Source organism: Onychomys torridus, chromosome 22 (assembly GCF_903995425.1).
Source record: "Onychomys torridus chromosome 22, mOncTor1.1, whole genome shotgun sequence".
NCBI lineage: Eukaryota > Metazoa > Chordata > Mammalia > Rodentia > Cricetidae > Onychomys > Onychomys torridus.
Genome location: NC_050464.1, coordinates 36899180 through 37021075, shown reverse-complemented (window position 1 = coordinate 37021075; position 121896 = coordinate 36899180). Strand labels below are relative to the sequence as shown.

The 121896-nt window shown below is 46.2% G+C and overlaps 2 protein-coding genes and 1 pseudogene across 10 annotated transcripts; 2 read left to right on the top strand and 1 right to left on the bottom strand.

Moving 5' to 3' along the window:
• Nucleotides 1–658: 658 nt before the first annotated feature.
• Nucleotides 659–16348, top strand: Rab35 (RAB35, member RAS oncogene family). Of its 3 annotated transcripts, XM_036172630.1 has the most exons (6): nucleotides 673–912; nucleotides 6609–6659; nucleotides 9616–9739; nucleotides 12640–12764; nucleotides 12846–12970; nucleotides 14835–16348. In XM_036172630.1, the coding sequence occupies exons 1-6, from the start codon at nucleotides 861–863 to the stop codon at nucleotides 14961–14963; spliced, it is 606 nt and encodes a 201-aa protein (XP_036028523.1). In that variant the 5' UTR covers nucleotides 673–860; the 3' UTR covers nucleotides 14964–16348. The 3 variants fall into 3 exon arrangements, with proteins under 3 accessions (XP_036028525.1, XP_036028524.1, XP_036028523.1); XM_036172632.1 differs by lacking the exon at nucleotides 12846–12970 and having other exon boundaries at nucleotides 659–912; nucleotides 14835–14941; XM_036172631.1 differs by lacking the exon at nucleotides 6609–6659 and having other exon boundaries at nucleotides 672–912.
• Nucleotides 16349–17352: 1004 nt separating this feature from the next.
• Nucleotides 17353–117423, bottom strand: Bicdl1 (BICD family like cargo adaptor 1). Of its 7 annotated transcripts, XR_004943517.1 has the most exons (12): nucleotides 116821–117423; nucleotides 109336–109551; nucleotides 42162–42278; nucleotides 41236–41247; nucleotides 39262–39408; nucleotides 34095–34274; nucleotides 33209–33427; nucleotides 31883–32026; nucleotides 25535–25665; nucleotides 21220–21340; nucleotides 20398–20506; nucleotides 17353–18699 (listed from the first exon to the last, which is right to left on the bottom strand). XR_004943517.1 is itself a non-coding variant. In XM_036172624.1 (11 exons), the coding sequence occupies exons 1-11, from the start codon at nucleotides 117286–117288 to the stop codon at nucleotides 18538–18540; spliced, it is 1917 nt and encodes a 638-aa protein (XP_036028517.1). In that variant the 5' UTR covers nucleotides 117289–117423; the 3' UTR covers nucleotides 17353–18537. The 7 variants fall into 7 exon arrangements, 5 of the variants coding, with proteins under 5 accessions (XP_036028517.1, XP_036028518.1, XP_036028520.1 ...); XR_004943518.1 differs by lacking the exon at nucleotides 31883–32026; XM_036172624.1 differs by lacking the exon at nucleotides 20398–20506.
• LOC118572565 lies at nucleotides 91274–91827 on the top strand (annotated as a pseudogene).
• Nucleotides 117424–121896: the final 4473 nt, after the last annotated feature.

Sequence of the window (121896 nt, the reverse complement as noted above, 5' to 3'; positions counted from 1 at the left end):
AACTGGACTCGGGAGGTACAGGGAGGAGGGTCAGAAGTTCAAGGATATCCTCGGCTACTCGGGGCGAGTCCGGGGCCACCCTGGGCTACTGGAGAAGCTGCTGGGGAAAGCCAAAGACACTGGGACGGCGCAATCCCCGCGAGTCTGCAGTAAGGAGGGCGGTGGCAGCGAGCGCACCGGGAAGGGCGGGTGGGCATCCACCCAAACTGGAAAAACCTGAGGCTGCTTCTGAATTGCGCACGGCTGAGTTCCGGCGCCCCGGGGCTCCTTCGGCCACGGGGAAACCGAGGCCGAAGGAGCGGCCGCGCGCAACCGCGCAGGCGACCAGGGTGCGTCCCACGGCTCCGAATCCGGAACCGCTACCCGTCCGGCCAGGAGCGTCGGGCTCCCGGGGTCACGGGGCTCGGAGGCGACTTCCGCCCAGCGCTGACCTCTAGGACGCGGCTCCGCAGCCGGCTACCACCGCCGCCGCCGCCGCCCGCCTCCTCCTCCCTTCCGTCGGGCCAGCGGCGCGTCCGCGCCCGCCCGGGACTCCGTCGGGGCGCAGGCGCACTGCGCGTGCGTGAAGAGAGGGCGCGGCCGGCCGGGGCTGCGGCTGCGCAGAGGCGGGGCCAGCCGCCGCGCCTGCGCAGTGGTGGGGCGGGGCGGGAAGGAGGGAGGCGGCGGCACCGGCGGCGGCTGCTGAGGAGGAGGAGGAGAAGGAGGGTGGGGGGAGCGAGCGGAGGGAGGTGTTTCTGTCAGTTCCGGCTGTTTGTTCGGGAAGTGGATCCGCCGCTGCCGGAGCAGCCGGGAGGGAGCTGCGGATCGCGAGGCCAGGACCGACCCCGCCCGCCCGCCCGCCCGCGCCGCCCCCGCCCGCCATGGCCCGGGACTACGACCACCTCTTCAAGCTGCTCATCATCGGCGACAGCGGTGAGGGCCGCAGGGGCCGGAGGCGCCCAGGGCCCTGCCGGGCGCGGCCCGCGGGGGCCAGGGGACGGACGGGCGGGCGGGCGGGCGGGCGGGGAGGCGCGGCCCGCGCGGGGCGGGAGGCGCGGAGCGCGGCGGCCGCAGGCCCCGGGGGTGCAGTCAGGGGCCCCGCCGGGCTGTTCCTCTGCGGGTCGGGGTGCCGAGCGCGCGGGATGCACGCCCCGGCGCTTGCTCCTGCCTCACGTGTGACCTTGGTCAAGTCGCGCGATCGCTGGAGTTGGAGAGACCCGGGTTCGAGTCCCGGGGAGACGAGCTTTTCCACTCTGTGACCTTGGGCAAGTTGGCTTCACCTTTCTGAGCCTCAGTTCCTGCATCTGGGAAGTGGGGACTTGTTAAACTGGGCGTTGTGGAGTATTCGGTGAGCTAAGAGTCAGGAAAGTGCTTCGCGCCGGGCCCGAGGTAAAGTAACCCCAACGAAGTCACTGTTGGGGTTGTCAGAATGAGTCTCCCCGTGAGGACTGAGCCCTCCGTGAAGTGGGGGTGTTTCCAGGACCTGCCTCTCCGGGTTGCTGTGCGTTTGGATGAGGGTTCCTGCAGAATCGCTGCAGAGGCTTTGGTTGGTTCGGTTCCCTCATCTTTGGAATGGAGTAGGGGCAGATCTGCCTGTCGCGGCTGATGTTAGTTAGCGCTCACAGGGATGCGAACAGTGTCTGGCACACAGTGGGTGGACAGCGTTTGCTGTTGTCACCATACTGAGGGAGACCCGGGGGTGCTTCAGCCAGTACTCTAAGGGCTTCGTCCACATACACAATCCTTTCAATACCGCTCTATTGCCGGTTCACAGAGCAACTTCTGGTACCCCAGTGCTTAAAATGCATGTGTTCAGTGAATGAACACAGAGCAGCCTTAGGAAAGTCAGACTGGTTTCTGGCCAAGGATGAAGCATTTTTAGAGATGTCTGGAGTATGGCAGGTGACCAGGTCTGTGGAGTGACGTTAAGTTCAGGGAGGCAGGTCCCAGGATGCTTATGGGAGTGTAACTGAGGTGCTAGGACTATAGGATGTTTCGGAAGGAGGCTGGGGAGCAGCCAAGTCTATAGATTAGACTTCAGTTGAGTGTGGGATAGAGGGTCATGTGACTTGAGACAGCCAAGTTGGTGGTAGAGCCTGTGGATCATTAAGGAAATGGAGCAGCAAGTCCCTCGAGACTCCGGATGTAGGCTTGGGTGGCAGTGTCATAGATGGGTCATTCAAGTGAGTGGTTTTTGGTCTCACCCGTGAAGCTGGGTTGGGATGTGGTTGGTGGTTTGGATCCGGTGGGAAGATGGCTGTAGTTTCAGTGGTTGCTGGTGGAGGGAAGATCTCGGGAAAAGTTAGGGCCTAACCAGTGAGGTGGGAGAGTAGCGGTGGGCGGGATGGAGTTAGAAAGGTGGAGGACTGGTGGGTTGTAGTTTGAATGAGACAGAACCAAGCAAGCTGTGTAAACCTGAACTTGGACACAGCCTATGAGATTCCTCGGGACGCTGAGGATTTGCTTTTTCCTCTGGCCTTGGTTCTGAGTGCCTGGCGGTATGTGATCTCCTTCCTTTTGTAGTTTAAGGCAGCCTGCTGTGGTCAGAGGTCTTTACCCTTCCTGAAGATGTCTTGTGCTAGACTCAGCAAGATGTAGCTTGTTGGCTTTTCTGTGAAACCCAGGAGATGGTTTTGGCTTGCTTTCTTACAGCGTATTTTACATGGTGTATTGATTTTTTTTTTTTTTTTTTTTTCTCAGAAGTCAGGTGTGGGAGAAGACTCCTTGGTCAGGTCTGGCTCCCAGTTCAGTATGAGTGTGTAGGCCTGGGTTGTGGAGAGGAGGGAGACACTTTGCTGTTGGATGTCTCCTGACACTGAGCCGAAACGCCAAAGCTGAACACTTAGGAAATCAGGAGTTGGTAGCCAGGGGAATTCAAGATAAGCTTTGCAGCTGAGCAGGGAGTCTGGCATCCTCACCTGCCTGCCCTGGGCTCCTTGAATGTGTGCTTCTTAAGGTCTGTCAAGTGATTCGCAGACACTTTCTCATCTGATTCTCACCCATGGCCTCTGTGGTTTGTCAAATAAGGAACCTAAGGCCTAGAGGCGCTGCCTGCCTGCCCCAAATCACACAGCTTTCAGCAGTGAAGCTGGGGGCCAGTGTTCGTCTCCGCTAACTCCCCCAAATCACACAGCTTTCAGCAGCAAAGCTGGGGGCCAGTGTTCGTCTCCGCTAACTCCCCTAAATCACACAGCTTTCAGCAGCAAAGCTGGGGGCCAGTGTTCGTCTCTGCTAACTCCCCCAAATCACACAGCTTTCAGCGGCGAAGCTGGAGGCCAGTGTTCGTCTCCGCTAACTCCGCAAGGGCGGGCAGGTGGTGGAGGGCTGGCAAGCAGTAGGCCCTCAGTGCTCGCTGCTTTATAACTCGAGGCCTCCTTCACCCTGGACCACACCGTACACACTTCTGGGATGCATTCCCTGGCTTGGGTATCTTTTCTTTGTAGCTGAGGCTCTACTTTCTTCTTGGCTGTTGTGGCATTGACTTTGGTTTATAATGGTGCCCTCCGACGCCAGTCACTCTCGTTCTTAGAGACTGGAGGCTGATGTGCCATCAGAGACCTAGTGAAAGCCCTTAACAGATGAGTAGATTGGAGCTGGGAGGCGGGCATGGCTTGGCTGAGGTTACACGAGAAGGTGGTCACTGAGGCAGGATTAAAGTTGATAGTGCTTCACTTGAGTTTACAGCAGGCCGGTGCTGAAGCAGAGAAAATTGATGAGGCAGCGGGACAAAGCCGGGGTGAAGGCCCAAAGGCAGACAGAGGGGGTAACGGCCAAGGGTGAAATCTCTTGCCTGCCAAGAGGCAACAAGTGTGCTGAGGTGTGCCTGTGCTGTGACTAGTGGTTGTTCTGCAGCCAGGGACTTCAGGTCCTGCTGTCACTGCGGATGGCACCTTCTTCTTGTCTATTACGGTCTGAGACTCAGATACATTTAATAAGAATGACGGTAATATTAATAATAATAAAAGGCCAGCTGTAGTATTGCACATCTTTAATCCCAGCACTTGGGTACACAGGCAGGTGGCTGGCTGTGAGTCTGAGGCCAGCTTGGTCTACACTGGGAAGTTCCAGGACAGCCAGACTCTAAGGGAAAAAAGAAAAAGGGTTCTGTCTCCTGCCCTAAGGTTTGAAAGCTGCTTCCCAGCACCTGGTAATGCTGCTGTAATAGTGTGACGTCCCCGGCGTTCACCAAGACTGATATTGGTACGGCCATCAGTTTGTGCAGGTGTTTAGGTGGTGGGTATTAAGTGCTGGGTTCAGCTTAGCACCGAGTGGATGCATAGGGTGAAGGCGGCAAGGTCTAGGTCCTCAGTGCTTAGGGAACTCACTGCTTAATGGCCAGACGTGAGCTTTCAGCTGAGTAAGCTGGACCTAGAAGGCTTCAGGAGGAAGCAGAGGAGGCCACAGAGCCAATGGGGTGTGAGTATCAGGCAGAACACCATGAGGACCAGCCCAGAACTTGGGCTCTCCTTGGGTTTAGCAGGATGCCTCGTGGCAGAACAATGAGGAAGTGGTGCTGAACACTGGGCGCTGGAGGGCTGAGCAACAGGTGCCTTGGATGCTCAGCTGTGTGCTCAGGAGCCCGCCACCCTCAGACCCTCTTTGGGAAGGTAGGACCCAGGTGGACTCAGAGAAGCAAGTTCTGCCGACTTGCTCACTGGAGATGGCCTGGAGAGGACATCTGGGGTTAGGTTAGAAAAACAAGTGTGCAGCTCAGTCTACAGCAGTGGTTTGCAAACCTGGTTATTTGAGGGGGGTGGAGCAATGCTATCTTTGAGAATTGGAGTCAAAATCTGGGTTTCATGATAGGCAAATACACTTAGAATTTGCTTTCAGTATGGGGTCCTAGGTTAGGATGTGGTACATTTGACGGCATTTGTTAGAACAGAAAGGATGGCTATACCAGCTCTGGGATCAATTGATGTTCCTGAAAAAGATGCGAGAGGATGATGGGCTGACATCCACTGGCTTCTGGCTGCTTCTGTTTTAAGTCATGCTTCCTCACTGGGTGACAATGTGTTTGTTCTTGTGTGGCAGTTCCACAGAAGTGAGGATACTCGGTCACTGGGTCTGGGGTATTTAAATTTTTCTTGGTATTGTCAAATTGCTTTTCAAAGAAACTGAAGTCATTTGCATTCCTACTAAATGGGCTGAAAGTGCCCCCATCAAGGGCTAAGAATATAGCTCAGGTGGTAGAGTGTTAGCCTCATATGCACAAAGTCCTGGGTTCAATCCCCAGCACACCGATAACCCCAGCATTTGGGAGGTAGAGGCAGAAGAATCGGATTCAAGGCCAACCTCTGCTATACAGTGAGTTCAAGTATGGCCTGCGCTACATAATACTCTGTCCCCACCCCACTCCCACCCCCAAAAAATAGAGGGAGAAGGGAAGGGTAAAAAGGGAAGGAACAAGCCAACAAGTCCTTAGGATGCCAGCAGAGGTGATTGACAGGCCTGGATTTGGATCTGCGCCTGACCTTTGGAGGTATCTTAGGTCAGCTGCCCATTCTTCAAGTCCTGCTTTCCTCATCTGAGGAGACACCATGGGAATTCTGGGAGCATCACGAGCTGCCACGCAGACTTGAGTGTGTGTTAATCTTTCATTCTGAGGTTGCTTGACCTAGCCATTTTTGGGTAATGGAGAAAGGAGACAGGAGGCAGGTAGGTGCACTGGCCAATCAGAGCAGTACGTATGTGGCAGTCAAGAGGAAGGTGGGGTGAGGCACAGCCAGGGGCTGCTGTGCCAAGTGCAGTGGTCCAGACACTCAGGGGTGGTAGCCAAGTAGGTATCCAGCAGCCTCCCTGTGTAGATGATTTTTCTTTGGGCCCCCAGCTCACAAATAATGACATGGAGACTTATTATGAAAGCTTGGCCTTAGCTTAGGGTTTGTTCCCAACTAGTTCTTACAGTCCACATTAACCTGTACTTTTAAATCTGTGTTCCATCGTGTAGCCCGGTACCTCATCTCTCCATACTGCCCATCCTGCTTCTTCTGCACTGGCTGGCTGCTCTCCCTCGTGCCTAGATTCTTCTTCCTACTTCCTCTCTCTGCCCAGAAGTCCCGCCTATACCTCCTGTCTAGCTATTGGCTGTTGAGCTCTTTATTAACCCAGTCACAGCAGTGTATCTTTATACAGTGTATAGTATCTCACAGCACCCCTGCCTCACTCATTCAGCCATACTGACCCAGCTAGGGGTTGATGACTGAAAGCTGGCCCTAGTCATTGGGCCTCAGTTTCTTCACATGTATAGTGCCCTGATAAAACCGAGGACTCTCTCCAGCTTTCCAGTCCTTGCAAACTGAAGTGGTGTGAGATTCGCTGAGGCCCTTGCTGAATCTGGAAGCAGGTGGGCCAGTCTCGTTTGGTTGACCTTCCTCTTGTTGTCTGGGGCAGTCCACAGGGCCTGGGTGTGAGTGGCTGTCATGTCCCCCAGAGGATTTGAGAGCAGCTTGTCTTACATGAGGACGAAGGCAGAGGTCAGTGATTGACTGGAAGAGATGTTTGTTCTTGGTTTGTGCAGAGATAGGTTGGCCCTGAAGAGTTCTGGCCGTGCTGGGCTGCTTACGGAGGACAAAGGATGGTCTCAAGGGAGCCCCCACCTGCTCATCTCCACGCCTTCTCTCTTGCAGGTGTGGGCAAGAGCAGCCTGCTGTTACGGTTTGCAGACAACACCTTCTCAGGTGAGTCCTCCCTGGGTGCTGTTGGGTGCCTGGGCTTTGAATTTCCTACCCTGTTCCAGAACCCACTTGCTTCTGTCTGAGGCAGGAGACTTTATCATTGTGGGGTGAGGGCACATAGGTGAGAATTCTGTGCCTACTGTCCTCACTTCCCTAGCAAGGGTCTGTTTGTGCCTCACACTTAGGAATTGCTAGTCTTACTAGATAGTCCATGTCTAATAGGAAGACGTCTATAGCGTAAGAATGACAGTTACCCCTCTGCTGCCCTGGAGCCTCTGTTCAGGGTGTGGGTGTCCTTTCCTGACCCCACCTGCTCTTCAGAAACATGCTCCAGCCTTGCTGTGCACAGACCCCCACCCTGGTTCTGATTGTTTTTAGACAGTGTCTCCCTATGGATCTCTGGTTTGGCCTGGAACTTGCTATGTAGACTGGGTTGGCTTTGAACTCACAGAGACCCACTTACTGAGTAGTGAGATTAAAGGCATACATGCTACATGCCCAGCCTTCCTTTCGTTCTGTAGGGCTGGGAAGGGTTGCTCATGTCTGGATGCACTGGCCTTCACTAACACCACTCAGGGCATGTGGCTTCTGGTTACATCTGTTTTAATCAGTGCTGCATTTCTGGGATACATTGTTTCTTCTTGTACACAAAGAACTGAGGTTACTAGGTCACAGGGTCTAAGAGTGTTTAAACTTTGCTCGGTACTGCCAAATTTATTTTTTAAAAACCTGTTATTTATGCCAGGAGGTGGTAGCGCACACCTTTAATCCTAGCACTTGGGAGGCAGACACAGACAGATCTCTGTGAGTTCGAGGCCAGCCAGGGCTGTTACACAGAGAAACAAAAAACCCTTATCTGACTGAAGCTGAGGGCAAAGGGGACATGTCACGTGTCTTAATTACTGTTCTACTGTGAAGAGACACCATGATCACCGCACTGAAAGGAAGGATTTAATTGGGGGCTTAGCTTACAGTTTCAGAGGGTCAGTCCATCATCATCACGGCAGGGAGCATGGCGGCTGCATGGTGCTGGAACAGTAACTGAAAGCTGTATCTTTATTTTATTTTATTTTTGGTTTTTCGAGACAGGGTTTCTCTGTGCAGCTTTGGAGCCTGTCCCAGAACTCACTCTGTAGCCCAGGCTGGCCTCGAACTCAGAGATCCATCTGCCTCTGCCTCCCAAGTGCTGGGATTAAAGGTGTGCACCACCACCGCCTGGCTATTTTATTTTATTAAGATTTATTTATTTATTATGTATATAGTATTCTGTCTGCATGTGTTCCTGCAGGCCAGAAGAGGGCAGCAGATCTCACTACAGGTGGTTGTGAGCCACCATGTGGGTGCTGGGAATTGAACTCAGGACCTCTGGAAGAGCAGCCAGTGCTCTTAACCATTGAGCCATCTCTCCAGCCCCTAAAAGCTGTATCTTGATCCATAAGCAGGGGGAGGGCAAGCGAGTGAACCTAGACCTGGCATGGGCTTTTGACACTCCCAGTGACACACTTCTTCCAACAAGGCCACACCTCCTAATCCTTGAAATCCTCTCAGATAGTTCCACTCCCTGGTGACTAAGCATTCAAATATGAGTCTGTGGGGGCCAGTCTTAGTCAGACCACCACACCATGGTGTGTGTATGTGTAGGTCAGAGGACACTGGGGAGTTGGTTCCCTCCTTCCGTCATGTGGGATTGAACTCAGGTCATCATGCTTGGCAGCAAGCACCATTGCCTATTTGAGATACCTCACCAAGTTCCCAAATTGCTTTTCAAGGAAGCTGTGGTCATCTGCGCCTGTCAGTCCATTTTCTCTTTAACCGTATCTGGGTGTTTTATCTGCATGTGTGTCTATGGTTGTGAGTTTCCCGCGGCTGCTGGGAATTGAACCCAAGCCCTCTGTTGGTGTGGAGCAGTGTCTGGGCTGTGATAACCAAAGTTGTCTGCAGATTACTTCATGTGTCCTCAGGAGAACAAAGGCACCCTGGTTGAGAACCACTGGTCTTCAGAACCTGTTCCCAGCTTTCTTCTGCTCTGTGTTGATTCTGGTTTGTTTTGCTTTGCGTGCTCACGTGTGAGGAGCTGCTTGCCCTGGAGATACCAGACGCTGGCCTGGTTTCTGGGTGCTCGCCCTGGTGTGAGCTGTGTCTCCACCATGTTTGCTAAAGCTTTCCTGCTAACTTCCTGCTTCCATTTCTGCCTCACCTTGAACTTTGGCCTTTCCCATGCTCTTGCCACCCTTCACGTGGTCATCTGTGTCTGTCTTTTGAAAGAGTTCCTGCTGTGTTGTGGATGGAATGATAGCCATGCTTTTAGCATACTGGACTATGAAAGTCGGCAGCTGCTCTTAGATGCGTCTTCCACACGGATATCCGAAGCGCCATTTCAGTAGCATCTTGTCTGCTGGTGAAACCTCCTGGCCCACTGCCACACACACACACACACACACACACACACACACACACACACACACACACACGGAAGGAACTGTGCATAATCTCATAATCTCAGCCATAGCACAAAGGCCTGGAGCACCCCCCACCCCAGCCTTAGCCTCACAGACCCCAGGCCCACCATGGATATTTTGCTGCCATCTCCCCAGGAAGGTGCAGTGTTGGGTCCTCAGTCAATTTTGAAGGTCACCCTCCCCCCCAAAAAAAAATAGAAAAGAGAAACCCGGGATGAATAGGTCTGCTATATTCTCGGGTCACAGCCGACATGTCCCTACCCTGCCTTTTGCTTCCCATTTTCATTTCTTTGGTAGCGTGTATTTCTGAACCTGTCTCTTCCTTTGGGTCACTGTGTCCTGACTTACTTGCGTCTTGGGCCTATTAGAGCAGGTGTGCTTTCTTTGTTCAGGGCTCTGTCCTTAGGGCCTTGACTGCGGGGGGCTCATACAGTGGGATGGGGTGGGGTTCTGGGGATCAGAGGGCTCCCTACCCTGAGTAATGGGCTGCATTCGTACAGGCAGCTACATCACCACAATTGGAGTGGATTTCAAGATCCGGACTGTGGAGACCAATGGGGAGAAGGTGAAACTGCAGATCTGGGACACAGCAGGGCAAGAGCGCTTCCGCACCATCACCTCCACGTGAGTCCCTTGGGCCCTCGTCCTGGGTGTCTGCATGACGTTGAGTGACAGTGTTGAACAGAAACAGTAGAAACGTCCCTGCGGGTGAGGAAGGAGGCCGAGGTGGTAGCTGGGCCTTCCCTTCCTGCAGACACCAGAGAAGGCCGTGGTGTGCTGAGGGAGCCACCAGGGCTCGGGCCATGCGGTGTCTGAGCACCTGGCCCTGGTACCTGCCATGAGACAGACTGTGCCGTCCTCGTGGGTACACGGTTTTCCCTGCCGGCAGCTCCTTTTCCTTCAAGTGGCAATAGCAGCAGTATTTGCCTCCCTGGGTAGTAGTGACAAGTCCTTCCCTGGTGCCCAGTGAGCCGCTGACTCCTTAGAGATGGCTCCCTCTCTGGGAGCCTGGGAGGCCACAAGTATGTGGGCCCCTCTTCTACCCCCATCTGTTGTCTAGCGGGTCACCTGCCTTTGCGGTGCTTGTGGGACTCAGCTGCCCACTGGAAACCACTCCATGTTGAGTCCTGTAGATGGGGTTCTTAGGTGTCTGTGAAACAGCGTGGATTTCTAATTCCTGCTCTGTGTCCTTGGACAAGCTGTCTAATGTTTGTGCCTCTGTCCAGAGAACTCTAGTTAGGATTTGCCCGAGTGAGTGCTAAGGCTTAAGTTCAGGGCTCCTGCTCTGGCCTCTTCATGGGTCACTTTTAGCTTTCTGTGTGCCGAGCATACTGTTTCCCCATTTTACAGCCAAAGGCGTGTCTGTCTGTGTGTGCATTTGAGACAGGGCCTCACTGTGTACCCATGGCTGCCCTCAAGCTCACAGATATCTCCTGTTTCTGCTGGGATTAAAGGCACGCACCATCTCTCCCAGCTAAAGGTGCTTCTGAGACGTGCACTCATGTGGAAGTGCACGCAGGGTGGATGGGTTTCTGGGACACTCCAGGCCTTCCTGCGTAACAGTTCTGGATTTTAGTGGGATGTCTCCAGGTGACCATTCCAGGCCCTAGGTGTCCTCTGAGGGTGTGTGTGTGTGTCAGAGGAGCACAGGGCTACTCAGCTGAGGCTCAGCCTGGTGGGTGTGTTGTCCTGTCTACTCTGTGGTGGACACGAGTGCCATGGCCCAGGACTCTCTAGGCACAGGGTACCGTCCTGTCTGCCTACGTGTCTGGGGAAACCAAGGTTAGCCCTGCCAACCTTGGGGTCTCAGGCTTGGCCCATTCTGAGGCACAAGGCACTTCAGGGCCTGCCTGCCAAGGGGGCCATGGAGAGACCGATCCCCCGTGACGGTGGCCGGTGAAAGGAGGATCCTGAGATAGTTGAACGTTTTGGAGGTGTGGCGGGCAGTCTGTAGGAGTGGAAATGGCTGTACCCTGTGTATCTGCTAAAAGGAGCCCTGTTGCTATCCCCAGTCTTAACCATTCCTGAGGAGGTTTCTGGCCCTCGGGGTGGCTGGGGTAGGGGAGAGGGAGAAGGGAGAAGGGGGAAGCCTTGCACTGGCCTAGGAAGCAGGCCTGGTGCTGAGGCTGCGGCTGCCCACTGGACTAAGTGGCCGCCATCAGGGGAGTACGGCAGTGGATGGGAGACACTTGGGTCAGAAGACTGGGAGCCCTGGTGTCTTCCACCCCTGGCCAGCCTAGGCCCTTCCTTCCCTGGCCAAAGCTCTCCTGGAGTGCTGGAGTGGCAGGAACTAGGGCAGTGATGTGCCATTTCTTGGTGTCTTGTGCAAAGGTAAGATGACAGGCATTCTGCTGCAGGAATGGCTTCTGTCCACATGGTTCCCATACCTGCCCCAGAGGCGGCCAAGCTATGCCGTGTGCTGAGCCGGTGCTCAGGGCAGTGGTTGGCTAGGGACCAAGGCAGGGTGGTTCAGGGGTTCCGAGCTGAGATAGTGGGAACTGTCGGGCTCCCTCAGAGCCTTGGACCAAGTCAGTAGACAGGGTATGTATGGTGTCCTGGGAGGGCTCCCCTGTGTCTGAGGATGGACAGATGCCCGGGCCACAGTACAGCAGGGCCCTGGTGTCCTGCCCTTGTTCTAGATAGGTCTTGACTACAGAGGGGTGACTAGATGGCTGGGTGCCCTTCCCAGTCTGCTGTGGATCCTGGTGTAGCCATCCTGGAACCCAGGCTGGGAAGTGCTGTCCAGTAGAGCTGCATGGAGGAGCCTGCCCTGGGGTTTGGAGTCTCATTGTTCTAAGACCGTAGTGATGAAGGACGGGTCGCTTTAGAGACAAGGCTCAGAAAACAGCTTGGGCGGTTAGATAGACTGGGCCAGGAGTGTTGCTTGGCCGCTGGCCCTGTGCTTCAGGGATGGTGCTGCTGTCTGGCTTTCTGGGGACAGATGTTCAGAGAGGAGCTGTGGCACCCTCCTCCTTCTAGAGCTTTGCTGAGTCCTTCCTGCGACTGCTGGAGGCCTGTGTAGCCTCTACATTCTGTCACTGGGGCAGTGAGCCAAGAGCAGGAAAAGAAGTGTCACCTGTCCATGGGGGGGGGGGAGGACGACACGACACCTTGCCATGGCTTCTTGTAAGGTGCAGCCTCTAGGAATGACATTTGCCTACCAAGATTTGAAAGTGTGAGTGTTTAAACCAGGATGGGGTAACATGATGCCAGATTATAAAATAAAAGGAGGAAGACTTCAAAGGAGTTCCGCTGGTGGTGCTCAGTCAGCTGTGGTGACTCTTCCTGCCTGGTCCATCTCAGGCTGTCCCCATCCTTCACCACCGCTGGTCAGGCCTGACAAGCCAGTGCTGTCCAGCTGGCCAAGCTTGGCTGGGGCTGGTGGTCAAGGCTGGGTGAGGGCCTTGGTCGTGGCCCAGGGCACCCTCACCTTCCCCACCACTGTCCTGCTGTGGCAAGCGGGCCCCAGGGAAGCAGCTTCTCTGTCCTGGACCAAAGCCCTGATGCACATCTTGGCCCTGCAGGTACTATCGGGGGACCCACGGGGTCATTGTGGTTTACGACGTCACTAGTGCCGAGTCCTTTGTCAATGTCAAGCGATGGCTTCATGAAATCAACCAGAACTGTGACGATGTGTGCCGAATATTAGGTGAGGCTGGACCCCAAGGTGGGGTGGTGGGCAAGTGGCGGCTCTGCCCTTGCAGGTGGGTGACTGTGCTTTGTCTTCAAGTGGGTAATAAGAATGACGACCCTGAGCGGAAGGTGGTAGAGACAGAAGACGCCTACAAGTTTGCTGGGCAGATGGGGATCCAGCTCTTTGAGACCAGTGCCAAGGAGAATGTCAACGTGGAAGAGGTAAGCTCTGTCTGACCCCGTCAGAGGGCAGTGAGGACCCATGCGCTTCAGCAGACCTCACTTCTCTACCACAGCGTTCCCCCACTCCAGGCCTGCCCAGCTGTGAGTGACCAACAGTTACTTACTGCCCACTGCTGGCTGCCGCTCTGCAGGCCCGAGACTGTCTTAGCTCAGCTGTCCTCTGAGGTAGGAGCCCACATCTCGGGGAGGAAACCTCAAGTTCCTCTCACTGAACAGCCTTAAGAATCAGCCAGGGAGAGCTGGCGGCAAGCCCAGATCTTTGCCACCCCAAAGCCCTGCAGGTTCTAGCCCAGCTGCCTCCTGTCAGCCCTCTCAAGCCCATCTCCACCACCTCCTCCCTGTCCCTCTTGGTTGCTTGCTTTCCGGTTCCTAGGGATTGTGGATGGAGCCTCCACCTGGGAGGCCTCTTCTTCACTTTAGCTCCCCCTGTTGAAGGGCAGCTGTGATTCTGAGGGAGAAAAGCTAGAGCTTTTTCCACAAGCCCCACTTGGCCCACTCACTGGCCCCAGAGGAGTCTAGAAGTACCAGGAAGTTGGCTTCCCACTGCGTTGGAAACACAGGCTCCTTAGAGCCAGGCTAGGACCCACATCTGGGACTGAGCTCCGGGTGATTCGCTTGTTCATCTGTACACAGGAGTGAGGTGGTTCCCCAGGTTGTGAGGACCAAGCGAGCCAAGTTGTGCTTGCTCAGTAGATGGAGATTGTGAGCTCAGCTGTTTGTAAGAAAGATTTGTGTGAGAGTGTGTGCAGTTTGCACGTACAGGATCCAGAAGAGGGCGTCAGAGCCCGTGGAGCTGGAGTGAGAGGTGCTTGTGGGGCCCAGCTTGTAATGGGGGTGCTGTGATCCGACCCCTGGTCCACATGACACTGAGTCATCTCACCCGTTTTGAGGACACCAGCGTTTGTATGCCCGTGGCTTGGTGGCTGCCTCCGCATGGCTGAGCCCTGGCAGCAGGACTTAGGTAGTCAGGGGAAGGTTTAGACACATTGTCTGGCCCCAGGGACGGTGAGGTGGACAGCCGGCGCTTCCTCCCATCTACATGCAGAGCAGCGTACTTCTGTCAGAGGTTCTGGTGGGTTTTTCCTGTTTTGAAAAGGACTGGAAAGATGGCTCAGTGATTGAGATTGTATGCTTTTATAGAGGACCCGAGTTCAGTTCCAGTACCCATGCCAGGCAGCTCACAACCGCCTGTAACTCCAGCTCTGTAGGTACTGCACTCAATGCACATACCCACATACAGGAAAAAAGATTGGAAATTATCCAAGTGATTGACTTCTGACACCCAAGACAGCTGTGGTCTTTTAGCATTCCCTTTAACCTTTGACCCCACTCCCTCCTCCTAAAGCAGCCCTTCTCCACCTGGGGGTCATGACCCCTTTGGGGGTTGAACAACCCTTCACAGGGGCTGCATATTAGATATCCTGCATATCAGATATCCTGCGTATCAGATATTTAATTATGATTCATAAAAGTAGCTAAATTAGTTATGAAGTAGCAGTGAAATAATGTTACGGTTGGGGGTCAGCACACCATGAGGAACCGTGTTAAAGGGTGGCAGTGTTAGGAAGGTTGGGAACCGCTGGCCTAGAGTGTGTTTGAGGGCATATAACACACACCAGTAACCCTAGCACCAGGGAGACAGAGGGAGGAGGATGGTGAGGTTCAGGCCAGGTGACACCCCGACACACACACACACACACACACACACACACACACACACACACACACTTTGGACATACACAGAGTTCACAGAGGAATAGAAAATTGCCTGGGTAGGTGGCTGTGCTGGCCAGCAGGGCTCCGCACTAGGTCTCAGGTCAGCCTTACCCTGTCGTCTCTCCAGATGTTCAACTGTATCACAGAGCTGGTTCTGCGAGCAAAGAAAGACAACTTGGCAAAGCAGCAGCAGCAGCAACAGAACGATGTGGTGAAGCTCACGAAAAACAGTAAACGGAAGAAACGCTGCTGCTAATGCCCCAGTCCACTGCAGAGACTGCACTGCTCCCTCCCAGCCCGAGACCTCGAGCTCCTCGGGGACAGTCTCAGTTTAGTGCCGTTATTTAAAGAATTCTCTCCACGTTTTTTGTATCGGGAGGCGCCATCGGCACTTCCTCCCCCTTCCCCCTTGAGTGCCAAGAAGGTGTTGGACGAGCCTGCCCTTCCCCACTGGTGCCCATCCCCCTGCTGAGGCGCCTGGACCTGTCGAGGACGCTGCCAGCTGAGCGGACTGATTAACCAGTTTGTACATAGTGTATATTGCATTAACCAGCTGCACACCCTCAGCCTGCTCTGGCTTTTGCCTCCTTCCTGCCAACCTGCTGCAACAGACCCTCCCAAGCCCTCCTGTCCCATCTCGACGGCAGCTTCCTGAGGAGCCAGCCTCATGTCCTAGCTGAGTCTTTGGCCAACCTGGGCCCGTGGAGTGAACTCTACATGGCTCCTGCCCTACAGCGGCTCTGGGAGCTGGGGAACCTGGCCTCCACACAGGCCCTGCCCTCGGCTGGCCCTAGGCCTTCAGTTCACAGAGGAAGTCAGTCTTGCCCATCTGGCCAACAGGTTTCTCATTCTGCCTTCTAGATGCCTCTGCTACAAACCCAGGGGAGCTGTGGCTTCTCACTTACCCACGTTGTTTCAGTTCCAGCAGAAGGTAGGGGTACCTGTGTTCAGAGATGGAGCTTACAAGGGGGAGCATTATTTTAACAGATAGAGCCAAATGGAGCCAAATCAAACGAATTCAGTTCCTCAGTTATTTCCGTGAGACGACTTGATTGGCTCACTAGCGAAAGTTGTGACTGTCCCACTTTGGGTTCAGTACTTTTAGAAAAGGTGTATGGTTTCTGTTCACTGTGGGGTTAGGCTCTTTCCCTTCATGGGGAAAGAGGAGCTCTGCACCCTTGCTCCGGTGTGTGCAAGGGCCTCCCAGTGGAGCCAGTTTGTAATGTAGTACCAGACACCTCTGACACATGCAGGGGTGCTGGGTATGGGAGGACACCTCCAAGCTGGGCCAGGCAGCTTTGCAGTACTGACAGACCTGCTTTAGTATGAAGGCAGTAGGAAGATTTCTTGGCCACTGGGAAGAAGTGACAGTGTGGTGGGGGAAGCCAGTATTGGCCCCCCCAGCCCCCCCGAACCCCCTGGAGTAAAAATCAGGGTGATCTACGTTTAATTACTTCCCCCTTCCCCTAAAGGATCACGTAACTGGGAAGAACTGATTTGGACACCATGATGTGTTTTAGATTTCCTTTCCTAGGCGATTTCCAGGCAGTCCTGACCGGACAATCATCACAGATGACTGCAGATTTTCCGTGTTAACACTGTGGACGGGTTTCTAATCAATAAAACTGGGGCTTTCTTCCACCTGTCTCTCCACTTGTCCAGACTGTCAAAAGCTGGGGTTCTGTGCGACAGGCCTGTGTTTCTGAGCTGCAGGCTGGGTTTGGGGCTGTGGGCCTAGAAGGTAGGTGCTGTGGAGGACACTTCAGGGCCAAGCAGTAGGCGGCTCCATGTGATCCAGGTGAGCCGGGAGCTGAGGCAGATTCTGTTTTCGGGACTGTCTTGGCTGACGGGCAGAAGTGGTCCCACATGCTTCTGAGCCCATGGGACAGTGTGGAGGTGTTTGCCAGCTCAAGCAATGAGAGGGTGAGCTTGGAGCATCCAGACCAAGTTAGGTGGCTCTGCGGCTGCTGGCACCTGCCTATGAAGGCCCAGGTGATGGGTGACTTGGTGACAACAGTGTGCCTGTCCCACAGAGTGTCACATGCATGAGTGGGGTGGGGTAAGGGGGGGGGTGGGGGCTCAGGGCTAAACTGGTGTCCTAGTGGACCTGATGTGAAACTCCTGTCAACCAACAAACTTTTAAATGGTTTGCTAGGATTATTTCTGTATTGAAAGTTTCTAATTATGCTTTTTAAAAAAAAATACTAAAAATAAAGGTTCAAGCTGCCAAATTTCCTTCTAGGGTGTGTTTGCTCTCCTCCAGCTGTGCTCTGGGCACCTGGCCGTTTCCACTGTTGGGTCCAGCTCTTGTTGAGAACTCGAGTCTGGTTTCTCCATGAACGGACGGGTCAGGACGGTGGTTCCCTTGGGCCCAGAGCACTCGTGGGAGGGATGTCAGGGAAGCTCCATGTTTATTCTTCACATGCCGGAAGGATGCAATGGAAGCATCTGCTTGGAGCGAGCTCTTTGAGCTGCAAGTTCCGCCATGCTGGACAAGAGGGTGTGGGGCAAGACACTGCCACCATCACAAATGGCCTTCCGGGCTCAGTACTAACCCGCTGTGGCGGCGGCAGCCAGTGGTGGCTTTTGACACACAAAGCATGTTTGTGACAACCCTCCACACACCCAGGAACTGAGGCAGCAGGTCTGTAGAAATTAATTTTATTCTTATTTAGACTATTTTCAAAAGAAGCAGTGGTGCGCTGTTTTTCTAAAAATATGCCTTTATAGATTTATATATGTGTGTTATAAAATCCATACGTGTATTTACACAATTGCTACATACAAAATTACAGCACTGTGGTATGTACACATCTTTAAGTACATTCTTTCTGCTCAGCCCTGCTGTGCTTTTCCCCGTTGAGGGCAGGAGGCTTTGTGAGTGGTAAGCAGCTGCAGGCTGGGCCCACAGAGCCTCTGAGTGGGGCCTCAGCAGAGATGGGGACGGCTGCTGCGGAAGGAGAAGCAGCAGGCTGCAGGCCTTGTCCCCTGTAGGCCTGGTGGGCAGGATCTGGAGGCTCCCAGCAGCCTCAGCCCATCCACCCTTGGCCCCCACGCTGCCTTCCGTGTGTGGGTGGTTAGACTGGTCCCCTTGGAGGCCAGCCTGTGGCCTGCACTTGACTTGGCCAGGTTGATTTGAGGTGGGCAGGAGCTGTGGAGGAAGAACAGTGCTCTCCCAGCCCTACCCCACGAGGGAAAGTCTGGGCCTCACTAGGGGTAAGGACTGTCTGCCCTGGAGGAAGCTGAGTGGAGGCAGCCAGAAGACAGGATTGTCCCTGGGGGTACGGAATGGCCTCGGTGGAGATGGGTAACCCGGTTCTTAGGCCCTAAGCCATAGGCTGGGGCTCCTGCCATACAGGACTCCGGCACAGGGGCATGCACATGGGTGAGGGGCCGTGCCTCCCCTACTCCAGGCAAGCGGCTGGTGCAGGAACGGAGGCTCAGGCCTCCTGAGGCATGCACAGGAGGACCTCAGTCTGTCCCCATGTTCAAATCCAAGGAGGCAGCAGAGCTTTTGGGGTGGGCTGTGAGGAGCTGGGTCTGAGTGGCAGAGCCCATCAATGGACTGCATGAGAAGAGGCTGGAGCCCTGCTCACTAGCAGGGTCCTGGGGAAGCCCAGGCTGAGGCTTGGCTTGGGCAGTGGGGACAGGATTCATTCCTGTCCCTTGGCAGGGAGCAGCCTTCAGAGGACAAGGCAGGCCCCACTTCTCCATCACACTAACAAAAGGGAATGAACCCACTGGAACCCACTGGCTCCAGCTGAAGGTGACGGAAGACCCTTTTCAACTGCCTCTAGTTCTCCATCTTCCACGGCCTGACTCCTCCCCACCTAAATTTTCCTGAAGAAGGAGAAGAGCCGTTTGCCGTCCATGGTGCTGGGTTCCTGCCCCCGCCCTACGCCGTGGCCCCTAGAGAAGGCGGCAGCAGGCCGGCTCTGTTCCTTCAGGTGCGTGTCCATCAGCTGCCTGTCAATGACCCTGTGCATGTCATCCTGCAGAGAAGGAAAGGGTGTGGATAAGCAGCGGCTCTTACCTGGCCCTGGGGTTGGACAGGGAGGTGACAGATGTCAGGGCAGGGGAAGGTGAGGGATGGGATGAATAAGCACTGGAGCTGGGGCTGGTGGACCAAGAAAGCGGTGAATGTTGGTGCCGTGCCAGGGCAGTCTCAGCCAGTGTCTTGAGGCCTAGATAACAGAACAGCCCCGTGCTGTACTAGCCCGTGGGGCTGTCTGGATGCCTGTGGTCTGGCTGGCCACCTCACCCTCAGTCAGCCCAGAGTGACCTTAGCTTGTCAGCTCTCTGGCTCAACGACCTGGTCCCAAGAGGCTACCGGTGTCCCAATTCCCCCTTCAGATCCCTTCCAGGCTGTCACTAACGCCCACACACCAGCAACGGTGGCTATGTGTGGACTGCCCCCCCCCACCCCCCCGCTGAAGCTGTGGGCAGTGTCACCTTGAGACACTGTCTCCTCCCTCCTCAGTCCCACCGTTAGCTTCTTCATGGGGTAAGGATCTCACCCTCTGATTGGCTGGTTACTTCGATCAAGAAGCCCTGCCCTGCCTCACAGGACAGCGGCGCTGAACAGCTCATTTCTGGTCACCAGATTCTGACTCCTGTAGAAGGAAGCCACCTGGCAATGGGCTCTGCTGCTAACAGTTTGTGAGGAGCTCTGTGTGGTCATCACCAGACAGCAGACACACCACCACCCACCTTCCTGCCTCCTTCAGCTTTTAACCCGGCTGTGAGCTCTGTGCCATCCTGACAAGAAGACCCTAAAACAAACCCATAGGTGAGGCCAGGTTGGGGTGGGCTCCATGCAGCAGGGAAAACTGGGCTCTGGGCAACCACTCATGAGGGGACAAACCTGGAGGGCCTGGCCCCACTTTCCAACCAGCTTGTCTGTCCCCTCTCACTCCAGTTCTGATCTGAGGGTGTAACCTGAGTATCTTTTCAGGTTTCAGAAGGAAACCACAGGACCTTTCTGACCTATCGGTCACAAGGCAGTGTGGGTGAGGGGCAGACCTCACTGTCACTGGCTGACAGCCTGCACACCTCTCCTTCCGATCTCACCCTCCATCACATTCAGCTTCCTCCCTGCCTTTTCCCTGTCTCCTCCCTCATCCTCTCCCTGCCAGCCCGATTTTCCATTTGCCTCTCAGATTAACCCTGTGTCATTTTTGCCAGCACTTGGCACATGGCTCCCACTTCCGAAGCCTCAATGTGGAATCTTAGCGTTACTCTACACTGGGGCCAGACTCAATGAAATATGTTGTTCAGCACTAGAGAGAAAAGTCAAAGACCTCCAGAAAGAAGCCTTTCGATACTGCCATGTTTCTCCTGGCACGGTCACTTCAAGTTGCATTTTATACTTTAGCCAAATTTATCAAGCAAATTCCGGAACGTATCTCCTTGGAACTACACACACGCACGCAGGAGCTGGTCATGATCCCACGCCTGCTGCTATTCCTGTGGTAAAAATCCATCTATGGTAAGGTGGCATCAGCCTGCCAGAGCTGCCAAACTCGCGGCACTGATGGGGAAAGAAGGCTGGGGCTCGATGGCACATCATACTGCACAGAGATGAGGTGGGTCCGGGACACAGAACACGGTGAGTGGTCCATGGGGAGGTGGCAGATGCAGGACAGAGATGCAGGAAGGAAGAGATGAATGGATGCGAGGCTCAGTCTCACCTCAAAGGCAGGAGGGGTGTACAACTAAAGCTGTTGGTACAGGAGCTGAGAAAGGCCACTAGATCAGAAACCAAAGGAGCCAGATAGTAAAAAGCCCTGAGGAAGCAAACTGTAGTTGGGAGAGAAGAGAGAACAGCTGTGGTAAGTAAGCCAGGGTTCTGGCTAGCTGGCTGTTGGTGGAGTCAGGACTGGTTGCCAGCCCCACAGAGCCACAGTGTAATGGTTACTACTAGTCTGCCTGCCATGTGGGGCTCACCTCAGTAAGTCACAGGTGACTTTCCATCTGAAGAGAGACCTTAACCACTGGACCCACATTCCGACATCAGCCTACCCCAACCTCACCCATGAGTCACAGCCCCTGCCGGGGCAGTAGGGTGTCAGGAGACCCTGACACCAGTGGTCCTAGCTGACTCCTGACTCACTTTCTCCAGGCCCTGTGCGAACAGTGCCCATGGGAAAAGGAAGCTGCAGACCGTTGAGAGAGAGGACAGCAGCAGCCTGAGGACTGCTCACTGGACCCAGCTGTGAGCTTTCACTCAGTCACACGGGGCTTTCCGGTCCCAACCTTAGTTTAAACAAACCAGAATGAGCAGCTGAGGAAGGCCCACTCCATGTCTGGTGGTAGCATGTCCCTAACAGGCTGTTTGGCTTTTCTGTCTGGAGGCCACGCTAAGGCCTTCTTCCCCGGGGACTCCACAGGTGAGAACGGAAGCTTCTGGTCACCTGGGCTCATAGGCCTTCTCTGCCAAAACTCTCATTACAGATGTCGGTTCAGAGATGCTTCGTGGCACTTCCCCATCTAGGCCTCAGGCTGCTATTTACCTGCCAAGCCTCAAGCTGCTGTGAGAGGTTCAGTTTCTGCTGAATGGCATCCAACAGCTGGCTGTTCAGAGACATCATGTCCATCTTGCACTTGGCAAGTTCCAGCTCTACAGCGTTCTTTCTGCAAAGAAATGAACCACAATGAGGATGGGCACCTTGTGCCAGAGGCACCTGGTTCTTCACTGGGAGACCTGGTAAGGAAAGGGGGCTGACCCCACACCACAGGGTCACTGTGACTAAGCTCTTTGAAGGACTGCTCCCTAACCAGGCTGTGGTAAGTGATGATCTCTCATCTCTAAACGGGACACGGAGTGGTTAAAAGAGGACAGCATTTCCACGAGGACCAGAGCGGGTCAAGGGCCTCTCACAAAGGGGCTGCTGGCTGACCCTTCCCACAAGGTTGTGCATCCGAGGGTGGGAACCTTCTCCTGCTGTGGGGAGGTACTCCTTTGGACTAGCCACTCCCCCAAAGGAGCTGCCCCTAAGATTAAGATGTTCAAAGGAAGCCACAGAATGGTGACCACAGTTTAGCAAGTCCAGTGTCCAATAATTGAGGAACTGTTTCTTTATTTTTTATTTATTTTTAATTTTTAATTTGTTTTTCAAGACAGGGTTTCTCTGTATAGTTTTGGAGCCTGTCCTGGAACTTGCTTTGTAGACCAGGCTGGTCTTGAACTCACAGAGATCGCCTGCCTCTGCCTCCTGAGTGCTGGGATTAAAGGAACTGTTTCAAAATAAAAAAGACAATATAACATGGGCACCAGTAAAATATAGGGTATTTACTGACAGTTTACTACCATGATGGAACCAGGAGGAGGTCGAGTTTTGTGAAATAAAACCCACACAACACACAGAAATACAGCGCATTACGCCTGGTGAGGTCGCTGACGCTAACTTTGCTCACAGGCTTTCGTATTTTCAAATTTGCATGTTTTGGGTACTGTTTTGCTCAGTGCAAGACAACAGTAACAAGACAAAACCCGGACCCGTTGGGGTGGGTCTGAAAGGAGGGTGCAGTTAACTGTGCTGCGGCCTCTGCAAACGCAGCAGCACTCGCTGCCTGGAAGCATACAGTAGAGACCCATGGGGAGCTGCAGGGCGGACCAGCACAAGCCACCACTCTGGCCTCATACTAACACACTACCCAAGCAAAGCCGGAAGGAGTAGGTGCGACTCATTTGTAAAGAGCTCAGACCATACTTCCTCCCTGCCTTGCCCTCTACCCAGCAATTAGTCACCTGCTCCACGCCCCACGCACCCCGCCCTGGCCCAGAGTGGCGCATCCACCAGCCAGGCCACTTCGCCCTATAGGCCGCTCCAGACAACTCCGGGCTCCTCCCGGCCCCGCCCACTGCGGCTGCAGGCCAGCAGGGATAGGACCAAGCCTGTCCAATGGGCAAAGGTTCGGACGCCGCAGGTTGCTTCCGTCATGCCCGCCGCCATTGGCTGCTAGAGAACAGCAGAAATCCTCCTGGCAGCGGTTGCCATGGACGCGATTTGCCTGACAGTTCCCAGGCACCCCGCAGCGGCTCTAGCTTCAGGAGGTACCATCTGTCTGCCAGCAGATGGCGCCGTGAGCAGCCCGGACTAGGGGAATGTGCTGACTAACGCCTGGGCCAGGGGCCTGCCTGGGCAGAGCTGCAGCGCAGGGAAAGAGGGTCTTCAAAAGGAACCCCAGACCTGAGTGCTGCTCAGGTGAGTGTGAGGTGATAAAATTGCTAGCCGCTTTCCTGGACCTCACCTATTGCGTGAGAAAAGGAACCCCGTAAGGTTGCTGCAGCCCAGGTTAGCAAGGCGAGTCTCTCTCCCTTGAATGCGTCTTAACAACCAGGTCAGGAAGCAGCCCCACCCCAGCCATTCAGACTGAACTCTTTTGGGGAGGCCTCCGTGTGATTATGTCCAGGCACGGAGAACCGGAGACGTACTGGGAATCCCGTGGCACACACGGACAGGTGTAAGAGCCTTACTGAGATAGATCATACTCGATCCCCAAAAATGCACTAGAAGTGATAGAGGTCTGATGGAAGAAAACCGGGCAGAACCGTAAATGGGATGAAGACAAAGGCAGATGGTGGGAAGCTGACTCTTGTTTACAGACACACAGAATCACTCCGGCCAGCTCTCCAGCTTTCAGGACAAGCAGCAAGCAGAAAGGATGTCAGGTCCGGAGGATCGGCAGGCCTGAAGGCGATGCTAGTGAGCACAGTGGAAAACCTTACTTCCCTCCTGGCCTTTCATCTGGGGAGGCAGAGGCAGGCAGGGCTCTGAGTTCAAAGCCAGCTTGATATACAAACCTAGTTCTAGGACAGCCAGGGCTACACAAAGAAACCCTGACTCAGAAAACCCAAACCAAAACAAAGAACCTTTACTTCCTCTGTAGACAGTGAGACAGGCATCTGAGAACACACACATTTTTTTTTCCCCCTCGAGACAGGGTTTCTCTGTGTAGCTTTGCGCCTTTCCTGGAACTTGCTTTGTAGCCCAGGCTGGCCTCGAACTCACAGAGATCTGCTTGCCTCTGCCTTCCGAGAGCTGGGATTAAAGGCGTGTGCCGCCACCACTGCCCGGCCACTTTTTTTTTTTTTTTCCAACTTTTATCTCCTCAGTGAAGGGAGCACATGACTGGGAATCAGCTGAGTGTCATGGTGCATACTTACCATCCTGGTCCTTGAGGTTCAGACCAGGGAATGATTTCAAGTTAGAGGCTAGCCTGAGCTGCATGCATAACCGACCAGGCAATTTCTAGTAAAATGAGGACCATGTAAAAATATCCCTTTGCCTGTTGAGCTGTTGAATGCAAAGAAATGCACTTATAAGCCGGGCAGTGGTGGCGCACGCCTTTAATCCCAGCACTCGGGAGGCAGAGGCAGGAGGATCTCTGTGAGTTCAAGGCCAGCCTGGGCTACAGAGTGAGTTCCAGGACAGGCTCCAAAGCTACACAGAGAAACCCTGTCTCGAAAAACCAAAAACAAAACAAGAAATGCATTTTCACACTTCTCTTTTGAAGACAGTATTTGAGAAAATGACCTGGCTTCCTAGAAATAATGGAACAGTAGAAATTATGAAACGCTGTAAAATCTAACCTAACTGCAAAAGAGTGTAAGACAAAGACCCTGGTCCTCACCAGACACATGTGCTCAAGATGACAAGGGAAGGGGAATGTTCCAGGCTTTCAGAACATGTCAGTCAGGTGAATACATAGTCTTTGGAGCCAGATTTTTTTGTTTGGTTGGTTTTTTGAGACAGGGTTTCTCTGTGTAGTCCTGGCTGTCCTGGAACTAGCTCTGTAGACCCACAAAGGTGGATCTCTGTGAGTTCCAGACCAGCCTGGTCTACAGAGTGAGTTCTAGGACAGTCACAGGTGTTACATAGAGAAATCCTGTCTTGAAAAGCAAAACAAAACAAAAAAGTGCTTATAATAAATTTAAAAAAAAACCTAAAAATAAAAAAAAGGTGGTAGATGCACATAAGGACACTGGAAAGCTAAGCTGTAAGTGGGAAATATACTAAGCCATGCATCATAGCATCTGATGTTTAAAAAAGAAAACAAACAAAAACCCAACTAACTACACAACAAATATATTACAAATACATCATCACACCCACAGGAAAAGTGTCAAATCACTTAACCAACCTTCACTAGCACCGTCTACCTGGGGACCAAGTGAAGTGTGTAGCAGCAGGGCCACCAGCCCTGTCTTTGTGTTCTTCTGCATGAGTGTGCACGTGCATGAGAGGGAGAGAGGGAGAGGGAGGAGAGGGAGAGAGCTATCTTATTATGTAACCTAGGCTGGTCTCAAACTCACTCTGTGGTGCAGGCTGGCTTACACTGGAGATCCTGAGTTCTGAGGTACAAATGTATGACACTATGGTGGGCTTATGACAGAATTCCCCACTTATTATTTTTTATTTATTTACACAGGGTTTCCTGTGTAACAGACAGCTTTGGCTGTCCTGAAACTACTCTGTAGGCCTCAAACTCACAGAGATCCGCCTGCCTCTGCCTCCCAAGGGCTGGGATTCAAGGCGTGGGCTATCTGCCTGGCACCAGAGTTTTAAAAACAAGCATATACTTCGATTTTATGAAATGACAGCAGAGGCCGGGGACGGTTCAGAGGAGATCACTGCTGCACAGGCATGAGGACATGGTCTGGGGCCCAGGGCTCATGGAAACTGTGGGTGTGGCCTGTGTGCCCCATCTTTAGTGCTGCAGGGTGACAGCAGGGCCTCAGAGCTATGCAGTCATCACAGACACAGGACACAGCAAACAAGCAGCCCACAATCACGTAAGAGTGAACGGCCCGTCTCCACTCACTTAGCGATGGCCTCATCCCGGTCCCTGATGGCCTTCTGCAGCTGCTCCTTGGGCTCCTTGTCCTCAGATGTCACTCTGAGTCGGTCCCTTTCCTCCTTCAGCGCGCTCATCTCCACGCTCAGCAGCGTCACCTAGCAACAGATGAGAGGAACCGGGAGGGTAGCACCTCTGCTGCATCCCAGACGCTTTCTCCACAAGGGAAAAGACACCCAGAGGCCAGCAAGACGGCTCAGCAGGTCAAGGTGATTTTTGCTATGTGAGCCCGCCCACTTGAATTTGGTTCCTAGAACCCAAATAAAGATGGAAGGAGAAAACTGACTCCACCAAGTTGACCTCTGACTTCTACCACAATTTTGAGGGGCTGGAGAAGCAGCTCAGCAGAAGACCTGTGTTTTGTTTTTTTCCCCGAGTATCCTCAGTTCACAGGGGCTGTTAACTCCATCTTGAAGGTTTCAGACATCCTCATATGATACACATATAATTAAGAATAAAATAAATCTGGAAAATAATCTTAAAAAAAAAAAAAGACATCCACAGGTCCTGGGGCGTGTACAGGGAGCAGGTTGGTAGTGTCCTGTTGTTGCTTGGCTCCAATACAGACAGCCCTTCTCCCCCAGCAAGGATGCTTTGTGCCTGGTTCCAGCTTAGGGGTTAGGATCTGGGCGGGGAGGCTGAACCTGAAATGTAGCCTTGGAGTCAGAGTCCCTGTGTCCTCAGCACATCACACCACTGCTTTGACTGAGAGGTAGATGGTAAAAGAGATCACACATGCATCAGGCCTCTGGAACACATTTTTTGGAGGCAGGGTCTCAAATTCTGGCACAGCTTGATCTTCCCATTCAGCTCCACAGATCAAAGCCACATGGCATTTCAACACCTACCATCTGTCACTTTCATCTTACTACCTCTTCTGTGGTCCATTCCACACTGAATGGCACCTGCTCAGTCCTCATGACCAACCTGGGAGTTACCCCTGGGCAATGAAGGGTTCCTCTAGTGCTGTTTCAGCAACACATTCCATCCTACACCCCCCACCCCCGTAGAGTGACCTCACTCAAGTACACCATATCATTGGATGCATGTCCTATCCATCTGTACATCCCAGAGCTTGGCTGCAAATAGTACTTAATCCTAAAACACTTGTGCATCGAACAGCTGACATTTTGAGGTAGTCATCAATCCAAACCTTTACTATTTGGGGGACATTCCTGGTTATATGTCCTGCTGGGAGACGGAGATGACCTCCCACTAGGAAAGCCAGGTGAGAAATGCATCTATTTTCCTTTGCTGTCTGGAACCCCCCACCCCACCCCCAATCCTGCAGATCTGGGAGAAGTAAAGCAGAGCTGCACAGGCAGCAGACTGGTTTTGCTGTTGGCTCCCCAGGACTCCTCCTTCCTGTTTGGGACCTGAGTTATCCAGTTGTTCTTGCTGTTGATCCTATAAGCTATCAGATTTAATTCCAAGGCATTCATTTTCTATTTCAGTTACACAGAGCAAATGTCTGTTGTGTGCAACCAGTCTGGCAGAAATTGCAATCAACGTGTTAAGTAATGAAGACTGCTAGGATCAGACATGAACAGGGATGCCCAACCCCACTCTCTTGGTGAGTGTTACACACCCACTGACATTTTTCCACGGGAGGATCCATCCACACAGGTCGGATCCCTTCCACTAAGGGACAGCTGCCACTCCAGGACTAGACTGAAGATCAAGATCGCAGACAGCCAGCAGCTACTCTGCACAAATGCGAAAGGCATGCTATGATGAGAAAACAGAGAGTTTGCTGCATTTTTAAAAAATAAGATTTCTGTGTGTGTGGTGTGTGTGTTTTTGCCTGCTCACATGTCTGTGAGCCAGGCACATACCTGATGCCCACAACAGAAGAGACTGTTGGACCCCTGGAATGGAGTTAGAGTGAGTTACAAGTTGCCATGTGGATGCTGGTAATCAAACCCGGTCCCCTGGAAGAGCAGCCAGCATTCTTAACTGCTGAGCCACCTCTCCTGGCCTCAAATTTTGCATTCCTAAGAGCCTGATAAGGAATGTAAGGACCTGGGCCTCCCGTTCTGCACTGACTGTGCAAGCTACAACTTTCCTGGTGCGAACAGGTGGTACACAAGGATTCTAAGCCTTGGAATGTGCAGTCTGGAACTTTTGCAAAGGCTCTGGTTTGTATATGCATCTCACTCCAAGGTAGAGATGACTGTGGCGAGGCTTAGCATTACCCTAGGTACCAGCAGGTCCGGCAGCCTGACTGCCTGACCCTGGACCTAGACAGAATGTGCAAAGACCGATTTCTTCAGATCAAAGGACCGGGGTGTGGCTTCAGGACAGCTGAGTAAGGGGCAGAAAAGGAAAACCACATGCTGGGCATGGTACCAGGCAGGACCAACCAACACCCAACATATGCCAAGTAAAACTCCAGAAAAGCTTTCCACTGTGCTCTAGAAAACCCGAAGAAGCTAGAACCCAACAGCCAGCTTCTTAGGAAGGAATACAGAAATCAGAAAAACACGAACAAACAAACAACTTCCTGCCCACCCCAATGAGTTGATGTGAGGCTCAAATGTCATGGAGGGCCTCATCACACTGCGGATGTGGGCTCCACTCTTCCCATTCTTCACTAATGGTAGGTCTGATGGCTGACAAGAAAGTGGATCGATCGGCTTGTCTCCACATGCACTTAGGCTACACCCCACCACTCACCTAGTAAAATGGAAGGCCTCACAATTAAATAGCACTAAAAAGCCTATCCTGGAGCCCGGAAACGCGATCTTTCTTCCCACAACCGTTTGAACTTAGTCTAGTGGCCTGTGCTAGGAACTCCAGGAGAAAAAAGGCTGAGTGGTAACTTGTACTGGTCATTATGGGGTCTGCGATCTGCTTTACTGGAAAACAAGATGGGAATGTAGTTATACAAAGAGGTGGAGCCAGGGGTCTTCCAGGAAGATCTAGAGAGTTCCAGGCGGAAGTGAAACCGTGAAACGTGCTCAGCAAAGGAAGGGTGAGCAGGGTGGAGGCCAGAGCAGGCAGGCGGGAGGGTCTTCCAGACAGCAGGGGAAGCAGGAGAGGACATTGCTCACAGTTACTCTGTTGCCAGTGCAGAGGGAAGGAAGAGCTGAGGTGGAGGAAGGTGGCAGAGTGCAGCAGCACATGGTGGCCAGGGACTTGGTGACTTCCATGTCTTGATATGGAAGCTGCCTATGGTTCACAGGAGGTACCTGCTTTCAAGTCCCACTACAGGAAAACTGCCCCCGTGAGAAGGTGGCTGGGCTCAGGAGCATGGACGATTGGGCAAGCTGTGACATGTGTAATATGCAAGGCTGGCGTGACAGGAGGTCGGTCTGAGGTGGCCAGCAGGAGGAAGACAGTGTACCACGTGGTGGACTGGTTAGTTTCTGTCAAGTATCTGGGAAGAGGGAACCTCAATGAGAAAAATGCCTTCATCAGATTGGCCTGCAGGCAAGTCTGTGGGGCAGTTTTCTTGATTAGTGACTATTAATCGAGGGCCCAGTCCACTGTGAAGGGGACCACTTGTGCAAGTGGTCCTGGATTGTGTATGAAAGCAGGCTGTGTAAGCCGTGGGGAGCAAGTCAGGAAGCAGCACCTCCTGCCGTGGCCTCTGCTTCAGCTCCTGCCTTGGTTTCCCTCAATGACAGATTGTGACTGGATTGTAAGCCAAATGAGCATTCTATTACAATAGGAAGCCAACTGGAACACCAAGGATTCCGAGAAGCCCTGAGCACTTGCCTTGAATATCTTGCAAAAAAAAAAAAGACTCATAGAAAAGGCTGTCCAGTTGCTCCTAATGCCTAGGCCAAAAAGTGAACAGGAGCAGGGGGACCTCATGGATCTCTGCTTTTCTTTACAGTTTTTTTTTTTTTTTAAGATTTATATTGTTTATGTGAATGAGTGTTTTGCCTGCATGTATAGTATGTACACCATGTGTGTGCCAGGTGCCTACGATCAGGACAGAGTGCTGGATCCCCTAGAACTGGAGTTACAGGTGACTGTGAACCACCGTGTAGGCTGGAAATTGAATCTGAGTCCTTTGCAAAAGCAACAAGTGCTCTTCACCGCTGAGCCCTCTCTCTAGCTCCCGGGTGCTTGTCTTTTATATTCTACAATTAATCCTGAAGACCACTCCATCTGCTGGTGGCTGCTCTGTACTCAACAATGTCAAGGAGGATGATGGGGACAGAGGAGAGAGGGGTGGCGCATCTTCATGGATTTTGCCTCCAACTGATAATGAGCAGTTACTACAGTCTTTTACTTAAAAGTCTGGTTAGTTTCTGAGGTTGCAGCATGAAGCACAGCCACCCTGACTTCTGCCCAGTTTCCAGGTGAGTAGAGAACATTCTCAAGAGAGAGAGCAATGGGATTTGAGAGTGGATGTTCCTGGAATCTCAGTCCTGGCTAACCTTGTAGGCACCCTACCACCAAAGAGCACAGAGATAACAGGTGTTCCACACAGCTGTCACATGTGCTTCTTCGGGTCTAGCCTCAGTGCCAGGCATACAGTGGTCAGATGGCAGATGGTGAACCAACTCTGCATGATGAATATCAACCCCATGCTGGCTGCTCTCTTTAGGCCTGAGTCCGAACTCTAACTCCTTACCCCGGGTGTTAGTGTGACTCCCATGGGTGTCACATCAGTGGGTGCAGGTATAGCTAAGGGGTTTCTTCTTCTGAGTACTCTGGAAGAGAAGTTCAATTCCACAGTCCACATGGGGCATGAGCAGAGTCTAGGGAAGTCTCGGAAAGGGAACTCACAGGAACTGGCCTAAACCAGTTATCAACTGAACTTTTTTTTGTTTGTTTTTCAAGACATGGTTTCTCTGTGTAACAACTCTGGTTGTCGTGGAACTCACTCTGTAGACCAGGTTGGCCTGCCTCTGCATCCCGAGTACTGATTAAAGGCGTAGAACACCACACCTGACTTCAACTGAACTAAGGAAACTTAATAGACATGGCTTCCTAAAGCTACAAACTAAACTCTAGGCAACCTATATGTAAGCTGTATTTCTGAGTCAAATACTGTCCTCCAGGACATCTTTAGTTTTTAACTCTGATAAGAAAAATTTTTTTTATCAAACCCTAATAAGCAAGCACTTATTTAAAATCAGTGAGTCAGGAGCACTGATATATACTTGGGAGAGGCTGAGGGAACTATTGAGCCCAAGAGTTCAATACTAGCAAATGCAGCACAGCGAGACCCCATCTCCAAACCAACCAACCAACCAACCAACCAACCAACCAATACAACATTAACCCTCTCGGTTTATTTGAGACATGGTGTCAAGGCTGGCCACGAACTCACTATGGAGCTGAGGACGGCCTTGAATTCCTAACTCCCTGCTGTTACTTCCAAAGCACTATGACTACATGCATGTGCCACCACACTGTGCGCCACCAACTCCAAAGAACTTCTAAACAATCTGGAGATCAAACCTAGGGCTCTGCACTTGCTAGTCAAGCACTCTGCCACTGAACTATACCCCTTCAGAGAACCTCTGGATCCAGGTCTCTCTTGTACTTTATTCATTTAGTTTGGAAGGTCTGTCCTAAGTCTGAATCACCCTCTGAGCATCTTAGAGTTCAGGCAGGTACATGCCTTGGGCTGCCTGGCCCACTCCCGTATCTGGCTAGGAGCCAGCCGCAGCTGTGACCTTCCACCCTTGCCCTCTGGCCCCTCACAGGAAGAGCAGTGATGGCTGGAGGCGTATTTTCTAAGATAGCAGTAAAAGCGGCAGGAGTTTATAATGAAGGAGTCTGCAGAGTAAGACACTTCTACCAAGGCCAGGATAGGCAGGTAAGTGGGGCTGTGTACAGGTGCTCCCCTAAGTTGTCACTCCCGCACGCAAGTCTGGTCCAGAGACAGAGTGTCCATGTCCTTTCTCAAGAGAGATGGAGTCACGGTCCAACAAGAAAGGAACAGTAAGGGCAAGAGTACGTGCCCAAGAGCTGAAAACCAGGCTCTCAAAGGTGAGGAAGCTGACACCTCTAAAGACCAATTGTTCCTTGACTTGACAGCTCCTGGCCTGGGCCGCTGGGAAAAACATCAGAAAGTGGCCTGGGAGCTGTGGCTTTCAGTGGTCAGCACCCACACGTTAGCCCAACTTGTAGCTCTGTGGACAAACCACTTCAGGAAACACAGCCAGCACAGCCCCTGTCCATCTCACTCGGGCTGAATGGGGACTGGTTTTGTCTCCTGAAGACACCCAGTTCCTCAACTCTGGGTCACAGTCCCCTGAGAATGTCATGGAGGAGAGCTGCACCTCACAAAAGAGGGAGTGGACAGGGGACCCATGTACATTCTCTTCAGTGTGAAATGAGGGTGCTCACCTGACTGTGGAGTTGCTGCAGCTCTTCTAGGCTCTGCCTCAGTTTACCCCTCTCTCCCTCCATGAGCTCTCTCAGGGCTCTGGAGTCCTCACTGGTTTGCCTTATCTGCTCTTCTAATGACTCATCGTCCAGTCTCCGGGCACCCTGACAGAAAGAGGGAAGCCGGGAGTAGGGAGGAAGGGCGAGCAACCATTAGCGGGGAGTGGTGGAGGCAGATGCAAGAGTAGAAAGACAGGAGTGGAGGGAAGTGAGAGAGGGTGAAACGGGAGGGGAGGAGAGATTTTTCAGTGTTTAATTTTACCCTAGAAAAGCTCATTTTGATTTCAAGCTTTGGGAGAAGCAGGTGTGTATGTTAGGAATGGCACATGCCACGGACAGCTTCCTTATCCCACAATGACTTGGCCTCCTGCTCCCATCTAGCTACAAGTCGACCCAGGCTGCTCAGACAGGGACTCCTGCCCTTTGCCTTACCACCTCTAATGTAACAGAGACACAACTACTCTGAGGGTCAAACAGGAGGAGTCAGGGAGAGTCCCGTCACGAAGCTGTAGAAACGTCAGTCCAACCTGCATGCCGAGGAATATCCCTCTTCCCCCGAGAGGCCCTGTTCATCTCTTCAACCTCCTGTGCTGAGATTTTTTTTCTCTGACAGGGTTTCTCTGTGTAGCCTTGGCTGTTCTGGGACTCACTGTGTAGACCAGGCTGGCCTCGAACTCATCACAGAGAGCTGCCTGTGTCTGCCTCTAGAGGGCTGGGATTACAACTGTGAGCCACCATGGCCGACAAAGCTTGTCCACTAATAATTACCCTCTTATCAGGACCAACTGCAGACGAGAACGTGGGAGTTTGACCCAGATACAAATTTCTCTCTTCAATGTTTCTAAGCAAAACTCTCCAACTCTAGGCCACCAATGCCTTGTGCATATGTCTATGAAAAAAAGGACTACTCCATGGTACAGTGGTTCTCAACCTGTGGGTCTTGACCCCTTTGGTGAACATCTATCTCCAAAAATATTTACATTAGGATTCATAACAGTAGCAAAATTACAGTTATCAAGTATCAATGAAAGTCACTTTATGGCTGGGGTCACACACCATGAAGAACTGTGTTAAAGGACTGCAGCATTAGGAAGGCTGAGAACCACTCCCACGGTATTTACAGGAAGGGGACCATGGACCCTACTTCTGGTTACTGATACTCTGTACTATCAAACCAACGACTCGGGATTCTGGCGACAAGTTATGAGAGGCTCCAGCTCAGGCTTGCTGTACCACCTACAGAGAGCTTCCACTGCGCACTGCCTAGCTCCTGCAGCTGACCCTTACCGTGGGCTCCACGCCATCTACGATGCTCTGTATCAGCCTCTTGAGATCGCTGAGGGCAGTGCGCAGGCTGCCAGCAGGCACATCCTTGGCGGACGAGGTCTCTGAGGACTCGTCCATGGAGGAGTCTGTGGACACGGCGGAGTCGGCGCTGTCGCTCCCTCGAAGGTGGGAGCAGAGGTAGCGGACCTGGCAGTAGGCTTCCCAGAGCTGCAGTCTCAGCTGCATCACAAAGGGTTACACGTTACCAACGAGAGAGAGAGAGAGAGAGAGAGAGAGAGAGAGAGAGAGAGAGAGAGAGAGAGAGGACCGAGAGCCCAAATCCAGACACCCGAAACCCTGTTTTTAGGAGCAAAGATTTTGTCTTGGCTTTTACAATAGTCTATCTTAAGAAATCACACTTACTTTGGACCTAGTACATCTTAGACTTCCAATTCTTTGTGAGATCCCTGTGTAGCCTTGGCTGGCCTGGAACTTGCTGTAACTGCTCTGCCTCAGTCTTCCTCATACCCATGACCAGACACACCAGTTCTTATTCTCCCCTAATCAACTAATCGGCCATGTAGAGCGTTTCTGTTATGCACTTAGCTACAGTGAGTGGAGTCAGGGCCTGGCTGGGGAAGGGGTGACTACGGAAGACACAGAGAGACAAACGGCATAGGGGGGTGGACTGCAAATGTGGGAGGACTCTGCATTCCCTCCGAGGTGACACGGGGAGGGACTGAGCAGAGGACACTGGGCTCTGGCTGTGCTGCTCAAGGTTTCAGTGCCCACTCAGTAGTGCTCCTGCGGGCCCTCGGCTCTTCTGCCAAGTGGCAGCACAGTGTTGAAGGGAGGATGACGAGAACCCGGGGCCCACTTCTCCAGACAGGGAACAGGACGTCAGCACCTGCTCTCTCTCCTGCTCCAGCTCCTCGGCCTCCATGCTCTGCTCGATCTCCGACAGCAGGGATGTGCTGGGGGCAGCGGAGCCCTGCAGGCTCCTCTCCTCCCTGAGCTCCTCCACGGTCACCTGAAGCTGCCGGCAGGACAGCCGCACCTCCTGGAGCTCCAGCTGGCTCTGGTGCAGCTGTGGGCAAGAGAGCAAACGCTGGGCAGCGAGTCCAAACCACAGCAAGCAGTGCCCAGGACCCGACCCCACTGCTCGACCTGCCGCCAACTTACAGGACAACCGAGCTGGGAGGAACCTAGCGGGGTGTGTGTGGGACACAGTCAGCAAGACCCGGCCCTGGAAATTCTACAGAACAGACAACTCACTCCTTCAGTAATTTCAGGGAAAAGGTTACTACAAGAACCTAGTGATTGCAAAGACTCAAGGGGTGGGCATGGTGGTGCATGCCCTTAATCCCTGTGAGTTCGAGGCCAGCCTGGTATACACAGTGAGTTCCAAGACAGCCAGGGATGTACAGAAAAACCTTGTCTCCAAACAAAAAAAAAAAAAAAAAAAAATTATTAAAAAAAGAGGCAGAGGGTGGGGTCTGCCTCAGCAGATGAAAGTTTGTGCCGTACAAGTCTGAGGGACTTGGACTTGATACCCAGAACCCACAGTGAGGGTAGAGAACCAACTTCTGGAAATTGTCCTCTAACCTCTATGTGTTCTATGGCACATGGGCTCTCACACTCACAAATATAAGGTGGAGAATGAGTGAGGAGGACTCCCAATACCAATCTCAGGCGTCCACATGTATACACATGCATATATATGTGCTTGTAAACACACACACACACACACACACACACACACATACACACACATACACACATCCCCAGGTCAGTGTGGTCAAAGAATTTCCTGGGATTTAAATTTTTTTTTTTTTGAGCTGAGGACCGAACCCAGGGCCTTGTGCTTGCTAGGCAAGCGCTCTACCACCGAGCTAAATCCCCTTAAAAATTATTTTTTTTTTTTAATAAAATGGTCCTTCTGGAGCCATGGCTGTTTCATTAAAAAAGCAAACAGCTGGGTTCGGTGGCAGTGTGCACACATATTTCCTGCATTCAGACCCCCACTGGGTGAACAGCGAGGGTTGGGCTGGGAAGGAGCTCAGTGCTGGGTGCTGCTGGTCCTGAATGCCCAAGGCCACTGTGCCTCCTGCAGATGCAGAGGCTATGGCGTGGATGGCAGCCACTCAGAGCTCGGGCTCTCGTTAGGGAGCCAGTGCTTCACGCAGACTTTACTCCTCCAGGGGCCTGGAGCCTCACCTTGAAGCCATCACTGCCAGGAAGTGGCTGGCTAGTGGCCCGGAAGAGCCCTAGCCAGGAAGGGACAAGAACTGGCAAGCTGCCCTGCCTAGTCCCTGGATCAGCAACACCTGCTGGGACAGTGGGAACTCCTCCAGCCCCAGTTTTAGGAAAACTTGGAAGGAAAGAAAAAATAAACACCACAAACCAGGGTTTTAGGAAATAGGCGACATCCCGAGGAAGTGTTCAGCACAGTTACAAGCAGCACGTTAAGTGGCAAAATGCTTTCCAATTATTCTCTAGGCAACTCCACATACATCTCAGCAGGAGAAGTTCCCACAGTTCAGTACAAGTTCTCATGAACTGGATACAATCAGTTCAATTACTCACACCCACTCTGGAGTGTTTAATTAATTGTAACAGCAAGAGAACAAAAGGCCAGGAGGTGCCTCATTCTCTGGTCAGTGACTGATTCACCACCTGGACAGATGTGCAGAAAAACCCAGTCAGACCATGGAAGAACCTGGTAACCATAGGAATCCTGTAAAATAAGCAATAGTATCTAGGGTTGGGGATTTAGCTCAGTGGTAGAGCACTTGCCTAGCAAGCGCAAGGCCCTGGGTTTGGTCCTCAGCTAAAAAAAAAAAAGAAAGAAAGAAATAGTATCTAGATGAGCGTGGCTGCACACGCCTTTAATCACAGCACTCAGGAGGCAAGAGGTAGATCTCTGAATCTGAGGCTACCCTGGTCTACAGAGAAACTGTCTCAAAAAACCAGAAAAAAAGAAAACACTTTTGTATAAGAAAGATGAGAGAGAGCCTGGCTGCGGTGGTGCACACCTCGAGGGGCGGAGGCAGGCGGATCTGTGAGTCTGTGGCCAGCCTGGGCTACAGAGCGAGTTCCAGGACAGGCTAGGACTGTTTCAGAGAGACACCCTGTCTTGAAAAAGGAAGGAAGGAAGGCAGACGACAGTGCATTTCTATGTCTGAAGAGGAGTGGTATGAGGTGCTTTGATAGTGCAGTGGTTAAGTTCAAGTTCACAGTACTAAAGGGACACTCTCCTCTCGACACTGAGGGGCTAGGATGGTGTGTGATGGCATGATTCGCTTAATCGCACACGCAGAGCCAAAGCCAAGTGTAGACCGCAGGGCATCTGCTTCACAGGTTGTCCCACGGTGACGGTGGTCTGCACTCTGCTGATGGAGCCTACCCACTTGCCAGGGTCAGACCCTCTGCATTTCTGTAAGGGGCTAAGAGCCCCCCAGAAGGACAACTGACTTCTTTACTGAGTATTAAAGCAAAGTCTTTCCCTCAGTTTAGTAAAGCAGACTGGCACATCTACCTGCAATTCCAGCACTTGAGAGGGAGACAGGAAGACTGACGCAAGTCCAAGGCCAGCCCTGGTCTACCAGGTCTACCTATCAAGTTCTGAGTCAGCCAGGACTAAAGTGAAACCGTGTCTCAAACAAAATCAAAACAACACAGTTTAACAAAATGCTTGTTATGAAGTGAGTACACAGTGTGAGTTTTAACCCTATTCTAAGGTCTTAAAACAAAAACAAACAAACAAACAAACAACCCATAGCTGAATTTATCTGTGGCTTAAAAATCTGTTTTGGGATGGGAGAAACTGCCCAGTAGACAAAGCCTCTTGCCACTAAGCCTGGTGACCTGTGTTTGACCCTGGAGATCCATGTGCTAGAAAGTGAGAAGTGATTCAGAAAAATCCTTCTCTGACCTCCACATGTACACTTGTGGTGTGTGCACCTACACCACACACACACACACACACACACACACGCACACATTTCTGACAGCAGGACCTCAGTCACACACTGACGCAGATCAAAAGGCTCCCCCACTGATGGAGACTTTGCCCTTACTGCTCAGCCTCCTACCCAACCTTAGCTGAGGATTTCAAATCACGGGATTAAACACATTCCAAGGCCACTGACTCAACATCTTACAAATCCGTGTTAGGACGGTTCAAGTGCTACCTGGGTCAGCTGGATTTTTCCCTGTCAGTGGAGGCCACTTTGGTGACAGGGTTCCTGACCCAGCAGTACACACAGGCCACCCACACCAGGGAGCACTTGGAGGGCCACACTGGTCCTGGCTCTTTCCCTCTGTTTCCAGGCTCAGGGAGAGGAACTAACTGTCATCTGCATTTCATGCTGGCTCAGTTCCTTTCGGCTATTCCCGGTCTTGGGCTTCTTCCCTTTTCCTGTGTCCGCTCAGTTAGCAGTGGAGTGCTTCCCGAGGGCCCAAGGGACTGGCGAGGGTAAATGAGCAACAGGAGAACCGGCTGTACCGGGGTCGGTTGGTCGGGGGAAGGTTTCTAGTTTCCACTCTATCAAGGGCTTGGAACAGGACTCTGGATAAATGATTTGTTTTCTGTAGGCTTTAGGGAAGTCTATGAAAGCTCTCCAATCACTAGAAAGTGACCTCCAACACTGCTGTTTGTCACCGTTAACCTTGAAAATGGGCAAATTCCTCTCCATTTCAAAACCTGCTGTGAGGCTTTAGAACCGGGCCCCATGTTCTCCTCCCCCTCCCCCACTCTTCCATTTCTGTGGCGCTGGAGGTAGAAACCAGGGTCTAGGCTTGCTGGCCAAGGCCCACCCACTACAGAGCTGCACCCCAGCCCCATTTCCTATTCAGCATTTGTCGAGGCCCTACTACACGGAAAGTTATCGTTGAAAGGACAAAAATCAGAGGGGAAAACAACTATTAAATGTCCCTCAGAGGGGTCAACTGCTTAGGTACAGTTGGGTTACAGAGGCAGGGACAAGTGTTCTTACAGACACCAGACTCAGAAGGTGCTTCCTGTTATCATTTGAGACAGTTTCTATACAGCCTAGGCTGGCCTGCAACTCGCTAAGTGGAGGCACACAGGCACGTAGCACCATGTTCGGCTTCAGTTAAAATGTCACCTCACATCAGAACTTCTAAACAGCCTCCCTGGAACCCAGTGGGGCCTCTGGGGCCTGGTCTTTGGGTAGGGACTTACCTGGCATTCAAGTATTACCTGCCCAGCCACGTCCCCACAAGTGACACAAAACAACTCACTGCACCCTCCCCACCATGCAGAGAGGGGAATAATGATCTCCTACTCTGCAGGCCCAGCCCAGCAAAGCACCCTGGGAACAGATGCTACCCTCTATTTCTGGGTAGACTGGGAGATTGTTTTTCTGTTTTGGAGGTTATTTCTTGTCAAGTCTGAGCTTGGATTTTCATCTGAGGCCTGGTGGCAGTTCCCAAACAAGGACAAACATGATTGAGAAGCAGTTTCCTTCAGGGAGGTTAAAAAAGACCAATTAGGTTCACAAAGGGGTTGGCCTGCGCCTTTTCTGGCAATAGGCAGAAGCTGAGAATGTCTTGCTGGGTTCTGTGGAAAGGTTCCTGGTTTCTGCTCTGTGCCAGCCAACTAAATCCCTCCGCTGGGCAGCAGCAGCAGCAGCAGCAGCAGCAGCAGCAGCAGCAGCAGCACTGGGGGCTGAGAACAGAGGTCCACAGGCTCCCTGTGAAATCTTGTAGCAGATTTCACAAATGCTAGGGAGGTCAGAAGGAGACTGAGTGCCCCGGCCACCGACAGCCTAGAAAGGACTAGGTGACGCTGCTCTAGGGACCAGGGGCTCAGAACACTTGGAAGGGATGACCTGAGGACCACAATGTACTTGCCCAGCTACAGGCATGGTAGAACCCCCTAGGGAATTACAAGACCCCTGTGGAGATCTCAGCATCACCTACTCTGAGGGAAACCAGCCTTGGTGCTGGTACCCCCCCACCTTTCCTTTTTTGGCTAAGCAACTGCACCCAACCCACCCCACCACGCCCCGTCTGGCCCTGGCTCTACAGACAGCATCTCTGCCCAGTACCTGCAGGTCTTTGTCGTGGCCCTGCCTTTCCAGGATCAGCACCCGGTCCTGCAGCTCCTCCACGGCCCCTTGAAGCAGACCATTCTCCTCTAAGGTGGCGCTGAGCCTGTGCTCTAGCTCCCGTTTCCGATCCGACAGCATCTTGATCTGAAAAGATGGAGAGCCACAGGATGGTGTGGATGAGCTCTATCTGCGTGAGCGTAGGAGGAGGGACTAGCCCCAAATATGAAGGTATGTGTCTCTGGGTATTGTGCCCATAGACATGACTTGGAGAACAGAGCTGTGTAATCCTGGGCTGAAGGGAAAGGCCCTCCCCTTCAGAAAGGTGCCTGGGAAAGGGTAGGAGTTAGCCTGGGGGAAGCCAGCATGTGGGCTGCCAGGCAGAGGAAGGATAGCTAGTACTCTGTAAATTCCAGAGATAAGTCAGAGAAGGCCCCACCCTGCCTGCCCTCAGCCCTACTTTGGCAGAGCAGGACCTGATCTGCCTACCTCTCAAGTCATAAGCACCAGGAAATTCCCTAAGAGTTGCTGTGTTTTGCAAGCAGGTCCACTGCCTCCTCTCCCTACTGCTGATTCCCCTGGTGCCAACGTCTTAGCGCAGAGCCAGAGCCTTGGCTAGTAAGAAGCTAGCAGGGTATAGAAGGTAGAGTGTCTGTATCAGCCCAGGCCCTGGGAAGGAATGAGACAATGGCCTCATGGGTAATTTGAACAAGTCATCTGTGAAGAGAAGGAAGATCTCCCTTCTGGAAAAGGCCGATTTTTTTTTTTTTTTTTTCACATTGAAGTCAATGTCAAGACATATGCATTTCTCTGTAAGGTCTGTCTGCTTTCTTCAGTGTCAGGGAGAAAGCCGAGGAAAGAGATGCCCAGTCTTCTATGGTTTCCATTGTTTGCAAGGAGGAAGCTCAATCATTGCTCCTCAAGGCCAGAAATGCCTTACCCAGGACCCTACCAGGTCCAGGGGCTCCAGAAAGCTTTTCCAAGTAGAACTGGCTGTGGGGGAAGGGAAGGACTCTGGAAGTCCTAAGATCCTTCCTGACCCTGCTCCTCCCATCTATGAATTCCCTGTCACACTTATATCTCATCCACCTGCATGCTTGTAAATACTTTCCTGGTATGGTCAAGATGTCCCCCTTCTCTGTGGTCTCGTCTGGAGAATGCCTTAAGGCTCCTCCTTGAGCAAGCTCTGGGGACCAAACTCAGCATTTTTCTAGGGGAGAATTAAGTAAGTGTTTAACTGTTCTAGGTCCCTGGGCTCTACCTTTCCCTCTGCCTCTTGGCTGCCCCCACTCTGCATTGGAGTTTTGCTCAGGGCACAAATCCTTCCTGGCCATCAATCAATCAGATAGGATGCTGTCCTGGGGAAGCAGGGTATATGGCCTTTGTCCAGAGAGATCGGGTGTCTGTCCAAACAAAGAAATATTGTCTCTCAAGTGTGCACCTGGGTAAGAGACCAAAAGGGGCAAGCCTTTGGTGAATGGCCCACTATTCCTCTCACTGAAGCAGACTTACCCATGCAAAGGGAATTTTCACTCTAGTTCATTTTTATTTAAGTGCCCTCTGACCTTTCAATTCTCCTTCCCATGGATCATCTTTGTTTCCCAGGTTTCCAGTAAAGTAATGAGGTAATATGATTCTGATACGTAACTGGCCCTTAAGAAACACTTCACAGTTTCATGAAGTTACTTATTTAAAATGAAAGATTTCACAGCTTAGCCTTTCAAACAGCGGTGCCACTAGATGAAGCCAGAGTTTGGTATTAGGCATACCCTAAAACTTGTGACCAAATCTGGTGGTAAACATTCCTGGGAAACTTGTTCCTGGGGGGCTAGAGGAAGTGAAGAGGTGGAGCAAAGAGGAAGGCAGGCAACTTGAAGGAGTGGGTGCCTGGCAGGGGCAGTTGAATGGCAAGTCATGCACACAGATGGTCACAGACAGGCATGCCAAAACCCCACTGGAACGATCTCTACTTACTTCAAGAACCTGCTGCTCAACAGCGGTGGGAGTTCCAAGGGAAAGGAGGAAAGAAGGGGATTGGAGGCAGAAAAGAGAAGACATTGACAGACTTTAGGAGAAACATCCTTAGGTCACTTACGATGCAGGGAAGCGTTCTCTGGATCGATCACAATGGCTGATCCCTTAACCACAGAAGTTTGGAGGGGGTGTCCTTCTGTCAGGCTCTACATCGTTTCTCAAAGTCTCATTAGCCAAAGGGGATGAAGGTCCCGAGAGTGGGTTGGATGGGAATCTGCCCTGGGAAGAGCCCCTTCTGCAGGATGACTCCCGCTGTCTGCAGCACCCATGCTGCCTGCAGGACAGTCCTCAAGCGCTACGTTCCTCCTCCTCTGCTCTAGCCAGGGGCACAGACCCTTGCTGCCACATTCTGGCCCACATTCTGGCCTCGCATATGCTACACCACCACCACCACCACCACCACCACATCATACTAAGTACCCTCATTAACTCCTCAACAGCACCTGCTGTTATCCTCGGCCATAAAATGCACGTTTCTATTCTATTCTGTGAGTCAATGAGACTACTTGTTTGATGCTGAAACATGGTGCTGTACTGAGTTAGAATAAGAGGAAAGCAGACGGGACAATGTCCTCCCCAGTTTTTGTGTGGGGCTAGCAAGGCTGTTTCTTGTCAAGATTATTCAGTAAAAGTAGGCCATCCATGATTTCAACTCCCTCGGCTGTAACTTTCAACCTCTTTATTTTTCTAGATGACAGGCTACCCACAGGAGCAAGGACAAGTGTCCTCCATTTAAGTTCTCACAGAAATGTCTCTTAGATGCTTCAGTACTTTTTATAGAGAGCAGGGGTTTATTTCCAAGCTCAGAGACTCTTTCTCCAAAGACTCAGTGCACAGCTTTAAGTGTGGCCACACTGGAGCCTCACCTCGGCCTGAAGGCTTTCCAGCCGGATGATGTGCTGGTTGGTGGATGAATTTTTCTCCCGAAAGTCTTCTCTGAGTGCGTGGACCTGCAGGGAGAGCTGTCTCTCAACTTCGGATGCCTGTAAGAGAGGAGATGTTTTCAGAGTGGATCAAAGGGAGGATGCAAAGCAAGTGTGTTGGGATTCCCCCATCGTCACTGAATATCTTGTGCCACAGGACTTTTGGGTGAGTTTTGGTTTCCACTTTCATCATAAAGGACTGCCTGGGTTTGAGGATACTTTACTGACCAGAGAAAACAGGTCCAGGAAAAAGTAGGTCCTCAAATGCAGGTTAACATCAGTGTCATTCTGCACACCGAAGACCAGCAAATACCTACTAAATTAACAAAGTCTCGGCCAGGTGTGGGTGGTGGTGGTGGTGCACGCTTTTGATCCCAGCACTCAGGAGGCAGAGCCGGGTGCATCTCTATGAGTTCGAGGCCAGCCTGGTCTACAGAGCAAGATCCAAGACAGGCATCAAAAGTACACAGAGGAACCATGTCTTGTACCCCTACCCCGAAAAAACAAACAAACAAACAAACAAACAAATAAATAATCTCAATATTTTACAATAATAAAATGGCTATACTACCTTCTGCAGTAGGACCCCCCCCCTCCCCCAAGCTGAGGACCGAACCCAGGGCCTTGTGCTTGCTAGGTAAGCACTCTACCACTTAGCTAAATCCCCAACCCGCCCCCCTCCCCCTATGTAAGCCAGGCTGGGTTAAATTTGCCTCAGCTCCCAAGTGCTAGGATTACAGGTATGGGCTACCACACCCAGACACTTTAGGAATTCCTTTATTTCTCTCCTCCATTCCTCACCTATGGTTAAAGACATTATTTACCTTTGTCTATTTTTATATCACTCCTCTTTAACATGTATGTTATATATGTTATGGTTTTAGATATTCTTACCATTCATAATTCTCTGGGTACTGCTTGAGGCTGAAGTTCACTGTCCTACCCCATTTGTTTATTTTCTAGTATTACAAAAGGTTGTCAGAAACAAAGTCTGCTTGGCTGTGCATGAACTCCAGTCCTCTAGTGAGGCCTGATGCTACCATGGAGGGCCCAACATGCTGCCCTGTAGAGAGGAGAGCTGTAAGGCAAAGCAGGACCACCTCTATAATCTTTCTGGAGCTGAGAGGACTTACGGTTTCTTGGGAGAGATCACTATACCCTGAAATGGTTAGGAATTCTTTTCAGAGAACATGTTATGGTGGTACCATTGAGATGTCTGGCTAGCTGTTCTGTGAGGCACCCTCCATAATGGGTCTGTCATCAACAGTTCTCTTCATCTTCAAGAAGTGTCTAGTCAGTTGTTTATCTTTGTTATTGTTTTTAGTTCCAAAAATTCAATATATATTGCCTCACTATAGAGAGGTACATGATAATCTTCACCTATTTCTTTTTAATGAGTTTATTACTGTTTTACATAACAACTGTGTTTTCCCCTCCCTCTTCTCCTCCCAGCCCTGCCCCTCCCCACTCCACCCACTCCTGTTTCTATTGAGAAGGGCAGGCCTCCCATGGATACCCACCAAACACAGCATATCAAGTTCCAGAGAGACTAGGCCCCTCCCCTCATGTTAAGGCTAGACAAGGGAGCCCAGTATAAGGAATAGGGTCCCAAAAGACAGCCCCTTCTCTCATTGTTAGGAGTTCCACAAGAAGACCAAGCTATGCAACTGTAATATATACACAGAGGGCCTAGGTGAGTCCCATGCAGGCTGCTTGGTTGCCAGTTCAGTCTCTGTGAGCCCAGGTTAGTTGATTCTGGGGTTTCCTTGATCTCTCTGGCTCCTACAATTCTTCTTCCCCATTTCCTGCAGGATTCCCTGAGCTCAGCTATGGGTCTCTTCATCTGTTTCCATCAGCTGCTGGATGAAGCCGCTCTGATAGCAATTGTGATAGCAGACACCCATCTATGAATACAGCAGAATACAGCTGGGCATCACTGAATTTTTTTCCTTTTTTTCCTGCCAGCTGCGTTTGCTTCTGTCCTAGGTCTCTGGGCTGTGCAGCCTCTGGGTCCAGACAGTTGTCAGGGGTGGTTTCCTCTTGTGGCATGGGACTCAGGCTGGACCAGTCACTGGCTGGTCACTTCCACAATATCTTTACCCACTTCCACCCCCTTTACCCCAGCACATCTTCTAGGCAGGACAAATTGTAGGTCCAAGGTTCTATGACTGGGTTGGAGTCCCGGTCCCTCCACTGGAAGTCTTGCCTGGTTACAGGAGATGGCCAGTTCAGGCTCCATATCCCTTATTGCTAGGAGTCTTAGCTAGGGTCACCCTTGCAGATTCCTGTGAGCTTTCGCTGTCTTTCTATCTCACCCCCAAATGCCCTTTCCTGTTGTCTCTTCCAGGAATCTCCCCTCCACCGCCCCACCCAATCCCTCCTGTACCTATCATCCTCCCACCCCTCGACTCACCAAATTTATTCTATTTTCCCTTCTCAGGGAGAGCCAAGTGTCGCCCCTTGAGCCCTCCATGTTACTTAGTCTGTGGTCTGTAGCATGATTGTCCTTTACAGCTAATATCCAGTTATAAGTGAGTACATACAATGTCTGTCTTTCTGGATCTGGGTTATCTCACTTAGGATGATTTTTTTTCTAGTTCCACCCATTTACCTACAAATTTCTAGATCTGTTTTTAACAGCTGAGGAATACTCCACTGTTAAATGTAGCACATTTTTTTTTTTTTTTTTTTATCCATTTTTCGGTTGAGGGACATCTGGGTTGTTTCCAGTTTCTGGCTATTGCAAATAAAGCTGCTGTGAACATGGTCAAGCAGGAACCCTTGTGGTAGGATGGAGCATCCTTTGGGTATGTGCCCAAGAGTGGTTGGTATAGCTGGGTCTTGAGGTAGATCAACTCACAATTTTCTGAGGAACCACCATATTGATTCCCAGAGCGGCTGTACAAGCTTGCACTCCCACCACAGGAGAGGAGTGTTCCCCTTGCTCCACATCCTGACCAGCATGAGCCTCCACTGTGTTTTCGAGCCATCCTGCCAGGAGTAAGAGGGAATCTCTGAGTTGTTTTGATTTGCACTTCCCCGATAGCTAAGGATGTAGAACATTTCTTTAAGTGTTTCTTGGCCATTTGTGATTCCTCTGCTAAAAAATTGTCTGTTTAGATCTGTACCACATTTTTAATTGGATTATTTGGTTTTTGTGATACCTAATTTCTTGAGTTCTTTATAGATTCTGGAAATTAGCTCTCTGTCGGATGTAGGTTTGGTAGATCTCTTCCCATTCAGCGTACTGCTGTTTTTGTCTTACTGATGGCGTCCTCTGCTTTACAGTAGCTTCTCAGCGTCATGGGGTCCCATTCATTGTTTATCTCAGTGTCTGTGCTATTGGGGTTCTGCTCAGGAAATTATCTCCTGCGCCGATGTGTTCAAGGCGATTTCCCCACCATTTCTTCTATTGAGATCAGTGTATCTGGTTTTATGTTGGGGTCTTTGGTCCACTTGGTATGCATGTGGAGGTCAGAGGACCACCTGTGGGAGTCAGTGCTCTCCTCACTGTGTCGGTTGCAGGGAAGAAACTTAGGTTGTAAGGCTTAGTGGCAAGTTCCTTAACCCGCTCAACAACCTAGCTTTCCTATGTTCATCTCTTCAGAGGCAGACTCTAGCTCAACCCTTGGACATGGCTAAAACAATGAACATCAGCAATCTCTGCACACACAGGACAGTCTGCTAGGTGTGCACACACACAAATACTCCTCTCTGCTGTTCCAAATGTTCTGATAAAGTATCCAGAAGTAGCACAAAAGCCTTGGCTGCAGTGGGCTGTAACATCCCTGAGCCAGGTAACAGCAGGTTCTCTAAAGAGAACCACTTTGGCTCCAAGACAACAGAAGGTACCATGGAAAAAGCAGAAGGTGAACAGCCAGGATCCACTTTTCTTTCTTTTCGTATGATGTCCATAAATTATATGAGTCATTTAACCTGTGTTTCTTTTCTAAATTATAAACATATTCAACTGGGCATAGTGATGCATGCCTGTGATCCCAGCACTCAAGGGCCTGAAACAGAATTATCTTCAGTTTAAAGCCAGACTGGACTACATGGTGAGTGAGACCTTGTCTCAAAAAAAAAAAAAAAGAATAAGTGAAACCCAAATTATAAATATATATTTCTTTTCTGAAGGGATATCTATTCCCTATCTCTAATTCAGGACACCAAGCTGTAGAAATAGACCCTTCCAAAGATCAGCTGTCTTTTTATTTATTTATTTAGTTTTGTTTTATATTTTTTGGACAGGGCTTGTTATGTGTTCCTAGCTGGTATGAAACTAACTGTGTAGACCAGACTGGCCTCAAACTAGGAGAAATCCACCCACCTCTGCCTTCTGAGTACTGAGACTAAAGATGTTTGCCATCACAACCTGCCCACTACCTTTTAAACAAAACAAAACAAACAAAAAACCCCAGGTACTCAGAACACCATGTATGTTATAGGACCTTGTCATACATTGTGGTGCTTTAAATGAAAATAGCCTTCACAGGTTCATAGATTTGAATGTTCAGTCCCCAGTTGTTGGAACTGTTTGGGAAGGATTAGGAGGTGTGTCACCAGGGAAGGGGGTTCAAGAGTCCTTACCAGGCCCAAATCCTCTCTCTCTGCCTTGTGCACGTGGATCAGATGGAAGCTCTCAGCTACTTCTTCAGTGCCCTGTCTACCTGCCTGCCTGCCTGCCACCATGCTCCCTGCCATGAACTCTAACACTCTGGAATTGTGAGCCCCAAATTAAATGCTTTCTTTTATGAGTTGTCTTGTGCTCTTTAAGATCAGAACTTTCACCACTCTTAAAGTATTAGATATACTAGCCAAAGTAACAAGATGAGAAAAACAATCAAGTAGGAAAAGAGGTCAATTTATTAATGTTTTATATACAGATTTTTTTGTTGTTGTTGTTTTGTTTTGTTTTTCGAGACAGTGTTTCTCTGTGTAGCTTTGCGCCTTTTCTGGAGCTCACATGGTAGCCCAGGTTGGCCTCGAACTCACGGAGATCCGCCTGGCTCTACCTCCCGAGTGCTGGGATTAAAGGCGTGCACCACCACCACCACCACCACCACCGCCCGGCTATATACAGATTTTTTAAAAATAATTTATTTTTGTTGTATGTGCATTGGTGTTTTGCCTGTATGTATGTCTGTGTGAGGGTCCCCTGGAACTGGAGTTACAGACAGTTGTAAGCTGCCATGTGGGTGCTGGGAATTGAACCCAGGTCCTCTGGAAGAGCAGTTAGTGCTCTTGACTGCTGAGCCATCTCTCCAGGCCCTATACACAGAAAAATCTAGACTTCACCAAAATACTGTTGGAACTGTTAAATTCAGTAAGCTTGTAGGATACAAAATCAATATGCAAAGATTAACAGTTTTTAATATAACACTAATGAAATTGCTGAGAAAGAAATTAAGAAAACAACTCCACTCACAACAGAATGAAATAAAATACCAAGAATAAACTTAAGCAACCAAGTAAATGATCTCCAAAATGAAAATTACAAAATACTGATAAAAGAAACTAAAGAGGATACACATGTATGTACACACACACACACACACACACACACACACACACACACACACATGAAAAGACATGCCATGTTCATGGATGTGTTGGAAGAATACTGTTAAGATGTCTATAGACATCACTCAAAAGTGATCTACAGATTCAATGTAATGCCAATAATACAATAAAATACCATGGCATTTTTCACACAGAAAGAAAAAAACAAAACCATGAGGCTGGAGAGATGGCTCAGCAGTTAAGAGCACTGGGTGATCTTCCAGAGACCTATGTTCAATTCCCAGCACCCACATAGCAACTTCAATTCCAGGGGATCTGGCACCTTCACAAAAATATATACAGACAAAACACTAATGCACATAAAATAAAAATAAATACATCTTTAAAAAAAAGAAAAAACACTCCTAAAATTTGTATTGCACCACAAAAGAGTTACAGAAATAGCAATCCTAGGGAGGCAGATTACAAAGCTGGAGACAATATACACAATGGAGTACTACTCAGCAGAGAAAAACAAGGACATCATGAAATTTGCAGGCAAATGGATGGAACTAGAAATATCATCCTGAGTGAGGTAACCCAGACTCAGAAGGACAAACATGAGCCTTTCTCCAGTAACTGATGGAAGCAGAAGCAGAGATCCACAGCCAAACATCAGGCTGAGCTCCAGGAGTGCAGTCGAAGAGAGAGAGGAGGGATTCTATGAGCAAGGGGCACCAAGATCATGATGGGGAAACCTACAGAGATGACAATCAAACCAAACTAGTGGGAACTCATGATCTGTGGACCAACAGCTGTGGAGCCTCCATGGGACTGGACTAGGCCCTCTGCATAAGTGAGGCAGTTATGTAGCTTGATCTGCTTAAGGGGCTCCCTGGCAGTATGATTAGGATCCATCCTGGTGCATGAACATGCTTTTTGGAGCCCACTACCTATGGTGGGACACCTTACACAGCCTTGTGGCAGGGGGAGGGTCTTGGACCTACCTCTACTGAATGTACCCATGGGAGGTCTTACCTTCTTGTAGGAGGGAGTAGGGGGTGGGTGGGTTGGGGGGGGAAGGCTGGAGGGGCAGGAGGAGGGAAGAGGGGTATCTTTTTTTGGTATGTAAAATGAATAAAAATTTTTTCTTAATAAAAAAAAAAGACCTTTAAAGGTTAAAAAAAAAAAAAACAAAAAACAGAAGGCATGGTACTTGCTTAAAAGTCACATGGGCCAAAAAGAAAAGAATCCAGAACCTAGGATTTTAGCAAAGACAAAAACAATGTACACTGGAGAAAAGAGCTAGAAAACTGGACAGCTGTATATAGAACACAGAAACTAGATCCTTATTTCCCATACATAAAAAGCCAACTCAAGCCGGGCAATGGTGGCGCACGCCTTTAATCCCAGCACTCGGGAGGCAGAGCCAGGCAGATCTCTGTGAGTTCGAGGCCAGCCTGGGCTACAGAGTGAGTTCCAGGAAAGGCGCAAAGCTACACAGAGAAACCCTGTCTCAAAAAACAAACAAACAAACAAAAAAACCAAAACAAAACAAACACAAACAAACAAACAAAAAGCCAACTCAAACAGACCAGAGGTTTAAATGTAAAATTCCAGAGCTGAAATAACTTCAAGTTCTTAGTCTGCGAAGATTTTTTAAAATATGATCTTCAAAGCACAGGCAATTAAAGCAAAAAATAAAAGATGGGATCATATCAAGCAAACCAAAGCTTTCATACAACAAAGACAACAATCAAGAGTAGAGAGACAATCTACAGACTTGGAAGAAATTTCTGCAAACTATTCATCTGAGAAGAGATTAAATGTCTAGAACAGCTAAGGAACTCCAACAAGGTAGCATAAACAGTCTGATTTTAAAAATGGCAAATAATAAAATTCTCAACAGAAGGCACAGAAATGTCAAATAAGCATATGAAAAAAATGGTCAGCATCACTAGTTTAGGTACATGAGAGTCAAAATCATGAGGTAATCACACCACTTTGGTTGTTATCAAAAAGATAAAAAATAGTATCCCACATAGACCCTACCATCTCCATGCACACAGGCCCAGTTCCTGACCTGAACTGGCTTTGCCTGGGAAGCCCCTCTTCCCCACACCCATCCACTGCTGCTATGTCCACCCCCAAAGGCCTCTAGCTCCAGCCCACGGCTTGCCTGGCTCTGGTCTCGTCAAGCAGCTCACACAGCAGCTTTACCTGGCCTAGTTCCAGTCACACAGCTCCTGCACTGGCCTAATCCAACGCAGTCTAGTATCAGAGACACACCAAAGGAAGAAGTCCACATGGCCAGGCCACATCACAAACCAAAACAATGCCAAAGGCCAAGACAGCATGCCTCCCAGCACACTCACTTGTCCTGTAAAAAATGTTCTCAAATGAGATAAACCCAGGATATAGAAATGAAAATAATCATAAACTTATGGAAGAATTCAAGGAGTTTAAAGAGACAGGAACACCTCACTGGACCTCAAGAAGATAACAATAAATACCTGAGTGATGTCCAAGAAAATACAAATATACAGCTGAGTGAAATGATGAAGATAATTCAGGATTTGAAACCTGAGTTCAGTAAAGAGAGAGAAATACTGAGAACTCAAACTGAAATGAAATACTAACTCCACTATATAACTCAGGGGGAAGCAGAATGGATCAAGCAGAAGACAGAATACCAGGATTTGAAGACAGAATAGAGGAACTAGCCCAAACAAGCACAGAATAGGAAAAAATTTAAAGGAACACGAAAGAACTGTGGGATACCATGAAAAGACCAAATCTTCTTAGGCACATATGAAGGAGAAGAATCCAAGGTTAATGGCACAGGCCAGATCTTCAACAAGATCATGGAAGAAAATGTCTACAAACTAAGGAGAAACACACCCATACAGATGATACAAGAAGCACACAAAGACCCAATAGACAAGGCTAGAAAAGGAACCCCACACATCAGAGTCAAAACACCCACACACAGACAAAGAGGACTGAAACCACCAGTCACACACAAAGGGAAACCCGTCAGAATACTGCCTGATTTCTAAGTGGGAGCTCCACAAGAGCCTGCAGCTCCAGATTCTAAAAGACTGCCCCGCCAACCTAGACTAGCTCCCAGCACTATGTACCACAGTCAGAGGAGAAGGAAAAACTTTCCATGATCCAAACAGGCTAAAAGAACTCAAAGCCAACAGACCAACACTAATAGAATCCTGGAAGCAGTAATTCAAACTGGAGAGAGGAAGCACTGCCAAAAGACTGCAGAAAGAAAAAAAAAAAAAGAAGCTATAATTATTGAAACATAGAAAGCACAACTAAGAACACACACACACACCCCAACCCAAAACAAATGACTGCCGTCAATGCCTTTCAATAACAACTTTAAATATTAACAGCATCAATCCGCTAGTCCAAAGGCACAGAATGGTTGAGTGGACTGATCCATCTTTTTGCTGTCTACACGAAGCTGAGCTTTAAAGACGGGCACTACCACAAAGTGAGAAGGATGAAAAAGTACTCCAATCAAATGGGATAAGGAAGCAAGCAGGCATCGCGAGCCTACTGTCTGACAAAACAGGCCTCAGCTCTTCCTGCCTCCATACCTCCCTCCACTCTGCTATCATGGATTCTAAGTCTCTGGAGCCATAAGCCCAATCACACACTTGCTTTTATAAGTTATCTTGACCGTGGGTTTTTATCACACCAATACAAAGCAACTAATACAACATTACAATCAAATGTGGTGTGCCCAATTTCATAAAAAGTAAGCTACTGGAATTAAAGACACAGATTAATATCAATCCATTAATAGTAGGTGATATTAATATCCACTTCTCCAAAAGATAGGTCATCTGGACAAAAAAATAAACAGAGAAACATCAGAATTAAATGACATTAAGTATCCACAGAATATTCCACCCAATCACCAAAGAACGTAACTCGACTCAGCATCCCTAGGAAGCTTCTCTGAAGTAATACAAATCTTCAAGCTGGGTGGTTGGGTGGTTGGGTGTGGTGGTGCACAGCTTTACTCCAAGCACTTGGGAGGCAGAGGCAGGTGGAACTCTGTGAGCTTGAGTACAGCCTGGTCTACAAACTGAGTTCCAGGACAGCCTGGGCTCTGTAGTGGGACTCTGTCTCAAAAATATCTGACCACAATGCAATAAAATATAAAATAGACAGGAAAAAACCCTCTAATAAGTGCACAAACTTGTGGAGATTAAACAACTCATTACTGAAGAAATCAACAAAGAAAATATCCTTGAACTAAATGAAAATGAAAACAAACTACAACCAAACCTCCAGGATACATTAAAGGCAGTCCTGCGAGAGACAGCGGGAGCTCTAAGTGCCTATATTAAGAAATGAGAAAGAGCCAAATAAACGACTTAATGATACAACTCAAGCATTCAGAAAAACAAAGCAAACCAAAATGGATTGCAAAAAAATAATAAAAATCAGAGCAGAAATAAATGAAATAGAATCTGAAAACAATACAAAGAATCAACGAGTCTGAGAAGATGAACAAGACTGATTGACCATTGGCTCAACTAACCAAGGCAAAGAAAGGGATGACCCAAAACAAAAGGACACAAATATTAAGACAGACATCAAGAAACTCACATTTTAAGGAAGTATTTTTAAAGCATGTATTCCAAAGCTGGGCATAGTAGCACACACCTTTAATCCCAGCACTAGGGAGGCAGGTTGATCTCTGAGTCTGAGTTCAGCCTGATCTCCAGAGACTTCCAGACCAGTCAGGGATACATAATGAGACTCTGTCTCCAATACAAAAACAAAACATGTATTCCATTAAGTTGGAAAAATCTAAAAGAAATGGAATAATCTCTAGAATCATCCAAACCACTAAAGTTAAACCAGGAAGAGAACAGCAATCTAAATAGATCTATAATCGGAAAATCAAACAAGCCCAGGTCGAGATGCACCCACAGCAGACTTCCACCAGACTTTTCGAGATCTACAGCCAATCCTCACAGTACACAAACAGAAGGAGCACCCCAGACTCCTTCTATGAAGCCAGCAGTGAACTAATACCAAAGTGAGGGAAAAGACAAGCGGGGAAAGAGATACAGACCAATATCCCTGGTGAACATACGTTAGAAAATGTAACACACACACAGAAAGGACTTCAAGCTAAAAACCACACTATCAATAGAGGCACCCTCACAAAGACATATATGCAAGAAAAACACCAGTGCACATAAATTATACATAATTAAAAAATACAAAAACTACAACAAGATGTTTGGCACAGATTAAGCATGTAGTATAAGACAGCTATTATTATTAAGTAAGAACCTGAGATAAAATACTGGTATTTCCTATATGGAACAGATGTAATTTGAAAACGTTGAAACCTTGGAGAGGATCTGGTTTAAGCCACTAATCTACAAGTGTGGATCTGCGGCATGGTGAAAAAAGATGAACCTATTAGGAGATGATGGGAGCGTATGAAGGCCAGGCCAGTCGCGTTTCAGGGTCTTTCTTTTCTTTTTTCTTTCCTTCCCTTTTTTTTTTTTTTTTGTCAAAACAAACAGCCATAGTCTAGAAGATTTTCAGGACTGCTATGAATTCCTGCTCTAGAATAAAGTCCAATGCCACGAGCCTGTGAATTCACATGAGTTCACAGAGAAGGCCTGATGTAGTTGATGCGTATTGTGGTCCTGTTTAGGAGCAGTGTGTGTAAAAACCACTCTGACATTTAGAAAGTGAACACCACCCTCTAGAGAGAGGAGACTGGTCTAATTTTGTTTGATTTGAGCTAACTTTAGAATTAGAGCACAGTAGCAGTTCTGTTATGACCGCCCTTTGAATCTCCATCACTAACAACCTATCAGCGCCGGAGACCAGCAATGGCAGCAGTACAAGCATTCACTGGGGAAGAAGAAAGGATAAATGCTGACTCGCTTTCATTCCTGAAAGACCGTCATTCAGTGTCAGACCTCCACTGCCAGTTTATAAAAACAGAAACAACAGAAAAATGGAATCTAGAGAGAAGGGGCTGGAGAGCTGGCTCAGTGGTTCAGAGCACTTGTGGCTCAAGCAGAGGACTGATGTTCAGGGCCCAGCACCACATGGTGGCTTACGACCATCTGTATCTCCATTTCCAGGGGATCTGATGCCTTTTTCTGACCTCCGGTAGGCACCAGGCATGTATGTGGTGCACTACATACACATAAGATAAGTAAATCTTTTTTTTTTTAAGTTAGAAAAGCATAATGACACAATCCTGTTAATCTGATGGTCTGGCCTTCACTTAATTCCAACATGGATGGAACACCTACTATGCTTTTGCAGCAGATAGAGATAAATTACAGCTGAGTTTTCATGGAGATAGCATATTCCAAACTCTATCTTAAAAGAATGACTTTTCAGGGTTGGGGATTTAGCTCAGTGGTAGAGCGCTTGCCTTGCAAGTGCAAGGCCCTGGGTTCGATCCTCAGCTCTGGAAAAAAAAAAAAAGACAAAAAGAATGACCTTTCTTCTTTAAGTTACTGTACTATGTAACCTCAGAAAATCTGCCAACCCTGTGCCTGATCAGAGGCTGAAAGAGAACCTCATTAAGGTTGTGCAAATCAAGTGCATTACTGCTAGATGCTGCAGCTGCTATTCTTGTTTTAATCTTCACCTCTGTAAGAGGCAGACAAGTCTAACAGCTTACATGGAAACAAGGGCAGATCTTACAGAGCCCGAAGAAGAGCCTAAGGCAATGTGGCAAAGGGACTTCCGCAGAAAGAGCTCCAGCCCTAACTGCGGTAGTGCTGCAGGAATCGAGGCTGGCTCTTCATCTACCAGCCCTGGTACATTCAGAATAGAAGAACCCCAAAACGTCAAGGGGGTAATAGAAGGCGCAGTCCCCAGAATACAGCCTCGGGCCTCAGGGGTGAAAATATCCTGGACTTTGTGGATCAGGAACTGTTTACGCTTTCGAAAGAAAACTGGGTGGGGGCGCCCGTGACACCTCGCAAACAGGAAGGCTGGGGAGGGTGAACAACAAATGACACGTACGGAGCATTTTCAATTAGGGCAGTGACAGGAACAGGCTGGGGCGCACAAACAGGATGCCACAGGGACATAGGCTGTGCCAAGAAAATGGTGGTCATGTCTAATGTTAAAGAGGAAAATACGAGTATTTAAATTTTCTCCTGCAGTCACATGGCTTACCAGAGGACCTAACTAGACCTAAACAATTGGCTAAGAAGTAAAAATATTCCTGATATTTTTTAACCAACAGTATAGACGCAGGAGCTGTCTCTAATCTTTGCTTCTCTAGTAAAAACAGGTTGCTTGTGTGAGATAAAATTTCAACACTTTAAACCAGTCAGTCCAGCTATGACTGTAGCAAATAGAAACAGGATTAATCTAAGCCCCAGAATGCCCCTGTAGCAAGGTCCTAGCAGTATTCCCGGCGTATTAATGGGCTAATTCCCTCTGACTCAAATGGCCTGGCACTGGCACAGGGTACTATTTCTCCTTCTAGGTCAGCACCGTGGCTCAACCAGACCTCCCTCAGACTTTGATGTAAACGACCCATGACTAATCCATGGATCTTCGGTGTTTCTCCCTGCACCCTCATACTGCTTCTACATGTGGAAACTTTTAATACTCAGAACCCACAACTTCTTTCCCTGTCCCTCTAAGGAAACCTCCAAATGAAATCCTTTCTTTTACAAGGTCATTATCACTTGATAGAAGACGGAAGTTCAATTTCAGGGAGGGGAAGAAGACTCTGGGAAAAGAACAGGACTCCTCCCCATTTTGCACCAGGATCTTGCTATTTTGTTTAAGCTTGCCTCAATATCCTGTAGCTCAGTTGTCCTCCTGCCTCAGCCTCCTGAGCAGCTTGGACAACCTGCACTAGCCACCGTCCAGCCTGAAATCTTTTTTGGAGCCTGTAGGGTGTGCAAGTAGGCTTCGTTCATACTGAAGTATAGCTCATGTTCTGTTAGTCTCAGCTGAATGCAAAGAACTGAACCTGAGGAAATGGAAGGAACAAATTTTGTGAGGTATTTTCCATGTCTAAACAGTGCTCTATTTAACATTTGTTATTTCGTTTTATCTAAGAACGCTATGGAAGAAGTAGAGTTCATCCTGTTTTATAGAGACTAAAGCCCAAGCTAATGCTACATAGGACCCTGACCTAGGCGAAGGACTGTCTTCATACCGACCTCTGGTCAGACTGATGATAAGAACAAACATCAGATAGATATGTCTTCCTGTATGATTTGAGATCTATCCAGACTGCCTACTTAACACAGCTGCTTGACCATGGTCAGCATGTTTAAAACCTAAACTCCCGAGTCTGGGGCTTGCCCCAGGTATGCTGCTCCCCCAGCTTCCTTCCTGGCACAAGGTTACTTCATTCTTTCAAGTTTTAGACTGGTCCCACACAGCAATTATTCTTGGTTCCCCCCTTCTCATATCCAAATCATTTACCAATCCTGTGAATTTAACCTCTGACGTTCACCTCTGAGGAATGTTGATGTTAAAGAATGACAAGCTGGTTTTCTAATGTTGTTACAACAGTGCCTGGCATGTAAGGCCCCTGTGAGTATTTACTGAGTAAAATAAGAATGTGACACCCTACACTTCTTCCCTGTCTAGCCAGCATTGTCTGGACTGCTGGCTACAGCACCTGCCTGGTCTCCCTGCTTGTGTCCTCGCCTTCAGACTGCTTATTCTCCTTGGTCATAGAGCACCTTTCAATATTCAAGTCAGGTCACGTCATCGTTCGAGACACCTAGAAGCTTTGGTTTCAGGATAAATACAACACACTCCTTATACTATTTCATTTTTATTTATGTGTGTGCCCTCAGGGCCTAGAAGGCAGCACTGGAACCCAGGAGCTGGAGTTATAGGTAGTTGTGAGCTGGCTGATGTTGGTGCTGGGAACCGAACTCTGATCCTCTGGAAGAGCAATAAGCACTCTTGATCTGTGAGCCCTCTTTCTAGGCCTTTATAATATTGTATGACTACTTCCCCACTCCAAAAACATGTTTTTTAAAAAATTGTTACATTTTAATTTATTTCTCTGTGTGCACATATGCTTCTGTGCACATATGGATGTCAGAGAACGGTATGTAGGGAGTCAGTTTTCTCCTTTCACCATGTGGGTGGGTCCTGGGGATGAGTTCAGGTCATCAAGCTTAGTAGCAATCATCCTCACCTGCTGAGCTATCTCAATGCCTTCCCACCCCCCACTAATCTATGATCTATTTTAACATGATACATTCTCTCTGTTGCTATCCTAAGCTTTCTGGTCTATCTACCAAGAACCCTACATCCGCCACCATCCTGCTTGGAATACTCTTCCTCTAATATTGGCAAGACACATTCCTCACTTAGGACTCTCCTGAAATTCTGTCTTACCAGCAAGGCTTCCTGTGTTTGCTATCATGGTTTGAATATGTCCCCTTCTCCCAATTCATATATTGGAAAATTAATCCCCAAATTCAGGTTGGTGAAATTTACAAGAAGGGTCTTTGAAAAGTAAATAGGATTAGCTGAGATCATGAGGGTGGGGCTCCTAAAATGGGATTAGTGGCTTTAAAAAAGAAAGAGACCTCTTTTTCAGTGTGTGTTTCTGGCTTCTTTAGGTGTCCATAAGTGTAAGGGTTTATGTCTGAGTCTTCAATTCAATTCCATTGATCAATGTGTCCGTTGTTTTTGTGATAATACCATGAGGTTTTCACTACTATGGCTCTGTAGTACAACTTGAAATCAGGGATGGTGATACCTCCAGCAGTTCTTGTATTGTTCAGGATTGTTTTAGCCATCCTGGCCTTTTTGATTTTCCATATGAAGTTGAGTATTGCCCTTTCAAGGTCTGTGAAGAATTGTGTTGGAATTTTGGTGGGGATTGCATTGAATCTGTAGATTACTTTAGGTAGGATGGTGGTAACATTTTTACTATGTTAGTCCTACCAATCCATGAGCATGGGAGATCTTTCCATCTTCTGCCATCTTCAGTTTCTTTCTTCAAAGACTTAAAGTTTTTAATCATACAAGTCTTTCACTTGCTTGGTTAGAGTTATCCCAGGGTATTTTATGTTATTTGAGGCTACTGTGAAAGGTGTTGTTTCCCTAATTTCTTTCTCAGTCCATTTTTCATTTGTATATAGGAAGGCACCTGATTTTTTTTTTATAGTTAATCTTGTATCCAGCCACTTCACTGAAAGTGTTTCTCAGCTGTAGGAGTTCCCTGGTGGAATCTTTAGGGTCACTTATGTATACTACTGTATCACCTGCAAATAGCGATACTTTGACTTCTTCTTTTCTAATTTGTATCCCTTTGATTCCTTCCTCCCTTCCTTCCTTCCTTCTTTCTTTTTCTTCAAGACAGGGTTTCTCTGTGTTGTTCTGCTGGCTGTCCTGGATCTCACTCTGTAGCCCAGGCTGGCCTCAAACTCAGAGATCCGCCTGCCTCTGCCTCCTGAGTGCCAGGATTAAAGGCGTGCGCCGCCACTGCCCGGCTCCTTCCCTCTGCTTTCTTTCAGTTGTCTTATTCTAGCTAAAACTTCAAGTACTATGTTGAATAAATATGGAGAGAGTAGACAACCTTGTCTTGTTCCTGATTTTAGTGACTACTTTGAGGTTTTTTTCATTTATATTAATGTTGACTATAGACTATAAATTGCCTTTATTACGTTTAGGTATGAACCTTGTATCTCCAATCTCTCTAGGACTTTTATCAAGAGGTGTTGGACTTTGTCAAAGGTCTTTTCTGCATCTAATGAGATGATCGTGTGGGTTTTAGTTTTTCTTTCAGTGTGTTTATATGGTGGATTACATTGACTGATTTTTGTAGGTTGAACCATCCCTGCATTTCTGGGATGAAGCTTACTTGATCATGGTGGGTGATCTTTTTGATGTGTTCTTGGATTTAGTTTCCCAGAATTTTATTGAGTATTTTTGCATCATGATCATGAGGGAAATTGGTCTGTAATTCTTTTTTGTTTGTTTTTGTTTTAAGACAGGGTTTCTCTGTATAGCCCTGCCTGGCTGTCCTGGAACTCACTCTGTATACTAGGCTGGCCTCAAACTCATAGGGATCTGCCTGTCTGACTCCCGAGTGCTGGGCTCAAAGGCATGTGTGATGGTCTGTGATTCTTTCTTTGTTTTTATGTGGCTTTGGCTATCAGGGTTAACTGTGTCCTCAAAATGAATTGGGCAATGTTCCTTCAGTGAGGAACTTAACTCTTCTTTCAACAAAGGGTGATGGTCTAATTGGATGTCCACATGTAGAATGCAAACAGATCCATATTTATCACCCTGCACAAACCTCAAGTCTAAATGGATCAAAGACCTCAACATAAAACCAGAAACACTGAACTTGATAGAAGAAAAAGTGGGCAGCAGTCATGAACACACTGGCACAGGAGATGGTTTTCTAAGAGAACAATAGTGAGGTACTAAGATCAACAATAAATGGGACCTCATTAAACTGAAAAGCTTCTAGAAGGTAAAGGACACTATCAATAGGACAAAATGGCAGCCTACAGAATGGGGAAAGATTTTCCCACATCTGACAGAGGGCAAATATCCAAAATATATAGAGAACTCAAGAAACTAGGTATCAAAAAACAAATAATCTAATTAAAAATGGGGTACAGGCCTAAACAGAGGAATTGCAAATAGCTTAGAAGCATTTAAAGAATTGTTCGCTGGGTGGTGGCAGTGGTGCACGCCTTTAATCTCAGCAGAGCCAGGCGGATCTCAGTGGGCTCAAGGCCAGCCTGGTCTACAGAGGGAGATTCAGGACAGGCTCCAAAACTACACGGAGAAATCCTGCCTCGGGGGAAAAAAAAGTTCAACATCTTTAGCCATCAGGGACGTGCAAATCAAAATGACTCAGATTCCATCTTACACCTGTCAGAATGTCTAAGATAAAAAACACAAGTGACAGCTCATGCTGTTGAGGATGTGGAGCAATGGGAACACTCCTCCACTGCTGGTGGGAGTGCAAACTTGTACAGCCACCATGGAAATCAATGTGGCGGTTTCTCAGAAAGTTGGGAATTGATCTATCTCAAGACCCAGCTAAACGACTCTTGGGCACATACCCAGTGGATGTTCCATCCTACCACAAGGACACTTGCTCAACTATGTTCATTATGGCTTTACTTATAACAGCCAGAAACTGGGAACAACCTAGATGTCCCTCAAATGAAGAAAGGATAAAGAAAATGTGGTACATTTACATAATGGAGTATTATTCAGCTGTTAAAAAATAACATTATGAAATTTTTAGGCAAATAGATGCAACTAGAAAAATATCCTGAGTGAGGTAACCAAGACCAGAAAGACAAATATGGTATGTATGCGTTTCTAAGTAGGTATTAGCTGTTAAATAAATGATCATCAAGATACAACCCATAGACTCTGAGAGGTTAGGTAAAGAGGAGAGCTGGGGGGGATACACGGTTCTCCTTGGGAAGGAGAAATAGAACTTGCAGGTGGACTGGGGGTAGGTTGGGACGGAAGCAGGAGTGATCAGGAGGAGAAAAATGAAGGGAGAGATGGCTGGAATGGGGGGGGCATGTGAGAGTGATGTGGGAACTTCCTAGAATGTATGAAGCTGATCCTAGTAATGGAGGACATGCAGTCAGAACTGGCCATTTCCTGTAGCCAGGCATGGCTTCCAGTGCCAGGACTGGGTTGTATTCAGTTGAGTTGTTGGCCGAGGGGGTCCTATGGAGATCCCCAAACAACCCAGGCTGGTGACAGGACAGAGGGTCGCCCCCCCCCACTGGCAAACTGATGGGCAGACTGATGGGGGGCACTGCCAAGGGCAATATCCACATATTGACTCATTGACTGTAAAGAGGTTGAGTTGGTGCATGGAACCTTCACCTGTATGTTCAAGTCTCTTTGGTGTGGGAAGGTACTCTGCAGGCTACTCAAAGAGAAAGCTGGACATCAATCCAGCCATGAAACTTTTGACCTACAATCTTACCCTACCTATAAGATGTGCTGAGGCAATGGTGGTGCAGAGCTTGGGGGAAGAGCCAACCAATATCTGTTTTAACTTGGGGCCCACTCCATGAGAGGGAGCCCATGCCTGATACTGCCTGGAAGCCAGGACCAGAGACTGGATAGCTTAGAGACCTAGGGTTAGAATCAAACATGACTGACGAAAAGAGAAAATATATATATACCAATGAAATGATTTCTAATGATATACTCATAGATTGGTGCCTTGCCCAGTCATCATGAAAGAGAGAGAGTGTTCACACAATGGCCCTGAGATACCCTCTGCCATGTTATAAAGCTGCCAAGACCCTTGCAGATGCTGAGTGGATGCTGGCACTGTGTTCTTGGACTTTGCAGCCTCCAGGACTATGGTGGGAGCCCACAAAAGATTTCAACTTGTGGTTTGACTCAAGGTCGGAGAGTCAGAGTTTATGTTGCTCTCCAAGGCTGCATAATAGGATGCAACGGCACGGTTACCAGGGGTCTTATACTTAAGGCCTAATCACAAGATGTTTTGCTGTGGGGTGTGGTTACCAGGTGTTTTGAAGGGTCTACACTTGGTTGTATGTTGTGCTCTGACCTTGAAAGGGGGAAGTCTTTTGCCACTCCCCCTGCTAATGTATAAAAAGCCAATTAGAGGGCTGGAGAAGTGGCTCAGAGGTTAAGAGCACTGCTTGCTCTTCCAAGGTCCTGAGTTCAATTCCCAGCAACCACATGATGCCTCACAACCATCTGTGGTGAGATCTGGTGCCCTCTTCTGGCCTGCAGAGATACATGCAGACAGAACACTGTATACATAATAAATAAATAAATCTTAAAAAAAAAGCCAATTAGAAATAAACTTGAGGCTGATGGGTATTTGAAGCAGGGCCTTCCTGAAACTATCCTGTGTTTCTCTCTTTTTCTATGCCTTTATTTCTATCACTTCTCAATTCCTCACTCCCCCTTCAAGGGACCCTTTGATAAGTCAGGACTGGACCCCAACACTGCTGGGCCCCAAAAGACTATGAGCCAAATAAACTTCTGTCCCTTATTAATTAATTGGTCTAAGGTGCTTTGCAACGAAATGAACTAAATTCATGCTATCTTCCTCTGTTTAATTTTCCTCCGTACCACTTAACACACCTGACATACAATTCTTAATGATGTCTCTGCCTGCCCTTGACTGAGTTCCAAAAGGTCAGGGACTTTGCTTTGCTTGCTTGCCACAATCCCAGGCTTTAGAACTGTGACAGGCCCAGAGAAGACACATTCATTGTACAGAGAGGAAACAACTGTATTATGATCTTATTTTCAACTGAAGATGGTCTACAATAATGAAAAAATGAAATATAAAATCTCCATGCTGCATAGTGGATTTCATTCTTAGCAAGAGGAATATATCTTAATTATTAAACTTTTTGTCACTGAATCCTTCCCATTACTTGAGTAAAATCCTCCCCCATATTTTTAGCCTCTGCCCTTAGTTATCTACCATCACAAAACACTATACAAATTATCTGAAGCTTTGTCATTATTTGTTATATCCATTTTGTATAAAATAATAAGAATTCAAACAATGTTATTTTCTTACAGGAGGAAAAGAACCCACAGAGAGGCTTTAAAAAGAAAAAAAGAAGTATTTTCTACTAAAATGTTCAAACATGCAATGTGGAAAAAGGCTTAAATTTTGGGTACAGCAGCCAAGCAGCCTGCTAACATCCCAGTGGGGCATTCTACCAGTAACACTGGGTATTCATCAATGAAAATACTTTTCACATCTTGCTTCACACAGATTATGGGCCATCTGATGGTTGCCATGGCAACAGTAGCGCTGTAGCAAGGATTAACCCCATAGGCTTTACCACTGGCTACAGAACTATTTTCTGAGAAGTCACTGGGGAGGCAACACAGATAGCATGCAGAAATAAAAAATCTGGTGAGGTTGCCTAAACACCCAGTGGGAGGGTGGAGAGCTGAAACACTCCTTGTTCTAAATCAGATTCTAGCCACCTGTGTGCAACCTACAGTTCGTCAACTTAAAACTCAAGCTGCTTCTTCTGTCTGCTTTTTTCATGAGACAAGTCATATGTAACCCTGGCTGTTCTGAAACTCACATGTTGGCTGGCCTCCAACTCACAGAAATCTGCCTGCCTCTGCCTCCTGAGAGCTAGGACTAAAGGTGTACACAATCACACCCAGTTAAACATCTTTCACGAAGCCTTAGCAGCAAATCTTGGTTCAAGCTCTCAATTCTCTTTTTTTTTTCTTCCTGGAGCTGAGGATCGAACCCAGGGCCTTGCACTTGGCACTTGCTAGGCAACCACTCTACCACTGAGCTACATCCCCAAACCCTCAATTCACATTTTAAAAAGTGTTCTTCAGTGCAGGGGAGATAGTGCAATCAGCAAAGTGCTTGCCTGGCAAGTAGGAGGACCTGAGTTAGAGCCTCAGAATCCACATTTAAAAAAGAGTTGGGGTGGGCTGGAGAGATGGCTCAGTGGTTAAGAGCACTTTTTGCTCTTGCAAAGGACTCAGGTATGGTCAGCACCCATACTATGGCTCATGGCTGTTTTCAACTCCAGGGGATCCCACATCTTTTTCAACCTCCAAGAGCACGGTATACACATGGTGTACAGTCACACATGCATCACACACAAAACACTCACATACACAAAATAAATCTAAAAGACATGCTGGGCATAGCAGCATATCTCTAATTCTAGTGCTGGAGAGGTGGAGACGGGTGTATACCTGGAGGCTTGACAGCCAGCCAACCTAGCCTACCTGGCAAACTTCAGGTCAGTGAGAGGTCCTGTTTCAAAAACAACAACAAAACACAGTGGCTGGTTTCCACATGCACAGATGTGTATGCACACTTTTCTACCCCCAGGTCTGCATATAATTAAGTTCCTATGTATAGCTCTCTACATCCAAGTTAAATTATTACTTATCAAGTACACTAGGTGTCATAATGTTTATCATTAAATTCCAAAATACTTGATAAATTAACCTTCTATTTAGATGACCTTGAAAGAGGTCAAGTAATTTTCCTAATATAGTAAACTGTTTCTTCCAAACAGCATTAATTTATATGCTTTGCAAAGAAAAGGGTATCTCCAGTTATCCCATGACCCTCCAGTAATCAGAAAGCTCACAAGTCAGGTGATTAAAAAAAATGAGTTTAAGAAAATCAATAATGAAAAAGAAACATTGATAAGCAGGCAGGAAAAGCAGATTACTGAAATAAAAAATACTGGTCATGGTCAACTCTGAGATACTTTACAAGTCATTTGTAATTACTGATAAAGAAAGTAACTCTTACCTAAAAACGAATTAGTGGGAAGGGTAAAATCAAAATGGCCACTACTGCTTTCTTTCTCTACCTGGGGAGAAAAGGTGTAGTCATGGCTCTCTCGCACTCTCAGCACAAAGAGCATAGTGAGCAAGTGCTGATGGGAAGTAAGCACCGGCTGGGGTCACCTATCACTGGATCTACTCCTAACTGTTGCTGATTCTGTGGGTGAACAAGAGAGACACATAAATGAGCTCAATCTGGCCACTGTTGTCTCCAGCCTTCAAAACCAGGGCCAAATGACCCACCCACTGCAGACCACCCTTCTGGAGCAAGGGAACGCTCTGTGTTACACCAGCTCCTGTCTGTTTTCCTGTTTCCTCCAAGGATGGAAACTTCCTATTGGGTTTGCTTTGTGGAAATGAAACCAATAGCTTTGATGCTCATTCAGCCGTTTCCTGAGAAAAATGAAAGGTCTAAGGATGAGTCTACTAAAATACACACAGTTTCCAAGCGTGGTGTCACACGCCTTTGCTCAGCACTTGAGAGGCAGACAAATCTCTGTGAGTTCAAGACCAGCCTGGTCTACAGAGCAAGTTCCAGGACAGCCAGGGCTACACAGAGAAATTCTGTCTCGAAAAACCAAACAACAACAACAACAACAACAACAAAAAACCCAAACCAAAAAACCTACACAGTTAAGAAGTAGACATTTTTTTAAAGTAAAAATATATTGTGTAAAGCAGGCTACAAAGAATATCTCATGATTTTAAATAAAGTCATTTCCACATGAACTTCAACCTCTCAGGAATAATTAAGAGATTAAATGCAAATCTCCTCTCTCAGCTATTAAATACAAAATGAAAACCCATTTCCTACTTTCCCAGTCACAGTTAATGTCTTCAAATGCTTTCAGCTATAAAGTTCTATAAAGTGCTGTCTCACCGCTAAGAACTCTTCTGTTAAATCTTACCTCTGCTTCCTTTCTGCCAGTCAACATCTGTGTCTATCTGGGAGGCTATGACAGAGAATAATAATAATATTAACGAACCACAGCTTTCAAGCCTGAATGTTCTCAAGGAATCTTAAAAAGACAAAAATTAAATTTTGGAGCTTCCAGATCAGGGCTCATTTAAATGCTAGAGGAAATACTACAAACCCTCAAGAATCACTTCCAAATAAACTGCCATTTCCTATGTTAGAAGACATTCTATAAACCAAAGCAAGCATTCACCAGGAAGTCTAACATACTAGCGCAGAGTAAAAACACACAAGCAAAGGCAACCATCCAAGAACAAATGCAGCACCAACAGCGTCCAACACGGAGTGCTGAACTACCACAGCAAAACAATGGTGGGCCAGGGCCTGAGTAGGACGCAGCCTTCATTCCGAGCAGAATGAGACGCACACAAGTCAGACCCTGGGGATCACATCTGATAAAGAAAACAGCAACAACACAGCAACACGTAAGATAGAGCATTCAACGGATAGAAACTTCCGCTCAAACGGAGGAAATCAAGTCCTCAAGCAATGATTGACACATGGAATTTTATATGACAGTTCTATGTAATGAGACTCTCCAACAGCTCTGTCCAGGCAGGCAGTCATCATTACTATATATACCTCAAAGAATGGGTTTTAAGCAACATGAAATACATTTCCAGAAAAATAGAGCCAATGTTTCCTAGTGCAAAGACCCAGCATACTGATCTACAGCTTACACTGCAGCAGAATTTAACCAAGTGTGGAGCATACCTATGATCCCAGTATTCAGGGGGTTAAGCAGGAGGAACAACAGCTAAGATCAGCTTTGGCTACAAGGTGAGTTCCAGACTAGCCTGGGCTACAGGAGACCTTGTTTTAAAGCTGAGTAAAGACTCCCTTGTTAATGAAGTTCAAAGATATCCTGAAATCACCTTATATGGTTACATTTTTTGGATCCACTAATTTTACTGCTAGGAATTGATCCTCAGGAAATAATTAGAGAAGCAGCCAATTGTTTATACCTCTAAGGTCCACCCTACAACATGTGTGCAACTGCACAGGAGTAAATGTCCAAGACTTGTTTACAGCACAGTGTATTATTTTACAGTCAAAGCACACCACAACAAACCAGCAGACCAGAGAAAATGTTGAAGTGCATTCAGTGGAATGTAATAAACTAAAGCAAAAAGTAAATTCTACGCATTAATGTGAGGTGAATTAAGGCAAACTGTAAAGACAAGATGGTAAGTCACAGAAACCACAAAATAATTTGTACTGTGTGATTTGCTTATGTAAAACCCCATTCTAGGCGAACAAAACGACATTCTTATGGATACATACTTGGCAGGTGAGACTCACTAGAAAGCAGGGAGAGGGATGGATGGGTTACTCTAGGGCAGAGAGGTCCCTTGGAAAGAAAGACAGCTGTGTTGGTAGAGAGACCTCACCAGGCTGATGTCAGTCAATTTCCTGCGTGGTTACATGGGTGTCTTAACTATACTGTTTTGTTAAAATGTTTGTCTGTGTTTTATGTCTCTTCTCTGTATTACAGATTTTAAAATTTCTTATTTAATTTTGCCTGCATGTCTGTCTGCATAACAGTGTCAGAACCTCTAGAACTGGAGTTACAGATAGTTGTAATCATCCATGTGGGTGCTGGGAATCGGACCTCTTAACTACTGAGCCATCTCTCCAGCCCCTGTATTACTGTTCCCCTTCCCACCCCTGCCCCCTTCCCCTGAGACAGGGTTTCTCAGTGTAGTTTTGGTGCCTGTCCTGGATCTCGCTCTGTAGCCCAGGCTGGCCTCGAACTCAGAGATCTGCCTGGCTCTGCCTCCTGAGTGCTGGGATTAAAGATGTGCACCACCACCATCCGGCTATTATACGTTTTTTTGTTTGTTTGTTTGTTTTTGCTTTTTTCTTCTTTTATTTTTTTTTCAAGTGTATGGGTGTTTTGCCTGCATGTGTGTGTTGTACTATGTATATGCCTGGTGCTCAAGGAAACCAGGGTGTCAGGTGTTCCGGAGCTGGAGTTACAGACAGGTGTGAGCTGCCATGTGGGTGCTGGGAACTGAACTCGAGTTCTCGGGGAGAGCAGCCAGTGCTCTTAACCACCAAGCCATCTCTCCAGCCCTATTACATGGTTTTTAACAAGGTTTCATTAAAAAGATTTTAGTGCAAAGGTATTCCTCAAGAGTTTCATTTACAGTAAGTCATTTAGACAAGATTAAGGGGAAGATTTCAGGGTCAGTCATCTTTGATGTGAAAGCTTACTTAGCTCAGAGACTGTATGGTGACCTTGAGTAATACATTTAGCATCTCTGAGACTCATCCGTTCCACTGTGAAGAAATCGGCATCTTCATACCACACAGGGCTGATATGAGGATCAAAAGAGAGACAGCATGTAGCACAATACAGGATCCAGGGTGGGCATGTGACCCTTTCTCTGCCCTTCCCTAATCCTGCAGGCAACCATGTGACACCAGAGGCAACCCAGCTGAGAGCAGATTTCCTGTGCACAGCACAGCACAGCCATGGTAAGACCTCTCGGATCCACACAGTGCCGATGCAGTTGGGGAGACTCCAAATCAACACTGCTGGATGAAACAGAGGTGCTGGAAATGGCACAGAAGCCTGCTCTTGCTGGCCTTGAAGAAGCCAGCAGCTGTGCTGTGAACTGCCTGTGCCTCAGAAGCAGCCTCTGGGAGGACGGGTGTGAGCTCTGCAGAGGTGGGAAAAGAACTGGCGAAGACCGTGAGCTCTGGATGAGAGCCTTGACTCTCGTGTTGTGGAACCTCAAGCAGGGGCTCAGTTAAGCCATGCTGATCCCTGATCTTTTGCAAAGGTGAGCTAAAGAATAATAAATAATAAAAAGTTTGCTGACCCTACATCTCTTTGAGAGGAATTGGGAAGTGAAGTCAAATTCTAATCAGGGAGCTTCAGAGCATCTGGAAGATCTTACCTGCCAAACAGGGTCAGGAAGTCACATGTCCTGCCCTTGTCAGGGATCAGCTACCCAGGTGTCTCTGTTCAAGTCAGTGCTCCACTTAGGAAAGGAGACCTAGTGCCAGACAGACTCACAAACCCCTTTGTGTTCAGTTAATTTTAGAATCATAATTTGAGTTAAAAATATGTCCAGTCATGCCTTCCTGAGCTACTCTCAAATAACCTTGATTGCATTTGCAGGCTCCCAGATCTGTTTCCGTTACAGATCATTTTTAGTTTGTCCTTTCTACTGATGGCAGATCTCACCTACTATTGCTGTGATCTCCCAATTTCATTCTTACAGATCATCATTCCTAGTAGCCTACAACAGATATGGGTTCATTCTCTAACACTGGAGCACAAGATCTACAGACTCAAACTGTGTGGAACAGTTAACATGCAAAAATGGGGCTGGTGATAGGCTATTTTTAGGAGAACCTTTCAAAAGCTAATGCCTATCTTGTCCAACGGGGAAAAATAAAACCTAATGGAGGGTGTCTTATCATAGTTCAGGGGCTAATCCAAGTACCCCTAAGGTAGAATGCCAGCTACTTTTCATCTGACACATTGTGCATTACAAGTACACATCTGTTAGCCAGAAACGTTTAACCCATAAACTTTTATATACAATCTCTAGCTAATAGGAAGAACCAGGAAATACAAGAATGAGCTCAATGTCACTATGAGGCAACAGCCAGGCAAATGCAAAAGCTGGACCTGTCTACAGGAAAACTGGCCTTGGTTTTTCAACTTGCCATTAGAAGAGGAAAAGAATAAACTCAAATAACACCTGAGGGAACCACACATAACGTAGAGTGAAGGATAGGAAGCTGATTTGTAAGCCAATTAGTAAAGTCATCTTTCTTCCAAATGACCTCAAAAGATGCATGAGATTCGAACTTCTATATAAAAATTACTAAACTGGAAAGGTGTAAATATTTACTTTTAAAATATATTACTACATAGTTTATGCAAACTATTATATGATTTTAAGGCCAGGCTTCGTGATACAACCCCAGCACGCAGGAGCCCGAGATAGGGAGATCTTGAGTCTGAGGCTTCAGGTCTGACTGAGTTCCAGGCTAGCTTGGAATATACAGCAAGTCTCTTACTCAAAGATTCTAATATTTTATCTGGTTTTGGTCTTTAAAAAAAAAAAGTACAGACATATTTACATGTGCTGAGAGGGTCCCTAAATATTGACACTACATTTTTTTGGTGGTGATCTTCATCTAGAAGTCAGAAACATGAGGTTATTTTTAAATTATTTGAGTTGTATTTCTTTTATAGTTTTTCTCAATGCGTATATATCATTTTTGTAATAATAAAAGGTTAGTTAAAAAAGAAAAACAAAATTTCTCAAGACATTATATTATTGTAAGTAAGTAGATAATGAGCTCAGAAAGTGAAACAATCACACCATGTGCTAGACTGGCCAGGGAAGCCTTCAGGTAGGAGCTGAACTGAAGTGACCTTGGAAAACAGGCAAGACTGGTCAGGCAGAAACTGCTGATTCATCACCTCATCCGTCAGTCTGAAAGTGACAGGCTATGGTGACAACAGCATGGCATACCTGAGCCCAAACTCAAAAACTTCCTTTAATTCCCCTCAACCCCATTTAGCCTAGCCTGGTCTATCACATCTATAATCACACACTCAGGAGGCTGAGCAGGGGGATTAAGGCCAACCAGGGCTACAACAACAACAAAACCCAACCAACCAACCAACCAAACAAAAAACAAAAACAAAAAAACCCCACATTTCCCTTAAGGTCACAGCCAGCTGCTCCTTTTTTTTTTTTTTTTTTTTTTTGTCATCATATAATTAATCCAAATCCATCATCACTGCAAAGAAGAGACAGCTGACGTTGGCCTCCTTTGCTAAGACTTTGTTTTCCTGGCTTCTCAGAATGGAACGCTTCTCCTCTGATACTGGAATGTTCTACCACAGGTATGTGTGGGGTCCTATGTACATGTAATGACCAGAGTGAAGCTAAGCTAAGACAGAGGAATTTTCTTTAGAGACTGTCAAGACAGCAAGCATGAAATGGTCTTTTCAAACACTGACTTTTACCACTTTCCTAAGTGCCCAGGTCCCCGTCTCCTCTATCATATCCTATACGCATTTCATAAGCATCTATTACGTGGCTGGACCGCCAAGTGAAACATATAAACAAAAGGGAACTATAAACAAATGCTGAACCCTAATGAAATACACCCTGATATTTAGATGCCTGACCCTAGTCAAAAAGCTTATCCCCAAGTATTTAGTAGTGAAGTCATCGACTTACATTGAAATGCATAAAAAATAAGATGGAGTTGAGGATGACTGTCTTAATGAACAGACAGTATGATAAAAATGACAGGCTAGCTATAAAATACAAGAGGTGGGCATATGGTGTTCACTGAAGAATTCTTTTAAATTTAATGTATGCTTGATTTTTTTTTTTTTTTTTTGCTTGTTGAGACGGTTTTTAGCTCAGGTCTCAAACTCTTGATTCTCCTGCCTTAGCCTTCCAAGTACTGAGATTGAGTGTTCAACACCACAGCAGGTTTATTTGAACATTTAGAGAATAAAATATTAGGGAAAAGTATGTAAATCCTTTCTAGTTGGGTTTACGTATCAGCTTCCCGCCCTCATCCCGCAGCACATCTGGTTTTTTAGGTAGATTGAGTTCAATCCTTTTCTGTGCCAGTGACATCTTGAAAACACCTGGGCCAGTTTTCCTGAAGGCAGTTCCAATTTCTAAATTTGCCAGGTTGCTTCCTCATGATGTCTTACTTGTAGCTGGTAGCCTGTCCTTAACAGAAATCTGTTTAATCTGTCAAAACCCAAACCAAAAGGGTTAAGCACAGAAGGTTCTAAATTCAGGTCTGGAAATGTGTTTTAAAAGAGAAATTTGAAATATAGTTAAGCCCAAAGACTGTGGACCTTTCAGACTGAAAGGAGCCTAGAGCTGTTACATGTAGATGCTGTTGTCCACTTGCCCTGGGACATAGTAAAGACAGAAAAGGACTTGGGAGGAATAAAACGTGCCTCTTAGGAGGAAGAGAGTAAGAGAAGAGCCTACTTCCAAAAAATAAGCCTGCCCCCAACAGAAATGTAAGCTGGGCATGAGTCCTGGATCTGGGGGCTGAAGCCAAGTCCCAGATACACCAGCTTCACAACATATGATTCATGCCATCAGATTTGGGCAAGATGTTCCTCTTTTGTAAAAAGAGAGCAATATTTCTTTTTCTACCTCAGAGTCCTGCTCACAGAAACAAAAGTTCTGTAAAATCATAGAGCAAAAACCTTCATGAGGAATCTTCCTCTGTTGGTAATGAGTGATGGAAGCCTGTTCCACATTCCAAATTCCACCTATCCTTTCAGCAAACATCAGTCCCTTTCTTGGGTTTATCTCATCCCTTTAAGAATGGTCTGAATAGGTTGGGGATTTAGCTCAGTGGTAGAGCGCTTGCCTAGCAAGTACAAGGCCCTGGGTTCGATCCTCAGCTAAAAAAAAAAAAAAAAAGAATGGTCTGAGCTGCCGGGTGGTGGTGGCGCACGCCTGTAATCCCAGCACTCGGGAGGCAGAGCCAGGTGGATCTCTGTGAGTTCGAGGCCAGCCTGGTCTACTGAGCAAGATCCAGGACAGGCACCAAAACTACATGGATAAACCCTGTCTGGAACCTCGCTCCCCTCCAAAAAAGGTCTGCGCTTTCCTCTTGTGACTAACATTAGTAACAACCTATACTCCCCATATTGCTTTGCGTTCAGTCCACTTGGCATTTAGCTAGTATTCTAGGAGTTAATTAATTTGATGGCGATAATCATTTTATGATGTACACATATTAACTTAATTTTCAGTTTTCAATTATTTTTTCCATACAGCTTGGGACAAAAACTAGCTCAGATTAGTGGATATTGGCAACAAAAAAATAATTCTAGGATAATAAAGAAAACACTGGCTTATGAAAGCTCTTTGTAAACTAATGATATGTATTCCAAATCTCCAAGAAAAAGGCAAAACATTAAACGTTTCCTGGACTCACTCAACCACAGAACCTTTTTTACTTTGAGACAACTTCTTTGGACTGATGCTAATAAAGGGCACTCTTTGAAAAAAGGTGCATTCAACATTCAAACATTCTAAAAAGATCTTTTTATGTATAATTCATTGACAGGAACCAAGTTAGAAATGAAAAAGAACACTTAGTTTTAATAATCAGTCACAGTCAGTGCTCTACAGACTAAAACCAAAGGAGCTTTGTCCGACCTACTGAGGTTACAATACAGTGCTACCCGCCAGGCAGACTGAAGCTAGGCAATTCACAGCACACAGGAGCACAATGCCCTGGGGCTTTGATGGTACACTCCACGTGTACCCATGGTGATCTTTTCTCGCTTTTGTTTTGTTTTGAGACAGGGTCTCGTGACCCAGGTTGGTCTCCAACTTGCTACTTAGCCATGGATGACTTCGGTCTTAGATACTTTTCTATGGCTGTGACAGAACGCCACAGCCAAGGCAGCTTACAAAGACAGCATTTCATTTGGCTTCTGGTTTCAGAGGGTCAGAGCTCATGATGGTGGAGTGAAGGGTAGCTGAAGACTCACATCTGGATCCACAACTAATGGGTTTTTGTTTTTTTTGTGGGGGGGTTTTCGAGACAGGGTTTCTCTGTGTAGCTTTGCACTTTTCCTGAATCTCGCTCTGCAGACCAGGCTGACCTGGAACTCACAGAGATCCGCCTGCCTCTGCCTCCCAAGTGCTGGGATTAAAGGCGTGAGCCACCACTGCTTAGCTTGGATCCAAAACTAAGAGACAGAGACAGAGGCACACTGAATGGGATGAGTCTTTTGAAATGTCACAGCCAGCCTCAGATACACAATTCCTACATCAAGGCCACACTTCCCAATCCTTCCCAAGCAGTTACACCAACTGCAGAGGAAGTATTCAAATACTGAGCCTATGGGGGCTCATTCTTATTCAAAACACCACAACCTTGAACTCCTCATCCTCCTGGCTCCAACACCTAATTAAGCTCAGGGATAATAGGTACACACCACTTGTGGTGGGGATCTCTGTGTAGCTTTGCACCTTTCCTGGAACTCACCGGGTAGCCCAGGCTGGCCTCAAACTCACAGAGATCAGCCCGGCTCTGCCTACCAAGTGCTGGGATTAAAGGTGTGCACCACCACCGCCCGGCTACATTTTGGTTCTTAAACCATGGTCCCACATGCTCAGCTCAGGGACTGCCTCTGCTCATTACATCTTCCTCCTTATCAGAGCTGTGTGGTGGTTTGAAAGGAAATGGCCCCCAAATGGAGTGGCAATATTAAGAGGTGTGGCCTTGCTGGAGGATCTATGTCAGTGTGGGGGTGGGCTTTGAGGTCTCCTGTGCTCAAGCTATACCCAGTGTCACAGTTCACTTTCTGTTGCCTGAGGATCAAGATGTAGGACTCGGAGTTGGGGATTTAGCTCAGTGGTAGAGCACTTGCCTAGCAAGCACAAGGCCCTGGGTTCTATCCTCAGCTCCAGAGAGAGAGAGAGAGAGAGAGAGAGAGAGAGAGAGAGAGAGAGAGAGGGGAGGGAGGGAGGGAGGGAGGAAGGAAGGAAGGAAGGAAGGAAGGAAGGAAGGAAGGAAGGAAGGAAGGAAGGAGTAACAGACTAATTCTTGGATAAGTGGTAGAGTCTTTCGTGGTTTTATTTGAGGAGGTAGGGTAGGGTTTGGTTTTCTGAAGCATGGCCTTGCTTTGTAGCCTAGCCTGGCCTTAAGCTTTCAACCTTCTGTCTTTCCTAGCCTCCCAAATTCTGAGATTATATAGGCCAACACTACCCACTACACCTAATCCATTTAAAAATGGCAACAAAATGGAGAAATATGAGGAGTGAACAAAATATAGCATTGGAGATACTTTCTTTCAGTGAAAATGAAATCTGGAGTGACTGCATCAAGTTGGTATTTACTTATGTGTATATGGATGTCTTGCCTGAATGTATCTCTGTGCATCACATGTGTATCTGGTGCCCAAGAAGGCCAGAAGCAGTTGTTAGATTCCCTGGAACTGAAGTAACAGACAGTTGTGAGCTACCATGTGTGTACTGAGATCAAATCCAGGTCCTTTGGAAAAGCAGCCAGTGTTCTTAACTGCTGAGCCATCTCTTTAGTCCCCATGCTGGTACTTCTAATGAAGTCTGAGGTCCCAAATAATTATGTCACAGTCCAATTTGGACCTTTGACTAAACTAGCAGTCATGACCCTCAAAGATTAGGTTTTATGAGAAAAGCTAAGCCACTGAACACCTAGCCTCCAAAACAGACCACTTGCTGATGAATCCTGAGCCATTACAGCATGGTAAGGCAGAGTGAGATTAATACCTACTCCTACACCTCACTTAAAACTTAATCTACACCGGGCAGTGGTGGTACATGCCTTTAATCCCAGCACTTGAGAGGCAGAGGCAGGTGGATCTCCGTGAGTTTGAGGCCAGTCTAGGCTACAGAGTGAGTACCAGGAAAGGAGCCAAAGCTACACAGAGAAACCCTGTCTCGAGGAAAAAAAACAAAAACAAACAAACAAACAAACAAAAAACAAAAACACACACACAAAAAGAACTTAATCTAAAAACCACTCATTTAAACATAACATTTAGTATCTCTGTATGTGGATCTTCTATCTATCTGACACTGTAATTACAAAGTAAACAGGTCTGTTGATTAAGGATGGTCGTGGTAAGAGATGTTAGCCTTTGTCTTGGATAAGATAGATAAAATATAAATATACATATAAATGAAGCAAAAAATAACTCCAGTTATAATTCTTACTAAGTACTGTCAAGGCAGAGTGCTCCTGCCAAGGTGAGCAGGGTGAAATTCAGCGTTATTTCCAAGTGATCTGAAAGACCTCATTATTTGATTTGAGTATGAAATGTTCCTCCTACAGATTATGATGTTTTCAACACTTGGTTTTGAGAGGCTGTGGAACCTTTAGGAGGCAGGGCCTTGCAAGGTATGTCCTCTGGTACAATGAGGACACAAATGCCAGGGAGCGGGCACTTTCTGATTAGATTTAAGGGTCACTCACAAGATGGGATGCATACATGGCACCATCATCAGATCCCAGGCAGGTCACAGGCCCCACAGGAGAACAACTATGACCGTTGAGACAGTGTTAAACTGACTCCTAACGACTCTTCTCTCTGTCCTTCGCCCAGTTCACTCTAGATCTCTGGGGCCCTGCACTTACAGTTCCAAGTTAACTTAGGGTGCTCTGGGTGCTCCTTCAGTTCTTTTCTTTTCCTTCCTTCTTCCTTTTAATGTGGACAGACGTTATACCTGCATGTAGTCTGTGCATCACATGTACACCTAGTGCCAGAGGAGGCCCAGAGAGGGTGCAGGGTCCCCTTGAACTGGACTTACAATGTGGATGCTCTGGAAACTCAGCCAGCACTCTTAAACTACTGAGCCATCTTTCCAGCCCTCCTCCTTCAGTTCTTACTCCTGGTACCTGAGCTCAGAAGGTCAAGGCAATTTTTGACAACTGTGGGCCTCACCTCATTTAATATCTCAGGGATCTTCATACATAACCCCATGCTCAGTGTCTTAAAATACTGTCTCTAATAATAGTTTTTGTTGTTGGAAGGTAAATATGATCTTTGCTATTCCAGATTGGCTAGAAGCAGAAATCTCCAATTTATCTCTGAAAGCTAATTTATTCAAACTAATACCCACACCTTTCATTATCTCTAGTGTCTCTTAAGCCTCTTTGAATCTTGAACCAAGTCCTTCCCCTCCTCTCTGTCTCTATGATTTGGAACAGACACATCTGGATTTGTTCTATTTCCTGTTAAGTCAAGGAAGTTGTTCGTCTGACCCTGGGGACTGATGTTCAGAGGCACAACAAGTGGTACTACATGTGCCCTGAGGGCATGCTAGCCAAGCTTCAATCCCCAAGACTGCAAAACAAGATAACTTTCTGGGAAGACATAGACCATAGATGATTTAGGCTTCATGGGTCACATATTAATTCTGTAACATATTCTTAGACATTGGTCTATTGTGTTTTTGTCTTTTATTAACTGTTCTTCTAAACTAAAAGAACAGTTTTTTTCTTTAAGTTCAAGGATCAAAGTTAAACATTAGACTGGATTTGGTCTGTAGTTTCCTATGTAACTCCTGTATATTCTGTAAGCTGGAAGTCAACCATGAAAGATTCAGGTTAAACATGTTTTATAAATGTCACAAGGAATGCCGCTTATTTCATACCACATTATGGAAAACGTACTGTCTGGTTGTCCCACCACTGCTGACAAGACAGACCATACGTCCTGATAATCCCTTTATTGGAAAGCTGTATTTTTCCTTATTCTGCAAAATAAAATGACTCATCTACCATTTCTCAAATAGTTTCATCATCTGTTGAAACTTTTTGTCTAAGGCAGACTGTTTTTCAGGGGAAATGGCTATTTGCTATTAGTTTTACAAATATTCACTGGCATTCTTAAGAAAAGCAGCATATATTCTCATCACTTAAGAAATAACTAGAACTCTGTTCCTCTACCAGAGGCCATGTCAGTACCCAGAACACCAGGTAAGACCTTGCCTGAAGACCGCCAAAACTTCCTCAGAGCCTACCTACAGTAGCCCCCACCCCTATCACCATATCCCAGACTACAACTCCAGTATAAGCCCCTGCTTTACCAGAGGCCACACTGGTACTCAGAACCTCAGCTAAGACCCCAACTTTTCAACCTAGACTCTAAAAGCCAGAAGGGCCTGCAAATATGTTCTTCAGACTATAAGAGATCACAGATGCCAGCTCAGACTACTATACCCAGAAAAACTTTAATCACCATAGTGAAAACAAGATATTCTATGATAAAGTCCAATTTAAATAATAGCTAATCCAGTATGACAGAAAATACTAAAAGGAAAATTCCAACCCAAGGAGGTTAACTATACCTATGAAAACTCAGAAAATAATCTCATACCAGCAAAACCAAAAGAAAAACACACACACACCATCACCACCAACAACAAAATAACAGGAATTAGCAATCACTGGTCACTGATATGTCTCAATATCAATGGACTCAATTCCTAAATAAAAAGACACAGGCTAACAGAATGGATGGGAAAACAGGATCCATCCTTCTGCTGCATACAAGAAATACACCTCAACATCAAAGATAGACATTACTTCAGAGTAAAGGATTAAAAAAAGATTTTCCAAGTAAATGAACCTAAGAAGCAAGCTGGTGTAGCCAATCTAATATCTAACAAAATAGACTTCAAACAAAAATTAATCAAAAGAGACAGGGAAGAACACCAAGATGATTTTGTGTATGTGTGTGTGTGTGTGTGTGTGTGTGTGTGTGTGTGTGTGTTTCTTTTCTTTCTTTCCTTCCTTCTCTCCTTCCTTTCTTTTTTTAGGTTTCTTTTTGTGAGACACAATTTCTCTGAATAACAGCCTATTCAGGAACTCGCTCTGTAGACCAAGTGGCCTTGAACTCAGAGATCCACCTGCCTGTGCCTCCTCAGTGCTGGAATTAAAGGTGTGCACCACCACCACCTGCCAATCTTTCAATTCTCAACATCTATGCCCCAAATGCAAGGGCACCCACGTTTGTAGAGGAAACACTACTAAAGCTTAAACTATACATCAACCCTCAGAAATTAACAGTGGAAGACTTCAGTACCCCACTTTCACCAATGAATAGCATCCATACAAAAACTAAGTGGAGAAATACTGGGGCTAACAAACATTATCAACCAAATGGATCTAACAGATATCTACAGAACATTTCAACCCAAAACAGAAGACAACACGTTCTCAGCACCTTACAGAACCTTCCTTCTCCAAAATTGACCACATAGTCACAAAGCAAGTCTCAACAGATTTAATAGGCTTTTTGGAACCTAGGGCCTATGCAGGGACACTTTGCTCAGCTTTGGTGTAGGGAGGAGGGGACTGGACCTGCCTCAACTGAATCTACCAGGCTGAGCTGAATCCTCAGGAGAGACCTTGCCTTGGAGGAGGTGGGAATGGGGGGTGGATTGGGGAGGGGAACCTGGGGGATGGAGGAGGGAGGACAGGTGAATCCGGGGCTGATATGTAAAATTAAATTAATTAATTAATTAAAATAAAATTAAAAAACTGAAATAACCCTCTATGTCCTATGAGACCAAAACAGATTAAAACTGGATGTCAACCACAGCAGAAAGCCTACAAACTCATGGAAACTGAACAACTCTCTACTGAATGACTGGTAAATCAAAGGAAAAATAAAGAAATTAAAGACTTCCTAGGATTCCATGACAATGAATGCACAACACACCCAAATTATAGGTTACAATGAAAGTGATGCTATAAGAGGAAAGGTTGTTTTTTTTTTTAATAGCACTAAATGCCTAAATAGAGAAATTGGAGAGATTTCATACTAAGAATTTAACAGCACACCTAAAAGCTCTAGAAAAGAAACAAGCTTACCCAAGAGAAACAGACAGCAGGAAATAATCAACTGAGTGCTGAAATCAGCAAACAGAAACAGAACAATGCAACAATTCATTGAAACAAAGGGTTGGTTCTTTGAGAAAAATCAGTAAGACAGACAAACCCTTATCTAAATTAACCAAAAGGTGGATAGAGAATATATATGCAAATTAACAAAATCAGAAACAAAAAGGAGAAAATAACAAAAGAGACCAAGAAAATCCAAAAAATCATTACGTTATACTTAAAAACCTGTACTTTGAAAACTTGGAAAACCTAAAGAAATAGAAAATTTTCTTCACAGATACCACTTACCAAAGTTAAATCAAGATCAGACAGACAAGTTAAATAGACCTATAACCCCTTAAGGAAATAGAAGCAGTCATTAAAAGTCTCCCAGCCAAAAAAAGCCTGGGGCCACATAGTTTTTGCATAGAATTCTACCAGATTTTCAAAGAAGAGTTAATGCCAACCCTCCTCAAATTATTTCACAAACATAAACAAAAGGAACATTACCAAATTTATTTTATGAGACCGCAGTCACCCTGATATCCAAACCACATAAAGACTCAACAAATAAAGGAAATTACAGACCAATTTTCCTCATGAACATGATGCAAAAATACTCAATAAAATTCTGGGAAACCAAGTCCAAGAACACATCAAAAAGATCACCCACCATGATCAAGTAGGCTTCATCCCAGAAATGCAGGGATGGTTCAACCTACTACAAAAATCGGGTTGGGGATTTAGCTCAGTGGTAGAGTGCTTGCCTAGCAAGCGCAAGGCCCTGGGTTTGATCCTCAGCTTCAAAAAAAAAAAAAGATAAGCGTCAACCTACAAAAATCAGTCAATGTAATCCACCATATAAACACACTGAAAGAAAAAATAAAACCCACACGATCATTTCATTAGATGCAGAAAGGACCTTTGACAAAGTCCAACACCACATGATAAAAGTCCTAGAGAGATTGGAGATACAAGGTTCATACCTAAACGTAATAAAGGCAATTCATAGTCTATAGTCAACATTAATATAAATGGAGAGAAAACTAAAAGCAGTCACTAAAATCAGGAACAAGACAAGGTTGTCTACTCTCTCCATTTCTATTCAATATAGTACTTGAAGTTTTAGCTAGAATAAGACAACTGAAAGAAAGCAGAGGAATACAAACTGGAAAGGAAGAAGTCAAAGTATCGCTATTTGCAGGTGATACAGTAGTATACATAAGTGACCCTAAAGATTCCACCAGGGAACTCCTACAGCTGAGAAACACTTTCAGCGAAGTGGCTGGATACAAGATTAACTATAAAAAAAAAATCAGGTGCCCTCCTAGATACAAATGAAAAATGGACTGAGAAAGAAATTAGGGAAACAACACCTTTCACAGTAGCCTCAAATAACATAAAATACCCTGGGCTAACTCTAACCAAGCAAGTGAAAGACTTGTATGATTAAAAACTTTAAGTCTTTGAAGAAAGAAACTGAAGATGGCAGAAGATGGAAAGGTCTCCCAGGCTCATGGATTGGTAGGACTAACACAGTAAAAATGTTACCACCATCCTACCTAAAGCAATCTACAGATTCAACGCAATCCCCACCAAAATCCCAACACAATTCTTCACAGACCTTGAAAGGGCAATACTCAACTTCATATGGAAAATCAAAAAGGCCAGGATGGCTAAAACAATCCTGAACAATACAAGAACTGCTGGAGGTATCACCATCCCTGATTTCAAGTTGTACTACAGAGCCACAGTAGTGAAAACCTCATGGTATTATCACAAAAACAACGGACACATTGATCAATGGAACTGAATTGAAGACTCAGACATAAACCCTTACACTTATGGACACCTAAGGAAGCCAGAAACACACACTGAAAAAGAGGTCTCTTTCTCTTTATAAAGCCACTAATCCCATTTTAGGAGCCCCACCCTCATGATCTCAGCTAATCCTATTTACTTTTCAAACTCCTTTGCTGTGAATGATTGATTGATAAATAAAAGGCTGACTGGCCAGTAGCCAGGCAGGAAGTATAGGCGGGACAAAGAGAGAGGAGAATTCTGGGAAAGTGGAAGGCTGAGGAGAGGAGACGCCGCCAGCCGCCACCACGAGGAGCAGGACGTAAAGTACTGGTAAGCCACGAGCCACATGGCAAGGTATAGATTTACAGAAATGGGTTAATTTAAGACAGAAGAACTGGATAACAAGAAGCCTGCCACGGCCATACAGTTTATAAGTAATATAAGTCTCTGTGTGTTTCCTTGGCTACGGGACTAGTGGGTGAGAGAGATTTATCCTGACCATGGGCTAGGCAGGACCAAGAAAACTTCAGCTACAACCCTTCTTGTAAATTTCATCAACATGAATTTGGGGATTAATTTTCCAACATATGAATTGGGAGAGGGGACATATTCAAACCATGATAGCAAACACAGGAAGCCTTGCTGGTAAGACAGCATTTCAGAGAGCCCTAAGTATTTTTGATAAAGAAGCTATAAATACACAATGGAATAAAGAAAGCATCTTCAACTAATGGTGCTGGTCTAACTGGATGTCAGCATTTAGAAGAATGAAAATTGATCCTTATCTATCATCCTGCATAAAACCCATGTCTAAGTGGATCAAAGACCTCAATATAAAACCAGATACATTGAACCTAATAGAAGAGAAAGTGGACAATGGCCTTGAATTTACTGGCACAGGAGACAAATTCCTAAATAGAACACCAATAGTGCAGGTACTTAAGAACAACAATCAATAAATGAGACCTCATGAAACTGAAAAGCTTCTGTAAGGCAAGAGACATTGTCCATCAATAGGACAAAATGGCAGCCTAAAGAATGGAAAAAGAGGGTTGGGGATTTAGCTCAGTGGTAGAGTGCTTGCCCAGCAAGCACAAGGCCCTGGGTTCTATCCTCAGCTCAAAAAAAAAGAAATGATAAAGGGTTATTGGGCATGGTGGTCCACACTAACCTCAGCACCCAGGAAGCAGATGCAAGATCTCTGTGTTCAAGACTAGCCTGATCTGCACAATCAATCCAAAACCATCCAAGGCTACATAGTGGGATCCTATCTCAAAAACATACAAAAACCAGAAAGTATTTGGCTACTTTTAAAAAGGTGATTCTGGAAAAAAAAATGATTATTTATTTTTGTCAATATTTAGAATCAGGAGTTGATGTTTGAGGTTGTTTCCATGCTGAACAAGTGCTCTAGAACTGTGTGAAATTCCTGCTGATAAGCAAATTTTATTGTTGTTTTGTTTTGAGACATGGTCTCCAGACTAGCCCAGAATTCCCAATCCTTCTGCCTCAGCTTTCAAGTGCTGGGATTACAGGAGTGCACATCAATTTGGGCCATGAGTACTTTCTTTTCTTTCTTTCTTCCTTTTTTTTTTTAAAGATTTATTTATTTATTATGTATACAGTGCTCTGCCTGTGCATGTACCTTCACACCAGATCTCATTACAGATGGTTGTGAGCCACCATGTGGTTGCTGGGAATTGAACTCAGGACCTCTGGAAGAGCAGTCAGTGCTCTTAACCTCTGAGCCATCTCTCCAGCCCACATGAGTACTTTCTAACACTGACATGATGGTAGGGCTTTCTTTTTTCTGAGTACTATTATGAATGCTTGCTTTTTCAATATTTGTTTAAATCAACGTAGCCAATTGCTTCAACTACCTAGCTATTGGCTAGTCACTTTAAACTCTAACACAATTCCACTGTTTGTTTAAAATTGTGTTATAATTACTCCATGCTCTACAGAAAACATTCGTACTTCTAGTACACAAGAGCTAAGGCTGCCTCATCAGATTCCTGTTTCAGACCTGAAACCAGGTGTTTCTCTAAGGATCCTTGGTTCCTTTCAGTGGAGACTGTATTTAGAAATTAAATCCTGGAGCTAGTGAATGCCCCAGTGGGTAAAGGGCCTACTCCCAAGCTGCCAAATGGAGTTTGATCCAAGGCTCCACATGGTAGAAACATTATTGTAACTTAGACTCACATGGTAATTCCCTTGAGTTGTTCTCTGAACTACCACCTGTGTGCCATGGCATATGTGTGCACACAACAAATTTAAGTTTTAAAAAAACTGAAGCTAGGCATAGTGAAATTACATACCCATAATGTCAGCATTTGGGAGGTAAAGACAGGCTGATCAGGAGTTCACGATCATCAATGTCCACAAAGCAATTTAAAGGTTCAGGCCAGCCTGAGCTACATGAGACCCTCTTTCAAAAGAGTGTGAGACAGAGTGGAGAAAGAAAAAGAGTGAAGAAGAAAGATTAAAACCTGCTTGATACTTTATTTGTAAAATGTGATTTTATTTGTATATTAATAAAGTTGCCTTGGGGTCAGCAAGCCATAGCAGAAGCTGGGTGGTGGTGGTGCATGCCTTTAATCCCAGCACTTGGGAGGCAGAGCTAGGCAGATCTCTGTGAGTTCAAGGACACAGCCAGCATGGCGACACACGCCTAATCTCAATACCAACCATAGAAGACCTGGAGGTCTGTACAGACAGGCAGTGACGAGGAGGTCATGTGGCTGGGTTTACAACCAATGAGAAGGCAGAACAGAAAGTCTATATAAAAGACAGGACACAGGAAGTAGGTCTCTTGCAGAGAGGAAAGACAGAGCAGCAGTGAAGGGTAAGGTTCTCAGCTCTCAGCTACTGCTCTGACCTCTTGGCTTTTAACTCTGCAATTGGCTCTGTGTTTCTTATTTAACAAGACGGTTACATCTACATGTGGGGGTCTCACTAGTGGTAGTATTTCATTGCCTGTAGGTCATGAATCAAGGAGAAAAATATATGAGCTGCACTTACACATTCTGAATGATGGTGGCTAATTTATCCTTCTTTGACCTGTTACTACAGTAGTTATTCTTCCCAGCTGTCCTTCAAACCTGTCCCTTGCTTACAGTGTATCTGCCCTAACTATAAACATCTTTTGCCAAATACTAAGGTGCTACTATGCCTGCCTCTCAGTTTTATGACATTGCATGACTTTGACTATAAATCTCATTCAACAAAAACGAAAAGCTATGCCATTAAAATGATGCATAGTATCATCTAATTGCTGAGCACTGTTATAAAGCCACATGGTAGTTGCTTACCTAGGACGCCAGCCACATTGAAATTGTTTTTCTGCTTTCTCAATCATCACATTTTATAACTCCTGAGTCTATGACACTATAACTGGCACTGCAGATATACAAATGAGTCTACAATACAGTGTTTAACTCCAGAACTGACGCTTTCCCACAGCACGTTAGAGTAGCATAGCTACATTCAGTCTTCAGTTACAGGGTTTAAGGACAGTGTGTAGTTCTAACCCTCTGACAGTCATACAAATACCTGACTGCTGTGGATCAAAAACATTCATTTACACCTGACTTTCGTTTTATGACCCCCTATTTCTTCAGATGAGGAAAGTATGCAATCCAAACTCCCAAAATCTCAACAGTTAGTAATCAACAGGCCAAAATAAACCAGGGTTCATCTAGTGTCCAACCTGCACCATTTCCTGTTGCCAGAATGCTTCCTAGAGAGTGATGGATGGAGTGTGCCCTGACTTCAACAAGGTTCAAGGGTTTTCCTTTCATTCCATGTGGCCTCCTTCCCAGACAATGACTGAAATTTCGGCTTCTCTGAGAGGGTCCAGTGATGTGGTAGCAGTTAACCAGGAACTGGGGACGTCTACTTTGTTCAGTACTGATGAAGAAACAAAGATATTTTAGCATCAGCTGCTGATACTAAATTAGGCAAGAACAGCTGTCTCCAATTCTGGGTTCATATTAGAATAGTAACACTCATCCTTGGATACATTTATTAATCAACTGGTTTGAAAAAATCCTGGTGCCTGGGTCTTCTCTGAGACCTCTTGCCTCTCCTGGTAAGACCCGGGCATCACCATTTGTCTCAACAGCTGCTCAGGTGATACTTCTGAACAACCAGGGATGAGAGTATCAACTTCAGAACACAGGTCACAGTAACCAAATGACTTTGAAAGACAGGGATTTGGAGGACAAGTTTCCTATCTTGCCCCCTTCCCCAAAATGAAACAAAAAAAGAGCAGATACAAAACAACAATCTTGTCTGTAAGAATTAAGCATGGACACAGATGTCTGCAATTATCCACAGATGTCTGCACTACAACAAAGACTAACCCAGTCTGACTCAGGTGAGTTGGAACGCACACCTCCACGGCGTCTCAGCCCATGCACTTCCTATTATACCGCTACTTACAGCAGCTGCTGCTAATTGAGCAGCTATCACAGGGCCAACATTTGGCATATTTCTTCACACAACTTTATGAGGTAGGTCTCTGTCTTATAAACAGACAAATTGGGGTGGGAATTTTCTCAGTGACGCAATGCTTGCACCCACACAAGGCCTGGGCTCCATCTCTAAGCTCATGTTCTTACTGCTTTTGGCTCTCTAGTTTTATGTTGAGACAGATTGTCATTATGCAGTCCTAGCTGGCCAGGAACTTGTAGTGATCCCCTTCCTCTGCCTCTCAAGTCTGGAATCACAGTCATGCTCCACTAAATCCAGATAACTTGCTTGTATTTCCAGTTGTGTTCAATTTATAAACCATAGATCTTTTGGGATACAGTTGCTCTGAGTACTCACAATGTACTGGGAACCAATGATCTAGTCACTGGTAAAGGAATTTAGCAGGAATGAGTATGTACAAAAGGAAGCCAAAATCTTAATTCTGTGATATGTAAACCTTTTAGTAGAAGGTCACATGTGCTACATACTTGAACCACACAATATATGCTTAACTTCAACTGTAGTTCTATACACACTAAACTTTCAGAAAATATATTCATCCCTTTATAGGAAGTGCTCTGAGACCACATCCTGACCACAGAGAATCAAGCAGTGAATTAACCACACTAGATAGAATGTACAAACAAAAGAAAGGTACTAGAGTACTCTTGGTGGCCACTAGAAGGAAAAATTAAAACTGGAGTAAGAAATACAGTGTCCATGTAATCCTAGGACATGAGGGCTGAGGCACTAGGACTGCTGAGTTCAAGGCCAACCTGGTCTACATAGTGAGTACCAGGATAGCCTAGACTATCAAAGACCCCGTGTCTCAAGAATAAAACAAAAACAAAAAACAGAACAAAAAAAACAAAAACAAAATCAAAGGCTTCAAGAAAGAAGTGGGGCTGGAGAGATGGCTCAGAGGTTAAGAGCACTGACTGCTCTTCCAGAGGTCCTGAGTTCAATTCCCAGCAACCACATGGTGGCTCACAACCATCTGTATTGAGGGGGCAAGATAGGATAATTTTGTGTACTTGGTAAATAAATTCCCCACTCTTTAAGAAAATAACATCCCATGAAAAGAGTGTGTTTTCAATGAAAGTCTTGCCAGTTTGGGGACAGGAAGTTAGCTGGCTCCAATTTTATGTTATGGTTAAGTTCAGTTTGGTTTTGAGGAATAGGTCAAATTTAAAAGAGATGGTAAACTCTGAGGTGACAACTCTTCATGCTCTCCAAAGAATGCCTGTTCAACAATGTGGTCCCTCTTCAGTGACATAAGCCTGTCTGTCAGACTGCAAAATAAACCACCACTGGCTTAGCACCCAGAATCATTTTAACTGCAGTGATGGTTAGCCATGGCTTTTCACAAATTCAGGTTTTCTGCCACAGCTCCCCAGGCTCTCTGACCTTAGATGAGTCACATCCTTTGACACCTTAGTTGTTTCTTTTAACTGTGAGCTCAAAGAATAAGACAAGGTATTATGTGTTAACCTTGTCTTTTATCAACTGTAATTCCTAGGGGTTCTATCTTGATATAAAGTCTTCCCCCTCAAACTTTAAAAAACTTTTTTTGGGGGAAGGCGCTCATGCCACAGCACAAGTGTGGAATTCAGAAGACAATAAGCAAAAGTTAGTTCTCTCCTTTTAACCACGAGGTCCTTGAGATCCTTGGGTCAAAAGGCTTGGTGGCATGCACCTTTACCTACTGATCCATCCTGCCAGCTCCATCATCTTGAAATCTTAAGTAAGTCAAAATAGCAATTCTTTCAGTCGTCAGAGTAAGTCGTATGCCTTTTGCTGAACTCCTGCCTACTAGGTTTGTGTGTGGCACTGACCACCACTGGGAATAAAAACTGTTCAAAGAAATGACAGCTCACACCTGTTGCACTAGCTCTTGGTGGCAAAGGCAGGTGGATCTCTGAGTTGGAGCCCAGCTTGATCTATACAGTGAGTTTCAGACCAGCCAGAGCTACACACTGAGATCCCCTCTCTCACAGTGTGGGATGCGACACTCACCATACGCTCAAACAAAAATCTCCAAATCAAACAAAACCCCTCCAGTTAAAAGACATAGTTTCTGCCTTCAGGGGCCCAAAACCTTGCTTGAAAACAAACACAACCACATGTTACTGAATGACGAATAAGATTCTGAACACAGCTGGGCAGTGGTGATGCACGCCTGTAATCCCAGCACTCGGGAGGCAGAGGCAGGTGGATCTCTGTGAGTTTGAGGCCAGCCTGGTCTACAAAGTGAGTTCCAGCACAGCTTCCAAAGGTACAGAGAAACCCTGTCTCGAAAAAGAAAAAAAAAAAAAAAAGATTCTGAATAGTCTTTACTGTTTCGATCAAGAATCTGATAAAGAAGGGGCTGGAAAGATGGCTCAGATGTTAAGAGCACTTACTACTCTTGCAGGGGACCTGGGTTCAGTTTCAGACACCACCAAGACAGTTCACAACTGCCTACAACTCCAGTTCTAGGGATTCTGACATACTCTTTTGGCCTCTGGGTTATGCACACACACACACACATAGTACACATAAACTCACATAAGCAAACACATATACACATAAAAAAGCATAACTTTATAGAAAGCATCTCCAAATGCCCCTACCTCCCAAGTAATGTCAAGGATAATTTTGTGTTCAGCCCTAGAACAGAAGGTGGGAAGCTGGTTTGTGTGGATCCTGAGTTGGAGGTTTCATTCCTATTACCATGTTAGTTTTGTTTCTGAAGAATACAACTCAGGTCTTAAGTGGGAGATTATGTCAAGCATTCAGCTAATATATCGTATCTTAAATTCATATACTATTATAACACAGAACCCATATCTGCTGATGTTAATGTTGTAAAGGGAAGAGCTTATGCTACAACATCTCTGACATCACAATTACATGTGTTGCACTCTGAGCCTTATCAGAACAGTGTCATGAAAGAGGAATAACTGGTATCCATAGCAGTATCAGCAGACTGGGACAATGTAAAAAGCTGTAACCTAGCAACTGATGACGAGAGGTATGTGGGGGAATTCTTCTAGTTCTGAAAGTTCTGAAAATGCAGCCAAGAATGCAGCTAATCATACAAGGGCAATGTGGAAAATCTGACTTATGTCGACCTCATACAACCCTCGTTCTATGATGTCTAATTTTAAATAGGAAAAGCACGAAAACACCTCACTCCTGACATCATTAATGGTATGCATGGAAAGTACCTATATGTTGTGATCAGAATGGAAAGTAAATTTTGTTCATGCTACCTACCAATCATTTCAAGCTCTATTTCTCAATACATAGAGGCAATAAATTTGGGTGAGAAAACAGCCACCTCTGTTCTAGAGGAATATTTTCTACACGCAAAAAGGAAACATTACAGAGCCCCCAGATTCACAATGTACCACATCCTGTGAGAGTGTTCTCCAAGAAGTTTCTTTCTCATCAAGATCACACATGTAGACCAGAGGTTCAGAAGCAAAGGAGTCATCCAGCTCAATTTCATTTTACTACCACAGAACCTGATACACAGTAAGGATTCACTCAGAACCAGAAAGAAAGGGGCACACAGGCTAGAAACCCAGTTCTTCTGTTTCCCAATCTAATACTTTCCTTTATATATATATATATAGATAGATAGATAGTTACTTTCCCCTTAGTTAAACAGAACACTTTATCAAAACGAGAAATAAATTTTCATTATGAGAAGCCACTGAAATCAAAATGTATTATCTGTTCTAACAGTCACCCTACTTAACATATCCATGAATGTATTTACCTTATAAGGCAATCTGGAAAATATCCTTTGGGGGGTATGGACCAATTTCAAAAGAACTTATCTACGTATCATTATTAGAAATATTGTCTGAGTATAAAAACACCAAGTCTCCCTCTTTAGGATAAAATGGTGTATGTAACAACAAATCCCCAAATCTTGTTACAACCATTGCTGCCTCAGAACCCCAGGAGCTAGAACTAGGAAAGTCACAGCCATCAGCCACGCTAGCCCGGAAAAAGCGAAGTCCAGGACCCTCTCTGCTGACTGATGGCTGCCTGCCTCTCCACCTCTTCTCCTGGCCCAAAGGTGGCCTTGTACATCCCAGCTCCCGCATGAACTACAGGTGCCCTGTTCCTGAGCTCTGAACAACCAAGCACTGGAAGCAGGTGCTAATTAATTTCCATGTATGGGCCAGAGAAACAGTCCAGGCACCCCACTGCTATGGATCTGAGAACAACCCATGGAAAACATGGTCACAAGATGGGAGCAGGTGGCTAGACCACTGCACTGTTACCTGAATTGTATACTGCTGCCCATCAGGAACGCCGGATCAAGCTCCTAAGACTCGGGATTTATGTGTTGCAGCAACACTGGCATTAGTCGAAAAAGGCATAACCAGAGTTACTCTTCTACAAGTAATGAATGTAACCCCTGTCTTTTTCTTATTCAGTCTTATTTATTCCCAAAGAGGTGGTTTGTTCTAATTGTGGAGTCAACAGGAGTCCCACTGAAGGGTGAAGGGCTGGAACCACTGACTTCTGCAAGTCATTTAACTTCTCAGTTTCCTTAACTAGTGACAGGTTACTACTGACCCACAAATCATGTTTTTCTGTACCAGTCAGCTGAAAACTACATCTTTCTTCCACATAAGCTATTACACAGAACTTTTGTATTTAAGACATAAAAATGCTCAGGGTGAAAGTGAATGGGGATAACAGTGTCAGGTCCTCCAGGTATTCCTCACAACCCTTCCTGAACATTCCTGGAAATCAGTGGCTCCCGAGAACCACCAATTTTAAGCAATGGTTTTCTAAATTATGTGGGAAAATATAGGAAACCTGGTAAGATGCTTCAACAACAGAACAGGTAAAGCAATCTTTATACAAAATAATTCACAGTTGAAACACATTTAAATTTATAACTACAATAAAAATAGTAAGATCTTTTCACAATAATCTGAAATCAAAGGGTAAGAACAGCAGCAATCTTAGTGGTGATACTCGGAGACTTAATTTTGATTCTGAATACTTGGTGCAGTTTTAAAAATGAAGTAGTGACAGATGCAACCGGCTTTTCCACAGCCCCCTACAGAACCTTCTCTCCTCAACAAAGACGGTGAGACAGGCCACAGACGAGTGTCCCTGCACAGACAAGGTCAGCTGGCCACACAGCTGAGCTCTACATGGTCTCACATGTTAAACGGATGTGTGGCATCAAGCTCAGAGGACATGATGTCTGTTTTTGTCATGTTTTTCAGAATATTTAGAAACTTTTATATAAAAAGTCACCAGTCCAGATAGGTTAGACATTCTCTTAGCTCTAAACCGTGTAACATAGCTCTGGATTGTTGTCCCAGACTCCAATGAAGAGAGATGGCAAAGATGGGATCAGTATGTCAGAAAATTACCCGGTTTTCTAATGACAATATTTAATCATCCAAAGCATTTTGTTTTCAGTGTGGCAAATACTTTATGACTGGAGCCAGGGGCCTGGTGGCACCGATAACAAAATGGTATAGTTTGCTGATAACGCCACCTACTTCTCTCTGCCGATAAACCTTCCCACCATCTACAACCCAACTGACAGGTGCAAAAAGTTGCAGGCTCCACCTCACACCAGCCCAGGCAGCATTTAACTATTTTCATCTTTCCAATGTACTACACTATATTTTCTATAGGAGCCGAGGAAAACCAACTTTCAACCTCAAAAACATAAAACGCTAGTTTATTGGGTAAAATCTAGCAACACCGTGCTCTACCCATACAAAAATCATCTGACTCTTGAACCACACGACCTCCAAATTTTAGGCTTAATATGCTAAAACCAAGACTCTCTTTTTCTTAAAAAACAAAGTTAGCTGTGTACAATTATATCCAATAAAACCAACTTGGAATACTCAGCTCAGGCTTGACTTTCCCAATGTAAATAATTAAGAACAGACCCCACAGTCAAGACAACACTTACCAATAGAAACACCCATATGCTGGAAGAATACGCAATTACCACCCCATGCTTGACTTACTAATTAGCAATAGCACCTGTCTAGAAATGCTGGCGCTGACTTCAGAGATGAATACTGCTCTATGCAAACCTGTTCTCGCTTAGATGAAGTGACTCTCTCAACAGTTTCTAATTATTTTAGAACATATTTAATATAATAGACAGAAATGTTTAAAATGAAACCTAACACTTTTGGGTTTATTGACCCAGTGTCTCTGAAGCTTAGGCAATACGAAACAGTATCCACCAAGTATCCCTGAAAATGTCAATGAAATCAGTGAAGGTAGAAATACACATGAAGAGTTGTTTTCTTTCTTATTGACTGCCCATCCCTGAAGATACACACAAAAGCCAATTTTCAAACTAGATGTTAACCAGTAAGCAATGTGAAGCCTTATGTAAGGATCAGAAACTTGTGACCCTCGGGTTCCTCTAGAAAATGATGTGCACTCCTTCCATCACAGGTGGTAATGAGAGCAGAGGCAATTGTGGATGGGTCTGTCCCTTTAGAAATTTCAATTACCAGCTCTTCCTGTAGACAGCCTGAGGTGACCTGTGAAGATGGTTCGTGACTCTCCTGACCCAGAAAACCCTACAAAATCATGCAAATCAAGAGGTTCAAATCTTCAGGTTCACTTTAAGAACACCTGTGAAACTGCCCAGGCCATCAAAGGTATGCATATCCAAAAAGCCACCAAATATCTGAAAGATGTGACTTTAAAGAAGCAATGTGTGCCTTTCTGGCGGTATAATGGTGGAGAAAGTAGGTGTGCCCAGGCCAAACAGTGAGGCTGGACACAGGGTGGGTGGCCAAAACAGTGCTGAATTTTTGCTGCACATGCTTAAAAATGCAGAGTAATGATGAACTGAAGGGTTTAGATGTAGATTCTCTAGTCATTGAACACGTCAGGGGAACAAAGCACCTAAGGTGTGCCAATGAACTTACAGAGCTCATGGCTGCATTAACCTGTACTTGAGCTCCCCCGCCACATCAAGATGATCCTCACTGAAAAGGAATGCATGTTCCAAAGCCAGAAGAGGAAGGTGCACAGAAGAAAAGGACATCCCAGAAGAAACCGAAGGAACAAAAACTTACGGCATCGGAATTAATTTAGCATAAAATAAATGCAGATAAAAGTAAAGGTCTTCTGGTCATCTGTCTAAGCATTGTCCCAGACTGCCTGTCAATCAACCTGATGGGAGGGGTGTGTTTATCATGCTGAAAAGGTTTAGTGAAATGCTGAAGCAGTGAGACAGACAGTTGGAAACAACTAAGCCATGGAAAAACGACCATGTCTAGTTTTATTGGATTAGCATTTACTGGGGAACTGTTGTGTAGAAGACTCTAGGATCTTGGTTATATAATAAATCTGCCTTTGGGGGGAAGCAAGGAAGGAAGGAAGGAAGGAAGGAAGGAAGGAAGGAAGGAAGGAAGGAATTTAACTTACTGTTATTTGGGCAGGTTAATTAATTTATTAATGTATGTGTTGCATAGGGATAGAACCTAGGGCTCCAGGCATGCAGGCAGATACTCTATCTCTTTGCTACACCCCAACCCTAGTAAATTTGTCTTTCTAACTTCTTACAAGGGAAGGGTGACCGAAAGCTGGGTGAAAACTCCATGTCTTTTTCACACACACACACACACACACACACACACACACACACACACACACACAAACCCCCCCCAAGATCTCATTATGTAGCCCTGGCTGGCGTGGAACTCCCTAGCTAGACCAAGCTGGCCTTGAACTCAGAGATCCACCTGTCTTCTAAGTGCTGATATTAGAGGCGTGTGTCACTAGGCCTGGCTGCAGCGGACTTCTAAGAAGAAGCAAATAGCACAGCCCCCTTCCAGAAGAACTGAAGTCATTCAGCCATCGACAACACTTCTGATGAGCAGCTCTTTTCACTATAAAATGTTCCAGGAACAAGGCCACTGATGCATCATCCAACACAGAATGACTTCTATATGGCTGTAGTAGAATAGTTTTTTAAGGTGTGTTATTTTTATGTTGCATGTGTTTAAATCTGTGAAGCTGCCTGTCTGAAACACCTGATGGTCTACTAGAGAAGTGAACGGCAGGAGGAAGGATAGGCAGGGTTGGCAGGCAGAGAACATACACAGAATGAGAAATCTGGAAGATTGAGAAAGAAAAAAAGTAACCAGAGAAGGGCTGGGAATTTAGCTCAGTGGTAGAGTGCTTGCTTAGCAAGCACAAGGCCCTGGGTTCGATCCTCAGCTCAAAATAAAAAAGCAACCAGAGAAGGAGGGGGACTCTAGGGGCCAGCCACCCAGCTACACAGCCAGCCACGGACAGAGTAAGAGTGAGATGTACAGAAGTAAGGGAATGGGGAGGCTCAGAGGTGAAGTCAGACGGGTTAGAAAAATCTGACAAGAACAAACCAAGCTAAGGCCGGGCATTCCTAAGTTAGAATAAACCTCCAGGCGTAATTTATTTGGGAGCCGGGTGGCAGGCCCCACAAAAGAGCCAAAAAACAAACAACACATAGCCACTATATTAAAGACCATAACCCTGAAAAGGGGACCTGGTGAAGAGTTGCTTCAGGGAATGTACCAGATGCAAAGCTGCTAACCTCCAATCAACTGTTTATTTTTCGGAGAAAAAGTCTTTTCAGCAAAGATCAGCTTTGGCAGGCATGCCAACTGCATTTGTTCTGTGGAGGGAGGTGGCAGAGGCTGACCAAAGAGCGCTGCTTCCAGCAGGCAGGAAACAGACAAAGCATCTGATTGCATCCACTTCTTCCCGACACTCACATCTCACAGGCAGAAACCCACAAGAGTAGTCATGCTGCACATGGGCAGGGTGAGGTGGGGAGGTGTTAGGGCAATAATTCAGGAAGAGCAGGCAAAGCAGTGGTCACTCTGAATACAGTTTAAGCGCTCTGAGAAATGTGTGGGCGCACTCCACCGGTCTCAGTCTGCTTTCTGATGCTGTGATGAAACACTGTCACCAAAAGCAGCGTGGGGAGGAGAGGGTTGATTTCAGCTTACAGTTGTAGTCCATCGAGCAGGGAAGTCAGGGCAGCAACTCAAGTCAGGAACTGAAGCTGAGACCGGCAGAAACTCTGCTTCCTGGCTTGCTGCCCACGGCTTGCTTGGTTTGGTTTGTACAACTCAGGAGCACCTGCCGAGGGACAGCACCACCCACAGTGGGCTGGGCCTTCACATATCAATCTTAATCAAGAAAACGCCTCACAGACTTGCCTACAGGTCAGTCTTATGGGGGCAGTGTCTTAATTGAAGTTTCTTCTTTCAAGGTAACTCTAGCTTGTGTCAAGGTAACAAAAACTACCTATCACACTAATGTAAAGTATTAAAGGAGTTGCTGGCGCACGCCTTTAATCCCAGCACTCGGGAGGCAGAGGCAGGCAGATCTCTGTGAGTTCGAGGCCAGCCTGGTCTCCAAAGCCAGTTCCAGGAAAGGCACAAAGCTACACGGAAAAACCCTGTCTCGAAAAAACAAAACAACAAAAAGCATTAAAGGAGTGTCGGTTCACGAGGGTTCAGGTGCTATGGAAACTGGCTCAATATTTTATATAAAGTAAATTTATTCTTCAACTTACATGAAACTAACGTGGATGTTGTAAAGAGCAGTACATAAAGCCCGAAAGCTACCCTTAAGTTAATGATGTCCCCGCTCCTTCATACTTTGAGGAAAACCAAAGAAGTGAAAGTTCTGATCTTTAACCACCCCCCAAATCCCATACATATTATAATGTCATCAGCAAACTATACCTATTTAGTCCTTCTCACCTCTATGACAAGCTTCCTCCCACTTGCAAAGTAGCTTGCTTCCCCAAGCACCTCCATGTTTCTACCTGTGGCCCTAGGACCCTCCCACAACAGTTAGAGCAATCCTCTAACAAAAGCATCAATAGATCCATGTTCCCCTAACCAAGTCACATCACTGCCTTTCCAGCACCCAAAATAAAATCCTAACCTAGAGCATGGCTGGCAGTGCTCTACACCTTCCGGCCACTAACACGCCCTCTGGTTTTCTCCCCTGCCCTCTTCACTCCAGCCGCACACTGTTCTGGGCACCTTTTTATCTCGTGCCCTAAACCGCATTTCCAAAGGTTCTTCCTGACAACCCCCACAGCTACCACTTTCTGTTCTTACTTGGCTTCTGTTCAGGGCACCTGATCTGTGCTGTTTACATTCTAACCTCATAATGCTTTGTTGTCTGACACAGGGTCTTGCTCTGTAGCCCAGGCTGGTCTCTGTGCACCCTGCTGCATTACTTTAGAATTGTGAATTTACTTTGTTCTCTGTAGTACCTATGTCACCTAGGACAGTGCCTTCGTAAACAGAATGGATTCATTGTATTTGTTCAGCAGATGACTGATTTTTTTCACTGTGAAATCTAACACACAATTTCATAAAACATGCATTTAGTGTCTAGCAATTATAACATCGACAGTCAGGTAAGTACTACCAAGGTCAGAAAGTAGATACTCCTAGACTTCCAGAACTCTGTCCCACTTTGACCTGGACACACATGTTCTCTGGGTAGCTACTCTGTAGAATTTTGTGATAACAACTACTTTTTGTGTTGAATAGTTATATAACTTATATGGGCATCATGGTAGGTTTTGTTTGGGTCTTGAAGTTTAGCCCTACGTTCTTGGAGGGCAGTGTAACAGCTATTGAAACTTTCACTATCAATGCCCTTTGACCAAGGCCATCCCACTTCTAGGGTGCAAAAAAGAAGGCCTGAGGAGATGCTTAGTCAGTGAAGTGCCGAGCACGTAAGCGTGAGGACCTAACCCAGTACCCACACGAAAGGCCGAGAGTGGTGCCACACACCTTCCTAGCACTGGGAAGAAGAAACAGGAGTAGTCTTGGTCACTGGCTAGACAGTCTAGCTGAAATCACAGAGTTCCAGTCCAGTCAAAGACCTTGTCTCAAAAAATATGGTGGAAAGTAACATGGGAGACATCTGACAGCATCATGTTTTCTCCACACAAGTGGCTCTCACATCTGTGCACAAGTGTGCATGAACTATACATACATGCACATATACATATACATGTGTGTACATGTATATATACCTGAACTCATACACCAAAAGAAGAGACAAAGAGCAAAAGATAAGCCCCGCATGGCAGAACGTGTCTATGACCCCAGTGGTCAGGAAACCAAGACAGGAGGGCCTTAAGTTGGAGGACAAGCTAAGCTATACAGTTCAACAAGCTTCAGAAAGTGCAAAGAAACTCATTTTAGCACTGTTTGTAGTACATGTCACTCAGTAGCAAATGGTTATACCAACAATTCATGTATATTATATGGACTACTATATACAACCATTAAAAACACAAAAGAAGTAAAAAAGCTAAAAACAGAAAAAAAGAATTGTGCATGTGCTGTTCATGGAAAAAATTTAAATGTTAACATCAAACCATCGTTTTTCTTTAGGCTCATGGGAGTTTTTCACTGTTTCAGACACCAAATGTTCTCTACTATTTTTTTACAGTAAACACCAGATATTTCTGCCATCAACAATTTTTTGAGGGGTGGTGGAGCTGTGACCTGAGCGCAGACCCTCGGGCAAAAAAAGACCAGTGCTTCACCACTGAGCTGCTTCCTCAGGCCTGTGTCTGTCTGCTGTCTGTCTGTCTGTCTGTCTCTCTCTCTCTCTCTCTCTCCCTTAACAAAAATTTACCCTTGGTTTAATCCCTGAAAATAAAGTGTTATAAAACTTGAGAAATTAGGGGTAGAGGTGAAAATAGAAGTTCCAACTATCTATAAAAGGATATTCACTAAAGCTTAGCTTAAGAAGCCACCCCACCCTAGTTAGATACACCAAATTCATGGAAAGAACACCTTACGGCTGCTGAGACCGCACAGACGGATTTCAGACAGTCTGGCTTCACCTGAACAGCCTACCATGGGTCTTCATTTTAATCTCTCCATCGCCATCTTTAGACAACACCTCTGGCACATCTTTCTGTCAGAGCCCCGCTAGTCTAAAATGAAGGCTGTGGTTTCTCCTAGTTTTGGACCAATGCCTAACTTCCTGCTGAAGGCTTTGAACCATCTATCTCAGAGATTCAATGATGATAGCCCTTTTTTACTTCATGTAGCCTTTCAAAAGTGCCTTTTGTATACTGTCCCAAATACAGCTTTGAGCTTTGGCACGGTTAGATACACTCATAGCCAGAGTAACCAGGTGCATGACCAGTCCTGGGTGTGAAAAACTGGGCAGGTACTTGTACAGCTACAGTGTGTGGTGGTTTGAAGGAAAATAGCCCCCATAGGGAATGGCACTATTGTAGAGGCACACAGAAGTTTCTAGTAAGATCTGAGCTTGCTTTACCTAGCAGGGCTGCATTAGAGGATGGCTTGACCATGTGCATGGTTGCCAGGTGACTGGAAGGGGGAGGTCCTTTGCTCCACCCCTTGGCATTCCTCTAAAAAGTCCTTTAGAAGAGACAGAAGGGGCTGGTGGATTTCGATCCAGACCCTCCCGAAGCTATCCTGTTTCTGTATTTATATATATATATTTTTCTAGAGCTGAGGACCATACCCAGGGCCTTGTGCTTGCTAAGCAAGCGCTCTACCACTGAGCTAAATCCCCAACCCCCTGTATTTATATTTCTATCTAATGTTTCTTATCCTTCTCTCCCAAAGAGTACCCTGGGGAAAAAGTAGGAGCAGGCCTCCCACACACTATTAGGAGGTGTGGCTTTGTTGAAGTAAGTGTGGCCTTGTTGGAGGAAGGATGTCACTGTAGGTGTGGGTTCTGAGGTCTCCTACGCTCAAGCTATGCCCAGTGTGTGACTCAGTTCACTTTCTGTTGCCTGTGGATCTGGATGTGGAACTCTCAGCTCCTTCTCCAGCACCATGCCTGCCTGTGTGCCGCCCTGTCCTGCCAGGATTATAATGGACTAAACCTCTGAAACTGTAAGCCATCCCAATTAAATGTTTTCCTTTCTAAGAGTTGCTTTGGTTGAGGTGTCTTTTCATAGCAATAGAAACTCTAAGACATGGGAGAAAGGAAAAAAAACAAACCAACAAACCAATAGATAGGTGTGTCCTGTGAAAATGCGTAAAAAGATAACACAAATGAGAAGAGAAAAGGTTATTTTACGGTGAATTCTCCAGAGCTCTACTCTAGGAAGAAGCCGTCACAGGGGCTGCCCAGGGAGGAACTACAGAGCCTCAGCAAGGCTGTGCTCAGAAGCCAGTGTCACGAGTCAGCCTTTCCCAACATTCTGCTGCCTCCTTCTCCAAACCACAGACCACTGTGGTCTGTGTGGTGAAGACAGCACACAGCGGCATGTTCTTTTGTCCAGAGGGTGTGCTCCAGAGAAGAGGAAGACAGTACACTATCCAAAGCAAAACAAAGACCAAGTCTTCCACAGGACAAGAACAGTTTCGGTGAAAAGCTAGAGTGCTCATTCCCCACATCCATCAGGAAGATGAGAGGGCTGCAAACCACTCACCCAGTCAACTGACCGTAGACCAGGGAGGCAGAGTGCTGCTCAACAGAGGACCTGCGGGCTGCACGTCCGCACAGAGGTTCACACTCATCTCAGATCACGGGCAGGTTCAGTTTTTCCGCAGTTTCTGGAGAACCTACAAAGACTGCACTACCTTTTCAAGCAACCATGTCACCATTATCTCTTATAGCTTACTTGCCCAAGAATTTGTTCCATGGTGCCTTTGGCCACTGGTTTTCAAACAATATATACTAACTGTAAATATGAAATGGTTCATATTACAGTCTATGCACTGGTGTTAGTCTTCAGAAAGGTGTAATTCTAAATACGTTATTTATAATTATTTTAATTTTGTTTTTTCGTTTTTCGAGACAGAGCTTCTCTGTGTAGCCCAGGCTGCCCTGTAACTCACTCTGAAGACCAGGCTGGCCTCAAATTCAGAGATCCATCTGCCTCTGCCTCCCAAGTGCTGGGATTAAAGGAGGGTGCCACCACCACCCGTCTATTTTAAAATACTTAATAGCAACCAACAACCTTGTATTGCCCTCCCTTCCTGAGAGAGACTTGTTTACAAAGGCGAAGGACACAGAGCTGCTCTGGTTACAGCCTGCCTATCCATCCAAGAACACCTACTCCAGTAGCTCTTCCTCAGCTGCTGCCTCCCTCTTCCCATGTGGCCTCAGATGCCATCACCGACAGTTTTTGATGCCCACGCATTCTAAAGCAGCTGCACCTCCCTGGTCAGTACCACAAATCATCCTTCCCACCTGCCACAGTCTAAGATGGGTTTAGTGTTGTTCGAATTTCTAAATGGTCTTATAATAATAATAAAAAAAATCTGAGCCAGATACTGGGGAAAAAGCTCGAAGGTCAGAGAAGCAGAGCAAGCCACGGCCAGCCTCACCTCAACAACTCCTCAGCCGATCCTGTTTCCACGAGTTCTCAGACTGAAAGTCTCTGAGTCCTCACCTGAAAGGCCTCGGCTAAAAAATCCTTTAGTTCCTGTCTCCTCATGCCTTATATTCCTTTCTCCACCCACCCATATCATTTCCTGTTTCAGCTTTCTTAGTGCTGGGATTAAAGGTGGGTGATTGCCAAGTATTGGGAATAAAGGTGTGTGCCACCACCGCCTAGCTCTGTTTCTCTGCCAGACTGAGTCAATCTCATGTAGCCAGGATGGCTTTGAACTGAGTGCTAGGATTAAAGGTGTGTGCCAACACTGCCTGGCTTCTATGTTTAATCTAGAGGCTTGTTCTGTTCTCTAATCTTCAGACAAATTTACTAGGGTACACAATATATCACCACAGTTTAGTTATTTGTAACTCTCCCTACTGACTTCATTAAACAGTTTAACTTGATTAAATATTAAACATTTCCCACTGTATTCCCAGAGCCTCCGCTCAAGAAATACCTGTAAGTCCTCAGGGGAGAAAAATGAGATTGATGGGCTTGGAACTTTCCCAAAGAATAAAATTAAGCATTCTAGGTATCTCTCCACTGGCCACTATGTTCTTAGAGGTGTGAGTATGTAGTATACAAATGTGTTATGAAGAGTATAGAACCTTCCAGGAAAGTACCATTACCATGAATATCTCCCTCAGACAGTGCCAACCAGGATCCAAAAGGTGTGTTATGTGTTTTGTGCAAAAACAAAACCAAAGTACACTAAAGTGTTTTTACTATGGGTTGGTTTGTGTCCTCTTTTTTTTTTTTTCCCTTTCTTTCTTTCTTTTTCTTTTTTTGGTTTTTTGAGACAGCTTTTCTCTGTGTAGCTTTGTGCCTGTCCTGGATTTCGCTTTGTAGACCAGGCTGGCCTCGAACTCACAGAGATCCGCCTGCCTCTGCCTCCCAATGTGTCCTCTTTTAAAGTCCAAATGGCATTTCCTCAGAATGTAAACTTACTTGGAGAAAAAGTCTTCACAAGTGTAAACAAATTAAATTTTACTTTATGTGTCTAGGTATCTTGTTTGACTGTATGACTATGCACCATTTACATTTACTGGTGAAGGCCATAGGAAAGCATCAGATTCCTTGCAACTGGAGTTGCAGGTGGTTGCGAGGTGCCATCTGAGTGCCAAGAACCAAACCTGGGTCCTGTGCACAAGCAGCAAGTGCTTTAATTCTGAGCCACCTCTCTAGCTCCTTTTATAAATGTAAACCAATTAAAATGAGATCCTTAGGAAGGGTCCTAAGTCAATATAACTGGTAGTCTTATATAAGGAAAGTAGATCTCAAGAGAGATGTGGTGATATATTGTTTATCAAATAAAGCTTGCTGAGGATCAGAGGACAGAGCCAGATTAAACATAGAGGTCAGGCAGCAGTGGCACATACCTTTAATCCTAGCACTCAGGAGGCAGAGATCTGTTTGGATCTCTGTGAGTTCAAAGTCACCCTGGACTACATGAGATTGACTCAGTCTGGCAGAGAAACAAAGGCAGACAGTGGTGGCACACACCATTAGTCCCAGAACTTGAGAGTCACACGCCTTTAATCTTAGCACTTGAGATCTCATGCCCTTGCTATCAGTATTTAGGAAGCACACACGCTATTAATCCCAGAACTAGGGAAGAAGTAAAATGGCTGGGCAGAGAAAGGTATATAAGGTGTGAAGAGACAGAAATTAAAGCCCTTTCAGCTAAGGACTCAGAGGCTTTCAGTCAGAGGATTCATGGAGATAGGCTCTCACCTTCCATTCAGTCTGAGGATTTGGTAGTGGTGAGAAGTTTCTCTAGTGGCTGGCTCCTTTGTGTCTCCGATCTTTCAGCATTTACCCCAATATCTGGCTCCAGGTTTTCATTATAAGACCAATTTAGGATTCACGCAACACAGAAATTAGCTGGACACAGTGATAAATGCCTTTAAATCCAACACTCAGGAGGCAGAAGCTAGAAGAGATCTCTGCAAGTTCAAGGCCAGCCTGGTCCACATGGTGAGTTCCATGACAGCTGGAGTTAAACAGTGAGACCCCGTCTCTAAAACAAAAAGGAAACTGAGACAGGGGGAGACAAATGCACAGAGGCTCAGGGAGGCAGCATCTACAAGCCAAGGAGACAGGACCAAAATGGACCCTCTGGTTAGACCAACTGACCCAGGCCACGCCCTGACTATGGACTTTCAGCTCCGGAACTGGGAACCAAGGAGTCTATGGTATGTTGCTATGGCAGCCTTAGCAAACAAATATATTTTCTATAAACTTCTAAAATTTTAAGAAGTTGGGTGTGGTGGCACACACCTTTAATGTCAACACTCCTCTGGAGGCAGAAGCAAGTGGATCTCTGTGAATTCAAGACAAGCCTGATCTACACAGAAAGATCCTGTCTTAATTAAAAAAAACCAAACCCTTCCCCATTTTATGTTTTCAGTTTTTAATCGGCAAAATGAAAAGAAAAATGAAAAAATTTAAGTTATCTTGGTCTTTCAATCAAAAGTAAATATTTTTTAATCAGAAAACCCATATACAACTATGAATCAGAAACAGTCCTGATATAACCCATGTAAAAAAATATATTAGGAACCAGGTGGAGGTGGTGCATGACTTTGGAGGCAGAAGCAGGAAGATCTCTGTGAGCTCAAAGTTGGCCTGGTCTACAGAGCGAGTTCCAGGACAGCCAGAGTTATTACACAGAAAAACACAATTTTGAAGGACCGAAATGTAGCGCAAATTCTAAGTGGTCTTAGTAATTAAAACCTGCAGCCAGATATCTGGTAAAAGCTGAATGATCGGAGGCAAAAAAGAGCAAGCCACAGCCACCACCACTTCCCTTGCCCACTCCTCAGCCTGAAAGAGGCAAGATCCTGTCTCCAGGAATCCTCAGACTGAATATAATGCTCCTGTCTCCTCCCACCTTATCATTTCCTCTCTCCACCTTCCTAGTGTTGTGATTAAAGTCATGTACCTCCCAAGCGCCACCACTGCCTGGCCTTTATGGCTAACTAGTGGCTTAGCTCCGCACTCTGTTCTTCAGGCAAGCTTTATCTGTTAGATCACAACAAAATTTCACCACATATTAGGTTCCTATCTCATATCACACAAAAAAATTAATTCCAGGTAGATTAAATATTCAAACACTAAAAAGCATTTATGTTTTTCTAATTAGAACATGGAAAGGGAAGCTTATGATCTAGAGGATTAATCAAAACTAAAGTAAAGTCATTTATGAAAAAACAACCATATCTGATATCTTTAAATACTTGGGGCTGGATAGATGGCTCAATGGTTACAGGCACAACCTGCTGTTCCAGAGGACAGGAATTCAGCAGCCAGCACCCACTTTGGGCTCCTAACACTCACCTGTAACTCATCTCCTGAGGGATTTGTCACCCCTCCCTCCATAGGCACAGCACTCCCATGCACACACCCACACACCCACACAAAAATAAAATAAAATAAAATCTGTTTTTAAAAGCCTACATACTTTTTAGTATGAGACCCCTTAAATAAATAAAATGAAACTGTAAGATCAAGAGTTAAACAAACAAAACCTCTTGTATTGCCAATAAAGTATTCAAAATAAACACAGATAAAAGATGCTCAACCTCACAAGTAATTCATGAAATGGAAATTAAAACAGTGAAATTTCCTTGTACATACAAGGAATTGGTGAGAATATTTAAAGTCTGATAATAATGAGGAGTCAGGTAAAGAAAGATGAGACCTACATACACTGACTCTGAGACACTGCTGATTAAGCATGCAAATCTGTAACAAGGCTTTCAAGAACTTGGCAATATTAAATAAAGCTGAAGAAGGGTTTACATTCAGATGCAGTAATTCCTGTTACAGGTTTATCAACAGAGAAATTAAAATATATGTGTATAAGAAGAAAAGGTGCACGCTGGGCGGTGGTGGCGCATGCCTTTAATCCCAGCACTCGGGAGGCAGAGCCAGGTGGATCTCTGTGAGTTCGAGGCCAGCCTGGTCTACAGAGTGAGTTCCAGGAAAGGCAGGAAAGGCACAAAACTGCAAAGAGAAACCCTGTCTCGAAAAACAAAAACAAACAAACAAACAAAAAAAAGGTCCAGAAATATTCATCACAGAAAATTTGTTAATAGTGGAAAAACTAGAAGCTAAATGTTCACCAATAAAATACATAGTTTATCTGTATAATGGGATATTAAATAACATTTAATATAAATGAACTAAGGCTAAATTTATCAACCTCTGTAAAATCCAAAAACACAGTATTAAACCCAGACAAGGAGTTGCAAAACATTTTACATTATGCTTCCATTTGTCAAATATCTAAAATATAGAAAATTATGCACTGTTAATGGATGTATATGTAGACATATGATGATGTATGTACACGTAACGTATGTATATAAACATTCATGTGTGTGTAAGTACAAAAATATGAATGAAAAAGCGGATTCTAAAAATGTAGACAGCAGTAGGAGCTACAAAGGTAAAAATGACATCGCAACATCTAAAAAATCCTTGCTACAGAATAAAAATGTTTTCTTCATATTTAAAACAAGCACAGCATGTAGGAGGCCCTGGACCCCAGCACTGCAAAATCATAAACATACATAGGCATAAACATACATAGGCATACCCATAAGCAAATCTCAACTAAGTAGAGCAAACTGTTACAATCTGGGCGGGTAGAAGGTGAAAGAGGTTTTGTCCACGGCTGGCCTCAGCCTTCCAAGCCCTGGTATTATAGGAATGTGCCACTCCATCTGCTATAATTCTTTAAATGCTGGATTTGTACTTTTCTCTGCAATTTTCTGTATCCTTGTAATATTTTGTTAAGCTTTTAAATAGACAAAGCAAAAATCTACATCATAATTCCATCCCAAGAGTCACTACCATCATATAATTGGGTCCTATAGAGAACTGAAGTCCTGGGTGGGCCCATAAGTAAAGAGGGCCTAGAGCCAAGCATATCGGCCTGAGGTTGGGGGTACACATGAGAGAAGGAAAGAGAATGATGTAATTAATATGTCATGTATAAAACTACAGACAGCTGGGCGGTGGTGGCGCATGCCTTTAATCCCAGCACTCAGGAGGCAGAGGCAGGTAGATCTCTGTGAGTTCAAGGCCAGCCTGGTCTACAAAGCCAGATCCAGGACAGGCACCAAAACTACATAGAGAAACCCTGCCTCGAAAAAACAAAAACAGAAACAAAAAACAAAACAAACAAATAAAAAAACTATAGGCAAATGTATAAAATGATGACCTACTCACAGTTTCTCCAAACTCTAGAGTTGTGTATTTTGAGAAGGAAAATGCTCAGAATCCCCAAGCAATTTTACATCTCTATCTCCAGAAGGAATCAACTGGTTTCTCCATTCTTTGGTCAATAAGTGCTCAAGCCTGTCCCTCATGTTTCAAATAGTGTGTGAGCAGTGTTTTATTAATATAAAGTGTGCAGATGCCTTGTTTTACCACTGACTGAAGTTTCTAACACAACTGAGATTCATTTTGAAAATAATATTTTACTCCAACTGCTTCTGAAGATTGAAAAGGCTTAGCAGGGATCTGCTATTACTGTTATTGTTATTAGGAACAAGGCTGTTTCCACATCCTTCAAATCACTGCTCTGGCTTTCAGTTGGTAAGTGAGCCTTAGGAACATACATACCATGGTGCCTCAACAGTGTCCAGATATGATAAGTTAAGTCAGTGACCAATCATCTTACGACTCATGCCTTTGCTGTTGCTATCTGGGACAGACTCTCTAGAAACTGGACATTACGAATCAGGATTCCCAACAACCCCCACTTGAACATTTGAAGATACTGTACTGCCTGCGTCTCTCTGCTCTCCTGAAAGGTAAGTCCCACTGTACCCTTTCTGCTGTTGATAGTTATGGTGAGAGATCTCTACCAGGTCCTATTCAAACCAGTGGGTCTCAACCTTCTAATGCTGCAACCCCTTAATACAGTTCCTCATGTTTTGGTGACCCCAACCATAAAATTATGTTTGCTGCTATTTCATATCTGTAATTCTGCTACTGTTATGAATAGTCACATAAATAGCTGTGTTTCCTGGTCTCAGGCGACCCCTGTAAAAGGGTCATTGGCCCCCAAAGGGGTCTAGACCCACAGATTGAGAATCACTATATTAAGCCCTGCTGTGGTATTACTTTCAAAATTAGAAAGTGAATTTATGCTTTTCTCAAACATGTCAGCCTGATTTAAGAACAAAAGGGGTGGAGTGGGGGAGGGAGTAAGGATAAACTCTCAGGAGCTGGGAGAGAAGTTAGAGGAATACTTTGTCCAAATGACTAGATAAACCGGAGAAGATAAGCCCAGCATATGAGGCCATACCCAGTAGATACAGGGTATCACAGAATAAAATAACAACCAGTTTCTACCTCACTTTTAATGTTAAATGGTAAAATTAAAAACAAAAAAACAAAACCAAGATCATGATGGAACATGCTTAGAATCCCAGTTCTTGAGAGGCTGAGAAGGAAAGATCTCAAGATCAAAACTAGCTGAGTTACACAGGGAGACCCTTGCATTTCAAGAAAAACAACCCTCACCAGCTCAGTTATGGATTAAAATGAAAAACTCTAATGAACTTATAAAATTATACATGACTGCTACTTTTAAACTGCCTATTCTTCCACTTTAAGAGATCCAAGTTTGACCAGATGCAGAAAACCCATCTACGTAACGAGAACATGACAATTATGATGACTGCCACTGACCGAGCACTTGTCATACACTAGATACTGCAATTTGAACCTTCCATGTACTTATTACTTACCATCGTAACATGACCTGGTTAATAATAATATAGGAGGACACTGAAGGTAAAATAACTTTCCTACATTCAACCAGCTAGTAAATGCCAGAGTTGGTGTTTAGCCCCAGGGCTGTCTGGCTTCAAAGCCTGTGATCTTTATTGCTACCTTAGAAGTCTGGAATGGAGGCTACAGAAAATCTAATCAGTCTTGAATTGAAAGAAACTTAATCAGGTCACGTATCTTTCTTTCCTGAAGTTTTCCCAGCTGTGAAATGAGAACAAAACCAATTCCTTTCCTCATCATAATGAGGATCCAGAAGCTCATGGGATATATATACTCACAGCATCCCATTTTAGCTAAAAAAGATCTGTGGATACACAAAAACTGTCTATGAATGTTCACGGTGGCTTTATTCACACTAACCAAAGACTAGAAACAGCAAATGTCCATCCGCTAGTGAATGGATAAACAAACTGCTACATAAAACAATAGGATATTTCCCAATCATAACATGGGGTGAAGTCATGAATGAACCTGGAAAACACTAAGAAAAAAAAGCCATACACAGGCGGCTACTAATGGTAGGATTTCATTGCCATGAAAAGTCTAAAGGAAAAGCATGGGCATCAGGGTAGATTAAAAGTTGCCAGGGGCTGGGACATGGGGGTTTTGAATTATAGCGAAGGTGATTGTTAATGGGGCTGCAACACTTCTTTTGGGAAGGTGAAATATTCTTTAAATAGACAGCAGTGATGGTTGCATAACTCTGTAAATGCAGTAAAAAACAGCTCATTGTACACCTTTAAAGAGTAACATTTATGGAGCATGAATTACATCTCAATATAGCTGTTTTGTCTATTGTTGAGAGCAACCTTGAAGACCATGCCAGTCAAAGCAAATACATGTAAAAATACTTTGAACAAATGTATTACAGAAGTAATGGACTCTATTTTTGACAGTATATATTACATGGTTATAAAGAGACATGTTGGTGTATGCCTTTAGCCCCAGCACTGGGGAAGCAGAGGCAGGCGGACAGATCTCTGAGTTCCAGGCCAGCCTGATCTACAGAGAGAATCTCAGGCAGCTAGGGCTACATAGAGAAACCCTGCCTCTGGAAAACAAACAAACAAACAAATGAATGAACCTTTTTAAACACACTGAAAAAAAAAAAAAAAAAAAAAAAAAGCATGGCCTTCTACCACTTCTGCTGGCTGCTATCTTGCCCTATGAGAATTTTAATTCCCTTCAAAGTACTTAGCTCCTCTGGCTCCTGAATACCCAGTTAATAAAACAATAATAAAATGCAATCTAAACTTGCTGCTGCTGGAAACCTCAGGGACTTGTCCTGCTTACAAGGGGAAAGGCGGCGGCGGGGAAGCCACAAACCTACCAGAGCCTACAGTCCAGGCCAGAGAGGATAACAAGAATCTAGATCTAATGGAAATATCTAGAAGCACTTCATGAGGATTATTTTCTACAGTGAAATCAGACAACAATGTGCACCTCCAGATGCTGGCCAATATAAACACGTTCCACTTCTCCCCCTCCTCTTACTGTATCAGCGGTTCTCCACCTTCCTAACGTTGCAATCCTTTAATACAGCTCCTCGGGTTATGCTGACTCCCAACCGTAACATTATTGTTGCTACTTCGTAACTGTAATTTTGCTACTGTTATGAATTGTAATGTAAACATCTGAGTTTTCTGATGATCTTAGGTGACCCCAAGGGGTTGCTCCCTACAGGTTGAGAATCGCTGCACTAGAGAGCAAACACAGGGTCTCTCTGGCAAGCTTGGCAAACGCTCTTCCACTGAGCTGTATCCACAACCCACATTTTTTTTCATTTTCATTTCAATAGTACGTGTCTGCAGCACAAAATTTCAAGTTCATTTTAAAGTTAAGGAAACTGAGGCATGAACAAGTTCACCCAGTTAACAAGCAGAGTCAGCTGTGGGTTGACTGTGTCCCGTCAGCATCTGTTTTTAGCTTTCTCCATCTTGTTCGCCTATCTTCCAGCAGATCCCATAACAGCAGGGTTGACTCTGCATTTGCCACACGAACTTGGGCCAAGAAAACTTAATTTCCCTTTAATTGCTTTGTTTTGTGGCATTCATCCTGTAAGCTTCATTCGAAACACTTGCTCAGAATTACATTAAATGTTTTTGAACAAATAAAGCAATTTGGCCAGGCTTCTCCGGTCAATCTTTCATGAATAATGAATGAAAGACTCAAAAGCCTGTAAAATTGTTACAAGGGTGGGGACTCCCTTCCCAGTTACTCAAAAGGGTTTCAGAACCGATTCGGAAGTGCTGGTGCAGTGCCGGAGCTGTGGAATGACTTCTGGACTGTTCTACTCTTGCTTCCCAGCCAATCCAACGGTTACAGATTCTCTACATGAAATCAGGGAAGCTACTCGGCTCTACCTACAACCATATCCTCAGCTTTCACAGATTGCTGTTTTCCAAATGACCAGGTATCATCTCTTTTTCTTCTTCCTCTCTCCCTACTAATCGAATTAGCTCACACTTAGAAGATGAGAAGATAACTCACCTGCCTCACAATCCCAAAGAAAAGCAAGCAACTATGATGTCATCAGCAAACACCATCACATACTGTTGACTATCACCTCAGAGCAGAGTCTGGGAATTTACCTCAGCTGCCTTTAGCCTTTCTCCCAGACCACACAGAAGGCACAGGAGCCTCAAGAGAACAGCAGTGACGAGGGATGGGACAGCAGGCCACATTTTCCCTTTTACCACAAAGGATTGAGGGGCAATAGTAAACCAGGGTCTTAGTAAGTGCATTTACAGACCACTCTCACATTTATTTAAAAGGAAAGTACTATATTTAAAGTAGATTTCTACTCATTTAACTCACCCACCTTCTTTGCAATGATTAGGCTTGACCTTAATTAATTACACTTCTGACACTATCCTGTCTATAAATGTGTAAGAATTTTTACTTGATGTAAAGATAAAACAAAACTTAAATATAGAACTCCTTTCCGAATGTATGTTCATCTTCCTGAGCTGTGCAGTTAAGGACAGCACCTCTAATTATTGAATTAATGAGTTAACCATTTTATAAGTGATGATGGACTTTCCCTGGGTAAAGATCATAGATCTTTAGAGCGCTAACAAACACCAGACATACAAGCACCTTTATTTTAGAGGTGAGAAGATGCCCAAGCTAAGAGACTAAGTCTCGCAGATGGTTTAATCAAGGGCCTGTCTCTTGGCTCCCGACTGTTATTATACTTGCTGACACCACCTGGGCTCCATACTCAAAGGCCAGAGTTCAGTTCCTGAATCTCTCACGTGGAAGGAAAAAAACCAACTCCAACAAGTTCCACAGGGGAAAGGAAATCGGAATGGCTCCTTCACATACATCCTACCGGCACAGGGGAGTGGTTTCCACTGCTAATATTTTACAGGTGAGTCCTTGCGACTCACCCTGCTGAGCTGGTCCAGCAGCCTCTGGTTCTGTTCTGACAGCTCCTGCACAGCTCGGGTCTTCTCTCGGTCTGCTTCCCGCAGATGGACCTGCTGCCGCTCCAGCTCGTGCTGCAGCTGTTTCACGTCGGTCTCCAGCTCCGACACGCGTCCTTCCCACTCCCCTTCTCGGTTCTCAAAGCGTCTTCTCAGTTCATGCTTCTCTTGTTCTAAGTGCTAGGACAAGAAAAAGGGGAGCTTGAAAACCCCACAGCCTTGTCCTTTTCCAGACAGGGAGCAAGCACAACAAAACACCCTACCACACAGGGCACGTTGTCCAATTCACAACTACAAAAATACTTTCTTCTAGAACAGGAAGGAACTTCACACACACACACACACACACACACACACACACACACACACACACCCCATTCCCTCCGGAAACAATGTTTTGTTCTCCCTGGACATGAGGTTCTAGACTAGGGGATTCATTTGAAATTTAACAAGTCATCTTTTGGTTAAGCTATATATTTAAACAACTAAATGTGAGCCCAACAACCAAAGCAGTCACTATTTTCTAAAGGAGGCCTCTCCTGGAGCCATCTTTTTATGATTAACGTTAGAGGGTTACAAGCAGCCAAGTGCAGGGTCAGTACTAGAAAATGGGGGAGCTGACCTGTGCTTAAGTTACTTGATGTATTTAGTGTTCCCAATCACAGCTTAATAGATATTTGCCACTATGGAAGTAGTATACTTCTACATTTCAAACGTACTAAGGCAAGTTCAGTTTCAGGCCTTTTATGTGCGTGTTGCCTATTGTATGTCTGTGCACGTATGTCTGGTGCTAGAGGTGAGAAGAGTGTTGGATTCTCTGGAACTAGATCTACAGATTGTTACAAGCTGCCATACGGGTGCTGGGAATTGAACCCAGGTCCCCAGGAAGAGCAGCCAGCGCTCAACATCTCTCCAGCCCAAACCATGCATTATTAATAAGCATTATTAGTAATGTTCATTTCTGGCTCATCTATCCATTCTTGTGTGGTTGCTAAGGCACAGAAACTTTCCCAGAGACATTAGTGACGGACAAAACAGACACAGTCTTCGTCTTTATCAGTTAGTTACATGCTAGTGAAGGTCAAAAATAAAAATAATAAATTGTGCGTAACCGCTGGTATACAGGAAAAGTAAAGATGGTTTGAGGTAACAACTCCATCCAAAAGGAGTCCACTGGCTTGAAGGAAACAAGCATTTCTTTTTCACTTGTGTGAGAGAACGGCAGTTTCAAGACAAGTACATTCTCATATTGGAAAAGCAGTGTGTCCAATAGCCAAACCTTTACCTCAGTCTAATTAAAGTGAACGGTGCTCAGCCTTTGGGGAGCTCAGCAAAGTTCTGGCTAACTATTCAGAACACACTGACTGCAGCTGTGCATGGTGGTTCATGCCTGTAATCCCAGCACTGGGAAAGCTGGTGAGGAGGGCTGCCATGAGCTTGAGGCCAGCCCAGGGTACAGTGTGAGATCCCGTCTCAGAAACAAAAAGTACTGACTTGGATCCCACTTCCTAAGGCCGTGATTCAGTTAGGACTGGAATGAGATTTTCAGCACCCTCAAGTGAACTCTTGACTCTCTTCCTTCAGAGTGCTGGTTCATCTCTTCCTGGGAAAACACACCACTAACTGAAGTTCTTACCTTTCAACATAATTTTTGGGGTTGGGGGGTGGAGGAATGCTTCTTTTGGAAACCTCAAGCGCTAGCTAACCATCATGTAAGAAAAACAGTCCCGCCGGGCGGTGGTGACGCACGCCTGTAATCCCAGCACTCGGGAGGCAGAGCCAGGTGGATCTCTGTGAGTTCGAGGCCAGCCTGGGCTACAGAGCAAGCTCCAGGACAGGCATTAAAGCTACACAGAGAAACCCTGTCTCAAAGAAAGAAAGAAAGAAAGAAAGAAAGAAAGAAAGAAAGAAAGGAAGGAAGGAAGGAAGGAAGGAAGGAAGGAAGGAAGAAAACCAGTCCCATTATGTCAAATCTGAAGTGGGCCTAAATTACAAGACTATCCCACTTCATCTTGTCATCTTATTCTTTACTTTGCTGAGTGACTTGTAAATGTTTTCTAAAAGCCAGATTTACACCCCCCACCCCCTGCCCCAAAATGAAAATTTATGTTTGAGAGCACTCAGGAGAACTGGCCAAAAATAAAAACAGCAACCCAAAATTAAAATTCTGAGCACGGCAGCAAAGGCAGTGTTCCCGAAAACTTTCACACTGACCACATTAAGGGACCCATTCATTTGGTTACAGTCACTCGAGTGTACAGGCTGACACGTCACAGAACTTTATTAAATAAACACTTTCAGTTTGGAGCACGTGAGGGGGGAATGCCACGGGAGGAACGTCTACTGACGGGCATATAAATGGTTTACCCTGGGCTGTTCTGATATCGTCAAACTTTCCAAACTGAGGATGTTTTAGTCACTCTAGAAATTTCACAAAGACAGAACACAGAAATCACAGCTAACTTCAATCCTAAAACTCTAACGGTTAGTTTTATCCAGCATGAAAACAACTGAGCAGACGGCGACACCAGGAACTCAGTAACCACAGTGTTACCGAAGGCCAGATAAATTAGGCTTGTGTTCTCAATGAACAGAGACTTAAAAATATTCAGCAAACAGCTGCTAATGAACAGCCAGCCCATCTAAGCAACTGAAACAATCCAATCCACTTGAAGGGTGGAGTTGAGACAGGTGGTGTTGACTAATCAATCTGTCTTTATATTTCTTCAACAGGAAACCAACTCCCCATTTCAGGTGTCCCAACCCTTGATTAAATTTTGTACAGAATTTAGCCTTTGGTCTATTCGAAGAAATTTCTCCTAGAATTGTATTTTCATTTAAGCATTAAATTAACCAGTAAAGGGGCTAGAGAGATAGCTCAGTGGTTAATAGCATTGACTGTTCTTCCAGAGGACTCAGGTTCAAGTCCCAGTACCCACATGGCAGTTTACAACTGTCTGTAACTCCAGTTCCAGAGGATCTGACACCTTCACACAGACATGTATGTCAACAAAACACCAATCAATGCACATAAAACAAAAATCAAAATTTAAAAAATTAACCAGTGAAGTCTAAGGAGAAGGTTAATAAATATAGAGGTTTATATCTGCCTGTGCTTTTTTGTTTTCCAGGGTTACATGGTACTTTGAAAATTAACAACAAAATTATCAGGGCCATCAAAACAAGATAAATCTAAGATGGGCCTACGGAGACATAAAAACTAATGTAATATGGATTCCTGGAGCAGAAAAAAGACGTTTGATACAGATTTAGGGTACTTTACTAATTATGGTGCAAGTTAATGTAAGATGTTGGTAACAAGATGAGCCTGGGTGTGGGGTATATGGATACTCTATTATCTTTCCAATTTTTCTCTAAATATAAAACTAACCATTAAGAAAAAAGAACAAATCAAGCAACTTCTAAGTTTAGTGTTCCGAGTGTAAATAGATACTTGTTGAAACAGATGTTTTGCAAACATAAAGTGACACCATCCTCTTTAGTTCAGGCCATTGCTTATGAAAAGTTCCAGGGAAAAGCTGTTCTCCTGGGCAGTAAGCACTGAACATACACCAGAACTCCCAGGCCCTTCAAGTCTAGTAGTGACTCCCAGAAACTCATTTCCATCTCCCTCCATCCCATACTTTAAAAAAAAAAAAAAAAATACCAAATGAAGAGCATCAGACTAGGATGGGGAGAGAAATACCAGAGAGACCACTTCTGTAGGAATGGATAATCTACTCCCTGCCATAACGGGAAAAAGAAAGCCTGTACAGTGGTCTTTAGAGAACTAAGTATATAAATGCAAGTTGGTGTTTTAGTTCTTATTACAGGGAAAAAACAAGGACCTGATTAGATGTATGTTTTTAAATCAAAAGAGGTAATTACAGGTACAGAAGAAATAATAATAAAATGCCTTTCAATTAGATTTTTAAGTATCTGAACAATAAAATATATTCTAGTCAAGACCATTAATATGCCTTTAAAGAGACAGTCATACAGAATCAAATGCTTTTATGTTTGAAATAACCAGGTAAAATCCTAGGTGTGCAATAAAGAACTAGAAATATACTCCTGAATGGTAGGTAAAAAAGATCTTGAAGATGGTTTGTTTGTTCTCAAGTTAGAAAGGTGACAATTTTAATGAGACCAAAATAAAACCAGTCCCTGAGAACACGACCACTACCACTGCTATAATCTTTTATTATTATTATTATTATTATTATTATTATTATTATTATTTTATTATTAGATATCCAGGCTCCCACTGTGTTGCCCATGTGGACTCAGAAGTCAACAGCCTTCACAATACCTGGAATTAGAACAAACGCTGCCACAGCCTCCTGTCATGTGTTCAACCTCCAAACCAATTTGTCAGAAAATGTGTCCAATGTCAATATCTGACAGTTCTTGGAAAATAACAAATCCTTCTTAAGGGATTATTATTATTATTCCCAAATGTTTAATTAAAAATATAGCCACTTAGGAGAGAGTATTTTGTCTAAACAGACATTATAAAAATCTAAATTGTGGGCTGGAGAGATGGCTCAGAGGTTAAGAGCAACGACTGCTCTTCCAGAGGTCCTGAGTTCAATTCCCAGCAACCACATGGTGGCTCACAACCATCTACAATGAGATCTGGCGCCCTCTTCTGTGTACATAATAAGTAAGTAAATCTTTAAAAAAAATCTAAATTGCTCAAAAACTAGACTGGTGCAGGAAGGTGCTAGAGAGATGGCTTTGAGGTTAAGAGCACCTATTGTTCTTGCAAAGAACCTGGGTTTGGTTCCCAACTATCATGTGGTGGCTCATCTGTAACTCCTGTTCCAGGAGAGTGTGGGCACCAGGTATGCAAGTGGTGCACATACATACATGCAGGCAAACATTCATAGACATAAAAATAGATAAATCTGGGTTGGGGATTTAGCTCAGTGGTAGAGCGCTTGCCTAGCAAGCGCAAGGCCCTGGGTTTGATCCTCAGCTCACAAAAAAAGATAAATCTAAAAAGAACACATTATGGGAAAAAAATCACTTGTAGGCATCCAATGAAACAGATCCAAATAAACTAGTCACTCTCAATTGTAGCACTAGAAGAATTAACAAGGGCAGAAAGTATAGCTCAGTGGTGGTGCAATCCTCAACATCAAATAAATATTCATTAGTTAACAAGCAACTAGTGAATATATTTTCAAGCGTACACGTGAAAAAAATCTTAGAGTTAGACACAGTGTACACCTATAGTTAGTCCAGCTAGTTGGGGACTGAGGCAGGAGAATCTCTTAAGTCCACGAGTTCAAGGCCAACATGGGTAACACAGTGAGACCCTATCTCAAAAAAAAAAAAAAAGAGATAATTTTCAAATATATATAGAAGCAGCATAAATAAATTAAAATTTTTGTACTTGTTTTTAAGTTGTAGAAGAGTACACATGGTATATGATTTAGTATCTTAACCACTTTTACCATTTACAAGTTAGCAGTGTTGAGTATAATAAAAATACGGTGCAACCAACCCCCAGAATTTTAAGTTTAACCCGAGCATTCACAGGCAGAGCTGCAGAAGACTGAAGATCTTAAATGATAGTTTAAGCTATTTTATTCTTGCCCACGGAGTCAATCACAAAATGTCAAAGGTCACTCATTTATCCTTTTACAGTAGAATCCTTTCATTGCTGTGGAATTTTGAAATCCTTTTCCTTTACAGAAAGCTCCACACGGAAACTAGGATTTGTGTAACTACACAATGAAATCTATCACTAATCAAACTGATAGAATGCTCTTTTCAAGTTCACTGTTTCTTCAATCAAGTCCCTCGCTGAAGGAATCTCAAATCACAAGTACAAATCTCTGGGGGTAGTACTCCTTTACAGTGTAACGTAACTGAATCGCTTTAGGAAAAAAAAAGGGTGGGGGGGCAGCCTTTTATTCCCAGACCTCTACTTCAAGTGAAAATTAAACAATTCAATTCACTGAGCTTGCATTCTGGCAGTCTAGGCCCAGGTTTCACAGACAACTTTTCAAGACATATCTCAGGAGCCCATCAACTGGCAGGCCCGGTTCACAGGCCGGCTGAAACACTGGACACTCACTGGTTTCCTTTTTTCTTCTGATTAGACTTTTGATAGGTCACTGGACTAGAGACACACATCAGTCTTATTACAGAAGTGTTTCTCAGATCACATTCTCACTGTTCAACAGCAGCCGTGAGATGGAACCTGACAAGGGTTGATTTGGGGCCTATTCACATCTGTACTATGTTCTTGTAGTAAGAATAAAAAGAACCAGCTGAAGTCGGGGATGGAAAAAGATGGGAAATTTTCCCACCGCCAAACATGATCCCCCCTCTCCTTTGTATTCTGAAAATCTGTTTTAGAACTGCAATCATTCTTATGTTTTGTTTTTTATGTGGAGCTGAGGATCGAACCCAGGCAAGCGCTCCACCACTGAGCTAAATCCCCACCCCCCTGCAATCATTCTTTAGAACTTCAGTTAAGACCCTTTTCTGCTTAAAAGCAAAAACAAACAAAAAACCAAAACAACCAATAAGCATAGTTCTAGGTTTTGTTGTATGGAATTGACAGAATATTACTGATATTTTGAAAAATGTACTTATTGGTTGAGGGTGGGGGGGCGTATAGGCCAGTTGCTAGGTAAGTTTTCCTTTCCCCAAGATGGGTTCTGGGGATCCAACTGAAGCAAACGCCCTTACCCACTGAACCATCTTGCCAGCCCTCACCCCCCTACCCCGGGAAAAAGGGATATTTTTAATAGTAGTTAAAAGTAACCGGCCCTCAGGTGCTGAGACTCAGGACACAGAAAACTACTACTGAAATACATAAAACTACTGAAGCCCAAACTAAATCCACTACCAGCGATCACGTGTTGAGCCCTGCCTCTCTGATTTCTGCAATGGAACCACGTCCCCTAATCCCCCAAGTATTTGAAAGCTATATAAAGCTCCTTTAGGGACACTTGTTTCCCACAACTCTCTGCTAGGAAGTTAAGGCAAGGGCATCCAGAGGCCTTAATGCCCAAACCGGGAAGCTTTAGGCTAACACCCAGATTAGAGATTAACTGTCTCTCCCAACACCTGAAGCATATTTTAAATGCTTCCCGACGCTCTCGTTTCTGTGTGCAGATCTCGCCTCAGTGCTGTATCAATTAGTCATACTGTACGCTCTATTTTAGACGCCGTGTACAGTACATATATAGAACGGCCCACAGCGGTGGGAAACGTGCACGGACCCACAGCCGAGCTGGGTGGGCAAGTCAGGTGGGTTCAATGAATGCTCTGATGACCAAAACCATCCGGCCTGTCTCCCGTTCTCGATGATTTTCTTCAACATAGAGGAGAAGCATGGCAGGGGGAGGGCATGCGATTCCGCAAACTGCCCAGGAATAGGAAGGCACCCGGGCTGGCTTCCCACCCAAGCCGCCGGAAGGTCCTCACCTCCAGCTTGTCGGTCAGCTCCTTGTGCATCTGCTCGTACTGCCGGCTCATGTCCTGGTTCCTCTCGAGCAGTGCCTTGCCTAGCCGGGCCGCCAGCACCAGGTCCTTCTCCTTCTGTCGGATCACCGACAGCAGCTCGGGATCCTGGGTAGGCGGCGGCGACAGCGGCGACAGCGGCCCGTGCCCCTCAGCCGGAGACCCCGGCTCCTCCTGAGGATGCTCCCCGGGCTCGGACGGCCGCTCCCCAGCCGCCAGCAACGCCAGCTCCTCCTCTAAGGCCAGTTCCAGGTCCCCGGGGCCCCCGGGGAAGGAGACGAGGGCGGCGGCGGCGGCGGTGGCGGTGGCGGCAGCGGCGGCGGGACTCCGGACTGCGTCCCCGGCCCCAGCGGGCAGCTCCATGCAGCAGGCGCTGTCCGGCTCGGCGGGTGCTGAAGCTCGGCCGGCCAAGCCCAGGCAGAAGGCGGACATGGCCCGCGCGCGCCGAGCCCGCAGCGGTGCGGCCCGGCCGGCGCGCGCCAGGCTGCAGGGAGGTTAGCGGAGGGGGGGGGGGGGGAGAAGGGGGGAGGAGCCCCGCCGCGCCGCCCCGCGCTTCGCCTCGCGCCGCGGCACGCGCCCCCCGGGTCCCCGCGAGCCCTGGGCGCGGCGCGGCGCGGCGCGCGGGCGGGCGGGCGCAGGCAGGCGGGCGGGCGGGCGGACGGACGGGCGCGGGCGGGCGGGCAGGCGGCCCCTCCCCCGCGCCGGCGGCACGCGCCCCCGCCCCCGGGGGCTCAGCTACCGGCGCGCGCCGCGGACGGGGACGAGGACGGTGGGCAAGAGTGGGCCGTGGAAGGGGAAGAGCGCGGGGGAGGCAGGGAGGGACGGAGGGCGAGAAGCGGGAGGGGAGGCCGCGGCGAGGGTCGCCGCCGAGGCCGGGTTTTCAGCCGCCCTGTTGCTGCTGCTGCTGCTGCTGCCGCCGCTGCCGTCGGCGCGCCAGCCGGCCAGCGCTTCACGGGGCGAGCTGCGCTCCGCTGTCGCTGCGACGCTCGTGGCTGCTGCTGCTGCTGCTGCTGCTGCTCCTGCCGCCGTCGACCGCTCCCTGCAGCCGCGCTCCATGTCCCCCGGCTCCCAGGCTTCGGCGGCAGCAGCGGCGGCGGCGGCTGCCGCTGCGGCTGCGGCTGCCGCTACGGCTGCGGCAGGAGCCGAGGCGGCGGCTCGACATCTTGCGCCGCTGCAGCCCCGGGAGCGTCCCTTCCTGCCTCCCCGGCCCCTGCCGGCTCACCGGGCCGAGGCCCCCGCCCCGCGCTTCCGGCCGCGCCCCTCGCCCCGCCCCTCGGCCGGCGCCTGACGCGCGCGGGCACCTGTTCGCCGCGCCCGCGCCGGATTCGCCAGGCAGGCGGGGCTCCGCGCTCTGCTCAGCCGCGCCCAGGTGGCGCCGGCCTAACCCCGACGTGGCCTCACGCGTCGCCGGGCGGCTGCGCGCGCCGCCCGTGGGGACGCCGGGCGCATCCCGAAAGGGCCCGGAGCCGAGGCTCGGGCACGGCCACACCCACCCCGGCCTCCGTACCCAGCTAGAGGTGTGGCCACGCCCCCTGCGGGCTCACCTCTGGGTGTGGCTCTTCGCCACCTCTACCCGGACCCTCCCCGTGGGCACTCGGCCACGCCCCCCAGCCTCGTTCTCGCCCCGGGTGTGGCCACGCCCCCAGCCTCGTTCTCGCCCCGGGTGTAGCCACGCCCCCTGACTCCCACGCTCTCACCTCCGATGCAGCTCCTCGGGGCGCATCTCTCTTTTCCTGGCCTCCGCTTCCACCCGGGGGGCCTGGTGTGAGTCTCAGTCCCCATCCCTGTGTGGCTGGGTCTTGTCGTGGTGTGTGTCCTCCTCGGTCTGTGTGCCGAGGAGGTTGCGGACCGTTCTGTGAGTCAGGTAGCCAAGCGGCGAGCCATTGGCAGTCCCGGAATTTCGATCGGGAACCCCTACATGAGCTAAGCCGTCGGGAGAGGGAGCCCTAGAGAAACAGGAGGCCGAGGAGTGACTTGGGGAACCCAGCATCTTAATGCCGATGACTCAGGGATATGAAGGATCCGATGCTTCCACCAGCAGCAGAGAAAGGGTTTTGTGGATAAATAACGGGGGAAAAAACTGCTCACAGATGGGGAATATGAAACAAAGATTTCCCTCAGTAATCACAACTCTGTGCCATGCCCATCTTTTTGTTTTATATGCGTTATTTTAATCTCCCAAGGATTTTATAAAGTGTTATTCTTCCTGTTTACATGGGAAGAAACTCAGGCCCGAGGTTTGGGTCCTGCCGGGCTGATTCCAGGATTCCCGGTAAATCATGATTCTTTCTTAACGTAGGACCTGACTTGAGGAAGACAGATGGAGACAGATGAAGAGAACAGGTTGATTCGGTGCACAGGGTCTGCTTCCTGGAGTGATAAAAGGATGACTACAGGGGGACGGCCAGTCAGTTCTTTCTTTGACCATCCTGGTGATGCTGTGTGCCTCTTATTTTTAATTACGTCGGAAGCCAGAACTGGTCTTTATTGTTCCTTTTTCCTCTTCAACCACAGTCTACTTTTTAGTGAGGTCATACTTTGGCATTTTTCATCCCAGTGAAATGGAAATTTTAGGACACCCAGAACTTGAAACGTTTCTCGTGGGGTTTGTTCTTTATTAAAGACAGAGCCTAAACAATTACCATGTATACCAACCCACTTTCAGATCAAAGGCAAGAACCCCAAAGGTCTCCAGCCTAGGGGCTGGCTTTGGAAAAAAGACACCGCAAACTTTAGAGCTAAAATAGGCGCTTAGCTGCAGTTTCATGGAGCAATGAACTGTTCCAGCAGATTTTATTATGTCCTGCCACACGGCACCTTGGTCAGAATTTATGGGTCCTGGCAGACTTGCAGATGAAGCTCCCCTTTGCCATGTTTGAAGCACAAAACGGCAAATCTCTCCCTAATTTATATGGAGACTCAAATGGAGAGCAACAGGATTTCCTACTCAAAGGCAGCTCCCGCTATTCGGTCTCATGTAGCCCCTGCTGGCTATAAACTTACCATGTAGCTGAGGATGACTTAGCGTTTGGGATCTTTCTGCTTCCATCTGAAGAATGCTGGGATGTAAGTGTGCATAAAGATGGAAATAATCATTTCTTGCTGAAATTTGGCCATAAGTAGCATGCTTTTCTACGAATGTCCAAAAAAGATCAGGTTAACTGTGGAGAGCTGTTCAGAATAGTGCTTTTTTGTTTGGTTTGGGTTTTTTGTTTGTTTGATTTTTGAGACAGGGTTTCTCTGTGTAACAGCCCTGGCTGTCCTATAACTCTTTGTAGACCAGGCTGGCCTGGAACTCACAGATTCACCTGCCTCTGCCTCCCAAGTGCTGAGATTAAAGGCGTGCACCACCACCGCCTGGCTAGAATAATGCTTCTTGAACTGTTTGGTCTCAGAATCAGTATACACTCTTAAAACCATTGAAGACATTTAAACCATTATTTAGCATAAGTTTAGATATTGATATTTGCCATATCAGACACTGAAATAAAATAATTTTAATATTATTTCTTTGATATATGTCTAATAAACATGTTATAAAATGTATGCTATGAATAATTATGATATATTCCCAAATTTAAAAAAAAGTTAATGAAGCCAGGCATGGTGGCACAGGCCTTTAATCCCAGGACTCCTGAGGCAGAGGCAGGTGGATCTCTGCATTTGAGGCCAGCCTGGTCTACAGAGTGAATACAGGAGAGTCAGGACTACACAGAGAAACCCAGTCTCAAAAAACAAACAAACAAAAATTAATGAGAAAAGTGGCATTTTTCAGTTTGCAAACATCTATAAGGTTTACTTTAACAAAACACTGACATTTTATATATGATGCTTAATGTGGTAGTTTAAGATTAAAAAAAAAATTATGTGTCTCTGTGGGTATGTGCACATGAGTACAGTTGCCCAGAGAAACCAGAAAAATACAGGAGCACCTGAAAGCTGAGGTTACAGACGGTTGAAAGCTGCCTGGTGTGGGTGCTGGGAACTGAACTCAGATCCTTTGCGGAGCAGTGCTAGCTCTTAACCCTTGAGCCATCTCTCCAACCACTGATGTTTGTTTTATTCTGATTAAAATGTATGAACTAAAATCCATTCTAAGCCAGGCAGTGGTGGCACATGCCTTTAGTCCCACCACTCAGGAGGCAGAGGTGGGCAGATCTCTGTGAGTTCGAGACCAACCTGGTCTACAAAGCAAGTTCCAGGACAGCCAGGGCTGTTACACAGAGAAACCCTGTTTTGAAAAAATACAAAAAAAAAAAAAAAAAAAAAATCTGTACTCATTAAGGTATGTCCTGGAAAAAAAGAGGGATGTTTTAATAACCTTTTTGAATTTTTTGTCTAGATAACGTGTTTTTGTTTTTGTTTTTGTTTTTTTTATCTTAACAGTCCTGGCTGTCCTGGTACTTGCTTTGTAGACCAGGCTGGCCTCAGAGTCACAGAGATCTGCCTGCCGCTGCCTCTGCCTCCTAAGTCCTGGGAATAAAGGCATTCACCACCATGCAATGTGGACTCTGAGACATCACAAAATATATTTCTGATATTGAGATGATCCCGTCAAATGGATCTTTAACCAATATATGACTTAATCTGTAATCACAACTTTGGTCATGTGGAAAGTTAGTTCATTGAGTTATGAAAATCTTAAAAATATTGTCACATGTCATTTTATACTGAAGCAAGAATAGTATCTGCCGGGCAGCAGAGGGGCACACCTTTAATCCCAGCACTCAGGAGGCAGAGCCAGGTGGATCTCTGTGAGTTCAAGTCCAGCCTGGTCAACAGAGGGAGATTCAGGACAGGCACCAAAACTACACAGAGAAACCCTGTCTCGGGAAATAATAATAATAATAATAATAATAATAATAATATTTATTCACATACTGACTCCAGGAACTCGGGAGGCTAAAACAGGAAAATTGCTGCAATTTCAAGGCCAGGCTGAGCTACATAGTCAGTTCAGGGTCACCCCCGGCTACAATGTGAGATCCTGTCTCAAAAAATTACTAATATCAATACTCATTATTGAAGTCTTTAAGTATT

Excerpts from the sequence above, each read along its gene's own strand:
- Rab35 (XM_036172630.1), top strand. The coding sequence starts at position 861 with ATGGCCCGGGACTACGACCACCTCTTCAAGCTGCTCATCATCGGCGAC. Across the intron at positions 6,660-9,615 it reads TGCAGACAACACCTTCTCAG|GCAGCTACATCACCACAATT; the intron begins GTGAGTCCTCCC and ends GCATTCGTACAG. Across the intron at positions 12,765-12,845 it reads CGATGTGTGCCGAATATTAG|TGGGTAATAAGAATGACGAC; the intron begins GTGAGGCTGGAC and ends TTTGTCTTCAAG.
- Bicdl1 (XM_036172624.1), bottom strand. The coding sequence starts at position 117,288 with ATGTCCGCCTTCTGCCTGGGCTTGGCCGGCCGAGCTTCAGCACCCGCC. Across the intron at positions 109,552-116,820 it reads AGCTGACCGACAAGCTGGAG|CACTTAGAACAAGAGAAGCA; the intron begins GTGAGGACCTTC and ends TTCTTGTCCTAG. Across the intron at positions 25,666-31,882 it reads TGCAGCAACTCCACAGTCAG|GTGACGCTGCTGAGCGTGGA; the intron begins GTGAGCACCCTC and ends ATCTGTTGCTAG.